The following is a 110,000-nucleotide window of genomic DNA, read 5'->3' as shown; positions in this document are numbered from 1 at the left end:
GTGCCACGGCATTGGCGTTTACCCTGATGGAACAGAGGGTCACTTCCCTGTGATTTCGGGTTGTAGGGAGAAAACTGAGTGTATGCACCAAACAGCAGTTCTGAGTATTCGGCTGGACTCCTGCATGGGGCTCCAGTGGGGGACTCCATTGTTCTGCTGCGGGACTTCAACACAAGCATGGGCAATGACAAAAGACACCTGAAGAGGCGTGATTGGGAGAAATGGCCTCAGTGATCTAAACCCAAGCGGTCATTTGTTTTTGGACTTCTGTGTTAATCATGGAATTTCCTTAAACACCATGGTCAAACATAAGGATGCTCATAAGTGTACATAGTACCAGAACCCCCTAGACTGAAGGTCCATGATCAATTCTGTGATTGTATCATCTGATCTGGGGCTGCATGTTCTGGACACTCAGGTGAAGAGAGGGGCAGAGCTGTCAACTGATCATCTTCTGGTGGTGAGTTGGTTCAAAGGGTGAGGGAGGAGTTTGAACAGACCTGGTAAGCCCACATAGATAATGCGGGTGAACTGGGAACATCTGGAGGAGCCGACTGTCTGAGAGATCTTCAACTCATACCCCTGGTGGAGCATGGAGCACTGAACCAGAATAGGCAATATTCAATGCTTCCATTGCTGAAGCTGCAGCAGGGAGCTGTGAAGTGAGGATCTTTGGTGCCTCAAGGGGCAATAACCCTCAAACACCATGGTGGACACTGGTGTTCAGGGAAGCAGTCCGACTGAAGTCTTTCCAAGATGTGATCTCAGAGGAGTCCGGAGGTAGTCTCAAGGTACAGACAAGCCCGAAGGGCGGCAGTCTCTGTTGTGATGGAGACAGTGAGTGTGGAAGGAGTTCAGAGCAACCATGGTTTTGGTCAGCACCATGGTGGACCGTGCTGCACCTTAGTACAGGAAAACGGGCAACCATCCAAGCTGTATACAGTAAGGATGGGACTCCGTTGACCTCAATGGAGGAGGCAATCAGGTGCTGAAAGGAGCACTTTGAGGAACTCCTGTGTCCGACTGGAGTGCTCTGTAGAGTAGAGGCAGAGCTGGAAGCTGATGGGGGATCATTATCAATTTCCCTGGTGGAAGTCACTAAGGTAGTCAAACAACTCAGCAGTGGCAAAGCCCCAGGGGGTTTATGAGATCCATCCAGAAATGCTGAAGGCTCTGGGTGTGGAGGGACTGTTTTGGATGGACGTCTGTCTCTTCAACATTGTGTGGCGTTCTGGGACAGTGCCAAAGGAGTGGCAAACTGAGGTGGTGGTCCCCATATTTAAAAAAGGGGACCAGAGAGTGTGTGACAATTACATGGGCATCTCACTACTCAGCCTCCCTGGTAAAGTCTACTTCAAGGTGTTGGAAAGGAGGGTCCAACCGATAGTCGAACCCCGGATTGAAAAGGAACAATGTGGGTTCCATCCTGGTCGTGGAGCAACTGACAAGTTCTTCTATCTCACAAGGATCCTGGAGGGTGCCTGGGAGTATGCCCATCCAGTCTACATGTGGTTTGTGGACTTGGAGAAGGCATATATTTGGATAGCACAGGAGATGCTGTGGAAGGTGCTGCAGGAGTATGAGTGAGGGAGCCCTTCTCAGGGCCATCCAACTTCTGTACTCACAAAACGAGAGCTATATTCGGGTCGTCAGCAGTAAAGGTGATGACCCAAATATTCCGACAAGCATGACTTTGATTCACGCACTAGCACGACTTGTGTCGTACTGGAGAGTAAACACATCTTTATCGGGTGCAGACTGAACGTAAGAGGGGAGCCGGTGCGTGCTACTGCGCACAGAGAATTTTGAAATGTTCAAAAAAAAAAAAAACTTACATGGACAAATGTCGTGCTATGTGGCGCGATCTAATTGCCAACACGATGTGCAGCTCATCAAGTGGAGTAAAGAAGTGAACAGAGCGAGTGGTGATGTCAGCGGATCGCTTCAGAGCGCAGCTCGTCTGAAGGATTATAACAAGAAGTTAAATCTGTTATGAACATACTTTAACAGCTGCACACAAGAAGGAAAGAACACACAAATGTTTTACCAAGCCATGACAAAGTAAACATGGGGGAGGTGATGGTCTAGTGGATAAAGCGTTGGGCTTGAGACTAGAGGATCTTCGGTTCAAATCCCAGCCTGACCGGAAAATCACTAAGGGCCCTTGGGCAAGGTCCTTAATCCCCTAGTTGCTCCCCGTGTGTAGTGGGTGCCTTGCATGGCAGCAGCCTCACATCTGGGTGAATGTGAGGCATTGATGTGTAAAGCATTTTGAGCATGTGATGCAGATGGAAAAGTGCTATATAAATGCAGTCCATTTAAATATGACAAATAATAACCTTTTTAGACAGCTGAAAATGCTTTATCCAGCTCGTTAGGTGTGCACACGTGTGAACGGCACCAACTGAAGCCTCCTCTGTCATTCAGGAAACGATTACAGCCGTTTTCACGGGCTAATTTGCAGAGAAAATGATTAATCCGCCATGAAATAATTATTTTATATACATAGCATCCAGCGCAGAGCACATGGCAGGCGGTAGAACAAAGAATGGCGTCCAGCTGGGATCACACCGGGTGGGATCGTCATGACGACGGGCATGCAAGTGCGTGAATCAAGGACATGCTCTTGTCACTGCACCTTAAGTTAGATTAATTTCTGGTGGAGGTTGGCCTCTGCCAAAGCTGCACCTCATCACCAATCCTGTTTGTGATATTCATGAACAGGATATCAAGGCGTAGTCAAGGGGAGAAGGGTCTTCACTTTGGTGGGCTCAGGATCTCATCACTACTTTTTGCAGATGATGTGGTCCTATTGGCTTCCTCAGCCTGTGACCTCCAACACTCACTGGATCAGTTCACAGCTGAGTGTGAAGCCGCTGGGATGAGGATCAGCACCTCTAAATCTAAAGCCATGGTTCTCAGCAGGAAACCGATGGATTGCGTACTCCTGGTAGGGAATGAGGTCATGCCCCAAGTGAAGGAGTTCAAGTACCTCGGGGTCTTGTTCGCAAATGAGGAGACAATGGAGCACGAGACTGGAGCTGGGTGCAGCGGGGGGGGGGGGGGGGGGGGGGGTTGCATTCACTCTACCGTACGGTTGTGAGGAAAAGGGAGCTGAGCCAAAAGGCGAAGCTCTCGATCTACTGGTCAATCTTCGTTCCTATTCTCACCTATGGTCATGAGGGTTGGGTCATGACCGAAAGAACTACATCACGGGTACAAGCAGCAGAAATGGGCTTCCTTAGGAGGGTGGCTGGTGTCTCCCTTAGAGATAGGGTGAGAAGTTCAGTCATCCATGGGAAGCTCGGAGTAGAGCTGCTGCTCCATCACATTGAAAGGAGCCAGCTGAGGTGGTTCAGGCATCTGGTAAGGATGCCCCCTGGGCGCCTCCCTATGGAGGTATTCCAGGCACGTCCAACTGGGAAGAGACCCTGGGGACTAGGTGGAGAGACTATATCTCCACACCAGCCTGGGAACGCCTTGGGATCGCACAGCCAGAGGTGGTAAATGTGGCCCGGGAAAGGGAAGTCTGAGGTCTCCTGCTGGAGCAGATGCCCCTGCGACCCAATCCCGGATAAGCGGTGGAAGATGAGTGAGTGAGTGAGAAAAAGTGACTCTATATTCAAAAAAATGGTCAGAAACTTGGTTATTAAAATTGATTCCAGACAAATCTAAACAAATAGTTATTGACCAAAAATGAATTTATGTAACAGTAGGCACTGATACAAAGTAGTAATCAGAAAGCAAATGAGGTGAAGACAGAAAGGGTGGATAAAGAGAAAGACTTAGTTATTATAGAGCTTGACTTTTACTGAAAACAGATCTCAAACTATGAAAAAGGCATCACAAATGATGCGTATAACCAGAGGAACTTTCCATAATCTCACTCCAGAAGTTTTTTCAGCCACAATACAAGTCCAGGGTTTTAAAAGGTATATACTTTGATATATGTGTTGAATTGTACTAAATACAAGGGGTTAGGAGCAGGCTGGAATATGGAGACCTGATGCGGGGTCCACCATACATTGGAGAGACAACATACATTCAGAAACAAGCAACGAAACAAATAAATGGGTTCTCAGAATATAAGAGGAAGAGGAAAAGCTCCCAAAAATTGTTTCCTGGCACAAAAGAGGGGATTATGATTGAGGTTTGTAAAATGGTAAATAATATTTCTGACAGCGAATGTACTCTTGATCTACAGAAGACAAGAGAAACTATTTAAAAGAAAGTCACATTTGAATTTGAGGAAATTTTATTTGCAATGAGAGTGGCACACAATAACAGCAGTGTGTCAGTTTTAAAAATAGGGCTGACAAACACTGGTGAAATGACAGTGAATATAATATTAACAACAATGGACAATCCGAAAAAGTAAACTGCTGTTGAAGCACTTTGTCCATGTATATTTAGATCTGGATAAAGACGTATTTTACATGTGTTCAGCAAATAAACTTAGCATCACAGAAAATCGATGGCTTTTTTCAGTATTTTCAGAGTGATGTGGAGAATATATTTTTCATTTATCAATGTTTCACATAAAATAAAACATCTTCTCGAGGGTTTTTAGTGTGATGTGGAAGATATATTTTCATTTATCGGTGTTGTAAAATAAAGAGATTTTTCCCTTAAATAATGGTTTAATTGCACTTACTCTCTGCGGCGGCGGGCCGGAGGCAGGACGACAGAACCAGCATCATCAGAGCCCAAAACAAGGTCAAACGGCGTCTTTCTGTTCCACACCTCATGCCTGAAAAAGAAAATCCTCCCCAATCCCACAGAGGAGCGCACCGTGGGCAGGGAAAAGTCGCCTTGGCGTGATAAAGTCAAAGCTTTTCAGCAGCAGCCAGCTGCTTTTAGCTATTAGCCGGCTAATGGAGCTAATGGCTACCAGGCTAGCGGGCTCGCGCTCTGACGGATTCCAAAGGGAATCTATTCTCCAAAAATCTCAGATTTACTCCTGCGGGCAGAAAACGCGCAGTTATAGTGCTGATTATTTGTGGCAAAAGCAACAGTGTGTCGGTGTGTGCGGATACGATAATGCGGTTAAAGTAGCGGAGGAGAATCCTCTGTAATCCGCATCTTCACACTCCATGTCTGTGCGCAAAAAAAAAAAAAAAAAAACATAAAAATAAAAACCTTCCACACGCAGGAAAAAAAAAATTGTTCAGTAGAAAACCGAGCAGATCCACGACTGTTTGTTTGTGAATATCGAGGATAAATCTATGGTTTCAGACAGCAGCAGCCTGCAAGTCCACGGCCGCCGGGTCCTGATCGAACCGTCCGTACCTCCGCTCCGATACACAGGCAGGGTTCGATTAATGAGCAGGTAGATTCTGCCTGTAAACACGGCGCCCACTGCACAGATCGTCTGTGTGCGCAAAGGTGAATCACTCCCGAGCCTCCTGCCCCGCCTTCCAAACGCTGGTTGGACTGCGGTCTGGTCACCATGGCAACACTCTCATCATCCGCTTCTACAAACAGAAATGACAACTGCAATGACACAAAAAATGTGTGCGTTTATATACACGTAAAGGTGTATATAAACGCACACAATATATATAATATATATATTATATAATATATAATATTAGATATTATTATTATACGAGTATATTTGGTATATATATTACCAAAAAACACGAAAACAGCTGCCAATCATCACTTAGCAAAAAACATGATTTAAAACAAATCTGCATTTCTCGTCTATTGCAGCAGACTGCCTCCCGAATAAAACTGATTTATCACTCTGAAGAAATTCTGTATTTTTAAAGGTGAAGGTCAAGTTCTGTCTGGGAGCATGCCATGTGTCACATAGTCCACCACACTGCAGAACCGCTTTGGGTTCTGGATGGCAACCACCCAGGCAGACAACCATCCATCCTGGCATCTCCACACATCTCCTGCAGCCAGGTGAAACATGAGCGTGTCTTTGGCACAGCTGAGACGTTGGCCTGTCCCCGACCTTCTGCAGCTGTTAGGGTCCTCAACACGAAGAAATGCATCACATGGCTACCTGCTCACAAAAACTGGTGGCACATTTGAATTATTTATACATAATTACTATTTTTTGTCATTATTTGGAAGACCAGCGTTTGCACATTTGTAGTGAAGACATCTGAGAGCCACATTACAAACAAGCATGAGATTTTTTTTGTTATCCTCAAAAGTTTGTACATTTTTATGTTTTTGCAAAATGTTGACCTCTACATGTTATATCTATCTGTCTATCTATCATATATTATTTTTATGTATTTATGTATTTACATTTTAGCAACTCCTACAAAAATACGTAGCCTCAGCAACAGACAATCAAAAAGTGAAATTTGTGCAAATCCAGATCTGATCAATTCAGAGGTGAAGTAAATTTGCCACAGTAATATTCATCTCAGTGTAGAATTAGAGGTTGAGTGATTTAGTTACTTTATATCTGCAGCAGCAATAACAACAACGTCTACACGACAATGTTACTTCGTCTAAACTCAGTCTCCGCCATCTAGTACAGAGTGAGATGTCAGGCCTCTCACGCATATCTTCGGTCACCGCAGTAGTGACTCCGTTACGGCGCGGGATGAAGGAAGTTCGGAACAGGATTAGGATCGGGATTGTTTTGCTGCCCGTGTCTGCGGAACCGTGATGAGAACATGGATTCTACGGACGGGAACTCATCTATAAAATTAACCGGGACGCCGGTTGTAACATTTCTGTGTACATCACTTCAGCTCAAACATACAAAGTGCTTCCCAAATTTTAAAAAGTTAAATAATAATAATAATAATAATAATAATAATAATAATAATAATAATGATAAAGTTAAATAACATTCACTTTAAATAAAGTTAAAAAAACAGACAAAACCCATAATGATTAAAAGCAAATAAAAACATGATTAAATTAAACATTAAAGAAGAACAACAAAAAAATTACATATAAACAAACAAGAAAACCAAAATTAACAACATTAAGATTAAATTTTCCCAACCATCAACAGCTGAGAACAGAAAAGTTTAATTTAATTAATTTAATTGAATTAGCTTATAATGCGCCAAATCACAGCAAAAGCCGTCTCAAGGCGCCTTACATAAAACAAATCATAAAATTGAATAAATAATTAGAAATGAATAAAAAAAAATTTCAAATACATAAATAAAAACAGAAGTAAAAGAATAAAACAAATAAAAATAAAAACTATCCACAAGAAAGAGAATAAAAATAGGTTTTGAGTCTTGACCTAAAAATGTCCACGGACTCAGACTGCCTCACGGTCACAGGAAGACTGTTCCACAGGGTGGGTGCACGATATGAAAAGGCTCTTTGACCTGCTGACTTCTTCTTCACCCTAAAGCAGTCTTTTAAAAGTTAAAAGTCTGCTTTCAAAAACCTCAGTAGAACTCGACTGCCCACTTCAGTCTTTCAAAGTGTCGGTGTACAAAATGTAAATTCTGTGATCTGCCGGCTTTTTCTAACCTCTGGGGCACACAGCAGTCCACACCCCCTGTGATCACAGTGGGCAGCAATTCACAACCATTCAACATCTCTGTCAGAAACAGAAACCTAAAATTTAAACTCTTACACTGCAAACCAGTCCCAGCAGAAGACTGCCCCTCCCTGAGCCTGGTTCTGCTGGAGGTTTCTTCCTGTTAAAAGGGAGTTTTTCCTTCCCACTGTAGCCAAGTGCTTGCTCACAGGGGGTCGTTTTGTCCGTTGGGGTTTTATTTAATTATTGTATGGCCTTGCCTTACAATATAAAGCGCCTTGGTGCAACTGTTTGTTGTGATTTGGCGCTATATAAAAAAAAATTGATTGATTGATTGATTGATTGAATTCTGGAGGACATAAAAGTGTTTCAGTCAGTGTTTCAGCATCAGCCACAGACAGGATCTGTCTAATCCAGAGGTCTCAACCTGATTCCAGCAAGGGCTGACAGGGGACAGGTTTTCTTTGCAACAACCAATTCCACCAGGTGATTTCATTGGTTAACTGATTCCATCTGCCCAAAGTGATGTTAATCGGTGAAATCACCTGCTGGAGTTGATGGCTGTCTGACCTTTTATCAGCTTCTGTAACGATGGATCAACAACGCAAAAGAGCATAAAAGTGACCCATCAGATGATGTTTGTATCAATTTTACATCAGTCCTTCCATCTCACATGACCTTTGACCTTCGGAGGGTTAAACTTTGAAGCTGAAAATGTGTCATGCAGGCCTTACTTCATAATAAATAAAGAGGCTGTATACAGGCAACAGAGTAGTTGTCTCTGTCTGTAACATCTCCACTCCTTTTTTTCCTACTTTTAGTCTTTTTTCTGTTTTTCTTATTTCCACCTGTGATGCGTCATTCAAATTGCTCAGTGACAACATACAGATAAAAATTCATATGGATTTATGGAATCGTACACGAGGAGCAAATCTTCACAAATGACATTGAAATGCTGCCACCTTGAGGGAGGATGAACGCACTGCAGATTTCTATGAGAAATCTAAGAAAATGAAGTTGGGTTCAATGATGTTTGTTTACTATCATAAAAAAATAAGGACATTACTGTAACTCTTCTGTCACGTAGTTAATTTCATGTGTGCCCTCAGATCCTGCCCCTGGAGATCACCTGCCCTGCTGGAGGTTTCTTCCTCCATTTGAAATAAGCCTGAGGATATTTTTCCTGACCACTGCAGATCAGACAGTTCCGATGCATCCAGTAAGTCCAAGCAGCTTCCATCACTTAATAAAGTAACAAAAAAGCACTACATGAATGCCTCCAGTGACCTCAGCTCTGGCAGACAACGCCAAGTATCCGTCGCAATCCAACAATTAGCACTGAGCGGGAAAAATGAAAAATGAATATCAGTGGAGTGGCCACCCACGAGTCCAAATCCGGTGTGTCGCCATCTAACAAGTGCTCACTGTACCAGCGTGACCCTGGCTGTGCCAGAGAATGTTGTGCCTGTCCACTTGCATTTGTTTGGGCCCCATTCTAGTCTGGGTGAAGGCCGGCTGTGAGCCCACCTACCTCGCCGGTCCTGCTGGAATCCATTCTTTGGCTGCACTCATGTGGAAATGAGCCCATTTGGCACTTGCAGGTCACACATGTTAATGAACGTCTGTTTGTTTTGCACCCATGCAGCAGGAAGGGAATGTTGGAGGGAGATAAGAGCTGATATGCAGACAACATCTCAGGTGGCCGTGCTACACTGACCACCGAAACCACACAGGCCCCAGCAGGACGGTCCCAGCAGGACAGGTTCCGGTCACACAGACAGACACACTGCAGTCTGATCTCACAAACAACAGTGTGAAATTAAACATTTATTTTCAAAAACAATGTCAGGTAAACGTTACAAAGTCCTTTTATGACCACAACCAAGGAGCTCCAACTTTCACCTGTCTGTTTTTCTCTCTATTTGTGGAGGTGATGGTCTAGTGGTTAAGGTGTTGTGCTTGAGTCCAGAAGATCATGGGTTCAAATCCCCACCTGACTGGAAAATCACTAAGGGCCCTTGGGCAAGGTCTTTAATCCCCTATTGCCCCCGGTGTGTAGTGAGCACCTTGTATGACAGCACCCTGACATAAATGCAGTCCATTTACCATTTATTTGTCTGTCTTTCTGTCTGTTTATTTATGTTTGTCTGACTGTCTATCTGCCTGTTTGTCTATCTTTCCGCCTGTATGTCACTCCGTCTGCCTTTGTCTGTCTGTTTGTCTCTCTGTCTGTCTGTCTGTTCATCTTTCTGTCTGACTGTCTGCCTGCTTGTCTGTCTGTTTGTCTAACTGTCTATCTGCCTGTTTGTCTATTTTTCTGCCTGTATGTCACTCCGTCTGCCTGTTTGTCTGTCTGTTTGTCTGTCTGTCTGTCTGTCTGTTTATCTGTCTGTTTGTCTGTCTGTTTGTCTGAATGTCTGTCTGTCTGTCTATCTGTCTGTTCATCTTTCTGTCTGTCTGTCTGCCTGCTTGTCTGTCTGTTTGTCTGCCTTTCTGTCTGTGTTTATTTATCTGTCTATTATTCTGTCTGTCTGTTTGTCTGACTGTCTGCTTATCTGTGTATTTGTCTGTCTGCCCGTCTGTTTATTTATCTGTCTATTATTCTGTCTGTCTGTTTATCTTTCTGTCTGTTTGTCTGACTGTCTGCTTATCTGTGAGTTTGTCTGTCTGCCCGTCTGTTTATTTATCTGTCGGTCTATTATTCTCTGTCTGTTTATCTGTCTGTCTATCTGCCTGTTTGTTTATCTGTCTGTCTGTCTGTCTGTTTATCTTTCTGTCTGTTTGTCCATCTGTCTGTCTGCCTATTGTCTGTCTACCTGTCTGTCTGTCTGTCTGATTATCTTTCTGTCTGTTTGTATGAGTGTCTGTTTATCTGTATGTTTATCTGTCTGTCTGTCTATCTGTCTATGTTTATTTATCTGTTTGTCTGTCTATTATACTATCTGTCCTGCTGGCTGGCTGTATGTTTTTCTGGCTGTTTATCTGTATGTTTATCTGTCTGTCTGTTTATGTGTCTTTCTGTCTGTTTGTCTCTCTGCCTGTCTATCTGTCTGTCTATTTATCTTTCTGTCTGTTTGTCTGACTGGCTGTTTATCTGTCTGTCTGTTTGTCTGTCTTTCTGTCTATGTTTATTTATCTGTTTGTCTGTCTATTATACTATCTGTCCTGCTGGCTGGCTGTATGTTTTTCTGGCTGTCTATCTGCCTGTTTATCTGTCTGTTTGTCTATCTGTCTGTCTGCCTGTCTGTCTATTATTCTGTCTGTTTGTTTATTTATCTGTCTGTCTGTTTATCTGACTGTCTTATCTATCTGTCTGTCTGTCTATTATTCTCTGTCTGTCTATTTATCTGTCTGTCTGTTTATCTGTATGTCTGTCTGACTGTCTTATCTGTCTGTCTGTTTGTCTATCTGTCTGTCTGTCTGTCTGTCTGTCTATTATTCTGTCTGTCTGTCTATCTGTCTATGTTTATTTATCTGTTTGTCTGTCTATTATACTATCTGTCCTGCTGGCTGGCTGTATGTTTTTCTGGCTGTTTATCTGTATGTTTATCTGTCTGTCTGTTTATGTGTCTTTCTGTCTGTTTGTCTCTCTGCCTGTCTATCTGTCTGTCTATTTATCTTTCTGTCTGTTTGTCTGACTGGCTGTTTATCTGTCTGTCTGTTTGTCTATCTGTCTGTCTGTCTGTCTGTCTATTATTCTGTCTGTCTGTCTATCTGTCTGTCTGTTTATCTGTATGTCTGTTTGTCTATCTGTCTGTCTGTCTATTATTCTGTCTGTCTGTCTATCTGTTTATCTGTCTGTCTGTTTATCTGACTGTCTTATCTATCTGTCTGTTTGTCTATCTGTCTGTCTGTCTGTCTATTATTCTGTCTGTCTGTCTATCTGTCTGTCTGTTTATCTGTATGTCTGTTTGTCTGACTGTTTGTCTATCTGTCTGATGGATCGATAGATAAACTTTATTGATCTCACAGAGGAGAAATTCACGTTACGTCAGCGCTTAAGACCACCCACAAGGTGGTTGTAAGTAGAGGAAAATGTTCATCGAACAGCGTGTGCGAGGATAAGCAATAATAATACTTGTAACAGTACAAGACATAAGAAATGAGGTAGAAATACTATATATATATATATATATATATATATATATATATATATATATATATATATATATATATATATATATATATATATATATATATATAAAAACATGATTGGGATTGAAAGGGAGATAGGAACATCATCTTTACAATACGTGAAATGGAGTTTAGATCTGATAAGGTGACATTAGTGCTGGGATTTGTAAACGAGTTGTTGTTGCACATGATTTGTGGACATATTATTGCATGTGGTTATTTCACAGTGTTATTGTACAGTCTGACAGCAGCACGACCTGCGGTATCGTTCCTTCTTGTACTGAGGATGCCTCAGTCTGTCACTGAACGAGCTGGTCAGCTCAGCTACAGTCTGTCTGCCTGTTTGTCTGTCTATCTGTCTGTTTATCTGACTAATTTTGACATAATCCTGCTAACAGGCAGACAAATAAATAAATAAATGCCTTTTTTTTATAACGGAATAAGCCCAAAAACTGCGCATTATTTATTACCAAACAGCTTAATGTGTAAAATTCTTCTTGTATAACAAAAAAGATGAAGAGTTGTTTCTTGTCTTAAAGATAGGAAACATAAAATTAAATTCTAAATATTTCTTTGCAAAAAAATAAAAAAATAAAAAACTCCTTTAAACTGGTTTCAGAATTTATTTTTGTATTTTTGGTTTTTCAGTTTCTGCTCCACACTCCAGTATAGGTGGCGATCATGATTTAAAGCCCCAGCGTGACTGCTTCCATTCACGCAAACGAAGAAGTAGGAACGAAAGATTTCCGAGTTTGTTGCAGCTTGATGCATGAAACCGGAAACGCATTAAGCTACACATACAAAAAAAAATCATTATATCAGACGTATTTCACAGTTTCGTTAAAAAAAAAAAAAAAAAAACCAGCAGTCGAAATGATCAAAGCCATCTTGATATTTAACAACCACGGAAAACCGCGGCTGATTCGGTTTTATCAGTATTTTGTAAGTGTTTAAACGTTATCCTGTTTAGCTAGCACCCAGTTTTTAATCTGATTACATTTTTTAAACTCTGCATTAATCTGCTGCTAAAACGGTTATCTTTTACTGTTCTGTCAGTAGTGCTAAAGTGATGGAATTAGTTCAGTACTACTTCATTTGATCAGATATGTTTATATTTACATCGTGTAAAATCATGTTTACACTTTGTAAGACTATATTTTCGGCGATTTTTTTTTCGTCAAATTGATTTGAGACATTAATTCCAGCTATTTATATTTGAGTTTATATTTATTTATTAATTATAATAAGAGATTCTGGCGTGCGATCCCTAGGGGGCGCCGTTTCCTCTCTAAAGTATTTAGGGCGACAACAAATGATTATTTACATATTGTATTATTATAAGTTAAATATTCAAATTCACAAAATAAATATTCACAAAAGTGAATACTACTACTACTAATAATTGGGAGTTAATATAGGCTAGTAAGTGGGAGTTAGTGTCTGAGAGTTACCAAATTAATTTCATTGTGTCCTGAAACACACACACACACACAGCAACCGCTTATCCAAGATCTGTTTGCGGAGGGCTGGAGCCTATCCCAGCAGTCATGGGCCACACGGGCAGATCTTGGATTCTTAGAAGGGGGGGTTGACTATGGGGTGTGGGAGCATGCCCTCCCCGGAAAAGCTTGAAATCAAGGGTGCATTTTCCTGCAATCTCAGGCATTTCAAACATGTATTTTGGACATTTGGAACAGGCAACTGTAATTTTATTAACAAGTTCAGATGGATGATACATTAAAAAAAATGAATTCAGTTTCTGACATCAAATGTCACAGTATTGCTTTATACTCTGCAAAATGGTCAGGTTCCATACTAACAACCAGGCACGCAAGTAGATCATTGGAAATATCACATTATTATTTGGAGATATTAATGACTCTTCATTGTTCAAGATGATTTATCCTCCTGGTTCTCAAATAACACAAAGGTGCAAAAGAGGCATCTGGGGTGAGCGTGAATGAAGCATTTGACAACATTCTCAGTGTTAAGTTCCCCATTAAGTTCCTGTTTAATTTCCTGATTTCACTGCCTGATGTTAAAAAAGTTGCATGTTGCTGCCGTTAATCAAAGCATAAAACACTTTTTACAGACATTTAAGCATTACTGAATTTTGAAATTTAACCTATACATTAAGCTTATCACAATACTTTGCTCAAAATATCATGATAGAAATCACAAAATGTATCGCAATTTGTGATACATTCTATATATTGTAGCACCCCTAGTTAGAGCCTAAATTCTCTGATAGTGTTATTGAGATGGAGCATCTATGATTACCCTTATCTGCTTTAATGATTATGTCTTCCAAGGATGTAATAAAATCATCAGCATTTATTTATTTGTCTGTCTGTCTGCCTGCCTATTAGCAAGAATATGTCAAAACTACTGCACAGATTTTGATGAAAGTTTCACCACAGATGGATATTAGACCATGGGAGACTCCATTAAGTTTTGGAGGTAATCCAGAGCCAGATCAGGATTCTGGATCAAGTTTCACTTTATTAGTGGAGCAGATAACTGTAACAATTGTTCATTTCTGGAAAGAAGCACCAAAGTTGGCACAAATACTCCTTAGACATTACTCTTTTGAAAAAACTGTGTAGCCACTTGAATTTACAGTAGGCGGCCAGGTAGGGGTCAATTGAAGAATTGCATAGGGGTCAAAATTAAAAATGCTCCGATCATATTGAAAGCTATACCACATTATTTGTCTGATCACAACGATACCAAAAAGGTATAGTTTGGACTATCTATGACTGAATGTTATGGAGTTATGGGGTAAAAACAGCAAGAATGGTGGCAAAGGTCAATTTCAGTTTGTACAGGGGTTAGAAGTTAAAGTTGCTCCAATTTTGGTAAAAAAGTGGTGCAAATTATTGGTTGAACTAATAGGATTAATAAATTAAATAGTTCTGACTGTGTTGAATGCTTGGGCTGCAAGGTAAAGGTAGAGCAATGTCAACGTCCATTGGATTCTATGACATGTGACATATGTTACCCTGTAACATGATAACTAAGCATGCCACATAGTGCAAACTATTCCTTTTTAAAACCCTATTAACTCAACCAATAATTTGCATCACATTTTTACCAAAATTGGACCAACTTTAACTTCTAACCCCTGTACAAACTAATGCTGACCTTTGTTACCATTTTTCCTGTTTTTACCCCATAACTCCATAACATGCAGTAATAGATAGTCCAAACTATACCTTTTTGGTATCGTTGTGATCAGACAAATAATGTGGTATAGCTTTCAATATGATTGAAACATTTCTAAATTTTGACTCCTGTGTAATTCTTCAATTGACCCCTACCTGGCTGCCTACTGAAAATTCAAGTGGATACTCAGTTTTTTCAAAAGAGTAATGTCTAAGGAGTATTTGTGCCAACTTTGGTGCTTGTTTCCAGATTTGAAGGATTCCTCTGTAAATATTCTGTTATCTGCTGCACTGATATAGGCTTTGAAGTATTACATCAAAACTACTTAGTTGATTCTCACAAAATTTGCACCACAGGTACATATTAGACCATGTAAGACTCCATTAAATTTTGGAGGTAATCCAGATCTGGATTCTGGATCAAGTTTCCCTTTATATAGTCTTTGAAGGATTACATCAAAACTACTTAATGGATTCTCACAAAATTTGCAGCACAGATACATTTTCGGCCATGGAAGACTCCATTAAAATTTTGGAGGTGATCCAGATCCACATCTGGATTCTGGATCAAAATATCACTACATAGGCTTTGAAGGATCATGTCAAAATTCCTTAACAGATTTTCACCACATTTGCACCACAGATACATATTATGGCATGGAAGACTCCGGGTCCGGATTGGCGGATGTCAGAAATCTCAGATTGCTCTTGTTATTTATTTGCTGTGAAGTTGTTTGTACAAGACTAGTATCCCCCTATATTTTTGCCTCATTTGTAGCATTGTCTCAATAGTTTCCTCATTGAATTCCTATATTTTCCCCTATATTTTTCATCGAGGCCTGCTGGGTGCCGTGTATTTAGAATGGCATACTTTTTAAGCTTTTGGCTGGCAAGTTGTAACATAGTCATTTCATTTTTGGCAACCCCCTTCATCTGCTAGGACCACATATAGCCAAACAAATACATTCACAACTGCACGCACACCTACGGGCAATTATAAAGTTTCCAGTCCACCTAATCTGCATGCCTTTGGATGTGGGAAGAAGCCGGAGCACCCGGAGAGAACCCACACAAACACGGGGAGAACATGCAAACTCCACATAGAAAGGCCACAGGTGGGAATCGACCCCAAGACCTTCTCACTGTGAGGTAACAGTGCTAAACACTAAACCACCATGCTGCCCTATCCTAAAACAATAAAAAATAAAAGTCTTTTATCTCATAATAGTAAAATGTCCACAACAATTTCTTGGAATGTAAGGGCCCCTTCACACATAGTGCAAAGTTTGGAGGAAGTGCGCACTGAGTATGCATGCCGCAGGAATCGTGTGAAATCGTCCCTGCCTCTAACGCCTCATACAGCTGTTGCTACAACTATTTGCACACACCAGCGGCTGAATGACAGAGTGTGCGCTGTGCAAACCCATCGAACCCTCTCGCGGTAGGTGTCAGCCAAATTCCATTTGACACACAGGAACATCTAACACCGTTTGCATGGCACTTAAAAAATCTGTGGCCATTCGCACTCTTGGCACGACAACAGACTGCAGATAACCACTGTCGTACTCTCAGAGAAATTTGTCTAAGTTCCCCACGAGTGTGGCTTTGGTGTGGGTGCTGAGAACTGACAGGAGGCGTGGCCATGGACAGAAGAAGCTGAGGGGATCTGTCATTCTGGACATTCCAGCTGGACAACACCTACTGTGTTTGGACAGACATGGACTAACAACTGTCCACTTTGAGGCACGTGTGTCTGATTGCTGTACTTATGTGAACATAAATACATATATCGCCGTGGCAATAAGCTGCAGCGAGCGAGAGCGGACACAGCCTGCCAGGTTGAAATGGACCATCAGATCATAACACGCAGTGGGTGATCTGACAGTCACGTCACCCACGTGAGATCTGTTTCACAGGACGCGGTATCTGTGCTGTGGCGCACCTTCCAGTAGACACACGTGTTGGGCAGGACACGTGCGCAGCTGTCTGGATGCACCTGACCGGTGTATGTGGACATCAGAGCACACTGCTTCTCATTCGTCATTTCATGACTGTCTGTGACCATGGATCATATTTGTATTGCTTGCTTGATAATTGCGTTTTTTTTTATATGGTGTGTGATTTAAAAATTTTTTTTGTAATACTTCCATGTCCTTCCTGATATGAGACAGGTTCTGGCAGCTTTCAAAGAACAGCTCCGTAGCTCAGTGGTAAAGTTGCTGACTGGTAATCAGAGCTTTTGGAAGGTGCAGGTTTGTGTCCAGTGGGTGGTATCTGATTTTCTTTTTTTTTCTTTTTTTTTTTATTCCACATAATTGGCACAATGTGGTCCCACAGGTACCAGCTGGTTTTATTTTTTATTTATTCCACATAAGTGGCTCGATGTGGTCCCACAGGTACCCGCTGGTTTTATTTTTTATTTATTCCACATAAGTGGCGCAATGTGGACCCACAGGTCTCGGCTGGTTTTAATTTTTTTTTTATTCTGCATAAGTGGCACGATGTGGTCCCACAGGTACCGGCTGGTTTTATTTTTTATTTATTCCACGAGTGGCACGATGTAGTGCACCTCGCACTGTTCCTGCTCGAAAGACACAGTCGCGTGCACGAGCTCTCGCACCGGGATCGTGCATGCCTGCCCGTTGGCGCGATGTTTTGTGGTGCGCGAATTCGAACTGTTTCGCCATATTTGTCCAAACGTCGTCCAAACTTTGCACTATGTTTGAAGGGACCTTTATGGATGTCTGTTAATTGGTGGCACGGTGGATTAGTGGTTATCACTGATGCCTCACCTCTGCAACACGGGCTGATTTTTTGTGTTGCTGACTCATTTAAGTCTTCAGCCCTTAATTAACACAGCTACAGACTTGCTAAATGTCTAAAATCTACAGACTTGCTAAATGTCTAAAATCTTTGTCATGAAGTTCATTTCACCAAGATTTTCAATTTGAAGGAGAAGATTTGAAAATGAAAATAGGCCAGATTAAACTTTTGCTCCCAAAGCAAAAAAAAAAAAAAATAATAATAATAATAGTTATTGATGTGGTCAAATATTGCAAACTGGTAATACCATGATATCATACTGTCACTGTCCAAAAAGTGAACAATACAGGGATGATACTTTTATGCTGTTTCTCCCACCCAAACTCACAGCTGACTAATGTGGTGCTGTCACATGGCAACCCACAGACGGCTTTGTAGTATATCTGTTTACAGTGACAACACCTCATAGAAAAGGGAGACGTCAGAGAGCACGTCTGCTTTAAACAGAGGTGAGTGCAGGTCAGTGCGCTGATTTGCCAAAGTACAAAAAACCTGGAAATTAACAAGCAGAATTGCAACAATACAGATACAGATTATACAGCATTACCTCCATGATGGGGATAATAACAACCTTATGGTGGTTGTATTTGGACAGAACCCTAGTGAGGGAAGAAGGACGCTGAAAAACAGCAGAACAGATCATAGAGCTGGTTGATTTTTTTCCACACGCTTATCTTTGGACTTGTGCCTGGTAAACTCTAAAACATCCTTTTTTTCTTGCAGGCAGAGGATATGCAGCAACAGATCATTCGTGAGACTTTCCATTTGGTTTCTAAGAGGGATGATAATGTTTGCAACTTCTTGGAGGGCGGAAGGCAAGTGTTCCGTTTGTGATTGTGGAGAGAATTTCTCCCACCTGTGAGAGAGTGCGTGCGTGTGAGCACTTGCAGGTTTGAACATGTGTTGCTTGTGGGTGAAATGCTGTGACAGCTAAACGTGTCATTGGTGATTCTTAAATGCCTGTTTGTGGTTGCAGTCTCATCGGTGGCTCTGATTACAAGTTGATTTACCGTCACTATGCCACCCTCTACTTTGTCTTCTGTGTGGATTCGTCTGAGAGCGAGCTGGGAATTCTGGACCTGATTCAGGTCAGCTGCTGCTTTCAAATTCTTATCTAAAAAAAGTTGACAGTGCCCTGTTTTGTTTTGTCAAATTCAAAAAATAAATTCATGTTATTTCATACAATCCTTTAAAAATATGCTCTTTAATCTCAACACAATTTAGAATGATCTTATCATTTTATCCACTTCACGCTGCAGAATCTGGGGATTCTCAACTAATCTCAAGATTACATCACTAGGCACCCCTGTTATAGGGATTTTTGTTTGTTTGTTTTTTAAGATGCAGGCAGTGAGTGAAATATGAGCGCCTCAGATTTGACTGAAAATTGATTTTTGGTGGAAAGCCTGTGGGTATTTTGGTCCAGAAACCAGTGGTTGTTTGTTGATTTATTTTTCCTCTAGAAGGATCAGTTTCTTCAGGGCCAAAATTGGACTTATTAAATAATGAATGCATCAGAGGGTTGATGCCTACCCTGTTCACTCTACACATCACTATATACAGTTGTATGCAAAAGTTTGGGTCCTGTGATCATTTTCATGATTTTCCTTTATAAATCATTGGTTGTCTGGATCAGAAATTTCAGTTAAATATATCATGTAGCAGACAAACACACTGATATTTGAGAAGTGAAATGAAGTTTCTAGTATTTACAGAAAGTGTGCAATAATTATTTAAACAAAATTGGGCAGGTGCATAAATTTGGGCACCCTTGTCATTCTATTAATGTGAATACATTTAGCACTAATTATTGGAACACAAAATTGGTTTGCTAGCTCCTTGACCCTTGACGTCATTACACAGGTGAATCCAATCACGAGAAAGGGTATTTAAGCTGGCCATTTGCAAATGTTTCCCCTCTTTGCAGCTCTTCTAATGAGTGGCAACATGGGAGCCTCTAAACAACTCTCAAATGACCTGAAAACAAAGATTGTTCAATATCATGGTTTAGGGTAAGGATACAATAAGCTATCTCAGAGATTTCAGCTGTCAGTTTCCACTGTGAGGAACATAGTGAGGAAATGGAAGACCACAGGCACAGGACTAGTTAAGGCCTGAAGTGGCAGGCCAAGAAAAATTTCAGATAAGCTGAAGCGAAGAATGGTGAGAACAGTCATAGTAAACCACAGACCTGCTCCAAAGACCTACAACATGATCTTGCTGCAGATAGTGTCTCTGTGCATTGTTCAACTATACAGCGCACTTTGCACAAGGAGATACTGTATGATGCTGTAATGCAGAGGAAGACTTATCTGCGTACACGTATGTATTTTTTTTCTGTTGGGGTGCCCAAATTTATGCCTAATTTTGTTTAAATAATTATTGCACACTTTCTGTAAATCCTATAAACTTCATTTCATTTCTCAAATATCACTGTGTTTGTCTGCTATATGATATATTTAACTGAAATTGCTGATCCAAACAACCAATGATTTTTAAAGGAAAATCATGGAAATCATCAGGGGTGCCCAAACCGTTACATACAACTGTGTAACTTGTGTAGCATTATAATGTCATTCATATAAATCAGTCAAACAAAACCACTTCTTATATAGTTGTTTTATCCACATTTCAGCCACAAATGGAACTTTGTTTTAGTCATCCAGTTTTTGTGAACTTTGCTGTGATCTGACTTTTTCAGTGTTGTTATAACTCTTGAAGAATGTAGCCTGTCAGATGAAATGCCCACAGAAGCCCCGCTTCCACTTGGAATTATGTTCCTGAAAAACATATCTAATTTTTAAAGTCCTAAAAAAAAGAAGACAAGGCACAGTTTTAACTAAATTAACATGAAATTAGAACAGTCAGTCAACACAAATAAGAAATCAGAACCCAATCATTCATCATGAACACTGAGGAAAAAAAAAAAATGTTTGTCGTCTTGGCTGAAGTCTTCCACGGTGCTTGTCTGTCTGATATCAGCTGGTTGACTGTTTCACAAAGTTGGTGCCCAATAAGCAAAAGCTGACCGCTTCTTTTAGTCCATGAGCCAGTCGTCAGTTATGTACCACTTAGCCTCAGCTGTATTCAGGTTGGAGTTGATGAAGAATTACACAGGAGTCCAAATTTAAAAATGCTCCGGTCATATTTAAAACTATGCCACATTATTTGTCTGATCATAAAGATTCCGAAAATATATAGTTTGGACTGTCTGGTATGACTGAATGTTCTGGAGTTGTGGGTTAAAAACAGCAAAAATGGTGACAAATGTCATTTTCCGTTTGTACAGGGGTCAAAAGGTCAATTGCTCCAGTGATGCAAATTATGGGTTGACCTACTAGGATTAAAAAATAGAATAGTTTTGACCGTGTTGAATGTTTGGTCTCCAGAGTAAAGGTCAAACTGTGTGTGTTGTAGGTGTTTGTGGAAACTCTGGATAAATGCTTCGAGAACGTCTGTGAACTGGACCTGATATTTCACATGGACAAGGTGAGACGCATGACACGTGCTTCACCAAACACGTGGATCTCAGGTTTTTGGAGTAAATCTTGCAGACTTGTGTAACATGAAGATTTGCCGCATCGTGTGTGATTGGAGGTGTTTAGCGCCATCTTGACTGAATTTTCACAGCAGGTCATTGATGTCATGTGGTGCTTCAGGGTTTGGCTGAGGAATGTTCTGCAGATGAAAGGTGTAAATTTTTCTGCTGGACAGCCTCACGTGTGGTTGTAATTATATAGTAATTCATGCACATTGACATTGTTCAGTCTGTCGTTTTACTTTAAAATGGACTTATGTTTTGTTTTGTTTTTTTACGTGCACACAGAGGCACCACATTTATCCGTGGTGCTGTTGTGTCCTGTGACTACATTTGCTGAGCTGCGTAACCGGGTCTGATCTTCATACATGGATTACCGCGTTAACTGGATGAAGTTGTTGATATTCTGATGTGATCCCAGATCTTTTGGTTCTTTGAAACAGATGCTAGAGCTACATTTGTAGAACAGCCAACTAATGTTGCACTCAGTGTTGTAAGAATACCCTGAGTCATTAGCATAGATTTTTTTTTTTTTTTTTTTTTTTTTTTTTTTAGTTTTATATTGTCTGTCTGGGTGGTTGGATCCAGGAACTAAGGTGGTGTTGTAGGTGTGGCAAAGTGCAGTACGAGTGCATGCTCCTGACTTGACCTGATGTTATCTGTCAAGTCAGGTATGTTATATTTACATTTTTCTGGCAGACCTTTATGCTGTACTCAGTAATTTTAGCAGTAGCAGGATTATTACACTTTTTGTTGGTTTTACTCTAAATCAGAAGTTCCTCACAGCCTCGATATCAGGAGGGATTTTCCCCACTGGGGTGAACAGTAGCACCCTCTACTGGGTGTAAAGATCACCAAATTAACTGGATTTGCATGGCAAGAGTTCTCAGATCCTGGATCACCCAGTTTTTCTTGGATTTTATTTATTTTTTTGTTTGACAACCAAAGGCTTTGGCGATAATTTAACTTTTGTGTTGAATTGATGTCATCATTTCAATTTCAATTTATTTTAATTTATATAGCACCAAATCACAACAGAGTTACCTCAAGGTGCTTCACACAGGTAAGGTCTAACCTTACAAACCCCCAGAGCAACAGTGGTAAGGAAAAACTCCTACTGAGGGAAAAACCTCAAGCAGACCAGACTCAAAGGGGTGACCCTCTGCTTGGGCCATGATACAGACATAAATTACAGAACAATTCACGGACGAATATACAAGAAATGCTATTGGTGCACAGGACAGGAGGATCGCCAACACGAATACAACTCCCATCTCTGGATGGAGCTGCACCTTAAACAGAGAAAAAACAGAATCAGGCATCAGAAAGACAAAAAATACTGTATAATTTGTCAGCATTAATCAGCAAGAAAAACAAAAGAAATACTAAGGTGATCGCCGGCCGCTAGCCCTAAGCTTCACTAAAAGACCCAGAATTTAAGTAAAGTTGAGGCCGTGGCCCGCTCCAATTACTAATAAATAAATTTAAAAGAGTAAAAAGTGTAAAACAAAACTGTACCAGTATGCTAGCCATATGAAAGGGAAAATAAGTGTGTCTTAAGTCTGGACTTGAAAGTCTCCACAGAATCTGACTGTTTTATTGACGCAGGGAGATCATTCCACAGAACAGGGGCACGATAAGAGAAAGCTCTGTGACCCGCAGACTTCTTATTCACCTTAGGGACATAAAGTAGTCCTGCACCCTGAGAACGTAAGGCCCAGGCCGGTACGTAAGGTTTAATTAGGTCAGCTAGGTAGGGAGGTGCCAGTCCATGAATAATTTTATAGGTTTGTAGCAGAACCTTAAAATCTGATCTCACTGGGTCAGGAAGACAGTGAAGAGATGCCAAAATGGGTGTAATGTGGTCGAACTTTCTGATTCGTGTCAAAAGTCTGGCTGCAGCATTTTGAACCAGTTGGAGAGCCCTAATGCTAGACTGCAGTAAACCAGAAAATAGAACATTGCAGTAGTCCAATCTAGAAGAGATAAACGCATGGATCAGGATCTCAGCATCAGCCATAGACAGGATGGGATGAATCTTCACTATATTTCGCAGGTGGAAGAAAGCAGTCCTAGTAATATTTGTAATGTGGAGGCCAAAGGACACGAAGGATCAAAAATTACCCCAAGGTTCCTCACTTTGTCAGTGTGATGTATGACACACGAGCCTAGGCTGAGCGTTAACTGGTCAAATTGATGCCGATGTCTCACTTTACCAAGAACCATCATTTCAGTCTTATCAGAGTTTAAAAGTAGGACGTTTCTAGACTTCCAACTTCTCACTGCTGCAAGGCAATCTTCTAAGGATTTTATGTGAACGAGATTACTAGCAGTTATCAGCATATATAACTGAGTATCATCTGCATAGCAGTGAAAGGTAATCCCAAAACGCCGCAATATGTGCCCAAGGGATGCTATTATAAAGGGAGAAAAGCAGGGGGCCTAAGACAGACCCCTGTGGAACCCCAAATTTCATGTCACTAAGTTAGAGGTAGTGTTACTGTACAAAACACAATGAGAATGACTGGTCAAGTATGACGTCAGCCATGCAAGGGCACTCCCAGTAATCCCAAAATGATTTTCCAGCCTATCAAGTAGAATATGATGATCCATGGTATCAAACGCAGCACTGAGATCTAACAGCAACAGAACCGTAGTAGTGTCCGAATCCAATGTAAGCAGAAGATCATTCACCACTTTAGTGAGAGCTGTCTCTGTGGAATGATATTTTCTAAAAGCAGACTGCAGTGGCTCAAAGAGATTATTCTCAGTAAGACAGTCCACGAGCTGCTGTGACAGATTTGATATCAGCCGCTAGTTATTCAATACACTAGGATCATAGTGTGGGAGTTTGACTTGGTCTTCATCGGCCCCTACCTGGCTACAGTTACCACCCTGGACTGTCCATTGTACATTTACGTGTAGGTCGGAGTACACTGAGGCTGGATTGTAAGTGTTAAGTTGTACAGAAAACTTGCTTGACCTATGGAACAAACAACTGTAGGTTACTGGTTGCGTGAAGTATAATTTCCATGCAGGTTAGTTAGTTTGCAGGATGGTCAAATGGTTAAAGCAGTGTACTTGTGATCAGAGGATCCTTGGTTCAAATCCCCCTCAGACCAGTAAAATCATTCATGACCCTTGTGCAGAGTCCTTAATCCCCAAATTGCTCCGGGATGGATTGCGAGTCTTGCGTGGCAGCATCCTGACATCAGTGTGTGAATGTGAGGCATCACTGTAAAGCATTTTGGCCATTTGTATCGTATGTCATTTTCTCGGATCTGACACTGACTTGCAAACAGAAATGACTGTCCACATTGGAGTCGAACAAACAGCATGACCCACAGTTCATCACGAATGGGAATTAGAAAGTGTCCAGCCTTGGGCCACATCACACGGTCAGGCAGGGGACCGCCGGGTCATCCAGCTGTCATTGAAGGTCAGCAGTACATCAAAAAAGAGAGGTAGAGCAGAAATCAATCAACCAGAGCAAACAACTCGTAGACATGAATCCTCATCAGCAAAGTGACAGAGTAACAGACAGGATGCTAATGTGGTTGCTGTCAGTTAGCCCTTTGCCTCACGAACAGTCCCAGAATTTAGATATGATGAGACCATGTCCTGCTCCAATTATTAGTGACACAATTTGAGACGGAGGAGAAAGTAGTTCAAAACGCACAACTATATTCATCATTGGAAAGGGAGAACAGATGGGTCTTTGGTCTGGATTTGAATGTCTCCAGAGGATCAGACTGCTTTGTCTCAGTGGGAAAATTGTTCCACAGAACAACTGCACAGTTAATAAAAAGATCTGTGACCTGCTGACGTCTTTTTAACCATAGGGGCACCCAGTAATCCTGTTTCCTGAGAAGGCAGAACACACGTCCTTACATAAGGATTAATTACATTGGCTGCATAGGGAGGGGGAAGAGGCAGCAGAAGTGTCTTCGTCATCTTCTTCTTCTCCACCTCCTTCTCCTTGTCCTCCTGCTTCTTCTTGTTCTTCTTCTTCATATTACTATCATAAAAGACTTTCTGTTTTTAGATTTAGTGTTTCCCTTATTTCACTGGCGTCACTTGGCATAAGAAAACAGATAAAAATATTTCTTTGAAGGTCACCCAGCTCTGAGTATCAGTTTGGAATATGGTGTTTTCAGTGAGCAACGTTGCACCATCAATTCATGTGTAGCTCATGCAGCTTTGTTTGATGTTTTATAATGATTGCGTCACTTTGAGCAGGTTCAGAGACAAATTTGAAAGAATGTGATGCGGAATGGTTTTATTTAGATTTTTCTTTTTGCAGGTCCATTATATCTTGCAGGAGGTGGTGATGGGAGGCATGGTGCTGGAGACCAACATGAATGAGATTGTGGCTCAGGTTGAGGTGCAGAACCGCATGGAGAAGTCAGAGGTCAGACTCTCACCAGGATCATGTTCATGTCTTTCCATGAGGAAAACCTGTGTTACCCAGTATCATCTTACAGCTGACTGCAAATTATCATCCCTCTGTTTTTACAACCACAGAATGTTCTAGAATTCCGCAGCATCTATAAGACACCTGCTGCTGTAGCACCAGGGTGCACGTCATTTATATATCATTATTAAGTTAAATTATTATGCAAATATGCAATTGTGCAAAAGTCCAATTACTATGCAAAAAGCAGTTGCAAAAAAGTCCAGTTATTAAGTTAAATTATTATGCAGTTGTTTGAAAGTCCAAGATATGAAATGTGCACATGTCCGAGGTAGTACAGTTCATGTGATTTTCTCATCTTACATGACTAATCCACTAAAGAAGACTGTGTGGTGTTGTTTTGTCTGATTTCAGAGTTCTTGTAATTTAGGTTTGTGTGGTTTTGGTGGCTGACATGCAGGTTCTTTCTGTCAGGTTGGCCACAAACATGCATGTCTGCGCCTGTCGGGAATATAGGGTAGGAGGTTCCAGGAAATCTGATGTCGTCTTTTAACCATCCCCCACCAACACATGAAGCACAGCATTTGTATCTGAAGAAAAATGTGCTGAGTTGGTGGGAGTTCCTGCTGATCAGCAGCAGTAATGTTTGAAACTTTTTTGTGAAAGGTCAGAACGGAAGGAGTGTATCTTTTCTTTGCATTGTATGTGATTGTGACACATTTCAATAACAGCTGTTCTGAAAATGAGCAAAGACAAAAAACACCAAAATGGACGAAACAAAATTAACATCAGTTGGATGAAGTTATTTTCGTGTCAGACTGAACAACAACAGTCACGTACCAGCCGGAAGAACATCGGCTAAATAGCAAAAACATAACTGAACCATGATTTTTTGTGGAATGTTGCAGCCCTATTTTTGACGTACAGTCGTATTCAGAATAATAGTAGTGCTATGTGACTAAAAAGATTAATCCAGGTTTTGAGTATATTTCTTATTGTCACATGAGAAACAAGGTACCAGTAGATTCTCACAAATCCAACAAGACCAAGCATTCATGATATGCACACTCTTAAGGCTATGAAATTGGGCTATTAGTAAAAAAAAAAAAAAAAAAAAAAGTAGAAAAGGGAGTGTTCACAATAATAGTAGCATCTGCTGTTGACACTACAAACTCAAAACTATTATGTTCAAACTGCGTTTTTATCAATCCTGTGAATCACTAAACTAGTATTTAGTTGTATAACCACAGTTTTTCATGATTTCGTCACATCTGCGAGGCATTAATTTTGTTGGTTTGGAACCAAGATTTTGCTGGTTTACTAGTGTGCTTGGCGTCATTGTCTTGTTGAAACACCCATTTCAAGGGCATGTCCTCTTCAGCATAAGGCAACATGACCTCTTCAAGTATTTTGACATATCCAAACTGATCCATGATACCTGGGATGCGATATATAGGCGCAACACCATAGTAGGAGAAACATGCCCATATCATGATGCTTGCACCACCATGCTTCACTGTCTTCACTGTGAACTGTGGCTTGAATTCAGAGTTTGGGGGTCGTCTCACAAACTGTCTGCGGCTCTTGGACCCAAAAAGAACAATTTTACTCTCATCAGTCCACAAAATATTCCTCCATTTCTCTTTAGGCCAGTTGATGTGTTCTTTGGCAAATTGTAACCTCTTCTGCGCATGTCTTTTATTTAACAGAGGGACTTTGCGGGGGATTCTTGCAAATAAGCTTCACACAGGCGTCTTCTAACTGTCACAGCACTTACAGGTAACTCCAGACTGTCATTGATCATCCTGGAGCTGATCAATGGGTGAGCCTTTGCCATTCTGGTTATTCTTCTATCCATTTTGATGGTTGTTTTCTGTTTTCTTCCACGTGTCTGTTTTTTTTTCCCCCATTTTAAAGCATTGGAGATCATAGTAGATGAACAGCCTATAATTTTTTTGCACCCGTGTATAAGTTTTCCCCTCTCCAACCAACTTTTTAATCAAATTCGCTGTTCTTCTGAACAATGTCTTGAACGTCCCATTTTCCTCAGGCTTTCAAAGAGAAAAGCATGTTCAACAGGTGCTGGCTTCATCCTTTAATAGGGGGACACCTGATTCACACCTGTTTGTTCCACAAAATTGACAAACTCACTGACTGAATGCCACACTACTATTATTGTGAACACCCCCTTTTCTACTTTTTTTTTTTTTTTTTTTTTTTTTACTAATAGCCCAATTTCATAGCCTTAAGAGTGTGCATATCATGAATGCTTGGTCTTGTTGGATTTGTGAGAATCTGCTGAATCTACTGGTACCTTGTTTCCCATGTAACAATAAGAAATATACTCAAAACCTGGATTAATCTTTTTAGTCACATAGCACTACTATTATTCTGAATACTACTGTACGTCACTTCAGAATATAACTTGCAAGGAACCCCAGACTTGTAAAAATATTCTGATTTACAGTCCAGAAAATGTAATAATAATAATAGTACTAATAATGATTAACTGACTGGTGTTCTTACTTGGATGGTGACAGATTGGATAAAAACCGGAAGGGGAAAAAATGTATAAAGTTAAAATATTTCTGATTCTTCATTGCAGCAGCTGATAAAATACATTGAATTGAATTTATTAACAAGCCTTTTTTCACTTGTTTCAGAGGACAAAGTGTCTAAACAGATGTTTGCAATCTGTTCACAGTTATTAAAGTGTTGAGACATGGACGGATGACAGGATTACAGTAATCTGTCTGCAGTAATAATATTTTAAAGAGTGTCCTCTGAAGAAGAAGTACTTTGACATTGTGGCGCCTGACGCAAGATTTGGATGTGGTGAGTGTGAAGTAATGGAGGGTGTGATGATAATAATAGAGGGTGTGTGTGTGTGTTGTTTTTTTGTACGGGCAGGGAGGTTTGTCGGCAGCACCTGCTCGAGCTGTCTCTGCAGTCAAGAACATCAACCTTCCTGAGATTCCTCGCAACATCAACATCGGAGACATTAATATCAAAGTGCCGAGCCTCTCCCCGTTCTGAGGCAGGCCTTGTTTACGTCCTCGCCACCTGGCTTCACTGGAAACTGTCTTTCAAAAACATGCAAGCAACATTTCTCATGTACAGGAGGTGATGTGGGAGTTCTTTGTGTAACTGTCACGTTTCTCCAGCTGACTGATTTGCACACTGTGGTCAAATGTGATTCCTTGCAGATGTGTCCTCCTGTTGACCTGCATCCTTTTCTAAATGAACAGTGAAATGTGCTTTTCGTCTGTAGCTGCGCGGCCTGAATGTTCAAAGCAGAAATATCTGTTCTGACAAATGGGTTTTTTGTGTTTTTTTTTTTAATTTATTATTATTTTTTTTATTTTGTTTTCTGTGTTTGCAGCATACAGTTAGGGCCAGAAATATTTGGACTTTGACAGAGTTTTTACTGTTTTAGCTGCCTGCTGTGGTGTCTTATCATGAAAGCAAATAATAAAATTCAAGACTTTTGGCATCAGTTTGAGGGAATTTCATCCCAAATGGTGAATGATGTCGGAGTGACAGCATGAGGCATTTCATGTGGCTATGCTGCAGATTCAAGACTGCAGCTGTTCACAACAGATTTTACAGTTTGGAACAGTTCAGGGCAGTTTTAAAATGGCTCATGGCAGTTTTGGAACAGTTCATGGCCGTTTTGGAACAGTTCACTGTTTTGGAATTTCTGTTATGATATTCAGCATAAAATGAGAAGGGTGGTGAAGGAGCAATCAGCAGTCACACATATGAATGCAGAGAGATTTATTTTTTGTTAAAGTAGAAAAGGATGCATCTGGAGAAGTCCCTGAAAGATACAACATGCAGTGTATCACCAGAGCCTTCTGCCTTTCCATTCTCTGAGACCTGTTTTAAAGACCTCCGCCATAACAAAATAAAATCACAATACAAACATGCCTTTAGCTAGTCAGAGCCATGATTGGATGTTTAATCATAAATTGGAGAAATAGTGTTAAATCAACAAGGAGGGGGGTGACCCTGAGCCGGTGTCACAGACTGAACGGTCCACCCCTAAAAATCGGTCCTCCTTTTGCATCAGTGCATGCATCATTTTGGACCACAGCAGCACGTCTGAGACAGAGTCTCTTCACCCAAAGCAATCAAATGGATAAATGGGATTATTAACCATCAGATGATAAAGGTAAAACCTCTTAAATCATTCTAAAGTCAGTTTTAAGCAGAAACGAGACGAAATTCCATGATGCTGTGAAATGTCCAACGCACAGTGAACGATTCAGCTAGCAGTTCATTTAGCTGTGGCGCTCTGATCACTTCCACCGCCTTTTATGATGAAATAATGCTGAAATTATGTGGAAATGACTTGTACTAAAGTTTCAGATATCTGTTGCTGAGACAGATGATGACTGGAGGCAGTTTGAAGTCAGAAACGAGGTGTTAATCCGTGAACTGCGTCATAGGGGGGACTGTTCAGTCTGCGACACCGGGTACAGAGCCTTCCTGCTCTGCAGACAAGTGTTAAACATCACCCCCCACCACCACCACCAACGAAAACAAGTTAGCATAAGTAATTACGTGTCATGCAGTCTGTAAAACAAAAATATCAAAATCATTCAAAAATGATGTAAGCAAACATAGTCATATAAAAGTACAGAAAAACATCAAGAGTGGTTTTCTCTGTATCAATGTTCATAGTTGTCGCACATACACTTTCCCTTGACCCTCCCCCTCCAAAATACATCAACACCTCCTCCAGACTGACGCATAATAATGTGTCACATCTTACCAATACCAGGATTTGTGGATGTACCCTGAAGATACTCAGCCAGGACAGGACAAACATCTCCGCTGCCTTATAGCAATGGAGTAGAAGAACTGTCTCTTCTTACCCTCGTGTGACAAAGAAAAAGTAAAGAGATTACAACAAGTGAACAATAACAGTGAAATTACAATCAGGTGATCAAACATTTCATCATGCAACAATACACCACTTTGAAATTCATCAAATCTTACATAAAATGATTTTATTACAGAGTAAAAATTATTATTAAAATTGTTATTATATGGCTTAATGAGCTGTAATTACACCAAAGACGTAGGTGCAGTTAAATCAAGATAATCTGTTACCTTCTCCTCCCCTATTCTGTCAATTTGATATGTCACATTCCAAAGTTAGGATGAAATGCCAAATATTAGGTCTGTATCTTGAAAAGTTTTGAAGTTACAGCCCCAGGAAATTTGGGTGAATTTTTCACATTTTGCAAAACTGGTGCTTGTACCAACTTTAGATGTTAATAACTAGCTTGCTGTTAGCTTCACAGGCGTGACACTGCTCACCCTGAGCTAACCTTTGGTGTAGAGTGGGAAGACTGAGTCGGTTTTGGTCTATATTGTATGATCTGGCTTTCACAGATCAAAAGTCCTGAAAATGGCAGCAAGTCCAAAACTTAACAGGTCGTTCATATTTATGATTGCTGAAAAGTCAAAGAAATACACTCATTATGTCAGTCTAATTACTTTCACCATGATTTATGATGTGTTACAGCGTATCTATGTATACCTTCAAATTGCAAATCACGTTGTTTGGAGCAAAATCTAGAACCATTAGAACTCTGCTAATTTTAAATGAGCTTCAAAATATGCCCGTTTTTTGCACCCCAGATGGCAATATGGGTATTTGAGCGTCGCATTCACATTTTCTCCATGTAGTCTTATGTATCTCAAGATGATGTGTAACAAATATGGCATTGAGTCTACTTTCCTTACAGCCCGAGCATATTTTAGTGTATTTTTCACATTTTGCAAAACAGTTTTTTGTACCAACTTGTAACTCACTTATTATTAGTTTCACGGCTTTATTCACACATTCAGTTACTCAGTCTATCATTGCTTGATATGTGCCAGTTTGTGATGAAGATAGACACACTTTCTTTTCTTCCCGATATCCAGGAAACCTTTTCTGATACTTTCTGCATTTGCTTATGTGCTTCTGTTCCAGGAGGCACTTTGTCCAACTTTGAGCTCAGCTGAACAAACATCTATGTGTCAGCTGCAAGCCGTTCATGAAAAGCCTGGTATTCATCACACACTCAGCATCAAGGTCATCTTCATACTTCTGCTGCTGCTCTGGTGTCATGGTGGTGCTCTATTGTTTTGACCGATATTCACCCTCGTCTAACTCGGGCGAATATCGGTCATTTTGGGCGACTGGGCATGGACGTTGGGTCTCTGAAAATGCATACCGCCCTCCAAAAGTATGTTATTGTATTAATATTAAAAAAGGGCCAAGAAATGCAGGCAAGACACGTGATGGGGGCACAAAAAAAAAGTGAGACCAGGCTATGTTTTTCAGGTTTAAAATGACGTTGTATGCACTGTTTTTAAGAAATTAAAAAATAAATAAATAAATTGCCCGCCCTCACCACTTTTTCTGAAGGACGATAAACTGTTGTTTTTATGGGGCCTAATTTGCAACTGTATTTATTTATTCATGGTACTTATTCATTGTATTATTCACTGTATTTGTATCATTGCATTGTATTTTTTGTGTGTGTGTATTTTATTCTATTCTAAAGCCAAGCCAGAGACAGACTAAATTAGCTGAAGCTTATCTGTATCACATTTTCTTTGTGGTTATGTTGTATGTATCGTCCCTGTTAAATAAACATTAAAAAATGAAATATTTTGAAAACTGATCGACAGTGGATTTATAGCCTTGGCACGTTGGCAAGTGTATTTGCATGTTTATGAGAGCAGCTGACCGTGGTTCTGAATGGTCATGTTTAACAACATTGTCTGTTTTTCTGTTTTGTTTGTCTGTGAAGCTTTTGTAATGCCAAGCAAGCAGCTAACATTTCAGCACACATTTTCAGCAACAATTCAGTTCATTTTTTGGAAAATCTGTGCTCGGTGACACCAGACAATTTGAACCCGAGAGCCGGGTGGAACACTGTGGAAGAGAGCTCTTTCAAACAGCTTGGCTTCAGAAACCTTTCCCCTCCTCTCCTCATGCTTGGAAGCAAACAAAGTAGAGTGCATGGAACAGCAGTTGAGAGGTTTCACAGTGGGTCCTCTCCGGTACCGGAAAATGATGCAGGTTGTATCGGTATTTTCCGATACTTGAATTGCATCAGTACCGGAAGCCGATCCCGATACTGGATCGGATCGGGCGCATCCTTACCACTGTCCTGTGCTGAGTAGCAGAAGTGTTCCATATGTGCAAGACTGCATGTGGTACATGTACTACAGAATCCTGAGCCAGTACAATGGGTGATGATTTGTCAATCATAGTGGCAACAGTGGCCACAGATCTCAAACAACTAAGCGTTCCAAGGACCGCTGGGGAGAGCTGCGTAGAGTAATACCCAACAGCACGGTAATGTGTTCCATGTTTCTGCACCAATATTCCTGTAGTGACACCCAATAAGTCATGAAGTTAAGGTGAAATGTCATAACTCATTATGTTAACTGGACGTAAATTATAGAAACAATTTATCGTGATTAATTGAGTTTCTCACTGTTTACAGCGTAGCCCTGTTTCCAGCAGAATCTGTCTTTTCTCCATTTATTCTCCCTTGACCTCTGCTTGTCAGATTTGTCCTTCCTACGTAGTTTGGATACTGTCAAAAAGGAAACTTCTGAAAATCGTCATTCCGCAAACAACGAAGAATGTCCCAGCACATACAAGCATTTTGAGTATAGCAGGATGTCTCTAACCATTCATACATCACAGCCTTTTCCTCAATACAGTCGGGGAGTTTTTGATTAATCCTTGTCATCTCAGCTGTCCGAGCCTGCAGTGCTGACTTCAGAAAAGGCAAGTGTCTCTCATCACATTTCTCTGCAGATTTCTGAATTCTCTCTCAACTCTAGGTTCACCCATTCATGGTGCAGTTCATCCATTCTCACATGATCGCTCACCTTCTTCCACATGCTCACGCACTTAGACATGTAACTTACATCCCAGGAAAGGGGAAGGTGGGGCATTTATCTGGCAGCAACACACACAGTAGCTCATGCGACAACAAACAATCCACTTCAGTAATTCCCTCAGCATCATCTGAAATCTTTTTGCTTTCTTAAAATTTCAGCAGTGGTCACACGAGTGAATAATCTGCATCTTATTTCACTCAATGGCGCTGAGGTTTCTGTGCCAGAAGCAAAACAGAAACCTGACTATCCCCACTGGCATGTACTCATCTTTCAGGTCTTCATTAACAGAAATCAGAGTTTTTCATCTTATCCTGAGACGTCTCCCCGAGTCCTAACCTCACTTCAGACTCTTATATTTATGCAGTCACCTCTTAGTGGCTGGAATATCCCCACAGGCCACTCACCAGACCTCATCAGGCTGCCTTCTGAGCTTTGTCAGAATCATCTGAAACTAGTGACTTTCAGACTACATAGGCTAAGCAGACCGACTAATCACGATCAGGGGTGTAGCACCAAATTCTGGGCCCTAGGTACTAGCCATATTGAAGACCCACCCCCACCCACACACACACACTGTTATGTTCTTTTTTATTAATGCAAACACCAAATTTCTAATGCATAGTCAAACCACGTCTAAATCATGTATACCTTAGATCACACCTGTGTTGTGAAAGTGTAGTGACACAGACCCACAACAGGGGGCGCAAATGAATGGGCAATAGGAGATGTTAAATTTGAATACTTTACTGTTGTGAATGCCACAACTACACACAGCAGATTATAGAATGAATACAAAGTCAATTAATAAAGGTGTCGTGTGGGCAGGCTCGACGATAGGAGACGTCTGTCTGGAGAAGAACCGGAACCACATGATTTCCTCCGCCACCGAACCAGGAGGATACTGGAGCTGCCAGGTCCCGAGTCCCCCTGGTGGCCACCGCCTCCGCGTGTCAGATCTGGTACTGCTGGCGAAGAGTAAAAACAGTCAGGTGTGGGTGTGTGTACACCCCGTAACAAGGATGGTGGTTATTCCACCTCCACCTCTAATCACACGCTCGTGCAGCTCCTGTCTAATTACTTATCTGGCGGAATGCAGAGCGAAGCAGTCGCAGCATACGCCGGTCCTTCGGGAAGACAGCTGCAACAATGTATCTACTGAAAACAACGTTAGGAATTCTCAGGCTGAGAGAGTTACCTCCTTGGAAGAACGATATCTCGGCGATGTGGTGGAGGTGTCGGCCTGCTTTTATTTGGGGTGAGGTGCAGATGATTGGTGACAGCTGTCATAGCCGATGAGTGACAGCTGTCAACCCGGCCGCTCTTGGGAGGTGGTAGCGCCCTCTCGTGCCTGAAACCCGCACTTCAGGCAGGGCGCCCTCTGGTGGTGGGCCAGCAGTACCTCCTCTTCTGCGGCCCACACAACAACCTGGGAGTCAGAACCCTTTTTAAAGTTGGGGGAGCAATATTGAATGATGCAATTTCAAGGATTCAAAGGATTCAAAAGAAGTTTATTGTCATATGCACATAGGAGCATGTTCCCTGCACAATGAAATGTGTTTACTGCATTTTACCCATCCTAATTGCCAGTTAGGAGCAGAGGTCGCCTTTTTGGTGCCCGGGGACCAGCTCCAGATGTATATCCCTGCCCTAGGTCACGAGCAGGGCTGAGCAAACCTTGACCGGCCTCATGACACACTTAACAAACAACAACACATATAAGCCGGTCCGGTACACGAACACACATAAAAGCACACACAAGGAAAGAATTGGGAAAAGAAAAACCTCCAGTGGTGCTGCGGGAGTTCAACGCAGCAGCAATGGAGGTTTTTCTTTTCCCAACAGCACGGTAATGTGTTCCATGTTTCTGCACCAATATTCCTGTAGTGACACCCAATAAGTCATGAAGTTAAGGTGAAATGTCATAACTCATTATGTTAACTGGACGTAAATTATAGAAACAATTTATCGTGATTAATTGAGTTTCTCACTGTTTACAGCGTAGCCCTGTTTCCAGCAGAATCTGTCTTTTCTCCATTTATTCTCCCTTGACCTCTGCTTGTCAGATTTGTCCTTCCTACGTAGTTTGGATACTGTCAAAAAGGAAACTTCTGAAAATCGTCATTCCGCAAACAACGAAGAATGTCCCAGCACATACAAGCATTTTGAGTATAGCAGGATGTCTCTAACCATTCATACATCACAGCCTTTTCCTCAATACAGTCGGGGAGTTTTTGATTAATCCTTGTCATCTCAGCTGTCCGAGCCTGCAGTGCTGACTTCAGAAAAGGCAAGTGTCTCTCATCACATTTCTCTGCAGATTTCTGAATTCTCTCTCAACTCTAGGTTCACCCATTCATGGTGCAGTTCATCCATTCTCACATGATCGCTCACCTTCTTCCACATGCTCACGCACTTAGACATGTAACTTACATCCCAGGAAAGGGGAAGGTGGGGCATTTATCTGGCAGCAACACACACAGTAGCTCATGCGACAACAAACAATCCACTTCAGTAATTCCCTCAGCATCATCTGAAATCTTTTTGCTTTCTTAAAATTTCAGCAGTGGTCACACGAGTGAATAATCTGCATCTTATTTCACTCAATGGCGCTGAGGTTTCTGTGCCAGAAGCAAAACAGAAACCTGACTATCCCCACTCTCCATTGCTGCTGCGTTGAACTCCCGCAGCACCACTGGAGAGCAAAAAAAAAAAAAAACCCATAGCACAGAAAACAAAATAACAAAAACAAAAAAAAAAAAACACAACAGAGGACAGACAACAGCCAAGACTTGGATGTGTCCAGTGTCCAGACAGACAGCCTGGAAAGGCCACCCTTGAGACCCCATCAGGCCTTATCTGTCCATCCTGGGGGGGGTCCTAGTCCTGAATCAGTCCACCAGAGTCTCAAGATCCCACAGTCAACATCTCTGGACTGGGAAGGGAGGGAGGCAGGGGAAGACAAGGAGGCGGGGGAGACGAGGAGCGAGGCTATCAGGAGTGTTCTTCGGGGGGAGGATTTTATCCCAGCGGCCTTGAAGGACAGCTGGTGTTTGGAAACCAAATAGATATCCAGATTAACAGATGCCTGGAAGATTCCACAGTCTGAATTTGGTGCATTCCCGTCTGTTAAAATGCACAGGAATGCACCAAATTGCGCCATTTTTCTAGAAAATGGTGCAATATGGTCCCCCAGACCCCCCAACTCAATATAGCTAGCTTTCAAGCTCACCTCTCTTTTCAAAGAATTTGGTTAGCAGCTGCTTTCCCTCATTTAGTTTTCTTTCTCTGTCCTTTTTATGTCTTCTTTTTTGAAATCCGGACTTTGATTTTTTTTTAGGAAAGACATATTTTATTTCAGCCTAAACACTAAGATTGCAACTAATGATTATTTTACTAATCAGTTCATCGGTCGATTATTTTTTTCGATTAATCGTCTTGTTTTTTGTCTTGTTTTTTTTTTTTTTTACTTACATGTGAGTTTTGCCATTATTTCTTTAAGTGAGTTATTATTAAAAGGCCTTTATCACGCAACATCAACGTTTGCGCTTATAACAAAGTTATGTTATATTCTCATTAAAAACATACCTGGAGTAGTGTTTTGTTTTATTTTGCACATACGTACATCACCGACACACCACAAAGAGATTTCCATCAAGTTTCACCCGATTATGAGCATTTTTAGATGCCAAGAGAAACTATCTCAACCACTGATAACGTATTACAGCACAAGTCCACAAAAGACCTTTTTAAAGGCCTGACTAAAGTGTAATATGTGATCTTTAAAACATATTTTCATGAAAAAAGACACAAATGTGCAGTTTACTGCATTTTATTTTTTCTTATGTAAAAACACAGCTTAGATGTGGTTTGACCGAAACAAATTGTCATTAAACTTAAATAAAACAGGGGTAAAGTGGAGGTTTAAGAGTCACTAGGTGTTCACAGGAAACACTTATTTATTTCTATATTTATTTATTTATGTTCATTGTTAGTTGGATTTATCTTTTCTGTTATATTCAATCAGGTTCTTTTGTTTCTCTAAAATTGTATTGTAGCATTACTGTTTATTATTACTATTATTGTTGTTGCTGTTATTACTAATATATAAATTAAAAATAAATTAAAAATATTACAATTTGTAATACATTTGACTCTTTTGGCACACAAATGTGCTGATAGCTGCAACAGCTTAATGCTAACTTTAACATTGAAAACGCCATAGACATGCTAACACGTTAGCATCAGTCCCGTTTTTAAGTTATACATCTATCAACTGTTTCAGAAGACCATAACAGGTCAGATTAACATAAAATGGTAAATATGACTCATACACATGTGCTCTTTGGGTTTTAGTGGGGGAAAATTAAGATTAAGTGGCAAAATTAGTTGACAAGTATTTTAATAATCGATTAAATCGATTAGTTCTTTCAGCACTACTAAACACCTTCTCTTTCTGTTTCGCAACATTTATACATTCATTCTAATTATGTTCTTTTACAACATGAATTGTATGAACATTAATGACATGCAACACAAAAATGTATTTAATGCCAGTTTTCTGTGGCCCCCCCCATGCTCTGGGCCCTGGGTACATAGTACCCTTTACCCCCCCCAATGCCGATGCCCCTGATCACGATTCCTGCATGACCAGGATCAGAGGGGAGCGACCGGTGTGTCACCAAACACACACATGGTCCACCATCTCTCTTCAGGAATCTACCATCTGCCTCAACAGACTGTCTAATCTCCAACCGACGCCACTAATCTTAATTCCTGGTTTCTTTCAAACCCCATCTCTGCACACACACACACACAGTGGTGTTTGAATTCAATTCAATAAACAACTTGAATTAAATGAGCTCCTCCAGCTTCCTCACTACTGACATCGAACAAAGCAACGATTTGATTCCATTTCAACGTTAACCACATTATAAGTTATTTTAGATTTCGTCAAACACCATCACAGCAAGGCAGAATAAAAGAGTTTGCACTTACCTGCGTTATTATGTTGAAATCCTGATGTTCAGCATAAAATGAGAAGGGCGGTGAAGGAGCAATCAGCAGTCAGACATATCAATGCAGAAAGATTTATTTTTTGTTGAAGTCAGAACGGATGCATCTGGAGAAGTCCCCAAAAACTACAGCATGCAGTGTATCACCAGAGCCTTCTGCCTTTCCATTAAATTCTGCCTTTAAAATTATTATTATATGGCTTAATGAGCTGTAATTACACCAAAGATGTAGGTGCAGTTAAATCAGTATCATCAACCTTGATTCATTCAAAACCCAATTCATATGTGATTATCTTGAGTGAATATACCTTTAAAGAAGTGAATACATTAAATAGCACTTTCTCACTATCTGTGTTTTTGTATGTTCGTGTGGTACATGTTCCGGGTCCTCTGTCACTTCCTCCTCCTGTGCAGTTTCTTTGCCAAATGTCCAGGTGTGCTTCATTTGTAGCAGATATCATGATTCTGCCCTTCTTACTCCTCTCCCCTCTGATGCTGCGACTACACCCTGCCAGTCTTCTCCTCCTCAGGTGCATTTCCTCGGTAATACACAAGAATACATTGATCAGTACCAGAATCAATTTTCATCAATAGCACTCACATTCGTCCATCTCACAATATGATCTCTCACAGGTTCAATTGTGATGTGGACCATCACATGCTTACAAAACTGGTTTTAACTGGTGTTTTTTGGGGGGTTGGGGTGGGGGTGGTAATGAAGATATGCATCACTAAAGATATTAAGAATAGTTCTTACATTACGTAGCGTGGCAGGTGTGATGGGTCAACAGGCACTGGAGGCAAGCGAGGACAAGGAGAAGAGGCTCAGAGAGTTGGGTTGAGGACCCAGACAGACCTCTCATCCTCCTTACATTGCTCCTTACATTGAAAAGAAAGGACAATACAAAGACTGTTCAGGGCAGTTTTAGAACAGTTCACAATTGTTTGGAACAGTTCATGGCAGTTTTGGATCAGTTCATGTCAGTTTTAGAACAGTTCATGGCAGTTTTGAAACAGTTCCCAACTATTTGGAACCATTCATGGCAGTTTTGGAACAGTTCTTGACTGTTTGTAACAGCTCATTGCAGTTTTGGAACAGTTCATGGCAGTTTTGAAACAGTTCCCAACTGTTTGGAACCATTCATGGCAGTTTTGGAACAGTTCTTGACTGTTTGTAACAGCTCATTGCAGTTTTGGAACAGTTCATGGCAGTTTTGGAACAGTGCCCAACTGTTTGGAACCGTTCATGGCAGTTTTGAAACAGCTTACAACTGTTTGGAAGAGTTCACGGCAGTTTTAGAACAGTTCTTGACTGTGTGGAACAGTTCAAAATGGTTTCGACCAGTTCGTGGCAGTTTTGGACCAGTTCACAACTGTTTGGAACAGGTCACGACTGTTTGGAACAGTTCACCTTTGTTTAGACCAGTTCACAACTTTTTGGAACAGTTCGCGTCTGTTTGGAACAGTTCACTGCAGTTTTGGAACAGTTCATGGCAGTTTTTGAACAGTGCACAATTGTTTGGAACAGTTCATGGCAGTTTTGGACCAGTTCATGTCAGTTTTAGAACAGTTCATGGCAGTTTTGAAACAGTTCCCAACTGTTTGGAACCATTCATGGCAGTTTTGGAACAGTTCATGACTGTTTGGAACAGTTCACAGCAGTTTTGGAACAGTTCATGTCAGTTTTGGAACAGTTCACCTTTGTTTGGAACACTTCATGACTGGACCAGTTCACAACTATTTGGAACAGTTCACAACTGTTTGGAACCGTTCACAACTGTTTGCAACAGTTCACCTCTGTTTGCAACAGTTCACCTCTGTTTGGACCAGTTCACAACTGTTTGGAACAGGTCACCTCTGTTTGCAACAGTTCACCTCTGTTTGGACCAGTTCACAACTGTTTGGAACAGGTCACGACTGTTTGGAACAGTTCACCTCTGTTTAGACCAGTTCACAACTGTTTGGAACAGTTCACGTCTGTTTGGAACAGTTCACGGCAGTTTCGCAACAGTTCATGTCAGTTTTGGAACAGTTCACCATTGTTTGGAACACTTCATGACTGGACCAGTTCACAACTATTTGGACCAGTTCACAACTGTTTGCAACAGTTCACCTCTGTTTAGACCAGTTCACAACTGTTTGGAACAGTTCACGTCTGTTTGGAACAGTTCACGGCAGTTTTGGAACAGTTCACAAATGTTTAAAACAGTTCATTTCAGTTTTGGAACAGTTCACCATTGTTTGGAACAGTTCACAACTGTTTGGAACAGATCATGGCAGTTATGGAACAGTTCTTGACTGTTTGGAACAGGTCACGGCAGTTATGGAACAGTTCACGGCAGTTTTGGAACAGTTCACTGCAGTTTTGGAACAGTTCATGGCAGTCTTGGAACAGTTCCTGATTGTTTGGAACAGCTCATGGCAGTTTTGAAACAGCTTACAACTGTTTGGAGGAGTTCACGGCAGTTTTAGAACAGTTCATCATTGTTTGGAACACTTCATGACTGGACCAGTTCACAACTATTTGGAACAGTTCACAACTGTTTGGAACAGTTCATGGCAGTTTTGGAACAGTTCATCATTGTTTGGAACACTTCATGACTGGACCAGTTCACAACTATTTGGAACAGTTCACAACTGTTTGGAACCATTCACAACTGTTTGCAACAGTTCACCTCTGTTTGCAACAGTTCACCTCTGTTTGGACCAGTTCACAACTGTTTGGAACAGGTCACCTCTGTTTGCAACAGTTCACCTCTGTTTGGACCAGTTCACAACTGTTTGGAACAGGTCACGACTGTTTGGAACAGTTCACCTCTGTTTAGACCAGTTCACAACTGTTTGGAACAGTTCACGTCTGTTTGGAACAGTTCACGGCAGTTTCGGAACAGTTCATGTCAGTTTTGGAACAGTTCACCATTGTTTGGAACACTTCATGACTGGACCAGTTCACAACTATTTGGAACAGTTCACAACTGTTTGGAACCGTTCACAACTGTTTGCAACAGTTCACCTCTGTTTGCAACAGTTCACCTCTGTTTAGACCAGTTCACGTCTGTTTGGAACAGTTCACGGCAGTTTTGGAACAGCTCACAACTGTTTGGAACCATTCATGGCAGTTTTTGAACAGTGCACAATTGTTTGGAACAATTCACGGCACTTTTAGAACAGTTCACAAATGCTTAAAACAGTTCATGACAGTTTTAGAACAGTTCACAACTGTTTGAAACAGTTCATTTCAGTTTTGGAACAGTTCACCATTGTTTGGAACAGTTCACAACTGTTTGGAACAGATCATGGCAGTTATGGAACAGTTCTTGACTGTTTGGAACAGGTCACGGCAGTTATGGAACAGTTCACGGCAGTTTTGGAACAGTTCACTGCAGTTTTGGAACAGTTCATGGCAGTCTTGGAACAGTTCCTGATTGTTTGGAACAGCTCATGGCAGTTGTGGAACAGTTCTTGACTGTTTGTAACAGCTCACAGCAGTTTTGGAACAGTTCACAACTGTTTGGAACCATTCATTGCAGTTTTGGAGCAGTTCTTGACTATTTGTAACAGCTCACGGCAGTTTTGGAACAGTTCACAACTTTTTGGAGCTGTTCATGGCAGTTTTAGAACAGTTCATGGCAGTTTTGAAAGAGTTCACAACTGTTTGGAACAGTTGACACCAGTTTTAGAACAGTTCATGACTGGAACAGTTCATGGAAGTTTTGGAACAGTTCACAACTGTTTGGAACAGTTCAGAGCAACTTTGGAGCAGTTTACAACTGTTTGGAACAGTTCATGGCAGTTTTGGAACAGTTCATGGCAGTTTTGGAACAGTTCACAACTGTTTTGATCTGTTCATGGCAGTTCTGAACAGTTCACAACTGTTTGGAAGAGTTCACTGAAGTTTTGGAACAGTTCATGACTGTTTGGAACAGTTCACAGAGGTTTTGGAACACTTTGCAACTGTTTGGAACAGTTCATGGCAGCTTTGGAACAGCTCTTGACTGTTTAGAACAGTTCTTGGTAGTTTTTGGAACAGTTCACAACTGTTTGGAACACTTCACAACACTTTTAGGGTCGACCTTCATCGATGTTAACAGGTTTGGTAGTGATCAGCAGAAAGATGTGGGAGGAGTTGGCCAACACACAGGCAGACATAACCTTGACCCTTGTGACTGACCTTTGGCAAATTTGACCATGCTTGGTAATTCCAGAACCCACTTTCATATGTGTGCCAAGTTCCAGCGAAAAACATCAGTTTAACCTTTTGCAAATATGACCTCACTTGGGGAATTTCAAGCCCCGCCTATATGTGTGTGTGTGCCAAGGACATTGGAGTGAAAAGTAATAATTTTGACCTTTGATCTCAATGATCTTGATCTTTGCCAAAACAAACTCCTTCTAGACAAAGATCTGGGCTCAGCGTACATGCGCACAGTGGGTTTGGTGGGAATGGACCCAAACTCATTGGAGGAGTCGTTTCCCAGCTGGTGAAAATAAGCTGTTCTCTGTCCATATACTTATGATCCTAAGTGTGAATGTTGCACTTGAACAGCTCGTGCTGTTTAATTAGAGCTGGTTCTGTTTTGTCTGTAAACAGCTGTATTTTTTTGTTTTTTTGAGATTCTACTTCTTGCCCTCCACAGTTTCCCACAGTCGTGAAACTTTTTTGAAGTGCCTGGGATTTGCTTTCACCCTGCCTGCTGATACAAGTTCCTCCCCAGCTGACGCATCACACAAAACCTGTGGCTTGTGCTCGCCGCCTACCACATCAGCCCTGATGTGGATGTGCTCACATCAGCCTGCAACATTCCAGCCCGGCCTCCCGGGAGCCTGCAGGGACGACCCGCTCCGACTCGGTATGTACGCGCTCAGCGCAGGTTTACATGTTGTGCACTCGGATCTTCAACCTTTTTGCATGTGGTAAACTCAGTGAGAACGCAGCGCAGTCATCAACTTCGATTCTGTCCTTGCTGGACCTTCAGGAAGTCTTGGCTGTGATTTGAGGATTGATCACTCTGTCCAGCTCTGGTCTGATTGACCACCACCAATCACATTGTTCAGAACAACTTTATTGATGAAGAGCAGAAAAAGGGTTTGAAAGCTGTTAATTAAAATCAGATGGTCTACGGTAGCCAAAAGTCCCATTTCCAGGAAAACAGAGTAATTGTTTCCCCTGTTGGGAATTCCCGGTGCTGTGCACACACCATCGGAATGGCAGCTTCCCCGCGGGCTGGATGTCCACAGACTCTGACTTCATCAAGTTGTCAGTCGCACACGCAATAAATCCGCCTTCTGAGATGTGTCAAAATGTGAGACTGAATGTGGATTTCTTTCCAGCTGACCTCTGCCGAGATCCGGTGTCAATAACAGACTCGGAACATGACCGAATTCTTACAAATGAAACTAGGTTTTTCCATCCACCTTCTTCAATCTGCCATGGCCCATAAGGTGGTTAGTGCTCGTCACTGTAGGAAATCTGAAAAGTTAACTTTTTTGAAACTACTTCAACTTGTGCCGGTGTTGCTCTCACAGAAGGCGATAGTGTAAAATTCCATGTTTGTTGAAACAAAGAGAACATGAATATTTTTGGATTGTGGGCTGTATTTCCAGAGAGCCAGCAATCTTAGCTAACCATGACTCTTACTTTCATCAAGTCCTAGCAATGGCGTCGAGTGTGATGCTGTGGAGCCCAAAGACTAGTTGTCCCAAGGGGTCACCATGCGCCACCTATTGGTGACTCAAAAAAAACCCTTCATTGAACCCCCTGGAGGAATATCAGAACTGAACTGTCTGAGAACATGTGTTGGTGTCACACTTTGCTGTAACCTGCAACACCACCAAACCACCTCGGGTACTGGAGGCAACCACTCAAATAGACAACCATCCATCTCCAAATTGTGGGAGTGTACTTGGCCAGGTGCAAAATGTGGGTGTGTCTTTAGACAGGGTGGAAGTGTGGGCATGTCCTTGTCCAGGTGGAATTGTGGGAGTGCCCTCAAATATGCGGTGCATCTGGAAAGTATTCACAGCGCTTTACTTTTTCCACATTTTGTTATGTTACAGCCTTATTCCAAAATGGATTAATTTTTTTCCTCAAAGTTCTACACACAATATCCCATAATGACAATGTGAAAAGGGTTTTTGAGATTTTTGCAAATTTTATAAAAATAAGAAATCACATGTGCATGAGTATTCACAGTCTTTGCCATGAAGCTCAAAATTGAGCTCAAGTGCCTCCTGTTTCCACTGATCATCCTTGAGATGTTTCTACAACTTAATTGGAGTCCACCTGGAGTAAATTCAGTTGATTGGACACGATTTGGAAAGGCACACACCTGTCTACATACAAGGTCCCACAGGTGACAGTCAGAGTACAAACCAAGCATGAAGTCAAAGGAATTTTCTGTAGACCTCACAGACAGGATTGTCTTGAGACACAAATCTGAAGAACGGTACAGAAACATTTGTGCTGCTTTGAAGGTCCCAGTGAGCACAGTGGCCTCCATCATCTGTACATGGAAGAAGTTCAGATCCACCAGGACTATTCCTAGAGCCGGCCACCTGTCTAAACTGAGCAATTGGGGGAGAAGGACCTTAGTCAGGGAGGTGACCAACAAAGTATTGAGCAAAGGCTGTGAATATTTATGTACATGTGATTTTTTTTCAGTTATTATTTTTACTAAATTTACAAAGATTAAAAAAACTTTTTTCTATGTTGTCATTATGGGGTGTTGTGTGTAGAATTTTGAGGGGAAAAATTAATTTCCTCTATTTTGGAATAAAGCTGTAACATAAAATGTGGAAAAAGTGAAACGCTGTGAATACTTTCCAGATGCATCATATTACCTGTTTTGAAAGAAATATCGTGGACCTTTAGCACAGGGGTCTCCAACCTTTTTTCCTCTGAGAGCTTCTTTTCCACAATGAAAATGGGTAAGAGCTGCTCATGCTTTACAACATTTATTTTCACATCTTATTTTTTGACCCAAAGAAGGTCACTGTGCTTGTTTTGTGTGAACATTTACTAACTGTTGGCATCCACATCTTACATTTAGTCTTAAAACTTCACAACATTTAGTCCATGTCATAGTATCACACTACAGTGATATCGAATGGGTTGGGTTTATTTCAGTGTCACATCCTCAGTTTTGTGTGTGTGTGTGTGTGTGTGTGTGTGTGTGTGTGTGTGTGTGTGTGTGTGTGTGTGTGTGTGTGTGTGTGTGTGTGTGTGTGTGTGTGTGTGTGTGTGTGTGTGTGTGTGTGTGTGTGTGTATATATATGTGTGTGTATGCACGTGCGTGCTGAGTGTGCCCATTTAGATTCACACTTCTGGAGTAATTTAAATGTTCATCTGTCCTTCTGAGCTCTGACTTCATGACATTCGTGTCGACTCACAGAGGTATGCAGACCCAAACAATGCAGACGCTTTCAGAGCTGCTCGGTAAAGACTCCTGTGGTTCTCCAGATATATTAAGCTTCAGAAATTCTAAGAATGCTGCTGAGACTTTAACAGCATGTTAGTGCTGAAACATGTTGTTTTCCACGTGCTGAATGCACACGGACAGTTATATCTGTCTTCACAGCACTAATCATTTCATCTCTTTTTTAAATCTTTCCCTTGTTACTGTGTGTTCAGGAAGTTCATTTTCTCAGTTACGGCTGCCAGGAAAGCAAAATCACGTAGTCACCCTGCATCAGAGACCAGGGTTGTATCCTCCTCCCTCGTTTCCACAGTAGCCTTGAGTTTTTCCTGCGAGGAAGGAAAGCGCTGTAGTATCTTAGCCATCTGACGTGATTGTGGAGGAGGAGATCCCTGAACTCCACACAGCGTTCCTCCAGGAACAACTTGTTGCTTTGCCTTTGCTCGAACAGAATGTGCCATGATATGTCAAATCCCATAACTTTTGCGCGTTTAGCTTGTTGGTGAATGATGCAATAATCCAGGTCCAGAAAAATCCAGGTCCACTTTGCAGCATGGAATAAATCCCAAGTGGCGGCCTGTCATCTCAGGTGCTCCGCCAGCTTTTCAACAGGGATCTTTTTTTTTTTCTACAAAGAAATTCTTCACTGCATTGCAAATATCAACTTCCCTGGTTGCAGTTTTCAGTGGACATGAGGTTAAAAAACTCCTCTTTGGAGGAAAAGTCATCAAACACCACAGTATCTAGCTGGGCTGTATCACTGGAGTCGACACACTGAACTGAAACCCATTTGTACCTGTTCATGTCCGATTCCAGCTGCTTTACCGCATTTGCAGAAAGAGCAGACACTCCCACTGCCAAAGTATTAGCAGCAAGTTGCACATCTGCAATAGCGGACATAATTCCTGTCTTACTTTTATGGTCTGGGAATAACATTCAGCCACTGCCGTCATGGTCTCCTTTGCAATCCTGCCGTCGGCGCAGGGCTTTTTGTGCTTTAAGATGTGCGCCACTTTGAACGAAGCCTCTGTTGCTGCATTGGCCTTCTTTGTTGGTGGTGAACAGATATTGCTGTCTTTGAAGCCTTGTTTTCAGCTCCTTTATTTTCTCTTTTCATAGACTGCTCCCCACAGGAAAGTACCGTGAAAGGTTCCCGTGGGCTGTGGGTGTGGCTCCACGTTGCACCTTTTGCCGACTGACACTCTTGTACTGCAGATCTGACACACACACATGTAGTTTACATTCATGAAACAAAATTCTGTTTCCCACTTTTGATGAAAACGGTCTGTTTTCATCTTCCGTTTGGTTCGTGTACGTGTCACGGCCATGACCGCTGCTGGATCAGATCTCACATCAACACTCACTTATCAAGGTTGACAGCAAAGTAACATTTTTATTGACAACTAATTGGCAAATAAACATTTTCTGTAAGATGGGGAGCGGGACTTGTGAATTTAATTGGGTATAAATCTAAAGTAGGTTTACCGAGTGACCAATCAGGTTTTGACATTTCTGTACAATTTATGAACTCTTTGTTGAGCTACTTCAAACGGGGCTGCGAGCTACTGGTAGCTTACGAGTGACGTGTTGGACACCCCCACTCTATCAATCAATCAATCAACTTGTTTCTTATATAGCGCCAAATCACAACAAACAGTTGCCCCAAGGCGCTCCACATTGCAAGGCAAGGCCATACAACAATCATGAAAAACCCCAACGGTCAAAACGACCCCCTATGAGCAAGCACTTGGCCACAGTGGGAAGGACCTCTAGGTGGTACAACTTGTGATACAGGTTTTGTACCTGTTGCCATGTGCTTTCATTTGTTTTAGAAATTTAAAACAATATTAATCAATACTTTTGTGTTGCCACAAACTCTATTTTTCATCTGATCCTGGATGTTCAGGTTCACTGCAACGGATCCGCAGTGGGATTTGGTCCTGATGTTCCTGCAGATCTACATGGAGAAACTCGCATCAGTCCTGGTGTTGCCAAGTGGTCTCGGAGCCAAGTACTAATGAGGGTACACATTACACTTTCACTTGAGCGTCAAGTGAAAGTGGGCATCAAGCACCAAGCCTCATCAGATTTCACAACAACAGAAAGAGAAACGCTGCGTTTGTGCTGAATCGGCATGCTGATGTGGACGATTCAAACAGTGTGTTCTGGATCACTTCCATCTCTCCTCCTGATAAATAGTTTCTCTGCATGCTCAGAAAATAACTTCAGGATCCACTCACAGCTTTTTGATTTCAGTGTTGCAGCATCTCTATTGTAGTTCAAGATCCCAGATCCAGAATATGTTCCAGATCAACTCATAAATTGCATAAATTAGTGCTCAGGACATCATTCATCTGCTGACAAAATGTTACTGAAGTGAGTTCATCTTTGTTGCATGAAATGTTGCATAATGCTTAAAAGCTTTTCTGGATCCAAAATATCTTCTGGATCAAATTCTAACTGAGGACATTTGCCGCCTGCTCACCAAATTTCACCAACATCCTGTTATGTTTTTGAGTTAAATGTTGCTCAGTTCCAGAATGTGTTTTGTGAACTTGGGAAAGACGTTGACCAGATCCCTCGAGGTGTCCTGTAGGGGGTGCTGTGGGAGTATGGGGTACTGGAACCACTGCGACATTCCATCTGTTTTCTATACAACCAAAGTAGGAGGTGTGCCCACATTCCCGACATTATGCCGGACCTGTTCCCGGTGGGTGGTGGACTCTGCCTCTTGTCACCAGTCCTGTTCGTGATGTTCACTGACAGGATTTCAAGGCACGTCATGGACCATAGGGTGTTCACTGTGGTGTCCTCAGAGTTACATCTCTTTTTTGGGGGGGATGACGTGGTTCTACTGGCTTCATCAGGTGGTCACCTCCGATGACCACTGAGCAAGTTTAAGTATGAGCGACTGGGATGAGAATCAGCACCTCCAAATCTGACGCCATGGTCCTCTGTCAGAAAAGGGCTGTCCCCTCTGGGTCAGGGGAGAATTGCTGCCCCAAGTGGAAGAGTTCAGGTCTCTCATGGTCTTGTTCACGAGTGGGGGTAAGTTGTAGAGTGAGATCAACAGATGGACCGGGGTGGTGTCTGATGTTTTTTGGACTCTGTACTGGACCGTCGTGGTGAAGAAAGAGCTGAGCTAGAAGATGAGGCTCTCAGTTTACCAGTCCATTTACACTCCTATCATCACCTATGGTCATGAACTTTGCATAATGACTGAAAGAACAAGGTCTTGGATAGAAGTGGCAGAACAGGGTGAGATCTCGAGCTCCAGGACAGGGTGAGATCTAGAGCTCCAGGACAGGGTGAGATCTAGAGCCACTACCACAAAGAGACCCAAAAGGAGGCAGCTGAGGTGGTTCATGCATCTGGTGAGGATGTCCCCTGGTCATCTCCTTAGGGAGGTCTTCCAGCCATGTCCAACTGAGAGGAGGCCTCGGGAAGACCCAGGACACGCTGGAGAGATTACATCTCCCAGCTGGCTTTGGAACACCTCAGGATTCCTCAGGAAGAGTTAAAGGACTTGGCTGAGGATGGAAATGTGTGTAATGAGCCACGTAGCCTGGTGTCACTGTGACCCAAACCCAGATAAGCAGCAGAAAATGAATGAGTGAGTTCTAGAAAATACAACCAATGTTAGTATCGGACATTTTTAGTAGTGGTGGCAGCAGTGGTCGTATTAGTAGTACTGATAGTTGTAGTATTTGTGTTCCTTCTGACAGGCTGCCAGATTTGGGTCAGTGTCTACCGTTAATGCGAGTACCACAGTACCCGACTCCTCCTCACAGGTACTTTTAAACTGGGCTGTTGTCCGGACGATATTCATGTGTTCAGTATTTATAGTACTGGCTCTATTAGTAGTACTGATAGTTGTAGTATTAGCTCTATTAGTGGTACTAGTAGCTGTATTGCTGGAAATATTTGTAGTACTGATAGCAGTGGCACTAGCAGTATGAGTCATACTGGTGGCTTCAGTACTGACAGCAGTAGTCATGACAGTTTTAATGGTGGCAATAGTCCTAATAATATCGGTACTGCTGTTAGATGTAGTACTGATAGCAGTAGTTCTGGCAGTTTTAGTAGGACTGGTAGCAGTAGTACTGATAATTTTAGTAGTACCAACAGCTGCTGATAATATTAGTAGCCCTGAGAGCAGTAGTACTGGCAGGATTAGTAGCATTAAATGTCGTACTGGTAGTGTTAGTAGTACTGATAGCAATAGTATTTTACATATTAATAGTACTGATTGTAGTACTGTTAGTAGAAGTAGCACAGATAGTAATAGTAGTAGTAGTATTGATAGTAGACCTGGTAGTACTTGTAGTATTGGTGATTGTGCTGTTAGTGTTAGTACTACTGATAGCAATAGTATTAGTAGTGTTAGTCGTACTGATAGCAATAATATTTTACATATTAATAGTACTGATTGTAGTACTGTTACTAGAAGTATCTCAGATAGTAGTAGTATTGATAGTAGACCTGGTAGTACTTGTAGTATTGGTGATTGTGCTGTTAGTGTTAGTTGTACTGATAGCAATAGTATTAGTAGTGTTAGTCGTACTGAGAGCAGTAGTATTTTACATATTAATAGTACTGATTGTAGTACTGTTAGTAGAAGTAGCACAGAGCATAGTAGTAGCAGTGGTATAGATAGTAGACGTGGTAGTACTTGTCGCATTGGTGGTTGTGCTGTTAGTATTAGTAGTACTGATAATTAGTGCTGGCCAAATTAGTACTACTGGTAGCTGTAGCACTCGTAGTATTAGCAGTACTGATAGCAGTAGTACTGGCAATGTTAGTCACACAGGTAGCTGTAGTACTGGTAATGTTAGCAAGGGTAGTATTTGTGGTATTGATTGTAGTACTGGCAGGATTAGTATACTGATTGTACTACTGATAGTGTTAGTAGCAGTTGTACTGGTAGTAGAAGTAGCGCTTATAGTTGTGCTGGTAGTATTTTTTAATATTGGTAAGTAGGGCTGGTAGTATTAGTAGTACTGGCAGCAGTAGTACTAACAGCAGCAGTAGTACTGATTGTAGTAGTGCTAGTGGTATTGATAGCAGTGCTGTAGTATTCGTAGTACTGAATATTGGTGGTATTTGCAGCACCGGTGGTGGTGGTGGTGGTAGTAGTAGTAGTAGTAGCAGTAGTATAGTAGTATAGGTAGTAGTAGCAGTAGTAACGGTTGTATGGGTAGTAGCAGAAGTAATAGTAGTATGGGTAGTAGTAGTAGTAGTAGTATGGGTAGTAGTAGTAGTAATAGTAGTATGGGTTGTAGTAGTAGTATGGGTAGTAGTAGTAATAGTAGTATGGGTAGTAGTAGCAGTAGTAATAGTAGTAGTAGTATGGGTAGGAATAGTAGTAATAGTAGTATGGGTAGTAGCAGTGGTAGTCATAGTATGGGTAGTGGTAGTAGTAGTATGGGTAGTAGTAGTAGTAGTAGTAGTAGTATGGGTAGGAGTAGTAGTAATAGTAGTATGGGTAGTAGTATTAGTAGTAGTAGTATGGTAGTAGTAGGAGTAGTAGTAGCAGCAATAGTAGTATGGGTAGGAGTAGGAGTAGTAGTAATAGTAGTATGGGTAGTAGTAGTAGTAGTAGTCGTAGTAGCAGTAGTAATAGTAATATGGGTAGTAGTAGTAAAAGTAGTATGGTAGTAGTAGTAGTAGTAGTAGTATGGTAGTAGTATGGGTAGGAGTAGTAGTAAAAGTAGTATGGGTAGTAGCAGTGGTAGTAGTAGTATGGGTAGTATAGTAGTATGGGTAGTAGTAGTAGTAGTAGTATGGGTAGTAGTAGTAGTAGTATGGGTAGTAGTAGTAGTAGTAGTAGTAGTAGTAGTGTGGGTAGTAGTAGGAGTAGTAGTAGTAGCAGCAATAGTAGTATGGGTAGGAGTAGGAGTAGTAGTAATAGTAGTATGGGTAGTAGTAGTAGTAGTCGTAGTAGCAGTAGTAATAGTAATATAGGTAGTAGTAGTAGTAAAAGTAATATGGGTAGTAGTAGTAGTATGGTAGTAGTATGGGTAGTAGTAGTAGTAGTAGTAGTAGTAGTAATAGTAGTATGGGTAATAGTAGTAGTATGAGTAGTAGTAGTAGTAGTAAACTAATAGTAGTAATAGTTGTAGTAGTAGTAGTAGTAGTGGTAGTAGTAGTAGTAGTAATAGCACTACGGGTGGTAGTAGTAGTAGTAGTTGTAGTAGTAGTTGTAGTAGTAGTAGTAGTGGTGGTGGCAGTTTTGATGTTGAGTGTTGTTTCAGACTTGAAGTGACCTGAAACGTTTTTTTTTTCCTCAGGTGTTTACCTGTTCGGAGAGACGCCACCTGCTGATCTTCAACTGCACATCCAGAGACCCTTCAGATTTGACCTGTGACCTCAGAAATGGGAAACGCCTACTATATCAGTAAAAATGTGGCCATGGGGCTGTTGGTGCTGGCGGTGGCTGCTCTGATCACCATTGTAGCTCTGTCGATTTCCTATCATAAGGAAAGGAACCTACGGAGGTCTGGAACTGGAACTGTAGGCAGCACCAGCACCAGCATGCCTCCACCTTCCACCACCTTCTTCATCTCCAAGGAGCCCTGGGACCACTTCAGACTTCCAGACACTCTCACTCCTATCTTCTATAATGTGACTTTGTGGCCTCGGTTGGAGCCCAACGCAGACGGTCTGTATGTCTTCACGGGACATTCAGTGGTGATCTTCAGGTGCCTGAGCCAAACGGACCTCATCATCATTCACTCCAGCAAACTCAACCTCACCACCTTCTACGGTCTCCACGCCAAGCTGAGAGGCCTCGATGGAATCACTGCACCCGCGATTCAGCAGTCCTGGCTGGTGGCGAAGACAGAGTACCTGGTTCTTCGGCTTAGCAGCAGCTTGTCTGAGGGACGCTCTTATGAACTTTACACCGAGTTCCAGGGGGAGCTGGCAGACGACCTGCATGGATTTTACAGGAGTGAATATGTTGAGGATGGAGTGAAGAAGTAAGCAGGATTTCACCTATGTTATGTCAGAATTCCTAAAATGTGCCATGAATAGTTTAACGGGGCACAATTATTTTGTTTTCAACAGCAACACTTAATGATCTGGTTGTGTTGGACCTCTGGGATGAAGTTTCTAATCCGTCTTAATTTGGACATTTTGCAGAGTTGTTGCAACATCACAGATGCAAGCGACGTACGCCAGAAGAGCCTTCCCTTGCTTTGACGAGCCGGCCATGAAAGCCGTCTTCAACATCACCATTGTCCACGATCGAGCGAAGATCGCCCTGTCCAACAGCAAGGACAGCCGTGGGTTTGACAAATGTCACATTTTCTGAATAAGAGCTGATGAGACTTGTTGGTACCCATCTCCACGGGATGGAAAATACAAAGTGACAATATGAAATAACCAATCGACACAACTGCTATAAATATGGTCTAAAACGAGACATAATTCCATACGACAGCAGTCTGGTAACCATACGAGAAGGAGAATAGAAGTTGATAGTTAATCTTTGTCACAAATAAGTAAAACTCGCCTAAACCGTCATCGTATAAACCGGATATTCGCACTCACCAGATGAAAGCAAAAGTCCCATTACTTTTGTATGGTTTTCCATGTAATAAACACCATACATACCGGATTTGGTAAAACAGATTCTCGCTGACATCGGACAAAACGTCCTGTCTGATCGCAATGTATTCCCATTAAAAACCCTCTGTTATGTGTCGGACGCAGGACGGAGAACCGACCAGCGTTTGAAGGACCCAGTATGAAATAAGCAGAGCACGGTACAAAGGATAACTGAATTTAATAACATAACAGTGATGTGATAAATACAACAAATGAGTGCGCGGTCTGGTGAGGTGGTAATACGGTGCGCTCCAGGCAGCACAAACGGTCCAGAGCCAGAAATAGTTCGGACCCAAGGACCCCGCCGACACCCCCCAGGTGGCCGCGACAAACCGAGTCTGTGAAAGAAGAAACCATCATGTGAGTCCACACTCTACACACAGAGAGACCACTCAAAGGTGTACATAAACAGCAAACACTTCCTGTCTTAATCACTAATCAGCTTCCCACCCTGCAGGCATGGAACACCCAGTTCACATTCTCAACTGCAGTGGAAGCTGATTAAACGACTAACATAACAGCTCAATATAATAAGGTGTGAGGGACACCACATTTACTGACTGTACTAATGTTAGTCACAAAACCTAACGTACCTCAGGAAGTGTGCTGACGAGCGTGAGACCTCACCCCCTCCTCTTTCACAGACCATAGCATCAAACCTGGAAGGTCTCTGCATCCATGATGATGAGATGGCTCTCAAGATGACGATCTCACCCGTCTGGTCACAAGGTCGAGTCTCTGGCAAATACACACTGTGTACTCCAGACTTAAATGCCACCATGCTCCAATCCATATAGATGCACCACAGCTGTGAGTCCTGACGAGCTACACATGATCAGCCTCAGGTGATCAGGGTGAGGTCCTGATAACTCAGCCACACAGCCACTCAGTCCTAAACACGTGCCACCTGGAAGGAAAAACAAAAGACAGAAACAGAAGACAGCCAGGCACCCCCAGCCATACAACACCCTCGCATGTACCGGACAGAGCAATCTAAACGTGCGCGGGCGCACCAGAGGTACGAAATGAAGTTCAGCACTGACACTCGCTGACTGGAGGAAAATGGGTCCTGCATTTCCTTGATTAAAAACACGGGCGTTTATTTTTTTTCAAACCGTGCTCGGACTCGGTGCCTAAACGAGGCAGGACATAATTAAAGGCCTGCGATTGCTGCTGCTGTCGAGTTTCTGAGATGATGTCAACGAGCAATGAGCAATGAGGATTCAGACATGTGCAGAGAGAGATTTATTTGTGGTTGAAGCAGAAAACAGGTGCACCTGGAGAAACTCACTTGTTACCGCATGCAACGTAACCCCAGAGCCTTCTGCCTTACACACCCTGAGAGGCGTGTTAAGGCCCCTTGACACATTACAATCACAGTCAGATGTTTAGTCGTGCACTTGGAGAACGTAATGTGTTTGATCAACAAGACAAGCAAGCCAGCGACGAGCCTGGTCCAGTTACGGTGCTCCAACAGACATAATGGAAAACATTGATTTTTCACCCTCCGCTGCCGGCACTGTAACATGATGTTAAGTTCATTCATTCATTCATCTTCTACCGCTTAGTCCAATTAAGGGTCGCGGGGGGCTGGAGCCTATCCCAGCAGTCATAAAGCGCAAGGCGGGGTACACCCAGGACAGGACGCCAGTCTGTCGCAGGGCCACAAACAGACAAACAAATACAGACACACCCACACACACACCTAAGGACAATTTCAAAGATTCCAATCCACCTAACCCGCATGTCTTTGGATGTGGGAGGAAACCGGAGCACCCGGAGGAAACCCACGCAAACATGGGAAGAACATGCAAACTCCACACAGAAAGGCCACGGGAATTAAACCCATGACCTTCTCGCTGTGAGGCAACAGTGCTAACCACTAAGCCACCATGCTGCCATGATGTTAAGTTTCACACACATATTCATGAGTGCGGGGAACCAAAGAGAACCGCTTTAGATCAGAGTTCTCTGTGTGGTCGCAAACCTTCTGCAGCCTGACATGCACCTACCTTAATGACGGAGACCACAAGGGCTGTGATTTGTCACGTTTCCATTTTCACTCCTTCCTCTCCCATCATATTTTTAAAGTTTTTGCAATGCGCCTGCTGATTCAATCATGGATCAAATACATTTGGCAGAAAAGTCCACAAATGTGACCAACTTCACAACACGGAATCTAAAAACTGCAGAGATGCACAATTCATGGAGAGAATTTCTGTGTACCGTAACGTTGGTTTGGAGGTTGATGATTTTATCAAGAAGTGCAGCTTGTTGAGGGACAAATGAATCCAGACAAAGCTGCTGTTCCTGCGGCAAATTGCGCAAAGATGCGACAGAGGATTTTGAAAGGGTCACGCACACTTCAGCGTCACTGCATGGCCACAAAGTTACAGCGCTGGAGAAGCGTAAATCAGGCTTTAGGATTCTAAGGTACCACTCTGACTTTTAAAAAAAAGAGTGACTCGACCAAATGTAATCTTTTTAATGCACATAATGTTCGGTGCTTATTTAAGACAGGTGTTTAGCGTTTAATCAAGGAAATACGTGAGCCTAATTGGTTCCGGAGGTTCCCTTGTAGATCGTTCAGCGCCCCCTGACTGTAACTAATCCATTACATACATACGAGGTCTGTTAGAAAAGTATCGGACCTTTTTATTTTTTGCAAAAACCTGATGGATTTGAATCACGTGTGCTTGCATGAGCAAACCTTGAACCTCCGTGCGCATGCGTGAACTTTTTCACGCCTGTCGATTGCATCATTTTCTGGTAAGCAGCCTTTGTGTGGGTCGTGTGCAGTGCGCTCAGCAGATTTTCATTTCAAGGAAAAAGACGGAACAACTGGAGCAGCGCCGCATCAAATTTTGCCAGAAACTGGGCGACAGCCAGGTGGAAACCATTCGGATGATTCAGACGGCTTTCGGTGACTTTTCAGTCGTGTGACTATCCGAGAAATTGTGGAAGAGGTGGGCATGTCACAGCATGTCCTGTGAGGCTTCAACACGAAGGTGCTTTTACTGCGCCGTCAGCAGCAGCATGAATTTCACAGCCACTCTTTTCATGGCCAAATCTTCTGTCACAGTGGAATGTGCCGAAAAAGTGCTGATGTCCACCTCTTCCGCAGTTTTTCGGATAGTCACACGACGGTCCCACATCACCACAGTGTTCACATTGGAAATGATCTGGTCATTTCAGCGTGTTGATGGCCAACCAGAGCGTGACTCGCTCTCCACCGTTGTGCGGACGTCTTTAAACCGGTTGTACTGCTTCTTAATCTGTGTGATGCCCATAGCATCGTCACCGAAAGCTGTCTGAATAATCCGAATGGTTTCCACCTGGCTGTCACCCAGTTTCTGGCAAAATGTGATGCGGCGCTGCTCCAGTCGTTCTGTCTTTTTCCTTGAAATGAAAATCCACCGAGCGCACTGCACACATCCCACACAAAGGCTGCTTACCAGGAAATGACGCAATCGACAGGTGTGAAAAAGTTCACGCATGCGCACGAAGGTTCAAGGTTTGCTCATGCAAGCACACGTGATTCAAATCCATCAGGTTTTTGCAAAAAATAAAAAGGTCCTATCCTTTTCTAACAGACCTCGTATAACAGATTTTGTCAGTTTGTTTACATATAGTGGATTTTGATTATAACGGACACAATTCGCTGGTCCACCTGAGTCCAATATATGCGAATTTTACTGTAAATGTTGAAATAATTACGGAAATATCAGCACAGTCTCAGTGTAATATCACGACGAGGATAGTTCATCAGTGGGCTAAATTAGGGAATAACGCTGTTGTGTCTGATGATTTGCGGATGTTCATACTGGATTTTACGGTCGCAAATTGAGTTTTATCAGCAACAAATCCATCATTTGCACGATATATTTTTCTGTAAGTAATTTGCTTTGCAAATCGTTGTGAAAGGGTGTGGTCGGCTCGTCAAAGCCTACAGCGTCTTCATGCCAAACTGGAAACTCTGTGAGCAGACACACAGATTTCTCCGTGTCGTCAGCTGCATTGAGTTAAATCCATGAAATCCACGCATTTTGACATCGTCATCGCTGTGCTAGTTTCTGTCGCTCTCAGCTGACGGCGCCATTATTGACACCTGCGTCAGGGCGCGGCGTTATACAGCAAATGTGAAACCGTCAAATATTTTGCCACTGTCTACTCAATATTTTATGGTCTGAAATTTCACACAATTAACCAATCAGATTCGTGGAACAAATGTAATGGAATCTTAGTCAGCACTAAATTGACTCACGACAGCAACTTCTTTGACCTGTTTTCTGCAGCAGTATGATTACTGAGAACAAGCATTTTTACAATGTGTCAGTCTCCAGGAGACAGGAAGTATCATTCTCCAGGCTGTTCACAAACAAACAAACAAACAAACAAACAAACAAACAAACAAACAAACAAACAAACAAACAAACAAACAAACAGGGGCGGAACAGAACCTCCTCCCACTTCACTGGTGGAGGTAATAATAAAATAGACGAGTTTAATGCTGACTGGTTATTTCTCCCGTACAGATGTTGCAGACGCGGTCATTGAAGGCGCGGATGTCAAAGTGACCACATTCGAACCAACAGCCAGAATGTCCACCTACCTGCTCGCTTTTATTGTCTGCGACTTCGATTCAATCGACACAACACAAAATGATTTACTGGTAAGAATGTCATCACTGAGGATTCAGCATCATGGCTACAGAGTTAGTATAGTTGCATTGTTTGTATTTTGTTATTGTGAGCAGCTTATTTTTCTGCAAGTTGGGCTGGATTTAGGCTTTAGGACCATGAAGACCTGAGTGGATTTTGAGGCAGATGATTAATTTTGAATTCATAATTATGATATTGTGGTAACTGTGTTCATGCAGCCTTTTCTACTGCGTTGTTTGTTGCAGAATGTATGACTGTAATAATTTGAATGCACATAAAAATAAAACAAAATTTGAACTCCAAGTGCATAAACGGAGGACTGGGGCCGTGGCTGTGGTACGAGCTCTTAGAGTGCATTCCAGTTTTATCTCCATGTTGTCTAAACCAGTTTAGGTGCTGTAGTCAGTCCTGTATAGGTCCTGAGGCCTGTTAGTAGCGGTGCCATGACACATCTTTGTGGCCACGGTGGGGTTCCAACACCAGATTACTCGTACATGAGACCAAGAATCTACCAGGTCATCCAAAGGGGGAGACCCCACGAACCAAACCAGTAGGAGCATCTTTTCAATCTCAGGTTCACCTTGTTACACTTATCTCTGTGACTGCCCCCTCGACAGGACACCAGTCCAAAGCAGGTTGGTTCCCCAGATGAGGCCAGTCCCCATTTCCAGCTGGGTGGACTGAGACAGTACAGATGAATTATTTTGTTCAAATATGCAGGCAGATAGCTGGACTCAATCCCAGGTCTACATGCTGGCAGACCAGCTCCTAGTCCACTGAACTACCTGTTCATGTCTACATTTGGAAACCGTACAAAAGAATTTTGGGGTGGTCTTTTTTTTCTCTTAAAGGTGGAGTAAAAGCTTTGAAATTCTTTACAGATCAGAATTTGGGCCAGAAGAAAAGCTATAGAAGAAGGTCAAGGTAACTACGCTCTCAACGTTACAGGTCCCATCCTGAAATTCTTCGAGCAGTACTACGACACACAGTATCCACTCTCCAAGTCAGGTATCAAGATAATAAACTCTTTATGCAATTCCAGATTGTCTGTTAACATCATTCATATTCCTTCTGGGAGCTGTTGAGATCAACTGGACAACCCCCCAACACGTTTCAGAGCACCTTAAGTACTATAATCCAATATAAAGTTTCCTTGTGTTTATTTTGGACCACTTCTGCCTTCAGAACTGCTTTAATTATTGGTTCCATCACACAGCTGTCATGATGATGTCATCACACAGCACCCCAGGGCAGGGCGGTTCCACTGTGACTGATCCTGACCATCTGAATGTGGCAGCAGATGTTTTCTGGTCTTCCACTGTCCAATTTTGGCAAGTCCATGCCAGCTGTAGCTTCAGTTCTTGGCTGACAGGAAATGGAAGATCCTGTGGTTTTCTGCTGCTTCAAAGTTCAACATGTTGTTCAGAGATGATCTTCTGCACACTTTGGTGGGAACCAGTGGTTATTTGGTGCCTTTCTATCTGCTGGAACCAGTCTGGTTGTTCTTCTCTGAACTCTGACAACCACTCACCAAGTGGTTCTTCTGCTTGGGACCACTGTAGACCTTAGAGATGGTTGTAAGTGAAAATCCCAGGAGCTCCATATTCAGAGTCACTTAAATCATCCTTCTGATGCTCGGTTTGAACTTCAGCAGATCCTCTTCACTGTGTCCACATAAATAAATGCATGAAGTTTCTGCCAGGTGAATAGCTGATGAGATATTTGCTGTGAAGGTGGTCACTCTGGGTGTTCTCTGAATCCCCTGATGTCCTCATCCCATGCAGATCAGATCGCACTGCCTGACTTTCACGCCGGCGCCATGGAGAACTGGGGTCTGGTCACGTACAGGGAAACGGCACTGCTGTATGACCCCGACAAGTCCGTCAGCAAAGAGAGGGTGGCCGTGGTCATCTCCCACGAGCTGGCCCACATGGTACCAACACCACATTCCTGCCGCAACACCTGTCGTGAACACGTAGGCCTGAAGTTACCACACAAAATACACAACTTTCCATGAAGTAATTTAGCAGCTTGAGTTTGATCCGACCCACTGAGTTCTTCCTGATGAACATTCAGCTGAAGCAGATGACTGATGGCCACCTTGGGACACGTTGACTCTGCTTTTTGTTAGATAGATTTAAAAGCTGTCAGCTCAAGGGGTGTGATGTTTTTGTGGCTTGGAAAGATTCATCCAGAGGGAAGCACTTTCTCATTTCCTGGAATCAAAGCTGTAGCATGAGCCAGAGTCTACAATCGCTGACAGGAACTGTGTTTGCAAAAACAGCCAGTCCGGCATGACTCCATGTGGCAGATGTCTGTAGTTTTTCTGCCACGAAGACCTTGATGACTGATGGGAACAAAAACGGGTTTGTTGTGTAAGATGTTGAAAGTGGGTTGTAGGTAGAGGCGAGATTTGATTTCAGAATCCACCAGTACACCACAGAAACTTTGGTCGCAGGAAATGTTGGGAAATGCACCTGCGCGTGCTCGGTGTCGTACGAGCAGCGTCCAGGTTTAGCCTCTGACTGTTTCTCTGTCCGGTGTTCTGTCCAGTGGTTCGGAAACCTGGTGACTCTGAGATGGTGGAATGAGACGTGGCTCAACGAGGGCTTTGCGTCGTACGTGGAGTACCTGGGAGCAGACTACGCTGAGCCCACCTGGAACTTCGTAAGTGTCGTCTTTGCTCTTCCAATCACAGAAATGTGCAGTTGAGTTTTAAAACCTATGTCCATGAAGCACGACACGTCTGACTGATGGCTCTGCTTCGTCGCAGAAAGATCGGGTGGTTCTTTACGACGTGCACAAAGTGTTTGCCGTGGACGCCCTGGCCTCCTCCCACCCGCTGTCCCGCCCGGCAGAGGAGGTCAACAGCCCTGCAGAGATCAGTGAAATGTTCAACACCATCTCCTACAGCAAGGTTTGACTCTCAGTGTGAGATCACACATCCCACGGTTTGGGACTGGAACCTGTTCCACGGCGCATTTAGTGAAACATTAAAACAGAAACCTGGGTGGGATGTTTGAGGTCGTGGGTTCATTTCCCTACCAAGGCTCCATTACTCAGTGTGCATCTGTTTGGAGTCTTCCTGGCTTTACTACACAGATGTTATGGGGTCATGGCCCCTCATCTCACTTTAAAAACACAGACCCAGTCACAGCCCACATGAGGGTGGAGACTGTTGTGGTTCCATCCCCATGAGGACCAGGCACTGAGCGAGGGTCCAGACCAAGTTTGTGTGACAGGATTGTTTTTTGTGTCTAACCCAAGCTGCATGTTTATGATGACATCATCAGAATGACATGTGTTTGGAACCCGTGCGTGAGCGTTTCCTCCAGCGACTGTGGTGTTTGTTTTGTTCAGGGAGCAGCGGTGCTCAGGATGCTGTCCGAGTTCCTCACTGAATCTGTGTTCGCCAAAGGACTCGCTGTGAGTAACGATAATCAGTCAACTGTGTGTGTGTGTGTGTGTGTGTGTGTGTGTGTGTGTGTGTGTGTGTGTGTGTGTGTGTGTGTGTGTGTGTGTGAGAGAGAGAGAGAGAGTGATGGAACATTTTAAGTTCCTCTCTTTGTTCTTCTGACCATCTTGATTTGGTGTCGTGCGGCTTCGTGGTCTTTGGGCTGAAGTCATGAGTTGTTCCTGATGTTTTCTCTTCATAGACTTACCTCAAGGCTTTTGCCTTTGACAACACTGTGTCCACAGATCTGTGGGATCATCTCCAGCAGGTCAGTGAACCAAAACACACAGCGACAGAAGTTTTTATTTTTAACTTTTTCTAATAAAAACATGCTGTGGTGTAGATTAACGGATTGTGGGTTTTTTATACAACTTGTCCAGTAGGCGGCAGGATAGAGGTGCTAAATCAGATGTAAAGCAGTGTGATTTGATTTGATCTACGAAAGAACTGACAGACAGGTGCATTATCAAAATAAAACACAAATATCAGGCCAATCACAGCGCAGAGGTGCAGCGAGCCTGCTGTGCTACGTGCTCAGTGTGCACAATGATCATCAAGCCAGCAGACAAAAATGTGTTCATGTGCTCATCACTCACACACTGCTGAGGAAGCGAACTGATCCCTGCAGAACATTCAAGATGTTGTTGGACTGTTCAGGTGAAATTCTGCATCGACTGATGACAGACAGCGACATGCCTCCATCATTTAGGCTAAAATAAGTGACACGGTGTTGTTACAGTTTCCGCGCCTGCGTCATTTAGGCTAAAATAGGCCATGGCTATTTGCGCGGCGGCCGTGTCCATAACTCTCATTTCACTATTCACACAGCAAGACTCTGGTGGCAAAACTTGGAACTACTTGTATAAACAAACATACTGCGGCCGGGTCCATAACTCTCATTTAATGCAGTATGTTTGTTTATAAATGTAGTTCCAATTTTTGCCACCAAAGTCTTGTTGTGCGAATAGTGAAATGAGAGTTATGGACACAGTGGCCGTGCAAATAGCCACTTCCACTAAAATAAGTGACGCAGCGTTGTTACAGTTTCCACGTCTGCGTCATTTAGGCTAAAATAAGTGACGCAGCGTTGTTACAGTTTCCACGTCTGCGTCATTTAGGCTAAAATAAGTGATTCGGCGTTGTTACAGTTTCCGTGCCTGTGTCATTTAGGCTAAAATAAGTGATTCGGCGTTGTTACAGTTTCCACGTCTGCGTCATTTAGGCTAAAATAAGTGACGCAGCGTTGTTACAGTTTCCCCGCCTGTGTCATTTAGGCTAAAATAAGTGATTCGGCGTTGTTACACTTTCCGTGCCTGCGTCATTTAGGCTAAAATAAGTGATTCGGCGTTGTTACACTTTCCGTGCCTGCGTCATTTAGGCTAAAATAAGTGACGAAGCTTTGTTACAGTTTCCACGTCTGCGTTATTTAGGCTAAAATAAGTGACGCAGCGTTGTTACAGTTTCCACGTCTGCGTCATTTAGGCTAAAATAAGTGATTCGGTGTTGTTACAGTTTCCGTGCCTGTGTCATTTAGGCTAAAATAAGTGATTCGGCGTTGTTACAGTTTTCCCGCCTGCGTCATTTAGGCTAAAATAAGTGATTCGGCGTTGTTACAGTTTCCTTGCTTGTGTCATTTAGGCTAAAATAAGTGATTCTGCGTTGTTACAGTTTCCTTGCCTGCGTCATTTAGGCTAAAATAAGTGATTCTGTTGGGGAAAGTGTAGTGACACGGACCTACAACAGGGGGCGCAAATGAACGGTCAATAGATGAGCCAAAAGGTAACAATTTAATGTTGTGAATGTGCACAACGACTATACAGACAATCTCAGAAAATGATAGCAGTCAATACACAAAGGTGACGTGTGGGCAGGCTCGAGGATAGAAGACGTCTGTCCTGAGAAGAGCCGGAACCACACGATTTCCGCCGCCACCGAACCTGGTGAATACTGGAGCCGCCAAGTCCCAAATTCCCAGGTGATCACCGTCCCCGACTGTCGGATCTGGTACTGCTGGTGAGGAGCACAAACAGTGAGATGTGGGTGTGTGTACACCCAGTAACAAAAACAGTCAGAAGGTGGAAAGTCACCTCCACCTCTAATCACACACTCGTGCAGCTCCTGTTAACCACTTATCTGGTTGGAGTGTGAAGCGAAGCCGTCGATGATCACACCAAACGCCAATCCCACAGATAAGGAAACACTTACAGGAAAACGGCTGCAAAGAAGTTCAGACTATTAGTCAATGTTGTAAGTCAGCAGAGAAATTACCTTCACAGGTAGATGATATCTCGGCAATGAGGTGGAGATGACATCCGGGTTTTATGGAGTAGTATGATGAAGCATAGATGGGTGACAGGTGTCATGAGATAATGAGTGACAGCTGTCACCTCCAGCTGTGTCCGTGGCGGCAGCGCCCTCTAGTGCCTGAAGCCTGCATTTCAGGCAGGGCGCCCTCTGGTGGTGGGCAAGCAGTACCTCTTCTTCTGGTGGCCCACACAACAGATTCGACGTTGTTACAGTTTCCGTGCCTGCGTCATTTAGGCTAAAATAAGTGATTCGGCGTTGTTACAGTTTCCTTGCCTGCGTGATTTAGGCTAAAATAAGTGATTCGGCGTTGTTACAGTTTCCTTGCCTGCGTCATTTAGGCTAAAATAAGTGATTCGACGTTGTTACAGTTTCCTTGCCTGCGTGATTTAGGCTAAAATAAGTGATTCGGCGTTGTTACAGTTTCCTTGCCTGCGTCATTTAGGCTAAAAAAGTGATTCGGCGTTGTTACAGTTTCCGTGCCTGCGTGATTTAGGCTAAAATAAGTGATTCGGCGTTGTTACAGTTTCCGTGCCTGCGTCATTTAGGCTAAAATAAGTGATTCGGCGTTGTTACAGTTTCCGTGCCTGCGTGATTTAGGCTAAAATAAGTGATTCGGCGTTGTTACAGTTTCCGTGCCTGCGTCATTTAGGCTAAAATAAGTGATTCGCCGTTGTTACAGTTTCCTTGCCTGCGTCATTTAGGCTAAAATAAGTGATGCAGCGTTGTTACAGTTTCCTTGCCTGCGTCATTTAGGCTAAAATAAGTGATGCAGCGTTGTTACAGTTTCCTTGCCTGCGTCATTTAGGCTAAAATAAGTGATTCGGCGTTGTTACAGTTTCCTTGCCTGCGTCATTTAGGCTAAAATAAGTGATTCGGCGTTGTTACAGTTTCCTTGCCTGCGTCATTTAGGCTAAAATAAGTGATTCGGCGTTGTTACAGTTTCCTTGCCTGCGTCATTTAGGCTAAAATAAGTGATTCGGCGTTGTTACAGTTTCCTTGCCTGCGTCATTTAGGCTAAAATAAGTGATTCGGCGTTGTTACAGTTTCCCCACCGGTGTCATTTAGGCTAAAATAAGTGATTCGACGTTGTTACAGTTTCCGTGCCTGCGTCATTTAGGCTAAAATAAGTGATTCGGCGTTGTTACAGTTTCCTTGCCTGCGTCATTTAGGCTAAAATAAGTGATTCGACGTTGTTACAGTTTCCTTGCCTGCGTCATTTAGGCTAAAATAAGTGATTCGACGTTGTTACAGTTTCCTTACCTGCGTCATTTAGGCTAAAATAAGTGATTCGACGTTGTTACAGTTTCCTTGCTTGTGTCATTTAGGCTAAAATAAGTTACACGGCATTGCTACAGTTTCCCCGCCTGTGTCATTTAGGCTAAAATAAGTGATTCGACGTTGTTACAGTTTCCTTGCTTGTGTCATTTAGGCTAAAATAAGTTACACGGCATTGCTACAGTTTCCCCGCCTGTGTCATTTAGGCTAAAATAAGTGATTCGACGTTGTTACAGTTTCCTTGCTTGTGTCATTTAGGCTAAAATAAGTTACACGGCATTGCTACAGTTTCCCCGCCTGTGTCATTTAGGCTAAAATAAGTGATTCGGCGTTGTTACTGTTTCCTTGCCTGCGTCATTTATTCTAAAATAAGTGATTCGCCGTTGTTACAGTTTCCTTGCCTGCGTCATTTAGGCTAAAATAAGTGATTCGGCGTTGTTACAGTTTCCTTGCCTGCGTCATTTACGCTAAAATAAGTGATTCGGCGTTGTTACAGTTTCCTTGCCTGCGTCATTTAGGCTAAAATAAGTGATTCGGCGTTGTTACAGTTTCCTTGCCTGCGTCATTTAGGCTAAAATAAGTGATTCGGCGTTGTTACAGTTTCCTTGCCTGCGTCATTTAGGCTAAAATAAGTGATTCGGCGTTGTTACAGTTTCCTTGCTTGTGTCATTTAGGCTAAAATAAGTGATTCTGCGTTGTTACAGTTTCCTTGCCTGCGTCATTTAGGCTAAAATAAGTGATTCTGTTGGGGAAAGTGTAGTGACACGGACCTACAACAGGGGGCGCAAATGAACGGTCAATAGATGAGCCAAAAGGTAACAATTTAATGTTGTGAATGTGCACAACGACTATACAGACAATCTCAGAAAATGATAGCAGTCAATACACAAAGGTGACGTGTGGGCAGGCTCGAGGATAGAAGACGTCTGTCCTGAGAAGAGCCGGAACCACACGATTTCCGCCGCCACCGAACCTGGTGAATACTGGAGCCGCCAAGTCCCAAAGTCCCAGGTGATCACCGTCCCCGACTGTCGGATCTGGTACTGCTGGTGAGGAGCACAAACAGTGAGATGTGGGTGTGTGTACACCCAGTAACAAAAACAGTCAGAAGGTGGAAAGTCACCTCCACCTCTAATCACACACTCGTGCAGCTCCTGTTAACCACTTATCTGGTTGGAGTGTGAAGCGAAGCCGTCGATGATCACACCAAACGCCAATCCCACAGATAAGGAAACACTTACAGGAAAACGGCTGCAAAGAAGTTCAGACTATTAGTCAATGTTGTAAGTCAGCAGAGAAATTACCTTCACAGGTAGATGATATCTCGGCAATGAGGTGGAGATGACATCCGGGTTTTATGGAGTAGTATGATGAAGCATAGATGGGTGACAGGTGTCATGAGATAATGAGTGACAGCTGTCACCTCCAGCTGTGTCCGTGGCGGCAGCGCCCTCTAGTGCCTGAAGCCTGCATTTCAGGCAGGGCGCCCTCTGGTGGTGGGCAAGCAGTACCTCTTCTTCTGGTGGCCCACACAACAGATTCGACGTTGTTACAGTTTCCGTGCCTGCGTCATTTAGGCTAAAATAAGTGATTCGACGTTGTTACAGTTTCCTTGCCTGCGTGATTTAGGCTAAAATAAGTGATTCGGCGTTGTTACAGTTTCCTTGCCTGCGTCATTTAGGCTAAAATAAGTGATTCGACGTTGTTACAGTTTCCTTGCCTGCGTGATTTAGGCTAAAATAAGTGATTCGGCGTTGTTACAGTTTCCTTGCCTGCGTCATTTAGGCTAAAAAAGTGATTCGGCGTTGTTACAGTTTCCGTGCCTGTGTGATTTAGGCTAAAATAAGTGATTCGGCGTTGTTACAGTTTCCGTGCCTGCGTCATTTAGGCTAAAATAAGTGATTCGCCGTTGTTACAGTTTCCTTGCCTGCATCATTTAGGCTAAAATAAGTGATTCGGCGTTGTTACAGTTTCCTTGCCTGCGTCATTTAGGCTAAAATAAGTGATGCAGCGTTGTTACAGTTTCCTTGCCTGCGTCATTTAGGCTAAAATAAGTGATGCAGCGTTGTTACAGTTTCCTTGCCTGCGTCATTTAGGCTAAAATAAGTGATTCGGCGTTGTTACAGTTTCCTTGCCTGCGTCATTTAGGCTAAAATAAGTGATTCGGCGTTGTTACAGTTTCCTTGCCTGCGTCATTTAGGCTAAAATAAGTGATTCGGCGTTGTTACAGTTTCCTTGCCTGCGTCATTTAGGCTAAAATAAGTGATTCGGCGTTGTTACAGTTTCCTTGCCTGCGTCATTTAGGCTAAAATAAGTGATTCGGCGTTGTTACAGTTTCCTTGCCTGCGTCATTTAGGCTAAAATAAGTGATTCGGCGTTGTTACAGTTTCCCCGCCGGTGTCATTTAGGCTAAAATAAGTGATTCGACGTTGTTACAGTTTCCGTGCCTGCGTCATTTAGGCTAAAATAAGTGATTCGGCGTTGTTACAGTTTCCTTGCCTGCGTCATTTAGGCTAAAATAAGTGATTCGGCGTTGTTACAGTTTCCTTGCCTGCGTCATTTAGGCTAAAATAAGTGATTCGGCGTTGTTACAGTTTCCTTGCCTGTGTCATTTAGGCTAAAATAAGTGATTCGCGTTGTTACAGTTTCCTTGCCTGCGTCATTTAGGCTAAAATAAGTGATTCGGCGTTGTTACAGTTTCCTTGCCTGCGTCATTTAGGCTAAAATAAGTGATTCGGCGTTGTTACAGTTTCCCCGCCGGTGTCATTTAGGCTAAAATAAGTGATTCGACGTTGTTACAGTTTCCGTGCCTGCGTCATTTAGGCTAAAATAAGTGATTCGGCGTTGTTACAGTTTCCTTGCCTGCGTCATTTAGGCTAAAATAAGTGATTCGACGTTGTTACAGTTTCCTTGCCTGCGTCATTTAGGCTAAAATAAGTGATTCGACGTTGTTACAGTTTCCTTACCTGCGTCATTTAGGCTAAAATAAGTGATTCGACGTTGTTACAGTTTCCTTGCTTGTGTCATTTAGGCTAAAATAAGTTACACGGCATTGCTACAGTTTCCCCGCCTGTGTCATTTAGGCTAAAATAAGTGATTCGACGTTGTTACAGTTTCCTTGCTTGTGTCATTTAGGCTAAAATAAGTTACACGGCATTGCTACAGTTTCCCCGCCTGTGTCATTTAGGCTAAAATAAGTGATTCGACGTTGTTACAGTTTCCTTGCTTGTGTCATTTAGGCTAAAATAAGTTACACGGCATTGCTACAGTTTCCCCGCCTGTGTCATTTAGGCTAAAATAAGTGATTCGGCGTTGTTACAGTTTCCTTGCCTGTGTCATTTAGGCTAAAATAAGTGATTCGGCGTTGTTACAGTTTCCTTGCCTGCGTCATTTAGGCTAAAATAAGTGACGCGGCGTTGTTACAGTTTCCGTGCCTGCGTCATTTAGGCTAAAATAAGTGATTCGGCGTTGTTACAGTTTCCTTGCCTGCGTCATTTACGCTAAAATAAGTGATTCGGCGTTGTTACAGTTTCCTTGCCTGCGTCATTTAGGCTAAAATAAGTGATTCGGCGTTGTTACAGTTTCCTTGCCTGCGTCATTTAGGCTAAAATAAGTGATTCGGCGTTGTTACAGTTTCCTTGCCTGCGTCATTTAGGCTAAAATAAGTGATTCGGCGTTGTTACAGTTTCCTTGCCTGCGTCTTTTAGGCTAAAATAAGTGATTCGCCGTTGTTACAGTTTCCTTGCCTGCGTCATTTAGGCTAAAATAAGTGATTCGGCGTTGTTACAGTTTCCTTGCCTGCGTCATTTAGGCTAAAATAAGTGATTCGGCGTTGTTACAGTTTCCTTGCCTGCGTCATTTAGGCTAAAATAAGTGATTCGACGTTGTTACAGTTTCCTTGCCTGCGTCATTTAGTCTAAAATAAGTGATTCGGCGTTGTTACAGTTTCCTTGCCTGCGTCATTTAGGCTAAAATAAGTGATTCGGCGTTGTTACAGTTTCCTTGCCTGCGTCATTTAGGCTAAAATAAGTGATTCGGCGTTGTTACAGTTTCCGTGCCTGCGTCATTTAGGCTAAAATAAGTGATTCGGCGTTGTTACTGTTTCCTTGCCTGCGTCATTTAGGCTAAAATAAGTGATTCGGCGTTGTTACAGTTTCCTTGCCTGCGTCATTTAGGCTAAAATAAGTGATTCGGCGTTGTTACAGTTTCCGTGCCTGCGTCATTTAGGCTAAAATAAGTGATTCGGCGTTGTTACAGTTTCCTTGCCTGCGTCATTTAGGCTAAAATAAGTGATTCGGCGTTGTTACAGTTTCCGTGCCTGCGTCATTTAGGCTAAAATAAGTGATTCGGTGTTGTTACAGTTTCCCCGCCGGTGTCATTTAGGCTAAAATAAGTGATTCGGCGTTGTTACAGTTTCCGTGCCTGCGTCATTTAGGCTAAAATAAGTGATTCGGCGTTGTTACAGTTTCCGTGCCTGCGTCATTTAGGCTAAAATAAGTGATTCGCCGTTGTTACAGTTTCCTTGCCTGCGTCATTTAGGCTAAAATAAGTGATTCGGCGTTGTTACAGTTTCCTTGCCTGCGTCATTTAGGCTAAAATAAGTGATGCGGCGTTGTTACAGTTTCCTTGCCTGCGTCATTTAGGCTAAAATAAGTGATGCGGCGTTGTTACAGTTTCCTTGCCTGCGTCATTTAGGCTAAAATAAGTGATTCGGCGTTGTTACAGTTTCCGTGCCTGCGTCATTTAGGCTAAAATAAGTGATTCGGCGTTGTTACAGTTTCCTTGCCTGCGTCATTTAGGCTAAAATAAGTGATTCGGCGTTGTTACAGTTTCCTTGCCTGCGTCATTTAGGCTAAAATAAGTGATTCGGCGTTGTTACAGTTTCCTTGCCTGCGTCTTTTAGGCTAAAATAAGTGATTCGCCGTTGTTACAGTTTCCTTGCCTGCGTCATTTAGGCTAAAATAAGTGATTCGGCGTTGTTACAGTTTCCTTGCCTGCGTCATTTAGGCTAAAATAAGTGATTCGGCGTTGTTACAGTTTCCTTGCCTGCGTCATTTAGGCTAAAATAAGTGATTCGACGTTGTTACAGTTTCCTTGCCTGCGTCATTTAGGCTAAAATAAGTGATTCGGCGTTGTTACAGTTTCCTTGCCTGCGTCATTTAGGCTAAAATAAGTGATTCGGCGTTGTTACAGTTTCCTTGCCTGCGTCATTTAGGCTAAAATAAGTGATTCGGCGTTGTTACAGTTTCCGTGCCTGCGTCATTTAGGCTAAAATAAGTGATTCGGCGTTGTTACTGTTTCCTTGCCTGCGTCATTTAGGCTAAAATAAGTGATTCGGCGTTGTTACAGTTTCCTTGCCTGCGTCATTTAGGCTAAAATAAGTGATTCGGCGTTGTTACAGTTTCCGTGCCTGCGTCATTTAGGCTAAAATAAGTGATTCGGCGTTGTTACTGTTTCCTTGCCTGCGTCATTTAGGCTAAAATAAGTGATTCGGCGTTGTTACAGTTTCCGTGCCTGCGTCATTTAGGCTAAAATAAGTGATTCGGTGTTGTTACAGTTTCCCCGCCGGTGTCATTTAGGCTAAAATAAGTGATTCGGCGTTGTTACAGTTTCCGTGCCTGCGTCATTTAGGCTAAAATAAGTGATTCGGCGTTGTTACAGTTTCCGTGCCTGCGTCATTTAGGCTAAAATAAGTGATTCGCCGTTGTTACAGTTTCCTTGCCTGCGTCATTTAGGCTAAAATAAGTGATTCGGCGTTGTTACAGTTTCCTTGCCTGCGTCATTTAGGCTAAAATAAGTGATGCGGCGTTGTTACAGTTTCCTTGCCTGCGTCATTTAGGCTAAAATAAGTGATGCGGCGTTGTTACAGTTTCCTTGCCTGCGTCATTTAGGCTAAAATAAGTGATTCGGCGTTGTTACAGTTTCCTTGCCTGCGTCATTTAGGCTAAAATAAGTGATTCGGCGTTGTTACAGTTTCCTTGCCTGCGTCATTTAGGCTAAAATAAGTGATTCGGCGTTGTTACAGTTTCCTTGCCTGCGTCATTTAGGCTAAAATAAGTGATTCGGCGTTGTTACAGTTTCCTTGCCTGCGTCATTTAGGCTAAAATAAGTGATTCGGCGTTGTTACAGTTTCCCCGCCGGTGTCATTTAGGCTAAAATAAGTGATTCGGCGTTGTTACAGTTTCCGTGCCTGCGTCATTTAGGCTAAAATAAGTGATTCGGCGTTGTTACAGTTTCCTTGCCTGCGTCATTTAGGCTAAAATAAGTGACGCGGTGTTGTTACAGTTTCCTTGCCTGTGTCATTTAGGCTAAAATAAGTTACACGGCATTGCTACAGTTTCCCCGCCTGTGTCATTTAGGCTAAAATAAGTGATTCGGCGTTGTTACTGTTTCCTTGCCTGCGTCATTTATTCTAAAATAAGTGATTTGGCGTTGTTACAGTTTCCTTGTCTGCGTCATTTAGGCTAAAATAAGTGATTCGGCGTTGTTACAGTTTCCTTGCCTGCGTCATTTAGGCTAAAATAAGTGATTCGGCGTTGTTACAGTTTCCTTGCCTGCGTCATTTACGCTAAAATAAGTGATTCGGCGTTGTTACAGTTTCCTTGCCTGCGTCATTTAGGCTAAAATAAGTGATTCGGCGTTGTTACAGTTTCCTTGCCTGCGTCATTTAGGCTAAAATAAGTGATTCGGCGTTGTTACAGTTTCCTTGCCTGCGTCATTTAGGCTAAAATAAGTGATTCGGCGTTGTTACAGTTTCCTTGCCTGCGTCTTTTAGGCTAAAATAAGTGATTCGCCGTTGTTACAGTTTCCTTGCCTGCGTCATTTAGGCTAAAATAAGTGATTCGGCGTTGTTACAGTTTCCTTGCCTGCGTCATTTAGGCTAAAATAAGTGATTCGACGTTGTTACAGTTTCCGTGCCTGCGTCATTTAGGCTAAAATAAGTGATTCGGCGTTGTTACAGTTTCCTTGCCTGCGTCATTTAGGCTAAAATAAGTGATTCGGCGTTGTTACAGTTTCCTTGCCTGCGTCATTTAGGCTAAAATAAGTGATTCGGCGTTGTTACAGTTTCCGTGCCTGCGTCATTTAGGCTAAAATAAGTGATTCGGCGTTGTTACTGTTTCCTTGCCTGCGTCATTTAGGCTAAAATAAGTGATTCGGCGTTGTTACAGTTTCCGTGCCTGCGTCATTTAGGCTAAAATAAGTGATTCGGTGTTGTTACAGTTTCCCCGCCGGTGTCATTTAAGGGCTAAAGTTCCGGTGTCATTTAGGCTAAAATAAGTGATTCGGCGTTGTTACAGTTTCCGTGCCTGCGTCATTTAGGCTAAAATAAGTGATTCGGCGTTGTTACAGTTTCCGTGCCTGCGTCATTTAGGCTAAAATAAGTGATTCGCCGTTGTTACAGTTTCCTTGCCTGCGTCATTTAGGCTAAAATAAGTGATTCGGCGTTGTTACAGTTTCCTTGCCTGCGTCATTTAGGCTAAAATAAGTGATGCGGCGTTGTTACAGTTTCCTTGCCTGCGTCATTTAGGCTAAAATAAGTGATGCGGCGTTGTTACAGTTTCCTTGCCTGCGTCATTTAGGCTAAAATAAGTGATTCGGCGTTGTTACAGTTTCCTTGCCTGCGTCATTTAGGCTAAAATAAGTGATTCGGCGTTGTTACAGTTTCCTTGCCTGCGTCATTTAGGCTAAAATAAGTGATTCGGCGTTGTTACAGTTTCCTTGCCTGCGTCATTTAGGCTAAAATAAGTGATTCGGCGTTGTTACAGTTTCCTTGCCTGCGTCATTTAGGCTAAAATAAGTGATTCGGCGTTGTTACAGTTTCCCCGCCGGTGTCATTTAGGCTAAAATAAGTGATTCGGCGTTGTTACAGTTTCCGTGCCTGCGTCATTTAGGCTAAAATAAGTGATTCGGCGTTGTTACAGTTTCCTTGCCTGCGTCATTTAGGCTAAAATAAGTGACGCGGTGTTGTTACAGTTTCCTTGCCTGTGTCATTTAGGCTAAAATAAGTTACACGGCATTGCTACAGTTTCCCCGCCTGTGTCATTTAGGCTAAAATAAGTGATTCGGCGTTGTTACTGTTTCCTTGCCTGCGTCATTTATTCTAAAATAAGTGATTTGGCGTTGTTACAGTTTCCTTGTCTGCGTCATTTAGGCTAAAATAAGTGATTCGGCGTTGTTACAGTTTCCTTGCCTGCGTCATTTAGGCTAAAATAAGTGATTCGGCGTTGTTACAGTTTCCTTGCCTGCGTCATTTACGCTAAAATAAGTGATTCGGCGTTGTTACAGTTTCCTTGCCTGCGTCATTTAGGCTAAAATAAGTGATTCGGCGTTGTTACAGTTTCCTTGCCTGCGTCATTTAGGCTAAAATAAGTGATTCGGCGTTGTTACAGTTTCCTTGCCTGCGTCATTTAGGCTAAAATAAGTGATTCGGCGTTGTTACAGTTTCCTTGCCTGCGTCATTTAGGCTAAAATAAGTGATTCGCCGTTGTTACAGTTTCCTTGCCTGCGTCATTTAGGCTAAAATAAGTGATTCGGCGTTGTTACAGTTTCCTTGCCTGCGTCATTTAGGCTAAAATAAGTGATTCGACGTTGTTACAGTTTCCTTGCCTGCGTCATTTAGGCTAAAATAAGTGATTCGGCGTTGTTACAGTTTCCTTGCCTGCGTCATTTAGGCTAAAATAAGTGATTCGGCGTTGTTACAGTTTCCTTGCCTGCGTCATTTAGGCTAAAATAAGTGATTCGGCGTTGTTACAGTTTCCGTGCCTGCGTCATTTAGGCTAAAATAAGTGATTCGGCGTTGTTACTGTTTCCTTGCCTGCGTCATTTAGGCTAAAATAAGTGATTCGGCGTTGTTACAGTTTCCTTGCCTGCGTCATTTAGGCTAAAATAAGTGATTTGGCGTTGTTACAGTTTCCGTGCCTGCGTCATTTAGGCTAAAATAAGTGATTCGGCGTTGTTACTGTTTCCTTGCCTGCGTCATTTAGGCTAAAATAAGTGATTCGGCGTTGTTACAGTTTCCGTGCCTGCGTCATTTAGGCTAAAATAAGTGATTCGGTGTTGTTACAGTTTCCCCGCCGGTGTCATTTAGGCTAAAATAAGTGATTCGGCGTTGTTACAGTTTCCGTGCCTGCGTCATTTAGGCTAAAATAAGTGATTCGGCGTTGTTACAGTTTCCGTGCCTGCGTCATTTAGGCTAAAATAAGTGATTCGCCGTTGTTACAGTTTCCTTGCCTGCGTCATTTAGGCTAAAATAAGTGATTCGGCGTTGTTACAGTTTCCTTGCCTGCGTCATTTAGGCTAAAATAAGTGATGCGGCGTTGTTACAGTTTCCTTGCCTGCGTCATTTAGGCTAAAATAAGTGATGCGGCGTTGTTACAGTTTCCTTGCCTGCGTCATTTAGGCTAAAATAAGTGATTCGGCGTTGTTACAGTTTCCTTGCCTGCGTCATTTAGGCTAAAATAAGTGATTCGGCGTTGTTACAGTTTCCTTGCCTGCGTCATTTAGGCTAAAATAAGTGATTCGGCGTTGTTACAGTTTCCTTGCCTGCGTCATTTAGGCTAAAATAAGTGATTCGGCGTTGTTACAGTTTCCTTGCCTGCGTCATTTAGGCTAAAATAAGTGATTCGGCGTTGTTACAGTTTCCCCGCCGGTGTCATTTAGGCTAAAATAAGTGATTCGGCGTTGTTACAGTTTCCGTGCCTGCGTCATTTAGGCTAAAATAAGTGATTCGGCGTTGTTACAGTTTCCTTGCCTGCGTCATTTAGGCTAAAATAAGTGACGCGGTGTTGTTACAGTTTCCTTGCCTGTGTCATTTAGGCTAAAATAAGTTACACGGCATTGCTACAGTTTCCCCGCCTGTGTCATTTAGGCTAAAATAAGTGATTCGGCGTTGTTACAGTTTCCTTGCCTGCGTCATTTAGGCAAAAATAAGTGATTCAGCGTTGTTACAGTTTCCCCGCCGGTGTCATTTAGGCTAAAATAAGTGATTCGGCGTTGTTACAGTTTCCTTGCCTGCGTCATTTAGGCTAAAATAAGTGATTCGGCGTTGTTACAGTTTCCCCGCCGGTGTCATTTAGGCTAAAATAAGTGATTCGGCGTTGTTACAGTTTCCGTGCCTGCGTCATTTAGGCTAAAATAAGTGATTCGGCGTTGTTACAGTTTCCTTGCCTGCGTCATTTACGCTAAAATAAGTGATTCGGCGTTGTTACAGTTTCCTTGCCTGCGTCATTTAGGCTAAAATAAGTGATTCGGCGTTGTTACAGTTTCCTTGCCTGCGTCATTTAGGCTAAAATAAGTGATTCGGCGTTGTTACAGTTTCCTTGCCTGCGTCATTTAGGCTAAAATAAGTGATTCGGCGTTGTTACAGTTTCCTTGCCTGCGTCTTTTAGGCTAAAATAAGTGATTCGCCGTTGTTACAGTTTCCTTGCCTGCGTCATTTAGGCTAAAATAAGTGATTCGGCGTTGTTACAGTTTCCTTGCCTGCGTCATTTAGGCAAAAATAAGTGATTCGGTGTTGTTACAGTTTCCGTGCCTGCGTCATTTAGGCTAAAATAAGTGATTCGGCGTTGTTACAGTTTCCGTGCCTGCGTCATTTAGGCTAAAATAAGTGATTCGCCGTTGTTACAGTTTCCTTGCCTGCGTCATTTAGGCTAAAATAAGTGATTCGGCGTTGTTACAGTTTCCTTGCCTGCGTCATTTATGCTAAAATAAGTGATGCGGAGTTGTTACAGTTTCCTTGCCTGAGTCATTTAGGCTAAAATAAGTGATTCGGCGTTGTTACAGTTTCCTTGCCTGCGTCATTTAGGCTAAAATAAGTGATTCGGCGTTGTTACAGTTTCCTTGCCTGCGTCATTTAGGCTAAAATAAGTGATTCGGCGTTGTTACAGTTTCCCCGCCGGTGTCATTTAGGCTAAAATAAGTGATTCGGCGTTGTTACAGTTTCCGTGCCTGCGTCATTTAGGCTAAAATAAGTGATTCGGCGTTGTTACAGTTTGCTTGCCTGCGTCATTTAGGCTAAAATAAGTGATTCGGCGTTGTTACAGTTTCCTTGCCTGTGTCATTTAGGCTAAAATAAGTGATTCGGCGTTGTTACAGTTTGCTTGCCTGCGTCATTTAGGCTAAAATAAGTGATTCGGCGTTGTTACAGTTTGCTTGCCTGCGTCATTTAGGCTAAAATAAGTGATTCAGCGTTGTTACAGTTTCCTTGCCTGCGTCATTTAGGCTAAAATAAGTGATTCGGCGTTGTTACAGTTTCCTTGCCTGCGTCATTTAGGCTAAAATAAGTGATTCGGCGTTGTTACAGTTTCCTTGCCTGCGTCATTTAGGCTAAAATAAGTGATTCGGCGTTGTTACAGTTTCCTTGCCTGCGTCATTTAGGCTAAAATAAGTGATTCGGCGTTGTTACAGTTTCCTTGCCTGCGTCATTTAGGCTAAAATAAGTGATTCGGCGTTGTTACAGTTTCCCCGCCGGTGTCATTTAGGCTAAAATAAGTGATTCGGCGTTGTTACAGTTTCCGTGCCTGCGTCATTTAGGCTAAAATAAGTGATTCGGCGTTGTTACAGTTTGCTTGCCTGCGTCATTTAGGCTAAAATAAGTGATTCGGCGTTGTTACAGTTTCCTTGCCTGCGTCATTTAGGCTAAAATAAGTGATTCGGCGTTGTTACAGTTTGCTTGCCTGCGTCATTTAGGCTAAAATAAGTGATTCGGCGTTGTTACAGTTTGCTTGCCTGCGTCATTTAGGCTAAAATAAGTGATTCGGCGTTGTTACAGTTTCCTTGCCTGCGTCATTTAGGCTAAAATAAGTGATTCGGCGTTGTTACAGTTTGCTTGCCTGCGTCATTTAGGCTAAAATAAGTGATTCGGCGTTGTTACAGTTTGCTTGCCTGCGTCATTTAGGCTAAAATAAGTGATTCGGCGTTGTTACAGTTTCCTTGCCTGCGTCATTTAGGCTAAAATAAGTGATTCGGCGTTGTTACAGTTTCCTTGCCTGCGTCATTTAGGCTAAAATAAGTGATTCGGCGTTGTTACAGTTTCCTTGCCTGCGTCATTTAGGCTAAAATAAGTGATTCGGCGTTGTTACAGTTTCCTTACCTGCGTCATTTAGGCTAAAATAAGTGATTCGGTGTTGTTACAGTTTCCTTGCCTGCGTCATTTAGGCTAAAATAAGTGATTCGGCGTTGTTACAGTTTCCTTACCTGTGTCATTTAGGCTAAAATAAGTGATTCGGCGTTGTTACAGTTTCCTTGCCTGCGTCATTTAGGCTAAAATAAGTGATTCGGCGTTGTTACAGTTTCCTTGCCTGCGTCATTTAGGCCAAAATAAGTGATTTGGCGTTGTTACAGTTTCCTTGCCTGCGTCATTTAGGCTAAAATAAGTGATTCGGCGTTGTTACAGTTTCCTTGCCTGCGTCATTTAGGCTAAAATAAGTGATTCGGCGTTGTTACAGTTTCCCCGCCGGTGTCATTTAGGCTAAAATAAGTGATTCGGCGTTGTTACAGTTTCCGTGCCTGCGTCATTTAGGCTAAAATAAGTGATTCGGCGTTGTTACAGTTTCCTTGCCTGCGTCATTTAGGCTAAAATAAGTGACGCGGTGTTGTTACAGTTTCCTTGCCTGTGTCATTTAGGCTAAAATAAGTTACACGGCATTGCTACAGTTTCCCCACCTGTGTCATTTAGGCTAAAATAAGTGATTCGGCGTTGTTACAGTTTCCTTGCCTGTGTCATTTAGGCAAAAATAAGTGATTCGGCGTTGTTACAGTTTCCCCGCCGGTGTCATTTAGGCTAAAATAAGTGATTCGGCGTTGTTACAGTTTCCTTGCCTGCGTCATTTAGGCTAAAATAAGTGATTCGGCGTTGTTACAGTTTCCCCGCCGGTGTCATTTAGGCTAAAATAAGTGATTCGGCGTTGTTACAGTTTCCGTGCCTGCGTCATTTAGGCTAAAATAAGTGATTCGGCGTTGTTACAGTTTCCTTGCCTGCGTCATTTAGGCTAAAATAAGTGACGCGGTGTTGTTACAGTTTCCTTGCCTGTGTCATTTAGGCTAAAATAAGTTACACGGCATTGCTACAGTTTCCCCGCCTGTGTCATTTAGGCTAAAGTAAGTGATTCGGCGTTGTTACTGTTTCCTTGCCTGCGTCATTTATTCTAAAATAAGTGATTCGGCGTTGTTACAGTTTCCTTGTCTGCGTCATTTAGGCTAAAATAAGTGATTCGGCGTTGTTACAGTTTCCGTGCCTGCGTCATTTAGGCTAAAATAAGTGATTCGGCGTTGTTACAGTTTCCTTGCCTGCGTCATTTACGCTAAAATAAGTGATTCGGCGTTGTTACAGTTTCCTTGCCTGCGTCATTTAGGCTAAAATAAGTGATTCGGCGTTGTTACAGTTTCCTTGCCTGCGTCATTTAGGCTAAAATAAGTGATTCGGCGTTGTTACAGTTTCCTTGCCTGCGTCATTTAGGCTAAAATAAGTGATTCGGCGTTGTTACAGTTTCCTTGCCTGCGTCTTTTAGGCTAAAATAAGTGATTCGCCGTTGTTACAGTTTCCTTGCCTGCGTCATTTAGGCTAAAATAAGTGATTCGGCGTTGTTACAGTTTCCTTGCCTGCGTCATTTAGGCAAAAATAAGTGATTCGGCGTTGTTACAGTTTCCGTGCCTGCGTCATTTAGGCTAAAATAAGTGATTCGGCGTTGTTACAGTTTCCTTGCCTGCGTCATTTAGGCTAAAATAAGTGATTCGCCGTTGTTACAGTTTCCTTGCCTGCGTCATTTAGGCTAAAATAAGTGATTCGGCGTTGTTACAGTTTCCTTGCCTGCGTCATTTATGCTAAAATAAGTGATGCGGAGTTGTTACAGTTTCCTTGCCTGAGTCATTTAGGCTAAAATAAGTGATTCGGCGTTGTTACAGTTTCCTTGCCTGCGTCATTTAGGCTAAAATAAGTGATTCGGCGTTGTTACAGTTTCCTTGCCTGCGTCATTTAGGCTAAAATAAGTGATTCGGCGTTGTTACAGTTTCCCCGCCGGTGTCATTTAGGCTAAAATAAGTGATTCGGCGTTGTTACAGTTTCCGTGCCTGCGTCATTTAGGCTAAAATAAGTGATTCGGCGTTGTTACAGTTTGCTTGCCTGCGTCATTTAGGCTAAAATAAGTGATTCGGCGTTGTTACAGTTTCCTTGCCTGCGTCATTTAGGCTAAAATAAGTGATTCGGCGTTGTTACAGTTTGCTTGCCTGCGTCATTTAGGCTAAAATAAGTGATTCGGCGTTGTTACAGTTTGCTTGCCTGCGTCATTTAGGCTAAAATAAGTGATTCGGCGTTGTTACAGTTTCCTTGCCTGCGTCATTTAGGCTAAAATAAGTGATTCGGCGTTGTTACAGTTTCCTTGCCTGCGTCATTTAGGCTAAAATAAGTGATGCGGCGTTGTTACAGTTTCCTTGCCTGCGTCATTTAGGCTAAAATAAGTGATTCGGCGTTGTTACAGTTTCCTTGCCTGCGTCATTTAGGCTAAAATAAGTGATTCGGCGTTGTTACAGTTTCCTTGCCTGCGTCATTTAGGCTAAAATAAGTGATTCGGCGTTGTTACAGTTTCCCCACCGGTGTCATTTAGGCTAAAATAAGTGATTCGGCGTTGTTACAGTTTCCGTGCCTGCGTCATTTAGGCTAAAATAAGTGATTCGGCGTTGTTACAGTTTGCTTGCCTGCGTCATTTAGGCTAAAATAAGTGATTCGGCGTTGTTACAGTTTCCTTGCCTGCGTCATTTAGGCTAAAATAAGTGATTCGGCGTTGTTACAGTTTGCTTGCCTGCGTCATTTAGGCTAAAATAAGTGATTCGGCGTTGTTACAGTTTGCTTGCCTGCGTCATTTAGGCTAAAATAAGTGATTCGGCGTTGTTACAGTTTCCTTGCCTGCGTCATTTAGGCTAAAATAAGTGATTCGGCGTTGTTACAGTTTGCTTGCCTGCGTCATTTAGGCTAAAATAAGTGATTCGGCGTTGTTACAGTTTGCTTGCCTGCGTCATTTAGGCTAAAATAAGTGATTCGGCGTTGTTACAGTTTCCTTGCCTGCGTCATTTAGGCTAAAATAAGTGATTCGGCGTTGTTACAGTTTCCTTGCCTACGTCATTTAGGCTAAAATAAGTGATTCTGCGTTGTTACAGTTTCCTTGCCTGCGTCATTTAGGCTAAAATAAGTGATTCGGCGTTGTTACAGTTTCCTTACCTGCGTCATTTAGGCTAAAATAAGTGATTCGGTGTTGTTACAGTTTCCTTGCCTGCGTCATTTAGGCTAAAATAAGTGATTCGGCGTTGTTACAGTTTCCTTACCTGCGTCATTTAGGCTAAAATAAGTGATTCGGTGTTGTTACAGTTTCCTTGCCTGCGTCATTTAGGCTAAAATAAGTGATTCGGCGTTGTTACAGTTTCCTTGCCTGTGTCATTTAGGCCAAAATAAGTGATTTGGCGTTGTTACAGTTTCCTTGCCTGCGTCATTTTGGCCAAAATAAGTGATTTGGCGTTGTTACAGTTTCCTTGCCTGCGTCATTTAGGCTAAAATAAGTGATTCGGCGTTGTTACAGTTTGCTTGCCTGCGTCATTTAGGCTAAAATAAGTGATTCGGCGTTGTTACAGTTTGCTTGCCTGCGTCATTTAGGCTAAAATAAGTGATTCGGCGTTGTTACAGTTTGCTTGCCTGCGTCATTTAGGCTAAAATAAGTGATTCGGCGTTGTTACAGTTTCCTTGCCTGCGTCATTTAGGCTAAAATAAGTGATTCGGCGTTGTTACAGTTTGCTTGCCTGCGTCATTTAGGCTAAAATAAGTGATTCGGCGTTGTTACAGTTTGCTTGCCTGCGTCATTTAGGCTAAAATAAGTGATTCGGCGTTGTTACAGTTTCCTTGCCTGCGTCATTTAGGCTAAAATAAGTGATTCGGCGTTGTTACAGTTTCCTTGCCTGCGTCATTTAGGCTAAAATAAGTGATGCGGCGTTGTTACAGTTTCCTTGCCTGCGTCATTTAGGCTAAAATAAGTGATTCGGCGTTGTTACAGTTTCCTTGCCTGCGTCATTTAGGCTAAAATAAGTGATTCGGCGTTGTTACAGTTTCCTTGCCTGCGTCATTTAGGCTAAAATAAGTGATTCGGCGTTGTTACAGTTTCCCCGCCGGTGTCATTTAGGCTAAAATAAGTGATTCGGCGTTGTTACAGTTTCCGTGCCTGCGTCATTTAGGCTAAAATAAGTGATTCGGCGTTGTTACAGTTTGCTTGCCTGCGTCATTTAGGCTAAAATAAGTGATTCGGCGTTGTTACAGTTTCCTTGCCTGCGTCATTTAGGCTAAATAAGTGATTCGGCGTTGTTACAGTTTGCTTGCCTGCGTCATTTAGGCTAAAATAAGTGATTCGGCGTTGTTACAGTTTGCTTGCCTGCGTCATTTAGGCTAAAATAAGTGATTCGGCGTTGTTACAGTTTCCTTGCCTGCGTCATTTAGGCTAAAATAAGTGATTCGGCGTTGTTACAGTTTCCTTGCCTGCGTCATTTAGGCTAAAATAAGTGATTCGGCGTTGTTACAGTTTCCTTGCCTGCGTCATTTAGGCTAAAATAAGTGATTCGGCGTTGTTACAGTTTCCTTACCTGCGTCATTTAGGCTAAAATAAATGATTCGGTGTTGTTACAGTTTCCTTGCCTGCGTCATTTAGGCTAAAATAAGTGATTCGGCGTTGTTACAGTTTCCTTACCTGCGTCATTTAGGCTAAAATAAGTGATTCGGTGTTGTTACAGTTTCCTTGCCTGCGTCATTTAGGCTAAAATAAGTGATTCGGCGTTGTTACAGTTTCCTTGCCTGCGTCATTTAGGCCAAAATAAGTGATTCGGCGTTGTTACAGTTTCCTTGCCTGCGTCATTTAGGCTAAAATAAGTGATTCGGCGTTGTTACAGTTTCCTTGCCTGCGTCATTTAGGCTAAAATAAGTGATTCGGCGTTGTTACAGTTTGCTTGCCTGCGTCATTTAGGCTAAAATAAGTGATTCGGCGTTGTTACAGTTTGCTTGCCTGCGTCATTTAGGCTAAAATAAGTGATTCGGCGTTGTTACAGTTTCCTTGCCTGCGTCATTTAGGCTAAAATAAGTGATTCGGCGTTGTTACAGTTTCCTTGCCTGCGTCATTTAGGCTAAAATAAGTGATTCGGCGTTGTTACAGTTTCCTTGCCTGCGTCATTTAGGCTAAAATAAGTGATTCGGCGTTGTTACAGTTTCCTTGCCTGCGTCATTTAGGCTAAAATAAGTGATTCGGCGTTGTTACAGTTTCCTTGCCTGCGTCATTTAGGCCAAAATAAGTGATTTGGCGTTGTTACAGTTTCCTTGCCTGCGTCATTTAGGCTAAAATAAGTGATTCGGCGTTGTTACAGTTTCCTTGCCTGCGTCATTTAGGCTAAAATAAGTGATTCGGCGTTGTTACAGTTTGCTTGCCTGCGTCATTTAGGCTAAAATAAGTGATTCAGCGTTGTTACAGTTTGCTTGCCTGCGTCATTTAGGCAAAAATAAGTGATTCGGCGTTGTTACAGTTTCCTTGCCTGCGTCATTTAGGCTAAAATAAGTGATTCGGCGTTGTTACAGTTTGCTTGCCTGCGTCATTTAGGCTAAAATAAGTGATTCGGCGTTGTTACAGTTTCCTTGCCTGCGTCATTTAGGCTAAAATAAGTGATTCGGCGTTGTTACAGTTTCCTTGCCTGCGTCATTTAGGCTAAAATAGGTGATGCGGTGTTTACTGTCTCTGTCTGTGTCATTTTTGCTTTCTTTCTTTTGCTGTGAACGTCTGGAAACCAACAAGCTTTAATCGGACAGAGTACAAGACCATCTATCTATGGGTTGGCATGGAGACACGTCACTTCCGGCAAAGTGGTGATTCTGAAGGAGAGAATTCATACTTCCGCCACTGGCCGCCTGATGAAAACAATCTGAGGCTGCACTAATTGTCTATTGAAATCAGCTGGTTTGTTTTGTCTTGAACGTGCTCCTAACAATGAGCTGACAGCTCTCACCGCCTGGAACAACGAGATTTATACACCAAGCTGACCTGAAATGAACCATTGTTCATTAAATTGATTTTATTGACGAGTCTGACCCCTTTGAAAAGTGATCATTATGTGGAATTGCAGGGGTGGTGGCCAAGTGGTTAATGCCCTTGGTTTCAGTGCCGAAGGTTCTCGGTTCAAGTCCCACCCCTGCCACATTTCTCCATGTAATGTGGAGTTGCGTCAGGAAGAGCATCCGGCGTAAAACGTGTGCCAATTCAACATGCAGATCCACCTTGGATTTGCTGTGGCCAACCTGAGTGCAAACAAGGGAGCAGCCGAAGGGTCTTACTGTTATTATTATGTGGGATTGATTTTTAATTTTATTTTGTATCTCCCAGTTTTCTATAGGAATACAAACATCCTACTGCACATGTTCATATAATTCATATATCGCCTGTACAACTGAACTTCAGTCTGTTTGTCTGTTTCACACATTTTATTTTCTCTTATTGCACATTTGATTTTTCTTGCACATTTCATTTGCACATTTCATTACTGTGTTTACTGTATATTTATGGATCCCGTACAGAGAGCGTACAGCTCAGATTCCATCTATTCTGTGGATACTTGGTGAATAAAGGCTGTTCTGATTTATTTTGCCTGTTTGAATCCTCCTTCCTGTGCTGCTGTTTAGGTTTTTTTACTTCCTGTTTTGGAGTGTGCTTGTTTGTGTGAATTTGCTCTCAGGCAGCTGACAGCACACCAGGTGTTTCGCTTCCACACACCATCCACGACATCATGAACCGCTGGACTCTTCAGATGGGTTTTCCGGTGGTCACTGTGGACACCCGGACTGGAACTGTCACCCAGAAACACTTCCTGCTGGATCCGAACTCTGTGGTGGCACAACCATCACAGTTCAAGTATGAAGAGGTTTTCTTTTACCTGAACACATCCAGATGGGATTTGTTTCATTTGAAAATGATTCTTGTTACTGTTTTAAATCTGATGAATCTTTAATAGCTGAATGTTCCAGTAAATACTTCAAACAGGATTTTTCGGCATGTTATTTAAAGTTGTCCCTGTTCAGCATCCTTACCGGTTTCATTTATCCTGCCCAGCTACACGTGGTTTGTTCCTGTTAAATGGATGAAGAGCGGCGTGGAGCAGCAGCAGTTTTGGCTCCTTCATAAAACAGGTGAGGAATCACTGACACACTAAAGCGCTGATGATGCTGAGGCTGAGTCCAGTCCTGGTTCCTTCCACTTGTTCCTGGTACCATGTTCACATCTCTGCACTCAGGATGACTGGTGTTTCCTCTGGCTTCCTGTAATCCTGATCTCACCCCCGTGGTGTTTTTTTTTTTTTTTACTTTTGTCATTTTTTCATCAAAAGACAAAGCACCTGCACAAACATTAAGAAAGTGCAATTAAAAAACATAAATGTGCCACAACTCAAACCTTCGCAAATACCCAACACCAATATATACCAACCATAGGGCCTCCAAAATAATAATTTAAATAATAATAATAATAAATATGCTCCTGTGACAATCATTTCAATCAGTTCCATTATCTTCATTGATCTAAATTTCGGTTAAACGGCAATCTTGAATATCGTGTTCCGCCGCAGGATTACGCTCTGAGGCAGCTGTCATTCTGTATGAATCCAATATGTCATTTATTCACTCATACTTTCTAAACGTAACTAGAAATAAACACTTTTAAATGTAAAAAAAATGTTTTTTATTTAAGCAGATGGTAGCTTTGAGGTGATTTATCACCACAGCGCCGCCCAAAATCACCTTATTGTGCACGTCTTCTTTTCTCTTTTGTATTAGACACCCACAGTCCGATGACGACGTCTGGACAGGACTGGGTGCTGGCAAACACCAACGTGTCCGGATACTTCAGAGTGAACTATGACCCCAACAACTGGGACCGTCTCATCTCCCTGCTGGATGTCAACCACCAGGTGGCGCTGTCACTTTTTTTTATTTGGGTTTCTGTGTCCCTGAAGTATAACCAGCAGGAGACCATTGATGTGTTCAGTGAATTTGGTGACACCACACCTTAAACCAATGAACGTATTGAATATTTTTCTGGTGTCTCTGTTCGTTTTTGCACTTTGTAGACGGCCCCTATGCTTTTTTCAGCTTGGAGGACGGCTTATATGGATAAAAATAAGGTTGTAGCTCATTATGTACCTTCCTGAGGTTAGAAACTGGTGTTGTTTGTTTTTCTACAATGTTTCTCTTAAGAAATGCGCATTTCAAAGTGCAAATGTGCAGATTACGGTTTCAAAGTGCAAAAGTGCAAATTTCTTTTTCAAAGCGCAAACGTGCAAATGTCGGTTTCAAAGTGCAAAAGTGCAAATGTCTCTTTCAAAGTGCAAATGTGCAAATGAAGGTTTCAAAGTGCAAATGTGCAAATGTCGGTTTCAAAGTGCAAAAGTGCAAATGTCTCTTTCAAAGTGCGAATGTGCAAATGACAGTTTGAAAGTGAAATTGACAGTTTCAAAGAGCAAATGTGCAAATGAAGGTTTCAAAGTGCAAGTGACGGTTTCAAAGTGCAAATTTGCAAACGTACATTTTAAAGTGCAGATGATAAATGTTTAGTACATGTTGTTTATAAAACATAATTACCTTCTGACAGGAAGTGCACGTATGCAAACAACAGAAAAACTACACAGCAAACAACATGTGATACTGAGAGGCTGCTGTCCTTTAGAAGGTGCTGTTTTCTTTTATGCTTTTTGAAAGTTGGACTGTCATCCTCCTGGTGCACTGGGTTCTGGTTTCCGTGGAAACAGTCCATTTTTAATCATGTTTATAAGAAGAATGCGAACATTAAACAGCGTTCAGTATATGAGGACAGAAACTTCCTTTGATCTTTTGGTGACCATGAATGTTGGAGCAATTTAGGACACATCTGGATTCTGGCAGAGGCCGGTTTTCCGGTGCTTTTCCGGTGGCCTCTGCAAATCTCATGGTGGCCTGAGCCCCGTAACATCCCTGACTTGAGCCGCCGGTGTCGTGCACCACTTGTCAGCTTTTAAAGTATTTGACATCTACAGGTTTGTTGGACTGCAGCATGTGCAGGTTGTTGGTGTTGAGGGTTTATGAGCCGGGACGTTGAGCCGAGCCTTTTGATCCTGATGTGGATGTTGGTTTGCCTCCTTCAGGCTTTGCCGATCCTCAACAGAGCACAGCTCATTGACGACGCATTCAACCTGGCAAGGTAATAAAATACAATCATTCCTGCATAGTGCGTCTGCAGCGCGTCTGACCAATGTGTTCTGTTTGTGTAGAGCTGAAATAGTCAACACGACCCTGGCCCTGAGAACCACAAGGTTCCTGGTCAAAGAGATGGAATATATTCCCTGGGAATCTGCTCTGAATAACCTCAACTACTACATCTTCATGTTTGAACGCAGTGAGGTCTACGGAGCCTTACAGGTCACCACCACCACCACAACTACTACTACTACTACTACTACTACTACTACTACTACTACTACTACTACTACTGAAATACTCCCAACACTCAGACATTAACAAATACTCTGATACTTTATGACATATTTCTTATTCACTTCTTTTGACTCCTGGTCAGGACGACTGCCGCTGTCGTATTTCAGTTACAGAATTTTAAGTATTATCAGAAGTAAATGCAAATTAGCCAATTTATTATAATCAGAATATTTAATAAAATGTCCACAGCTGCAGAACAACTGCAAATTCCAATGAGTTCACATTATGCAATAATAATAATAATAATAATAATAATAATAATAATAATGAAAAAAGATGTAAAATTGTTTGTGGTTTTGATGGCATTAGAATAAATCATTAAAGTGAGGGGAAGACACGAAGACACGTGACTCAGGAGTCACAGGTTCTGTGGCTGTGAATGTAGCCTTTAATTGCTGCTTCACCAGTTAAACAGCTTCACAGTGGAGCAGAAGAATTTTCATACCAGAAACTGGATGAAATCTTGGCTTGAGTCTCTCGTGTTCCTACTGGAAAACTGTAGCTGGAATTTCACATGTTGTTTTTGAGAAAACTCTTCTCTGTTCCAGCGTGAATCTGGATAACTGCTGATGCACTACGCAGCTTTGTCCAATCACAGCCACAGACGCCTGTGTCTCGGTGGCTTCCCTCACTCGTTATCTTCTTGCACATTCACCCAGTTTTTGGGAAACTCCTCCTCCAGACAGAGTTACCATGCAGCACCACACTGTATTACTGTGATGGATGGAAACGTTCATGTGTTCATCCCCTGACTGGTCCAAAGAAAACTGGCTGCAAAAGTGATGATTTACTGGAAATTCATCAGTCAAGTGATAAATGGTGATAAATTTTTTGTTCATGACCTTTGAACATGACAAACTGTTGTTTTATTTCAGGCCTACCTCAAAAAACAAATCCTGCCGCTTTTTGAGCATTTCAAGGCGATAACCGCTAACTGGACGAAAATACCTGAAGGACAAACTGAGCGGTGAGAATTTTTACCCCCGAAAACAAACATGTGGTGACCCCTGAGAGTTGTTTTAGCCCGGTCAAGAGGTCACGTGTTCACTGGTGCCTGTTCCAGGTACACGGGTAGAAACGGTACATGGCTGAGGTTTCCAACCTGTGCACGCCAAACCTCAGGAAATCATGGCAAACCTCATGATATCAGGGCCCAAAAAAAAATGAGACCTCTGAAAACAACATGAAATCACCAAACATGGAATACCAAAAACTAAATGAAGTCATCAAAACATGACCAACATTGACATGAAATCTTGGCAGACATGAAGTCATGGCAAGTGACATGAAATCACAGAAAACATCATGAAATCACCAACAATGACATGAAATCACTGAAAATTACATGAAAGCACTAACAATGAAATGAAATGACCAAAAACTACAACACCATGAAATCACTGAAAATAACATAAAATTACCGACGATAACATGAAATCATAGTAAATGACATGACCTCACCAAGAATGACATGAAATCACCAACCATGACATAAAATCACAACAAATGACATGAAATCACCAACCATGACATGAAATCACTGAAAAACATGAAATCCCCCAAAACACAATAAAATCACAAAAACTACATGTAACAATGGCAAATGACATGAAATCACTAAAATGAAATAAAATCACCACCAACAAGATGAAATCATGGCAAATTACATGAAACCATCAAAAATGACATGAAATCACAAAAAACCTATATGAAATTATGGCAAAAAATTAAATCACTGAGAAGTCACAGCTAATGACATGATAACATGGCAAATGATGTGAAATCACCAAAAATGACATGAAATCACTGAAAATTACATGAAACACCAATAAGAACATAAAATCATGACAAATTACAACCCCAGTTCCAATGAAGTTGGGACATTGTGTAAAATGTAAATAAAAACAGAATACAATGATTTGCCAATCCTCTTCAACCTATATTCAATTGAATACACCACAAAGACAAGATATTTAATGTTCAAACTGACAGACTTTTTTGTTTTTGTGCAAATATTTGCTCATTTTGAAATGGATGCCTGCAACACATTTCAAAAAACTGGGACAGGAGCAACAAAAGAGTGGGAAAGTTGATGAATGCTCAAAGAACACCTGTTTGGAACATTCCACAGGTGAACAGGTTAATTGGAAACACGTGAGTGTCATGATTGGGTATATAAGGAGCATCCCCAAAAGGCTCAGCCATTCACAAGCAAAGATGGGGCGAGGATCACCACTATAAAATAGTCCAACAGTTTAAGAACAATGTTTCTCAACATTCAATAGCAAGGAATTTAGGAATTCCATCAACTACAGTCCATAATATAATCAGAAGATTCAGAGAATCTGGAGAACTTTCTACACGTAAGTGGCAAAACTGAAAACCAACAGTGAATGCCCGTGACCTTCCATCCCTCAGGTGGCACTGCATTAAAAACTGACATCATTATGTAAAGGATCTTAACGCGTGGGCTCAGGAACACTTCAGAAAACCATTGTCAGTACTCCCGGACAGACTGATAATTAAACTCATGGACATCGGGCTCCCTAACACCATCTGCTGCTGGATCAGGGACTTCCTCTCTGACCGTGTGCAGAGAGTCAGAGTCGGTAACCATCTCTCCACAGCCCTCAGGCTCAACATCGGCTCTCCACAGGGTTGTGTATTGAGTCCCCTGCTTTACCACTGCATCAGCACCCAGACAACGTCATCGTTAAATTTGCGGATGATACCACCTTAGTGGGACTCATCTCGGGAGGAGACGAGACGGCGTACAGGGCGGGGGTTCAGAGGCTGGTCGGGTGGTGTGCAGAGAACAACTTGGTCCTCAACACCTCCAAGACAAAGGAGGTGATTGTGGACTTCAGGAGGAGAAACACTGATCTGCAGCCCATCTGCATAAATGGAGAGTATGTGGAGCGGGTGCCCAGTTTCAAGTTCCTGGGTGTGCAGGTAGATGCAGACCTCCAATGGAGATCTTACACCTCGGCGGTTGTGAAGAAGGCTCAACAGCGGCTCCACTTCCTGAGGATCCTCAAGAGGGTCAACTTGAAGGAGGAGCTGCTGACCGTCTTTTACCGCTGCTCCATTGAGAGTGTGCTGACGTACTGCATCTCTGTGTGGTTCTCCAGCTGCACCATGGCACACAGGAAAGCACTACAGAGGGTCATTAACACCGTGCAGAAGATTATTGGCCATCCCCTCCCCTCCCTACAAGATTTGTACAGCACCCGCTGTCTCAGGAGAGCATGCAGCATTCTGGGAGATAACACACATCCAGGGCATGGGATCTTTCAGCTGCTGCCCTCAGGCAGACAGTTTGGGATGCTGAGGGCAAGGACAAACAGACTGAGGGACAGTTTCTATAACAGGGCCATCGCCCTGTTAAACAGAAATATCTGACATTGACATTATGTCACTCAATTACGGGCCAGCTCCACTGGGATCTGGGAGAAGCTCTCCCAGATCCCGGGGGAGGTTGGAGACATGGAGTCCGAGTGGACCATGTTCTCCACTTCCATTGTTGATGTGGCCGCTCGTAGCTGTGGTCACAAGGTCTCTGGTGCCTGTCGTGGTGGCAATCCCTGAACCCGGTGGTGGACACCAGAAGTAAGGGACGCCGTCAAGCTGAAGAAGGAGTCCTACTTATCTTTGTTGGTAAGTGGGACCGCGGAGGCAGCTGACAGGTACCGGCAGGCCAAGCGTGCTGCAGCCCGTGCTGTCGCAGAGGCAAAAACTCGGGTCTGGGAGGAGTTCGGGGAGGCCATGGAGGAGGACTATCGGTCAGCCTCAAAGATATTCTGGCAAACCATCCGGCGCCTCAGGAAGTGGAAGCAGCTCTCCACCAGCACTGTTTACGGTGCGGGTGGGGAGCTGTTGACCCTGACTGGGGATGTTGTCGGGTGGTGGAAGGAATACTTCGAGGATCTCCTCAATCCCATCGTCATGTCTTCCAAAGAGGAAGCAGAGACTGGGGACTCAGAGGCGGACTTATCCATTACCCAGGCCGAAGTCACTGAGGTGGTTAGAAAGATCCTTGGTGGCAAGGCTCCTGGGGTGGATGAAATCCGTCCTGAGTACCTTAAGTCTCTGGATGTTGTGGGACTGTCTTGGCTGACACGCCTCTGCAACATCGTGTGACGATCGGGGACAGTGCCTCTGGATTGGCAGACTGGGGTGCTGGTCCCTCTGTTTAAGAAGGGGGACCGGAGGGTGTGTTCCAACTATAGGGGGATCACACTCCTCAGCCTCCCCGGTAAGGTCTATTCCAGAGTACTACATGTGTTTTGTGGATCTGGAGAAGGCGTTCGACCGTGTCCCTCGGGGCACCCTGTGGGGGGTGCTCCAGGAGTACGGGGTCCGGGGTCCTTTGCTAAGGGCTATCCGGTCCCTGTACGACCACAGCAGGAGCTTGGTTCGCATTGCCGGTAGTAAGTCAAACCTGTTTCCAGTGCAAGTTGGCCTCCGCCAGGGCTGCCCTTTGTCACCGGTTCTGTTCATTATTTTTTGGACAGAATTTCTAGGCGCAGCCAGGGTGTAGAGGGGGTCTGGTTTGGGAACCACAGAATCTCGTCTCTGCTGTTTGCGGACGATGTGGTTCTTTTGGCTTCATCAAATCAGGACCTTCAGCGTGCACTGGGGTGGTTTGCAGCCGAGTGTGAAGTGTCCAGGATGAAGATCAGCACCTCCAAATCCGAGGCCATGGTTCTCGACCGGAAAAAGGTGCTTTGCCCTCTTCAGGTCGGTGGAGTGTCCTTGCCTCAAGTGGAGGAGTTTAAGTATCTCGGGGTCTTGTTCACGAGTGACGGACGGACGGATGGAGCGTGAGATCGATAGACGGATCGGTGCAGCATCTGCAGTGATGCGGTTGCTGTATCGGACCGTCGTGGTGAAGAGAGAGCTGAGTAGGGGGGCAAAGCTCTCGATTTACCGATCGATCTACATTCCGATCCTTGCCTATGGTCATGAGATTTGGCTCATGACCGAAAGAACGAGATCGTGAGTACAAGCGGCCGAGATGAGTTTCCTCCGCAGGGTGGCTGGGCACTCCCTTAGAGATAGGGTGAGGAGCTCAGTCACTCGGAAGGAGCTCGGAGTCGAGCCGCTGCTCCTCCACATCGAAAGGAGTCAGTTGAGGTGGGCCGGGCATCTCTTCCGGATGCCCCCTGGACGCCTTGCTGGAGAGGTGTTCCGGGCACGTTCCATTGGGAAGAGGCCCTGGGGAAGACCCAAGACACGCTGGAGGGACTACATCTCTCGGCTGGGTTGGGAACGCCTTGGGGTTCCCCCGGAGGAGCTGGGGGAGGTGTTTGTGGATCGGGAGGTCTGGGCGGCTTTGCTTGAGGTGCTGCCCCCGTAACCTGACTCCGGATAAAGTGGAAGAAAATGGATGGATGGAATTATGGGCCAGGTGCAATTACAACCACACGTGCAATACATTTTTTAGAGTGCATTATTATAATTTTTTAGTATTAATATACAGTTTTTTTTTTTATGTATGTTGTGTGTTATATGTATGTATGTTGCACTGAGGAGAGGGCCGTGCCCCAATTTCGTTGTGCTGGTGTACACTGTATAACTGTGCAATGACAATAAAGACTTTATTTTTTTATTTTTTTATTTTTTTTTAAGTTTAACAAAATATTTTACAGAGATACACACACACAAAAAAAAATTTAGAACATAGAGCAAAGAACATGCAGGGGTGTACTTAAAAAAAACAACATTCAAAACATTCAATTTAAAATGAGAATACAGAGTGTCATACAAATTCAGGATGCCTGGCAGAAATGTAACTCCTCCATTTGCTCCAAAACTTTTCGAATTTGTCCAATTGTAATCTCCTGGAAAATGTAATTTGTTCCATTGTGAATAGTCCGTAAACAATCCTGTGCCAGTCCTCTAAAGATGGAGCGTGGGAGCTCATCCACTTTTGGTGATTGCTTTACGGGCTGCCGTACTTAACATGCCGTATAGACATCTGGTTTCTTTGTCTGTGTCCACTGAATGTAAAAGTCCAAAAAGAAGTTCGTCCCAATTAAAAGGGAACTTCAGACCCAAAATTTTTTCCATTTCAGAATGAATACAAATCCAAAAGCTATTGACCAGTGGACATGACCAAAACAAATGGAAGTGTTTTGCACTCTGGGCTCCGCAGTTTCTCCAACAACTGGAGGAGCTTGAATAATATTTGGTTTGTGCTGGAGTGATAAAATATCTACACAAGCTTTTCCAACCAAAACATCTCCAAACATTAGAGCTGGATATTTTCCATTGAAATGCACAATATTTAGACCAAGTAACATCAGAAATCACCACCTTTGATTCCCTTTCCCATTTTTGTTTAATATATGATGTATTTAAATCCTTGGCTGCCTGTATGTCCTTGTATAATTTCGAGATTAATTTAAAATTTGAGTCTGTGCGATATGCCTTAATAAAAATTCTAAGTATTGGAGTTTCAAAAATATCCTTATTTCTAGGCGCAGTTTTTTGTAGATGATGACGCATTTGGAGGAACCTGTAAAAATCTGAATTACTTAGTTGATATTGCTCCCTTACTGATTGAAATTCCCTCAAAATTTCCTTATCATGCAACATACAATAAGCTCCTAAGTTTAGCCCGGCCCAACTTTTATATGTTGTATCTAGTTTATTAGGAGTGAAATCCAAGTCATAAGCACACCATCTTAAAATCCTAGCTTTCTCATGCCAACCATTCTTATTAAGACAATTTAGCCAAAGTTTCAGCGGAAGATTAATCCATTGATTACCTTGTTCTATCTGCTCTTTTATCAGTCTTTTGTCGCCTAACTTTGCCTGAATTGGATAGTTTTCAGACTCAGCCATCTCTAGCTCTTTCCATCTAGACTGTTGTGTGGGCCGCTGAAGAGGAGGTAGTGCTGGCCCACCACCACCAGAGGGCGCCCTGCTTGAAGTGCGGGCTTCAAGCACAAGAGGACGTAGGAGCAACAGAGAGTGACAGCTGTCACTCGTCAACAGCACTAGCTGTCACTCATTCTACCATCACCATAAAAGCCGGATTGCAACTCCACCTCCCCGCCGAGAAATCAGCTACCACTCAGGTAACCTTCTCTGCGGTAATTTGTTGTATCTAAACATTGTTCTGTGTGCAGCCGTTTTTCCTGTGGACTTAGTCTGAAGCTGGATTGGCGGATAGTGGGAGTGCGACGTTCTTCGCCTCTCACTCCATCCAGGGAAGAGACTGACAGGAGCTGCACGGGTGAAACTGTTTCTGGAGGTGGAGGTTCTCCCTCCCGGAGGAACTGAGTACGGAGAGATTACTGGGTGTGTATCCACACACCCACCATTAACTGTTTCTGTTTCTGCCAGCAGTACCAGGTCTGACAGCTGGAGACGGTGGCCACCTGGGAGCAGGACTTGGCGGCTCCGGTGTTCTTCAGATCCGTTGGCGGTGGAAGCCGTGTGGGATCCGGCTCTTCTCTGGACAGACGTCTTCTATCCTCGAGTCTGCCCACATGTCACCTTGTGTATGATTGACTGTACTCCTCAACTGCAATTGTCTGTATTCCATTGTGCAATTCACAACATTAAATTGTTACTTTTTGGCTTAATCCATTGTCCGTTCATTACCGCCCCCTGTTGTGGGTCCGTGTCACTACACTTTCACAACATAGACTTTAAACTTAAACTTAAAACTCTACCATGCAATGTGAAAGTCAAACATCAACAACATCCAGAAACGCCGCCGCCTTCTGTGGGCTCGAGCTCATTTGAAATGGACAGACACAAAGTGGAAAAGTGTGCTGTGGTCTGATGAGTCCACATTTCAAATTGTTTTTGGAAATCATGGACGTCGTGTCCTGTGGACAAAAGAGGAAAAAGACCATCCAAATTGTTACCAGCACAAAGTTCAAAAGCCAGCATCTGTGATGGTATGGGGGTGTGTTAGTGCCCATGGCATGGACAACTTACACATCTGTGATGGCACCATCAATGCTGAAAGATACGTCCAGGTTTTGGAGCAACACATGCTGCCATCCAAGCAACGTCTTTTTCAGGGACGTCCCTGCTTATTTCAGCAAGACAATGCCAAGCCACGTTCTGCACGTGTTACAACAGCGTGGCTTCATAGTAAAAGAGTGCGGGTACTAGACTGGCCTGCCTGCAGTCCAGACCTGTCACCCATTGAAAATGTGTGGCACATTATGAAGCGTAAAATACGACAACAGAGACCCCGGACTGTTGAACAACTGAAGTCGTACATCAAGCAAGAATGGGAAAGAATTCCACCTACAAAGCTTCAACAATTAGTGTCCTCAGTTCCCAAACGCTTATTGAGTGTTGTTAGAAGGAAAGGTGATGTAACACAGTGGGAAACATACCACTGTCCCAGCTTTTTTAAAACGTGTTGCAGGCATCCATTTCAAAATGAGCAAATATTTGCACAAAACAAACTCTATCAGTTTGAACATTAAATATCTTGTCTTTGTGGTGTATTCAATTGAATATAGGTTGAAGAGGATTTGAAAATCATTGTATTCTGTTTTTATTTACATTTTACACAATGTCCCGACTTCATTGGAATTGGGATGTACATGAATTCAGACATGAAATCACCAACAATGACATGAAATCACTGAAAATGACATGAAATCACTGAAAATGACATGAAATCAACAAAAAATATATCATACATACATCATTGCAAGCAACATGAAAGCCAATACAAACTGCATCAAACATGAAACTGCAATAAATGATATGGAATCACACCAAACCTTATGAAATGATAGTGAACCTCAAGACATCACACCAAACGGCGTGAAATCACAGCAAGCAGTTTGAAATTATGCCAAATGACCTCCAACCCTCATGGAATCATGGTAGACTGCATGAAATCATACCACACCGTGTGAAACAGTTCCAACCTTCATGGAATCACACAGGGATGCACTGATCCACATTTTTTCACTTCCGATCCCGATACCTGAATTTGGATATCTGCCAATATTGATGCTGTTGTGGTACCAGAGCTCTGTTCGCTTTGGTATCATTTTTATCATTATTTTTGATTTTATATGAGGATATTTTCTGTCTCCAGTTATGCAGCTTCATGATGAAGTGGAATAGAGGAAGATTTTCTTTAAAAAAAAGACCTGAAAGTTCAGCTACAATTTCCCAGAAGGTACATCTGAGATGTAAGTCAAGATTTGATGTTTTGGAGAAAGAAAATCCTCCTCTGTGCCATGTCATCATGAAACTGTATAACTGGGGATACAAAATGCAAAACATGCACTGTGCACAATGTCTCCAATCACAGTCAGAGCAGCCTATAACGTCTGGGTTGTCTGGGTGTCTTGGTGGCTTTCCTCACTCCTTCTTGCACAGTCACTCAGTTTTTGAGAACTGTCAACTCCACACAGATTTACCACAGAGTGCCAAACTGTATTTCTTCATAACTGATGGAAATAAAGTCCAAGACATATTCAGTGTCTTTGGAAATGTTCATGTATCCATCCTGACTTATTTATATATTTATTTGGTGCGTCTTTTCTGCGTTCCAGTTATAATCAGATTAATGCTGTTGGAACAGCTTGCCTTGTGGGGGTGGAGGAATGCAGGGCTCTAACTAAAAGCTGGTTCAGACAGTGGATGAAGGATCCAGACCACAACATGTGAGTATTTTCACATTTTCCTCCGTTATTTCAGTGTTTTGTTTTCGGCGTATCTAACTCTGCCTGCCAGAATTCTTTAATTCCAAATCTCAGTAGGATTTATCTTCTGGTCTCTGTTAATGTTGTCCAGGATCCAGCCCCACTTGAAAACCACAACGTACTGCAATGCTATAGCTTTCGGCGGTGTGAAGGAATGGGATTTTGCTTGGAAAATGTTTAAGAACACGACGGTGGCTCCTGAACTCTCTCGGCTCAGGAAGGCCATGGCCTGCACCAAAACACCGTGGCTTCTCCACAGGTACATTGGCTGTGTAGATCCAGGGTGTTTTCTGGCTGGAACAATACCTTTGAAACTCAACTGCTAATGGAGGACTCTCATTTCTGCTACTTATGTGTGTGACCTTATTGTTTCAGTCATTAGTTCATGAGCATAGGTGAGGACAAGAGTGTAAATCGACTGGTAAATTGGCAATCTCATCTTCTGGCTCAGATCCTTCTTCACCACAGCATCCATAAAACATCAGATGCTGTCCCAATCCATCTATTGACCCCAAGGTACTTTAACTCCTTCACCTTGGGCAGTAACTCTCCCCTGACCCAAAGGGGAGAATCCACCGTTTAACAACAGAGGGCCGTGGTCTCAAAGCTGGAGGTACTGATCCTCATCCCAGTCGCTTCCCAGGCTGATTATGTTTTAGTGATCAGTGTTCAACATGAACACAGATGAAGCCTTCTGTCCATGCTCTGCCTTCATCTACATTTTTGTCCATTTTCTGATAAGGACTAAGCAGAGCAGCAACTCCATAAATTGTGGAGATCAGAGTTGCCAAAGTTCAATCAAGACAAGCCCCCTCAGAAAAAGGATAGGAGAGCCCGTGTTGACCTGCTTTGTTTACCCAAACTTTTGTTACACTGCACACATTTAGTCCAAAGTGGAAGTCATGTTTCCTAATCTGGCAAATATACATCAATAATCTATGTTAGTTACGACTGATCAGTGTCATGTAAACCTTTCCATGTTTTTAAGAGTGTTGTCTCTGGTATTGAAGATATGTTTGTTTGCTGCCAGTGACATTCTGACCGTTTTCTTCAAGATCGTGAGTCAAAATGCTTCATGAGTTTGAGTAACAATCAATCAGGGCCTGAAGCTGATCTGGAAAAGACACACATAGAGTGGAGCATCATCTGCATACAGAAGATCTCTGATGATGAATTCATGCGTATTTGTTTTGGCTTAAAAGTGAAACAGGTTTGAGAAGTTTCCATCACTGTGGGACAGTAGATGCACAGCTACAGGAATTAATAGATACAGGCATGTTGAACTAAGCCCAGGTTTGACTTCAGACTTCAGACAACTTTATTGATCCCTAAAAGGGCAATTCATTTCACACCCAGTTACCTCATACAAATGTACAGCAATTAATCCACAATTATTACTAGTTGAATGTAATAATGGCCCACATCAGAATTAAAACAACCGCACATATACATGTAATTGTTTATGTACCCTAAACTTTGAAACAGTCCTTCATCCGAATTGAGGAAATGTGACTGTGGGAGGGCTGTAGCAACACGTGGTCACGCAGCCAGGTTGGGGGGAATGGGGAGCTGCCGCAGCTAAAGCTGTGTTGCGCCCCATAGGGGGGAGGGAGTGGCGTGCGCAGGGGACGGGATGGGGTGGGGGATGGGGACAGGAACACAAAGGAGGGAAGGGAGCATGCATATCAGTCATGAGTGGCAGATGAGTTAAGTTTATGTCAGTTTCTGTCCATGTGTGCTGGAGTTGCAAAAGATAAGAAGGCAGCCAAATGGTTCACCAAGGCTGTAGAAATTCTTCTGGAGGAAAACAATGGGGCGTTTTGACCTTCAGAGGCTGATAAGTCTGTCATGTTTATGGTTGAGCAGTGAAAACACATTTGCAGCTCTCATGAACAACCAAATCCAATTTATGAGTATTCCCTTGTCTCTGACGTCCTTCCTTTGCAAGGCGTACATTTGCTCCGAGATGTTATCCAACTTGCATCTGAGTTCAAGGGTTAACGCAGTCTGAGAATGTATCACCTTGCCCAACTCATTAATCATGATGGCCAGGTGAGGGGTCATGGTTCTGGTGGCAGCCGTCTTGCCAGTTCTCTGGTAGGTCAGGGCAGCACATAAACTAGTAAGTACCAGCCCTCCTACGATAAAACCAAATATAAATAAATCTTCAACATCCTCCACAGAGAGTGGCACCAAGCATGCGACACACCATTTCTCCTAGGCATCGAGAACATAGCCCGCAGGGTAGGTTCCATCTAGGCATGCAGGGTCCCCCGGCCCTGATTTCCTTGTTGAAAAAATGGTGACAATAGCATTCAGAGACCAGCTGATCAATTCCATGGTTAATCCAATATAGTTTGAAGAATTCACAGTCCGGTGAAGTAGGGACTTTGAAGGTTGGAGCAGAGATAGAGGAGCAGAGATAGAGGAGAGAGGAGGAGATGCGACCGCCCTCGCCGGAGTCCCAAGCCTCTCTAATCTTTGGTGACCCCGTCACCAAAGATTCACCATTCTGTAAGGTCCATCACAGGGACATGAGGTTATGATGGTCGATGACGGTCGGAGTCAGACCACTTGTGAGAAGGACCACAGTCCAGCTCACTGTCGAGATCCAGGCATCAATCAAGCTTCTGTAATTGGTCAGAAATTCTGTCCCCTCTTTTCTTTGGCGAATGCCTCAGGATGTTGCATGTGTCAATTACTGTGTACTGGATGTTGGTGTCATTTAATGGACATCCAGATGAATGTGTTACCTTTCAATTAATGACTTTCTCAGACATATTTATGTGAAAAAGTTCTCTTCATGAGTACGATTTTGAATAAGCCAGGTATCTGGAGTACACCCTGGATCCTGCTAAGATTCGAAAACAGGATGCCCTGTCTACGATCCAAACCGTCAGCCGAAACGTTGTTGGAATGCCGCTGGCCTGGAACTTCATTAGAGAAAACTGGGGCTACCTTTTCCAACAGTAAGAGCTCAACACAAACTTATTTAAGAACTAAACGAGGCACTCAGACAGTACATACATCCGCCAAGAATGACTGATCCGCCAGGGTTCCATTGCGATTAATAGCAGTACTTCTTGTTCCTCATTATCATCAATTTCATCATCAATTTTATTTATATAGCGCCAAATCACAACAAACAGTTGCCCCAAGGCGCTTTATATTGTAAGGCAAGGCCATACAATAATTACGTAAAAACCCCAACGGTCAAAACGACCCCCTGTGAGCAAGCACTTGGCGACAGTGGGAAGGAAAAACTCCCTTTTAACAGGAAGAAACCTCCAGCAGAACCAGGCTCAGGGAGGGGCAGTCTTCTGCTGGGACTGGTTGGGGCTGAGGGAGATGTTACTACTGCAGATGTTCTAGGAACATCTTTTCAATTTGGATTTCACCTTGTTACACCAGTGAAGAATTCCCCTTTGGCTGACTTGGTAGAGCCTTGGTTTCAAGTACGAGCTATCTGATGTTTGAACCCCACCGCCACTGTTGCCACAAAGACGTTATCCGGTTACAAACGGGTATTGTTGGCAGGATGTGGCAGTTGATGGGGTAGTCAGAGAACATGGTTAAATGCACTTGTGACCATGGGACAAAGTTAAAAATGATGGAGAAATATGGAACAAGGTGAAGTCCTGATTGAAAAGATGTTCCTACTGGCTTGGTCTCACGTACGAGCAATCTGGTGTTCGAACCCCACCGGCACTGTTGCCACAAAGATGTGTTATCCACTTACATGGGTACTAAGTAGAACTAGGCTTTACTCCCCATTTATTCTTTTTTTTTTTTTTTGCATTTTGCATTTTGCTCAATATTTCACATTTCTTGAAGCACACTGAGCAGTGGAGCACGGGCCAAGGAAGGAAACAACATATTTTGGACTGAGAGCTAGAGTGTGCAGCTGATGGACTATTATCAGATATTCCTTTTACACTTGCATTTGTGTGTTTTATTTTCTCTCTATTACATCATGACATTTTGTTTTTGTGACTGTTAGATATGGAACAGGATCATTTTCCTTTCCCAGACTCATCTCTGCAGTCACAAGCAGATTCTGCACGAACGTCGAGTTGCAGGAGGTATTCAAACCATAAACCTGCAAATTCCCTTCTGGCTTAAACGTGATCAAAGTGGAGAGGAAAATGCACACATTCTGTTTTTTCCCTGCAGCTGAAGAAGTTTAAAGAAGAAAACCTCCAGAGTGGTTTTGGCTCGGCCACGCTGGCTCTGGAGCAGGCCATCGAGAAAACCACAGCCAACATCAGATGGGTGACGCAGAACAAAGCCCACATGCTGCAGTGGTTTACTGCCGAGTCGACATGAGTGTCGGCGCGCCTCCTGGATCACTCAGGAGAGATTCTGTAAAGCTGTGGTAGAACATAGAACAGCTGACTGGTGGCAGCAGCCCGTCTGTGATGTCATCTCCCGCGTGTATTGCAACATTTGTGCTCTAATGGCAAATACTGTACAAGAGGTGACCTCAGTCTCACCTCCAGTCTGTGATTCTTTTAGATAATAGAAATGTAAATGAACGTCAGAAAACCACTAATCTGTGCCATTGTTTGCGTATTTTAAAGGAGTTACGTTATCCGCCTGTTCCACGAGTTAGCACGCGACGTGTCCTAACGATATATCAAAACATTCCAGATTTTTAAAACTCTCAAGGAAACCAGCTGTTCCTGAGCCTGTTGGCTCCAAGTGGAAATGAGCTGCTGCTCACCACGCCCACTCCCTGATGGGGGAGGGGGAGGATCACAGTGGGCGTTTCAGCCTTGAGTCTGAAACGAGTTTTTTAGGGTCTAATTTTTGCTTCTTGTCATAGAGTGTCAAACGTGCACAGCTGTAGAATTGTGTGACTTTGAGGATGTTTAACATGAAAACCAAATGATCTGTGAATGATAGATTTAAAAAGACAAACATAATTTGCACAGTTTGATCCCTTTAAATCAGCCTCTGTCTGTTGTAACCCTGAAGGATTCCTTATTTGCACACTTCCCAACTTTTCCTGGATTCATTGTAGGAAAGAGGCAAAATAAAATCCCTGTTTAATAAGTTTGGACAGTCCTGTTTTCCATGACTTTTACGCTCGGTAACTCCATACAACTCAAGATGACTCAGTTTGCTTGATGCACGTCAGGAAGAGAAGCCTGTGTCAGAATGTTGGAGACCAGCTGGATTTCACCGACAATCATCTCAACAGAACTGATCATCTTTGAAGTTCTGCAGCTTTAAAAGCTTCTTCAAGAAAATCTAACAACAGATTATATCTGTTGGAAGTCTTTAAAGGGGCAGGAAGATTAAAAAAAGTCTGTTTGTTTGCAGAATAACAGAATTTCTCATGAAATTTATTGTAAAAAAATTATCATAATCAGTGGCGGTGCCACTTAAGCTCCCCCTCATCCCCCCAATAATTCTGCCAATAATGTGAATAGCGATTGACATATTTGTGGATCTCAACTACAGTTTTGCGCTTGGGCTAGATTGTAAACAAACTTCATAAAGAATCACTTTTTTGTATATTGTTTACAACTACGTTTCTCAGGCTATATCTTTTACTTACTTTTATCGAATGGTTATGACCTCTGTGTTAAATTGGCAATAAATCTTTGATATAGACGATTTGTGTAAGGTTGATTCCATGCATTGTCTTGAGCACCATTTCCATGAATTCAGTTTGTGTACCTATGTGCAAGTTTACTGAACTTGCAATCATTCTTTCTTCTTTGTCTGCAGAGGACTGAGATGCTTTTCATACAAGCAGTTCTTTTCTGTTTGCAGAGAATATAACTGTGGGTCTGTTACAAAACTTTTAACAGGTGGGTGCTGAACTGATTTTAAATTTTAAAAATGCTTGTTGCTGTTCAGCTTTGTTTACTTTGTTTATCGGTTTAAAAGTTAGCGGACAAAAATTAATCGGAAGATAATTGATCTGATAATGGTTTTTTCTTTCATTTCTTCCCACAGGTGAGTATTTTAATTCATTTTTATTCTTGGAAAAATGGTGTGGAAAATGTTTTAACTCCTTGCTGTAATGAACCTTCTTGTGCTTTAACTGCACGTACTTAATGTGTACAAAATAACAAAAATACGTCTCTTCTTACAAGTGGCTATTTCTCAAATGAGTTTCTAAAAAAAAAGTAAAATGTGGTAAACTAAATTTTTTAACCTGCTGATGTCATTAATGAGCGCAGGCCTGAACTCTTCCCAAAACCACGATAATCCTGGATTTATCTCTTCATCAGTATGTATGTTTGCTTGTTTGTTTGTTTTTGTTTTGTTTGTAATCATTGCATTTTTCACCCTTAACTCGCTCTGCAGCACACAGTTTACATCGCAGACTCTTTAAGTTCACATATCGCAGCTTTAAGAACACAAAAGGGTCAATGTCAAGGTCAGTCAGATCAAACACTAAAATCACCAAAACAACTTTGGTGGTTGCAGTTTTTGAAATTTTGCCTCCAAATGTGGCATGAGTATAGTGATTGGCCTTAACCATAAATCATTACCTGGGATAAGTGATCACTGATCGACCTTGACCTTCTGGCTTCCTTTGAGGTCAAAGATGACCTAAATTAGGTCAAATTTCTTATTTGAGTAAAACATGTCATGCCATATGCCACATTAAAGGTCTTGATGAGAGGAGCCAGAAAATATCAAAAGCTTTTCATCATGACGTGATGAAAAAAACCTGCAAAATTTCTATTTTTTTATCTTGTAAGTTCACAAATAGCAGTCTTATGGCGATACCTTTCAGCACACAAAAAGGTCAAAGGTCAAGGCCACAGGAAGGTCAAATTAAAATCATCACAACAACAACAACAAAACTTTGCTGGTTGCAATTTGTGCTTTTTTCCCTCCAAATTTGGCATGAATATGGCCTTGCATGTCAGTCCCTCTTTGTGGGGGTCGTTCCTCATGGTGTCTCTCTTGTTCACCTTTTGGCAAGACACCGGTTACCTTCAGGGTGACAGTTTTCATTATTATTTTTTCTTAACAGTGCTGGGAAGTTATGTTTCCTTTCACATGTAGGTTTTTATTCTTTTTTATTTTTTCACCTGCCGAGGTGGTTAACGAGCACACATGCATGCCTAAATGTAAATCTAGGGTAAATTCAGCAAGGTCAGGCGCAGTCTGGAGCATCTACTGTTCCAAATAAAGTGACAAAAAATCTGTTTCATTCTGGAGAAAAAAATCTGTTGGGGGGTGGGGGGGTGGAATGGTTTGGAACAGGTAAAGGAACTTAGGAAGAATATTCATTTTCAAAATGTTAACTTGTCCAATCATGGATAATGGCAATGATTTCCATCTGTTGATAGAGTCTACTACAGAGTTCACCACAGGGTTATAATTAACTGGTACCATAGCATCTATTATAGTTGTAATTTTAACACCAACATATGTAAAACTTTCCAAAACATTCCTAAAAGGTGTATTGAGTGGTGGGACTAATCTTTCAGAATTTTTCAAGAACATGATGTTAGATTTAGTTGCACTGACTTTATATCCTGAAAAGCTGCCAAATATCCCTATTACCTGTAATAAGGTGGGTATAGATCTATTAAGATTACTCAAAAAGAGAACAACGTCATCAGCGTATAGTCCTATATTATTGTCATTATTAGTTATCTTGATGCCGGCGATCTCTTTATTATTTCTAATTGCAATAGCTAAGGGCTCAATAGCCAATACAAAAAGGAGAGGGGACAGGGGTCACCCCTGTCTTGTGCCTCTATGTAGAGAAAATTGCCCTGATACCATATAATTAGTCAAAACTGAAGCCTTAGAGTCATGATACAGGACCTTTATCCATCTAAGGAAGTAGCTGCCTATTCCAAAATAGTTAAGCACTTCAAACAGATAAGGGTGTTCAACCCTGTCAAAGGCCTTTTCTGCATCAAGTCCTATTACAGCCATATCAGAAGATTCATTCTTAGCAGAAGAAGAAACGGCAAGATGTGTAATGCTGGCAGCTGCAGGTTTGGTGATTAAAATGGCCGCCGTTTTTCTCTTTTCTGCAAATATATGTACTTATGTCTCCATATACATTTCTACATGATTTACTTTTTCTTGTTCCCCCCTTTTTAATATTATTATATTTAAGTAAATATTGGAGGAGTGGCGTACAATTAGTTATACCTAACAGCTAACATTAGCTTATCTAGCCGGCCTTAGCAACATTCATCGTAGCTTACAAAATAGTTGTTTCTTTTGTGTTTGATAACCCAGATTAATTCATACTTTTGCCCACATTTATTTTATATGTATCTGTTAATACCGTTACTGTAGGTTTAACTACGCTATTATACTTTATACACTAATTACCGTTTTTGTTTATTGTGTTAGCTTGCTGGGTACGGTTGGCTTATTCGCAGCTAATTTAGCTCTTCTACCATAACTAGCTTACTTTTACCATTTACAGTTCTATTTTACATGGTGTAGATTTTTAATGATTCATCAGTTTATGTGTTCCTCTAAACACATCAACATATAGTACCTAAGTTCTTAGGTTTCCATTTGATAGCATAATGATTATACTTTTTATTTTCCTATAGTATGCTAACAGAGTTACTTTAGATAGATACCAGTACACTCACACACTCACAGCTTCTGCTTCTACAGCTTAGCCTACTAACTATATTTGATTTCACTGCTAGTCTACATGCTAATTACCTTTACTACAATCTTCTCCTGTGATGTCTTATCCTTCTTATGTCTTATTACTTATGATATTATATATACCTTTTCTTGAGCTGCTTGGGTGGGTAGGGAGATGTCAATTGAAACAAAGGAGAGGATTATCAAACTCTTAAAAGAGGGTAAATCATCACACAATGTTGCAAAAGATGTTGGTTGTTCACAGTCAGCTGTGTCTAAACTCTGGACCAAATACAAACAACATGGGAAGGTTGTTAAAGGCAAACATACTGGTAGACCAAGGAAGACATCAAAGCGTCAAGACAGAAAAGCTAAAAGCAATATGTCCCAAAAATCGAAAATGCACAACAAAACAAATGAGGAACGAATGGGAGGAAACTGGAGTCAACGTCTGTGACCGAACTGTAAGAAACCGCCTAAAGGAAATGGGATTTACATACAGAAAAGCTAAACGAAAGCCATCATTAACACCTAAACAGAAAAAAACAAGGTTACAATGGGTTAAGGAAAAGCAATCGTGGATTGTGGATGACTGGATGAAAGTCATATTCAGTGATGAATCTCGAATCTGCATTGGGCAAGGTGATGATGCTGGAACTTTTGTTTGGTGCCGTTCCAATGAGATTTCTAAAGATGACTGCCTGAAGAGAACATGTAAATTTCCACAGTCATTGATGATATGGGGCTGCATGTCAGGTAAAGGCACTGGGGAGATGGCTGTCATTACATCATCAATAAATGCACAAGTTTACATTGATATTTTGGACATTTTTCTTATCCTATCAATTGAAAGGATGTTTGGGGATGATGAAATCATTTTTCAAGATGATAATGCATCTTGCCATAGAGCAAAAACTGTGAAAACATTCCTTGCAAAAAGACACATAGGGTCAATGTCATGGCTTGCAAATAGTCCGGATCTTAATCCAATTGAAAATCTTTGTTAGAAGTTGAAGAAAATGGTCCATGACAAGGCTCCAACCTGCAAAACTGATCTGGCAACAGCAATCAGAGAAAGTCGGAGCCAGATTGATGAAGAGTACTGTTTGTCACTCATTAAGTCCATGCCTCAGAGACTGCAAGCTGTTAAAAAAGCCAGAGGTGGTGCAACAAAATACTAGTGATGTGTTGGAGCGTTCTTTTGTTTTTCATGATTCCATAATTTATTCCTCAGAATTGAGTGAGTCCATATTTTTTTCCTCTGCTTGGTCTAAAAAAGTAACCGTTACTGACTGCCACAATTATTTTTCCTGATTTCTTATAGTGTTTCTTAAAGCCAGAAAGTTGCCATTTGAAATGACTTTAGTTTTGTGTCATGTCTGTGATCTGCTTTTTTTCTACAAAATTAAACAACTGAATCAACATCCTCCGAGGCCGGTGATTCCATCATTTTTGCCAGGGGTTGTAGATGCTGATGTTTGATGTGTATTGAGTTTAAATATACATCAATATTGTTCCCAGAAATTCAAAAAAAAATTATCATGTAGCCATCGTGGGCTTAACTTCCACACCAAAGACCCCTTAGGAGCTGGTATAACTAAGTTAATAGTATAATAATAGTATAGTTAATAGTATAACTAAGAAAAATCTAATATGACAATACTTTTATATTCCAAATCATTCACACTAGCTATCATGCTTTTAGAAATAAGAAAGTAATTTAAACGGGAATATGAGTTATGCGTAGCAGAGTGGCAAGAATATTCCCATCTAGTCGGGTTCTTATGCCTCCAAATATCACAAAGATTTAGCTCCCGCATATAGTGTTGAATCATTTTCCTGTTCTGCATGTGTGAAGGGTTTACCCCTGAGGATTTATCAAGAGTTGGATCAAGAGTGCAATTAAAATCTCCTGCCAAAACAGAGGCATCCATGTAGTGTTGATAACGTCAGAAATAAGCTATCAAAGAAATGTGTATCATCATAATTAGGCCCATATATACATACCAGATTAATATCTTGATCCAGTGATGAGCCCTGAACAATGACATATCTGCCATCTGTGTCTTGTATGGTGTTATAGATTCTTAATGGAACAGAGGAGTGTATTGTTACCCCTCTTGAATGCGAGGAATATGAAGCAGATATTATTTGACCTGACCATCTCCTTTTTAGCGGAATATATTCATCAGACAGCAATTAAGTTTCCTGAATAAAAGCAATCTGTGTTTTTAGTTGTTTCAGCCTGGATATTACTTGTTTTAGCTTCACTATCTTCCCCAAGACCCCAACATTCCAAGAAGTCATATTTATTCTAATATCACCACTCATGATACAAGCAAACCACTAAACATATTAACATCCATTTTAACCATGTGTCATATAAAATGTTGAATGCAGTGCCTCCAAAATTGACCATCATTAACAAACAGAACACAAAAAACAGGAACTTCTCCCAAACATGACAAAAAGTCAACCCTGTGCAGATGCCCCCCCCATGTCCACAACCTCGATTAGACTCCAGTCTGATCCTTTAAAAGGATTAGTGAGCTGCTGACGGTCCCCACAAAATAAAGAAACAAACACTTAAGCAAAAAACATTCTCGGCTTTAATTTCAGCATTTATAAACAGAAATAGTTCAGATTAAAAAAAAAGTTTGCTCATGACCAAACTCAATTCTACAGACTTCAATATTAACGGAGTCCACAGTGTCCAAGCTCAGTGGACATAGACAGACATTTTTAAACAGCTGTAACTTAAGCTACAACTCTGATGACTCGATTAAAAGCTGACTTTAATGTTTACAGCTTACTCGCCATTGCCTTGGTGACCCAGGCTATCTTCGCGGGTGGAGCGCTCCATCTTTCAAACTAATTCCTCCACCTTACCAGGAGAGGTAAAATATTGCCAGGTGCCTTTGTGTTGAATTCACAGTTTTGCTGGGAACATAAGTCCACAATAAGTTACACAAATGTCGTAATCGTTGTTTCACGCCATCAAAAAGTTTCCACTGCTTTTGGATCTCTGCAGACAGATCTAGGAAGACCATAACAGCACTGTTCTTTAGTAGAGAAGCTTGAATCTTCAACTGGACTGGGTTACTTCACCGAGAACATTTCGCTTCAAATCGCAGAAGCTTCCTCAGCTAAAATTCTTGTTCTAGTAGTCTGACTTCTGTCTCACCCTTGTCGAGAAGAACAAACAGAAGCCACAAAAGCTGGAGTTTTAAACCTAACCAGATGCCTCCTACCGAGAGGCAGACTGCTATTGGCTAGTGACTAAACAATTGCTTTAATTAGCACCTATTGTGCTGTAGTTAGCACCCTCCTAAAGATGGGACTGATGTTGTGAAAGTGTCGTGACACGGACCCACAACAGGGGGCGTTAATAAACGGACAATGGATAAGCCAAAAGGTAACAATTTAATGTTGTGAATCACACAACGATGTACAGACAATAACAATACAGTGACTGTCAATCATACACCAGGTGACGTGTGGGCAGGCTCGACGATAGAAGACGCCTGGCGAGAGAAAAGCCGGATCCACACAGCTTCCACCGCCAACAGAGCTGAAGAACACCGGAGCCACCAAGCCCTGCGCCCCAGGTGGCCGCTGTCTTCAGCAGTCAGACCCGGTACTACTGGCAGAGAACAGAGACAGTCCAGATGAGTGTGAGGTCGCACACTCAGTAATCCCACAGTCTGTATTCAGTAAAGGAGGGAGAACCTCCACCTCCAATCACACACTCGTGCAGCTCCTGCGATAACCACTTATCTGGGTGGGGTGTGAGGCGAAGCCGTCGCAGTCCACACCAAACGCCAACTCCGCAGACAGGGTATCCGTCCCAGGAAAATGGCTGCAAAAAGAGATCAGACTAATACTCAAATTTTAGTCAGCAGAGAAAATTACCTGATTGGTAGTTGATTTCTCGGCGAGGAGGTGGAGTTGCAGTCCGGCCTTTGTAGTGGTGGTGATGGGTGACAGCTGGTGTTGATAGGTAACAGCTGTCACTTCCAGCGGCTCCGACGCCTTCTCGTGCTTGGAGCCCGCACTCCAAGCAGGGCGCCATCTGGTGGTGGTGGGCCAGCAGTACCTCCTCTTCAGCGGCCCACACAACAGGACCCCCCCCCTCAACGGACGCCTCCTGGCGCCCGACCAGGCTTGTCCGGGTACCGGGCGTAGAACTCGGCCAGGAGGGCCGGGTCCAGGATGAAGCTCCTCTTCACCCAGGAGCGTTCTTTGGGTCCGTATCCTTCCCAGTCCACCAAATACTGGAATCCCCGGCCCTTTCAACGAACGTCCAGGAGTCGGCGCACAGTCCAAGCCGGCTCCCCGTCGATGATCCGGGCAAACACACCAAACACACCTGAAACGGGGAGAGGCCGGTGGCAGATGAAACTTGGCTATTATGAGCGTACTCGATCCAGGCCAGATGGTCACTCCAGGCCGTTGGGTGCGCGGAGGTCACGCAGCGGAGGGCCTGCTCCAGTTCCTGGTTCGTCCGCTCTGCCTGCCCATTCGTCTGGGGGTGGTACCCAGACGAGAGACTGACGGTGGCCCCCAGTTCCCTGCAGAAACTCCTCCAGACCTGGGAGGAGAACTGAGGACCACGATCCGAGACTATGTCCGATGGAATCCCATACAGACGCACAACATGGTGGACCAGGAGGTCTGCAGTCTCCTGGGCCGTCGGGAGCTTCGGGAGGGCCACGAAGTGGGCCGCCTTGGAGAACCGGTCCACTATCGTTAAGATGGTGGTGTTGCCCTGGGACGGCGGGAGGCCTGTGACAAAGTCCAGGCCGATATGAGACCAGGGGTGATGAGGCACAGGCAGAGGCTGGAGGAGGCCTTGGGCCTTGTGATGGTCGGCTTTGCCCCTGGCACAGGTGGTGCAGGCCTGGACATACTCCCGGACGTCGGCTTCCATAGACGCCCACCAGAAGCGCTGCCGGACCACTGCCACGGTC

At 42.5% G+C, this 110,000-nt stretch overlaps 3 protein-coding genes across 6 annotated transcripts in view; 2 read left to right on the top strand and 1 right to left on the bottom strand.

Annotated features, from left to right (window-relative positions):
• LOC117522029 (insulin-like growth factor 1 receptor) overlaps positions 1-5,197 on the bottom strand; it is a 117,260-nt gene extending 112,063 nt beyond the window's left edge. For 3 of the 4 annotated variants that reach the window (XR_004564124.1, XM_034183400.1, XM_034183416.1), the window contains exon 1: positions 4,655-5,197. Coding sequence is in view for 3 of the 4 variants with exons in the window: in XM_034183400.1 (XP_034039291.1) it covers positions 4,655-4,748 (94 nt within the window). In the remaining variant the exon portion in view is untranslated. The remainder of the gene's footprint in view (positions 1-4,654) is intronic. The other variant, XM_034183409.1, reaches the window with a different exon arrangement.
• Positions 5,198-12,374: 7,177 nt separating this feature from the next.
• Positions 12,375-28,597, top strand: ap3s2 (adaptor related protein complex 3 subunit sigma 2). The gene is made up of 6 exons (XM_034183390.1): positions 12,375-12,553; positions 18,322-18,413; positions 18,575-18,686; positions 21,016-21,087; positions 25,440-25,547; positions 28,461-28,597. Exons 1-6 carry the CDS (start codon positions 12,377-12,379, stop codon positions 28,584-28,586), a joined length of 687 nt encoding a protein of 228 aa, XP_034039281.1. The 5' UTR covers positions 12,375-12,376; the 3' UTR covers positions 28,587-28,597.
• Positions 28,598-43,271: 14,674 nt separating this feature from the next.
• LOC117522007 (aminopeptidase N-like) lies at positions 43,272-101,519 on the top strand. Its single transcript, XM_034183379.1, has 21 exons — positions 43,272-43,335; positions 52,191-52,880; positions 53,044-53,186; positions 58,047-58,183; positions 59,054-59,180; positions 59,957-60,105; positions 60,726-60,839; positions 60,946-61,089; positions 61,533-61,598; positions 61,829-61,894; positions 83,950-84,125; positions 84,324-84,400; positions 85,043-85,176; positions 86,386-86,441; positions 86,512-86,659; positions 87,610-87,701; positions 96,283-96,393; positions 96,524-96,691; positions 99,261-99,401; positions 100,433-100,514; positions 100,606-101,519. Exons 2-21 carry the CDS (start codon positions 52,276-52,278, stop codon positions 100,756-100,758), a joined length of 2,889 nt encoding a protein of 962 aa, XP_034039270.1. The 5' UTR covers positions 43,272-43,335; positions 52,191-52,275; the 3' UTR covers positions 100,759-101,519.
• The last annotated feature ends 8,481 nt before the right edge of the window (positions 101,520-110,000 follow it).

The sequence above is a fragment of the Thalassophryne amazonica genome, chromosome 2 (genome assembly GCF_902500255.1).
Source record: "Thalassophryne amazonica chromosome 2, fThaAma1.1, whole genome shotgun sequence".
In the NCBI taxonomy this organism is placed as follows: Eukaryota; Metazoa; Chordata; class Actinopteri; order Batrachoidiformes; family Batrachoididae; genus Thalassophryne; species Thalassophryne amazonica.
Note: the sequence above shows the minus strand (reverse complement) of the source record. Positions and strands in the feature narration are given on the sequence as shown.

What these genes read in the sequence shown, in the direction of transcription:
- LOC117522007 (XM_034183379.1), top strand. Translation starts at nt 52,276, where the DNA reads ATGGGAAACGCCTACTATATCAGTAAAAATGTGGCCATGGGGCTGTTG. An exon ending in GCACAACCATCACAGTTCAA is followed by an intron (nt 84,126 to 84,323) that starts GTATGAAGAGGT and finishes TATCCTGCCCAG; the next exon opens with CTACACGTGGTTTGTTCCTG. An exon ending in TTGGCTCCTTCATAAAACAG is followed by an intron (nt 84,401 to 85,042) that starts GTGAGGAATCAC and finishes CTTTTGTATTAG; the next exon opens with ACACCCACAGTCCGATGACG.
- ap3s2 (XM_034183390.1), top strand. Translation starts at nt 12,377, where the DNA reads ATGCATGAAACCGGAAACGCATTAAGCTACACATACAAAAAAAAATCA. An exon ending in TTCGGTTTTATCAGTATTTT is followed by an intron (nt 12,554 to 18,321) that starts GTAAGTGTTTAA and finishes TTTTTCTTGCAG; the next exon opens with GCAGAGGATATGCAGCAACA. An exon ending in ACCGCATGGAGAAGTCAGAG is followed by an intron (nt 25,548 to 28,460) that starts GTCAGACTCTCA and finishes TTGTACGGGCAG; the next exon opens with GGAGGTTTGTCGGCAGCACC.